This window comes from Pempheris klunzingeri, chromosome 16 (genome assembly GCF_042242105.1).
Source record: "Pempheris klunzingeri isolate RE-2024b chromosome 16, fPemKlu1.hap1, whole genome shotgun sequence".
Classification (NCBI taxonomy): domain Eukaryota; kingdom Metazoa; phylum Chordata; class Actinopteri; order Acropomatiformes; family Pempheridae; genus Pempheris; species Pempheris klunzingeri.
In genome coordinates, this window is record NC_092027.1 from 15,469,154 (window position 1) to 15,613,332 (window position 144,179).

At 42.4% G+C, this 144,179-nt stretch overlaps 4 protein-coding genes across 5 annotated transcripts; 3 read left to right on the forward strand and 1 right to left on the reverse strand.

Moving 5' to 3' along the window:
- The first annotated feature begins 485 nt into the window (after nt 1-485).
- Nucleotides 486-3,409, forward strand: nup42 (nucleoporin 42). Its single transcript, XM_070846504.1, has 6 exons — nt 486-564; nt 653-741; nt 875-951; nt 1,229-1,315; nt 1,427-1,529; nt 1,763-3,409. The coding sequence occupies exons 2-6, from the start codon at nt 666-668 to the stop codon at nt 2,278-2,280; spliced, it is 861 nt and encodes a 286-aa protein (XP_070702605.1). The 5' UTR covers nt 486-564; nt 653-665; the 3' UTR covers nt 2,281-3,409.
- Nucleotides 3,410-20,233: 16,824 nt separating this feature from the next.
- rims3 (regulating synaptic membrane exocytosis 3) lies at nt 20,234-38,887 on the forward strand. Its single transcript, XM_070847024.1, has 6 exons — nt 20,234-20,498; nt 36,903-37,044; nt 37,137-37,249; nt 37,817-37,918; nt 38,032-38,171; nt 38,675-38,887. The coding sequence occupies exons 1-6, from the start codon at nt 20,234-20,236 to the stop codon at nt 38,885-38,887; spliced, it is 975 nt and encodes a 324-aa protein (XP_070703125.1).
- A 6,659-nt stretch (nt 38,888-45,546) lies between these two features.
- On the reverse strand, nt 45,547-63,278 carry smap2 (small ArfGAP2). 2 transcript variants are annotated; one of them, XM_070846806.1, is made up of 9 exons: nt 63,078-63,278; nt 53,346-53,479; nt 51,389-51,553; nt 51,156-51,215; nt 50,838-50,895; nt 50,345-50,502; nt 49,850-50,030; nt 49,195-49,715; nt 45,547-49,069 (listed from the first exon to the last, which is right to left on the reverse strand). In XM_070846806.1, the coding sequence occupies exons 1-9, from the start codon at nt 63,181-63,183 to the stop codon at nt 48,944-48,946; spliced, it is 1,509 nt and encodes a 502-aa protein (XP_070702907.1). In that variant the 5' UTR covers nt 63,184-63,278; the 3' UTR covers nt 45,547-48,943. The 2 variants fall into 2 exon arrangements, with proteins under 2 accessions (XP_070702907.1, XP_070702906.1); XM_070846805.1 differs by having other exon boundaries at nt 49,195-49,718.
- An 894-nt stretch (nt 63,279-64,172) lies between these two features.
- Nucleotides 64,173-70,308, forward strand: trappc3 (trafficking protein particle complex subunit 3). Its single transcript, XM_070846328.1, has 5 exons — nt 64,173-64,318; nt 65,213-65,310; nt 66,406-66,505; nt 69,168-69,350; nt 69,606-70,308. The coding sequence occupies exons 1-5, from the start codon at nt 64,277-64,279 to the stop codon at nt 69,723-69,725; spliced, it is 543 nt and encodes a 180-aa protein (XP_070702429.1). The 5' UTR covers nt 64,173-64,276; the 3' UTR covers nt 69,726-70,308.
- Nucleotides 70,309-144,179: the final 73,871 nt, after the last annotated feature.

Sequence of the window (144,179 nt, forward strand, 5' to 3'; positions counted from 1 at the left end):
GATCGTGGTAGAATTACAGTGTGGACAGGAGTGATCGTGGTAGAATTACAGTGTGGACTAACACGATCCTTCTCAGCGTTGACTGGTGTTTGGGTGTCTGTTGTTTTCAGGATTTGGAAACCGGGTTTGGGTGAATCCCTCCCAGCAAAAAGGCACCTACATACAGCCTTCATCCTTCTCCCATCGAAGTGATGACTGGGGCCGAGGAGGAGGAGGAGGAGGAGGAGGAGGAGGGAATGATTGGGGCCGAGGAGGAGGAGGAGGAGGAGGAGGAGGAGGAGGGAGTGACTGGGGCAGAGGAGGAGGAGGTGGAGGGAATGACTGGGGCCGAGGAGGAGGAGGAGGAGGAGGGAATGACTGGGGCCGAGGAGGAGGAGAAGGAGGAGGGAGTGACTGGGGCAGAGGAGGAGGCGGTGGGAGAAGAGAGAACCTAAAGGCCTCCGAATTCAGCTTCTCTGGTCAAAACAGATTTTCAGAGCTTGGCACTCCCAGCACCTTTGACAGGGGAGGAAGAGGAGGAGGGCCGCAGGTGGCGGCTGGGGATGAAGATGATGACAAAAAACTGTGAGTGTCAGTGACCCTTTATGCTGCGCTAAAATTAATGTTGTCATGAGGAAATAATGAATGTGATGCCCGTCTCATTGGCACCCAGGGAGAACATAAAGATGGACATGGAGATTTGGGAGAGTTCAGGGCAGTGGGGCCTCTCGTGCTATTCAAACTTCAAGACACTTTTTTCTGGTCTGTATCAAATATACGTCTAATTACATGATATCTATTGATATTTTTTGTCATTTAATTTCCATCTTTAGTGCAATTGACGGAGTTATTATATCAATCAGCCCTGAACACGACTGATATTTTGTGTCTACAGGTTTCACTGATCTCTCTCCAGAAGAGCTCAGGCTGGAGTATTACTCCACAAGAGCTTCAGGAGATCTGCAAAGCTATGTAAGTGTAGTATTACTCCTTAATATCATTCTTAAAAGTTGTCTTCAGGCCAGGAAGTAAGTGAAGAGGGTGCTTTCATGTGTGATTTTCTAAAGACTCAGTATGATTCTTTTTGTCCTGCATGGGTATAGTATTTCTTTCTGTGAAAATGAAGGGTGATAACTCACTGTTTGACCTTGAGTGAGTCCAGTGAGGTGTTTTTTAAATTGTTAAAACATCAACTGTCGGCATTTTAAAATGTGCAAGAGTCTAAGAAACACCTGCTTCGTGTGTTTAGATCAATGGCATCAATCAGTTGGTCAGTCAGTGGAGAAACAGAGTCCAGGAACTGAAGGTCATGAATCCAGCCACTCGCACAGCTTTGGTGAGACGCCAACACACACACACAGTTACTCAAACAGTACCCCCAACATTTTTTATGAAGGATGTTTTATAGATACAGTGAACATGTTATATTTTCTCTGTTTCCTTGCAGCTTGCAGAGTTGAATAACCAAGCTACTCAGGCATCTTCGAGTGGCTTCGGTTCAGCGACAGCGACTGGATTTGGATCGTCTACATCTAGCTTTGAAAGCAAAGGTGCAGATTAAGGTTGATGTTTGAACAGTAGAGGGGTAAAGCAATAGTTTAGCGTTTTGCAAAATACTTCGATTTGCATTATTTCAAAGGACCAAAGGAAGTGAGTGGTCCCTGTCAAGAATCGGACCAGAATTTGTCATTGTTATACTATAAGTTTTGTATTGTATTGTACTGTAAGATAGCCACACTTATACTAGTCATTGTGTTAATTCTAAATCTTTCTGACCTCGCAGGCTTTGGGGCTCCAGCACCAGCCCAGACCGGCACTTTCAGCTTTGTTGCTCCCAGTGGTGGATTCGGTTCCTCGGCTGCACCGTCGTCCTCCACAGGCTTTGGCAGTGCCTTAGCAGCTCCCACACAGCCGCCCTCTGGGTTTGGTTCCTCTTCTGCCCAGTCATTCTCCTTCAGCGCTCCGACCACCAACCCGCCAGCTGCCACTTCAGGATTTGGCTCTGCCTCGGGGTTCAGTTTCTCCTCAACAGCGAGCACCGGAGGGGGATTTGGAAGCGGTTTTGGGGCTGCAGCGCCGGCTCCAGCAGGAGGTAGTAGTTTTGGACAAACGAGTGGAGGCTTTGGGGCAACTGTTGCTCCGCCTGCAGTAGGAGCCGGGTCTGCCGGTGGGGCATTGGACAGTCTGTTTTCTCTTGAGAGCAAACTGACTCCAGAGGAACTGACTCAGTTTAAGGCTAAGAGGTTCACGCTTGGCCAGATCCCTTTGAAACCTCCTCCAGCTGACATGCTGGTAGTATGATGCTGTGGGAAATGCCCACAGGACTTTTGAAATAAAGACAAAATTTATACAGTAGAAATAATGACTTTCTTTTCCATAGTGATTTTTAAATCAAAGTCATTATACACATTTTTAAGACATGGCTAATTTTCAGATACTCCAAGTCAACTTGTACAATACACAGTGCATATTTTTAGATGTCTTCGGGTCACATTAAGTGCTATTTTTGAGATTGTTGAATGTCTATCCGGTTGGATTGTTCTGAATCAGTTTGCAAATTTGGTCTTATTCCCTTTGAGACGCCCACAGTGAACTTATCAGACGATGAGCAACGTTCCTCAAGGTTTAATTGCATGATTATGAGATCAACCATAATCTATATTTACAACAAAACAATAAAAACATGCCTTGAACTTGGTAAAAACATCCTGCGCCCTGAAGATTCGCCTCATGGAGGAACTTCTAAAAGTTGTAATTGCACAGATTAACCAGCAGGGAGTGTCATCAGCCCTTTAACATTTTAGTGAAGCAACAGCAGATCAAGGCAGGCGAGAATAGCTGTGTAATTTAGGGCTAACTCTGCTCTGTCTGTCTTCTGTCTCCATCCCTCTATGTTTTAGCCATCCACGCTAGCTTTTAGACCCAAGTACACTAAAACACAGGAGAGTGTTAGTGCACAATGACAGTGAGTGAGGAAGCTCCTCTATATGGATGCATTAAGTGTTGAATACTCGGTGGGAGCACAAGAAGAGGAATACATCGACAAAGAGACGGCAAAGCCACTCTGCTGCTATAGGGGCTGCAGCTCTGCTGACTGGGGCATATTTTCAGCTGACAGGGAATTTGTGATATCAGCAAGAGGAGAAACCGAGCCGGAGCTGCCTCCTCTGTGTGTACTGGTGTGAGTCTGTGTGTGTGTGTGTGTGTGTGTGAGATCATGCTAAGTCAGTATCTCATGGCCAGGCCAAACACATTGTGCATGTAACTACCACACTCTGCTGCATAACTATCATGGCAACGGACAGATTTAGATTTTCACTCCACTATTATTATTATATATATTATTTTTGTTGCTTTTTAAACAAAGATTTCTTTTGCACACACAAAATAAATGAAGTGCTTATATGATATGATATTTTGTTAAATTTAATTCAGCCAACATGCAAAAACCTTTTATGGTTCCTACTTTTGAAATATGAGGACTTGCTGCTTCCTTGTAAATATTTTAATAAATTAAATTCATTTTTAGTAGCTTTGAAGTTTGGACTATTGGTTGGACAAAACAAGCATTGTGAGGGGAAAATCAATCGATTAGGAAAATAATCATCAGATTAATCCATACTTTCAATCCTATACAAAAGATTACAGCAGTAAAATCCTGCTTTGGCAATAATACATGCTAATAATCAAATGATATCACATATATATTTACATAAGTCAGAGGGGTATTTTTTCTACATTGCTTTATTTTTTTTATACTTTTTTAAGCACAATTTCAAATGCAGGAGTTTTACTTGTAACACTTTTACTTAAGCAGAGGCTCTGGGTACTTCTTCCACCACTGACTGCCAGTAACAGCGTACAAATTAGCAATTTTCACTCTTACTTCTCAGTTTGTCAGCAGTAACCTCCCACCCACCCCAGCTAGCAGATAATGCATAAATAATTCAATAGATTAATGAACGATTGAAAAAAAAAAGAGAAAGAAAATGCTCTTGCACGCTCATTTTAGTGAAACTTGTTCAAATTGCCATCCGGTGATACTTAAACACATCTAACTGAGAAATATGGGCATTTGGGTCCTTGTTTCCCCAACAGCAAATAAGCAGATTTAATCACTAACTGCTGCGGTATCAAATTGCCAGCCTGCCTGTGTTTATGTAACGTATGCATGAGCTGCACAGAGTGGATCAGAGCAATATTAAAGATGAGGGATGAGCCTGTGGATGCCTGCACAGCCAGACACAGGATGTTTTTATTGGGAACATTTAATCGCTCTGGAGTGCATTAAGACCTGTATAAGATTACGGTGCAAGACGCAATTATATTATAGTAAAGATGTGATTAAATTTCACTCATTTGACCTGTAGTGTTTAATAGCAAGTAACGTCATTTATGAATGCAGTAGCTTCCTCCTCCTTCCCTCCTGGGGAGTGCTCGGTATTCCCAAGAGGGAGCCTGGATGACATTTGAGTTGAAATTAAAACACACACACACACCTGTCATGTACTGTACACACTCCTCCCCACTTCCTTTAGTCCCCAACCTGCCCCACCCTCTCGTGAAACTGTAGCTTACACAAACCCGGTCACATGACCACGATGTGTATTGTAATTCAATTGACTGTGACCTGACTCCAGCAACACGGACCAGATGTAGCCCACACTGTATATGGGGCTCTATAACACACTTTTCCATAGGGGCGAGGGGGGTTGTCTGCACTGTTAATTCCCTCTTCAGGCTGTGCCGTGTAGCTGTGTATGAGTGTCGGAGCTCTACATGGATCAGTCCTTTGAATTATGTCTTCTGCCCGCAGCTATTAAAACTCCTCCTCCCAGGCTTCCTTCTCTAGATCAGCATTTTATAATGACACACAGTACCTAAATGCGCATTGTGTTCAGCACCATTGTGGTCGCTGCATCAGCTGATGACAGCAGCACATGCTCTAACCACCACTTGAATCCCCTCTCACTGCAGAATGCCAATGAGCTGATTCGGATTCAGTGCTGGTATTAATGTGTGATGGGGGCTGATTCCAGTCGACCCTCCTTACTGTTGCAGCAGAGAACAAGGATTGATTGTGTTGTGCCACAGCGATTCCACTATGGGAAACAGGGCATTGATCCAAGGCCTGTGATATATGCCTATTTGAGCGCCTAGCTGCACGGGTGACTGAGTGGCACATATTTCACCTGCAAGGTTTGGGACCTGGGTTTGTGTGCTGCAGATGTTTATGGGTTCATATTAGGGATCAGTGCACCATGGTCTTTTAACACACTGTCAGTAATAACACACTAGTGAGTAAATACTGTCACAATATATGTACTGTACTTGAGACCGGAGTGGGCGAGGCCTAGATCATCTGACCTAGAGAGGCACAGCACATGGAAGGAACAGTCTTTATGCATCTGTGTCCTGCATGAAAAGACTGAAGAAGACTGTGCTTTGCATGTTTTTCTGTATCAAACAGACATTATGAATACGTGTCAGTGAACATCATGCCTGCGTTTATTTTTTCTTCAGAGTTACAGTACTTTGGTGTGGTGATACAGTGCAGCCCGAGCAGCAGTAACGTGATGGATGAGCCTACAAGTCGAAGTAACAAGTTGAGTTTTATGAAATACAGAAACGGAAAATAACATGTTCTATCCGTAAAGCTCTGAACCTGAATGCAGCATCCGCAGCATCCCGTACTTGCTCAGCACCAAACTGTGTTAGCACGGACATTTTCACTCTTGGACTGAGCTACAACAACCCCGATTTTCTAAAAAACAAATTGGAGATCCGTACACTAATAAAGCAGAGTATCAGCCAAAATAAGTAAGCCCAGAGGAGTAGCAGTTGAAAGGAGTTTGATATTCTGTGCTTATTTGTTTTCTTGTAGAGATTTATTTGAAAAGAGCGATGCCACTCTCATATCTGTCCAACCTCCCAATACCTGGTAATTAATTTTTGTCCTCTGTTGGGGACATGACACCGAGCCCTTTATTTCAGACACCACTCATGCAGTCTTTTTGAGTCCTAATGTACTGTGGAAAGCACGTCCCTGGCTTTCTAAGCATGTAGTACACATGGGGGGGGGGGGCAACAGAGCACATCTCCTGTCTTTTCAAAATGGCAGGATGTTCCCTGTTGTTTTTCATTTATGGGTCTTATTAAAATTAAGATTTTAGACGTGTATGTTAAATTGAAGCCACATGCCCTGTGGCCAATGCTTCGTTTCATTTTAAACCATTTTTTAGGAAACAGAGCGCTAAGTGGGGAAGCAAAGATTTTGTTGGGAGAGTCATGGAGCTGTCAGGAGATGAGGAGGGAGAGAGCCAGGCAGTACGGCAGGAGGATGACTGCTCAGAGGAGGGCATGTTGGCTCAGGAGGAGCCTGAGGAAGAAATTATTGACACCCAGTGGCCATTTTGGATCAGGAATGACACGTAACCTGTGGCTCTGAAGTTTTAGTTATTCAATAAGGATTCAAGGGAGGGTAAACAGAGGTGTTTTGTCTTGTACACACACACACACACACACACACACACACACACACACACACACACACACACACACACACACACTCACTGTTATAACCAAACTGATTGCATTGTAATGTATTTTTTTTTTTTGGAAAGATTGACCAAATGTCCACTACAAGGGGCATGTTCTTGGGGGAAAAATATTTGTGATTCTTACATCCTGAGTACTTATCTACTTAAATTATGTCATTAAAACATTTTTCTTCTGGGCCTGAGAAGCTGTATAGACAGGACACATTTAGCTTAGCTTAACTTAATTGATTAGAAATTGGGGAAAATGCCAGTCTGGTGAAAAAAACTCACTAATCCACACACACTGTGCGTGACGTGCCCGCCTATTTCTTGGCCGGGCGCAGAGACTTCCTGGAGTGCTGTCGTCACCATGAAGTTGCCAGAGAGACTCATCACTGCATTTTCACTTTTTCCACAGAGTTAAACAAGTTATGGCAATAAAAAAAAACGCTGGCCTAACATCACCTTTTAAAATGATGTGGTGAACTTCTCAGTAAGCAGTTGCTTTTCTACATATCTAGCTGCTTTGGAGTAAAATTAGCATTTATTTGGTGTCTGTCCACCTCAGAAGTCTAACTCCAGTTTTCAGGAGGGCTTGGCATCGTTAAAAAAGAACATGATACCAGTGCAGACACCAGTACCCTTAAAGTCAGACTGACACCAATAGAATACTTCATTCGCCACCTTTTTTCTCCACGCTTGATTTAACATGGTTCTCAAATTCACAGTTTCTCCAGAGATAATCCCACCTCATTCTATTCATTTACTTAAATCAGACACCACAGGCGTGCGGTATAGCCATACACTTTGGTGAAATCCTGCCACCTGTTACATACACCACGATCAACTTCTCCTCCACAGACTGTATGGGTTGTAGCTGCTGCAGCAGTGGGTCAACCACATTCCTACACCTCACATTAAATCAAAGAAAGCTGCGGGTGAGTGACTGGGAGCAAAAACCATAAGAATAATCTTTCTTTTTCAGTGTGTGTATAAAAATGATTGTATGCCAGTATCGTTTGCCTGGAGAAGTTTCGATACGCCATGGAACTGGGGTATTTTGGTTGATACCTTGAATGTATCGAGTAGTTTTACCCCTGTTTTTTTTTTTTAAACTCTTTATTTATGTTTTTTTATTTTCTACAGACAAAAAGAACTGACAAAAGACGAAAAGATAACAAATGTAGTGGGGAGCTACTGTCAGAATAGAAACCTTACAAAGTCAGTAAGTCAGGGGTCTCCAACCTTTTTCAAGCTTCGAGCTACTTTTACACAGCAAGAGCGTCAATGAGCTCGAAAACTCCTGTGTAGCTGTGTGATCAAGGATGCGTTTACCTGCAGATAGATATTTTTCAGCCAATTTGTAGAAAGTTACAAGAGATTTGTTCTTCTATATTACTGAGTTTGCGTTAATGTTTGCAGACTGTATAAAAATGAGACAAATCAAGCGAATGTGCATTCAGAGAAGGCTTTTGGCAACCCACCAAGAAAGAGCTTAGAAACTACTGGTTGGAGATGCCTGAGTTATATAGTGTGACCAGTTTTACCCCTGTTTATGATCTCTACAGTCTCCTGGGGTTGAATATCTGCTTTTTTAGCTGCTGTGTCTGCAGTTTAGTGTTGGTGTTGAGCACGTAGTGTCCAGTGGGTTTTTAGATCCTTTTTTTTATTTGGCTTATCCCCAAATAAATGTCTTTAATCAAGTTACCACAAACAGCCAGGGGGCCAAAAGGGGCCCACAGCTGATTTATAGCCCAGGACCACGAAACAGGTTAATCAGCACCTCAATCATAGTGCTGATGTGAACCAACTCGGGGTAGACTTGGATCTTTCATCCCTCCATCTGTGCCTCTCTCATGCACACAGACAGATCTGCTCTGTTTATTCACGCTTCCCTCGCAAGGCCGCGCAATGTCGCTGTTTGCCGGCCGGCTGAGAGCGACCAGGCCTCTCCTCCCCTCTCTCCTCCCCTCCTCCCCTCTCCTCTCCTCTCCTCTCCCCACAGCAGCGCGCCTCTCACCGAGCCTTGGATGCCGTGTGACCAGCAGCACTGAGTGCAGAAGCCGTCCAGTAAACGCAGCACAGCAAAAATTAAACCCAAACGATGACATTCATACAGATACGACAGAAGCAAACAATCATTTGACAACTTCCAGCCCCGCACCTTGCCTTCGCCGCTCCTCGCTCTCAGTGGTAAGTGATCCTGATTCCTTTTTAATTGCCCGGCTCGCGGTGATCAATGTCCGCACAGGGCAGTGATAGCAGCGCCATCGGATTCTTACTGAGAATAACGCACTTAAAAGCGCAGCGGGTGATCGGTGGTAAGAGGAGGGTGGCACCAACTGGGCGCAGCCGCGTGAATTTGCCTTTATTGTTACAACCTATGGGCCTGTAATGTGCATCAGATTAGATGATAAGCATCAGCTGGGAGGACTTAGTTTCCTCTTTTATACTCGCACCTTTGCAGGATTATAAACCGTGCAATGCCAAGGGGTGCGCACAGTTTACAGTTTCATCCCCTCTCCTCATTCGGTCAATCTTATTAACTGTCTAAAGGGATTTTATATGGTCACATGAGATGTTCTAGTTAAGATGATGCACATTGAGGCTTCAGGAGGGTGATTGTAATGTGATCTGAACACATACACATTTTCTCCATTTTTTCGTTCTTTTATTTTTGCAGTTGGCCAGAATGTCCATTATGCATGCTTGGATGTTTAAATGTGACCTGCTGGGAACAGTGTTGCTGGAGAAATGGGAAACTAATTGCGTCTATTGATTGATTTAGCTGTGCAGGGACGTGTCAGAGGTCATCTTTTCACTTCTGCAGGTGATCCGGGGTCAAAGGCATAAAGGTGCCTCAGCTGTGCGCTGCTACCCTGTTTCTGGATTGTGTTTGTGCATATTTTGAGATGCCTTTCCTCTGCCAGCACTCAGGTCAGGCCAAGTACACGCTGAGGTGTGAGATTATATCAGATGGCCTCAGACACAAACACAACAATGTCCAGATCTCGGCTCAAACTGTGTCCCCCACCTGTGGATGGGGGCAGAGACACGTGACGCTGCTCCAGATCTTCCTGTGTCTTTCTCTAAATCGAGCTTAGAGCAGTCTTAGAGCTGTTGGATGTTTCTGACACGTGCAATTGTTAGAGAATAAACAGGGCATGTGAAGCATAGGGTGAGTACATTAACTGGCACTAAAGAAAGTGGGCGCTCTTTGCACCATTTTAAGGAGAAAGAGAATAATTATCCATGTGCTTAACTCTTGAAATCCTCGCCTGACTCACACTTGATCCTCTGAATAATCCATTGAGACAGAACTGAGAAGCTGCTGCAAAGACTCAACCCTGTACCGAGGACAGCCGCGCGTCTCCATCTCCTTTTACACATAACCCAAACATTTAAATGCTGAACCCATTTTTCCACCAACTGTGCATTCTGTCAAAACATCTGTCATCCCATTTTGTTTCCTCAAACAGCTGTGCCACTCAGCCTGTGGGACTGTTTATGAACTATTTAGGTGTGTGGCGCACAAGTTTAGTTAAAGTTGAAGTATATTCAAGATTCAAGATGTTTATTGTCACTCCTGTTGTACCACCAGTACACTCGTGTGAAAGTGTTTGGCTGGGAGCTCCATTACAGAGAGATGTATATTAAAAAAGATAATGATAAAGATATATAAAGATTCTATATGGAGAGATATAGAAATTGAAAAAATCAGAATATGAGGTAATGGGGTGTGACAGCAGTGAAATGTATGAATGCCATAAAGATGTGTATGTGTATCCTATAAATATAAAACAGCCTAACATCAGAGACAAAACTGAATGAAGCGATGAAAGCTGCTTGTGTAGTGAATAAAAAGGTGCTTATACAGTCAGTAAAAGGTGCTTGTGCAGTAAATGAAAGGTGCTACATTCAGCGGTGGGTGAAATATATGTGATTGTGTGTGTGTGTGTGTGTGTTTGAGTAGTAGGGAGAGGTGCTTCAGATAGCACCAGATAGTCTGGCTACTCCAAAGGCTACCCTGACCGTTATGCACTGTATCATCTTCCATCAAAGAGTCTCTGCACACACAACACACACACACACACACACACACACACATACACACAGTTCTCAAAACTGATAGCTGGAAAGGGCAAAGGCAAAGTCCAGTACAGCACACACACACACACGCTCACACACAAACTCACATATGCACCAACACATCTGACCACACTTCAGATCTGTTGCTGGCAGCTGCTGGTCTTTGAAATGAAAATAAAATGAAAACAACCAAGGGGCTGAGCAGACACTTATCATAGTAATGAGCAGGCTTCAGCGTGTGTGTGTGTCTGCGTGAGTCTGTGTGTGTGTGTGTGTGTGTGTGTGTGTGTGGGTTGTTGCACCGTATGTGGCTGTGTACACTTACAGACAGCCATCTGTAAGGCACAACTCACCGGCCAACTCGTATGTGTCATCAAAGAGCGTCGCTGTGATTGGCTGATAATGAATGGCCGGCATCGGGCCTCACTTCTCACTCCAACCTGGACTTGCTAATGAGACGCTGTAGTGTGGATCACTTTGCACGCTCAGCGCTCAGCGCTCAACAGCTACAGATGTCAATATGGGTTTTGACCTATATTTCGGAACTTTGTATTTTTCATTCCACAGTGGCGTGTAAGCATCCAGTTGAATCCCTCTCTACTCTTTCCCAAGCTGTTGGGACTCTTGCAGCTACAGTCCTCAGAAAATCAATTCCACTCAACACCTGATATGTGCTTGAGGCTGCTGCAGGAAGCAAAGGTGACCTCCATCAGCCATGAAACTTAAACATGATGAATGAGTCCGCCTTCTGTCGGGATCTACTAACATTTTAGCAACAAATATCACTGGATGATGTGTCTTGACGGACACGGCGTATAGCGTAAATTGGACAGTTTAGCAAGACACTGAGACAACATGATAAACTGGTTTCATGCATATTTATTAGTTCCATTTGGAATTTATTTTTACATGTTTATTTTAGACATCATTATTAGGATTCACAATATAAAGAAACAGTAAGAATCCAAAGGTAGACAACTGTTAAATCCTGGAAGTCTGTTATATTAATGGTAACACTGACTAGCTTATATCCAGCTGTAATAAAAGATCACCATCAGTCTGGCAGATCACTCAAACATGCAAGCAACCCCAAAACTGAGGTCACATATAAAGAGAAGATGAGAGAGAAGTGGAGTAAAAGCCTATGATAGAAGTCTTAAAAACATAAGCGGGGAGGAAGATAAATATACTGCTCTTATCTTGTCCTCCCGCAGGATCTGACCACGTTCCGTTGCACACATCCCTTCCAGTGGTTTAGCAGTAAATAAGACAGGGGCGCATGCTTTGTTTGACCCTGCCGTGTCCCCACTGGCCCGATATAGCCTCCACCTCAGCACCACACTCTACCCACGTCTGGAACTTTGTGATCTGGACGTGGTAAGTGGGATGAGATGTGTGCTACTCGGCCCCGGGCTGGCTACCAGCGTCCCAGGTGGGGTAGAGAGATGGGGAGGTGGGGGTTTGGCGGAGGGGTAGTGAGGGAGATGTCACTGACCACATTAGTCACCCGAGAAAGCAGGCCATGAGTCAGGAAAGCTCCCAGTCTCATCCATCACGTCCCTCTTAACCCACTTTCCTTTCAGTCCAGCCACTCCGGCTTTTCATTTTTCTATTTTCTGCGAGCCCTCCATCCCCCTGCTGCTGACGGAGTAACTTCGCCACCCTTCTTTTGATGGCGATGAAAAGGAGAAGAGGGCGCAAAGAGAATAGCTTAGTGCTGGACAGATTGCACCGAAAGCGATGAGGGAAGAGAGCGAGAAGAGATTTAGGGTCAGACTTTTTCAGTGCAACATGGGAAAGGGACTTTCTTTTCCCACACAACTTTTACATTTGAAGAAAATAAATATGACTATTAAAGGCGGTTTGTTTAGTCTGTGCGCTCTAGGGCGACAAAGATGATAACACAGTGACAAAGTGTGTCTCATTTTCACACCAGATCCCCCGTGGTGGTGTGTGGAGAGAAACCCTGTGAGCTGGTGAGGCTGCTGTGGGTTGATAAGTGATGATATGAGAGAGGTCTCGCTTCTCCAAAAGACTGCTGGCTCAAATCCTGGACAAGGTATTTGATTCACTGCTGAGATGAAAACATTGTATCGCTAGCTCAGCTGTGGAGGGATTAGCGTGGAACATGGGGGAAGCGGCGGATGAGTGATTGAACGTTTTAAATGATACTCCACAGGGTAGTGATTTGATGGTTATCAATGTGGCTTAATGCCAAAAGTATTTTCATCTGATTGTCATTGTTATAAACCGGTCACCAGCTACCTGGTGGAACTGCCCTAGCTCAGCTCACCTGTCATTTATCATGCGTGATACGGTGCAGAGTGAGCCTGTAGTGGTGCAGCCTGCCCCCACCCCCCCCCGGCTCTGTCACAGTTTAGCAGATTAAAGAATAATTCCAATTTACTCAGATTTTTCTGTTGGAATACACGCCAAGTTAGTTGCTGCAGCATCACTAAAAAGAGGTCAAATGGGGGAAGAAACGCGAGCAGTCACCAGACGGGTTTTAAACAAAGCCCTGTGTTAACCGGAAAAAACAAAAAGTGAGCGACAAAATAATATAAACGAAAAATAAATATAAATAAAATCTTCATTTCATGATGATATCCTGATTCAGCATGATAACAAATGTTAATTATTACCACCTTTTTTTCCTGATTCCAAAATATTAGCATGTTAATCAGCACACAAGTATGCACAATAGAGTGGAAATTGCCGATGTCTTATATTTTTGTATGCTAACAAGAATAAGATTAATGCGTTTCACATTCAACCTACACACTGTTTTGAAAAAACACTTTAGTGGGCATATTAGCATATGCTAAGGTAAACACAACGAGCAGTAGTAATATTCCCATTTGTAATTCAATAAATACTACAACCAGTTCTGTTTGAATGACAAATGGTCTGTCTTAAACAGAAAAAAAAAGATCTTGCTTTTCTGAAAATATAGAGTTGATGTTTGTCACAGGCTCTTATTTTTCTCAGAGATATCAAGAAATAATGTCTTATTCCTTTGCTGGTTTGCTGCTATTGCTGCTCTCAGATGTGCGAACACTCCAATTAAGCATTTCAGTGCTATGTAACATTTTAGACAACTAATTTGACCCTTAAGTTCCAGGTCAGAGAGAGAAAATGTAAAGCGTTGCTTCCCTGCTGTTGCTGATTCACCATGATCCAGGCAATTTGTGTGAAAACATGGTGTGACGGATTGGATTTATGTCTGCTGTCACAAGGTGATGTAGAGGGAGTGACTCAATGCCTCACCTCATTAAAGATTTTATTGGATAAAAATTTGATTGGGCCAATGGGAGAGGCACAGCGAAAGCTCCTTATGAACTCCTTTTCACTGTTCATTTCATGGCTGTTAGCATTTGATTCAGATATTTAATGGTGCCGTGACTGTACTGTCAATTTTTGATACGCTGTACCCTCTCTGCCAATGTGATGCTGAAAATCTAATATGTGTTTTACTGAAAATATGGATGTTAATTCAAGTCAGCCAAGACACCGGTGTCAATGCCCCGTGTCATTCAGTGTTTCAGCTCTTTCTTCTGCCACTCTCTGGCATGTACATTCAGTACAGCATATGTGTGTTTGCACTATGCTGGGCCTCTCTGTGTGTGATTTTGTGTGTGATCCATTTGGCTCTCAGTCGTCCCACAGCCTGGCACTCTCACTGTGTGTGTGTGTGTGTGTGTGTGTGTGTGGCTGCAAAACCAGCCTTCTGTTTTCTCGCCATAAGAGCCCCCTCATGATCAGAGGGATACATCAGCCGCACACACACACACAAACGCGATGCCAGGCCAAACACAATGGCAGCAGGCGCCGGGCCGACACACACCGTATCATAACCTGGGAAGTTTCCATGGTTGCCTCAACAGGAAGTGCAGCTCCTGCCCCTCCTTGTGCACTGCCGGTGTGATTGTTCATCATGAATTCCCTTTAATTCAAGCAATTTCTCGGTCTTGCACACATTGCAGGTTGCATGTACAGATCATGTGTAGGATGTAAAATCTTAAAAAACTAAATCTATGCTGAGTATATTCTGTTTCAGAAATGCTGAAGCTGTACAGCTTTTGTTGGGCACTGAAGAAACATCACTTTTCAAATGCACAGTATATTACATGTACTGCATCCTTTAGTTCAAGTTTTGATACCAATCACCTGTAAGGAATAAAGGCAGCACACTTGACCTGTTTGAAAAATATCAGCTCCTTAACTTAAAAATACTTTCTCAGCCACATAAAAGTGATACACAGGCTCCTCATGGCACACATGGCATAGTCCAGACAGATCTCTTTCAATAGGATAAGGGTTGATGCTGAGTATTTGGAACTTTATTTTTGTTTCTGTTCATTTAGATTCAGCTCATTTCACCCTCTACTGTCCCACATGGGAAATTCGGCTTGCGGCAGCCAAAAACATTTGGCAAAAACACATCAAAACAGACTCATCCAACAGTGAACACACACAAAAATGATCAATCAGAAAAAGTAACACGCAATAGCAAAAGCAATAAGTGGAGGCAATAAGTAAAAACAAATAAAAAATGTGTAAAACCACTGAATTATGATTAGTTAGAAAAGACAATAAGAGAGATTTTACAGTTTATTGGTGCTACTCAGTGTTTGGGTTTATTAGCATCACTTACTTTGGGTTTATGTTGTTTGTTCTCTGATACTCTGACCTGCTGGATATCTTTACCATCTACTGTCCTGTTAAATTATAGGCTAATTAACCTGCAGTAGTGGCAGTGTGGCCTGCATACCAGAGAGCAGCTTAAAAGAGACCATTAGTGGATCGCTCAGGCATATCTAATTACAAGGTTGTGGCATTTGTGTTTATGGGAGAAACTAAATAGGGGAGATGGCATTTTTACTCTTTGCGTCTCTGCATCAGCTTACACTGACTGCAAACAATTGTGCTTTGCTGAGTGACGCTGAGGTTCACGTGTTCACACTGTCGCTTGCCAACACAGTTCTCTAATAGACAGTTGGTGTAATTGTAGACCAGGCATTTTGTAATTTACTCAAAACCTACAGGTGATATTTGATATATTGATATATTTTTTTCATTTTAATCATACCTACAAAACCTACAAGGAATGATCTGTGAAATGTAAAAGAAACTGTTTTGGGAAATATGATCATTCACTCTCTTATTGAGACTAACCTAAGAGGATCAATACCACTCTCATATCTGTCTGATAGATATGAAGCTACAGCCAGCAGTCCATTAGCTTAGCTTAGCACAAAGACTGGAAACAGGGGGAAACAGCTAGCCTGGCTCTGTAGAAAGGTAAAAAAGTAAGACAATCCACCTACAGGCACCTCTGAAGCTTGGTATTTAACTGTGCAGTTTGAATCTGTGCAGTTTAAATGACCACAATACTGAGTACCATATGTGTGTCCTACATCTGTGCGTTGTGGTAACTATGTCCCCTAAAAACTATGACCCTAAAAAAGTGTGTTTTTCTTTCAACTTAGCATCACAAACGTGCCGCTCACGCTGCGCCTCCTGTGCAGACCTGCGGTAACACTCACACAAACTGAGAGACCGTATCTTACATGGCGCGGGTCCATGTTGGGAGGAGATGGCTGGCTGACGTCGAGGAGAAGCTGATAGCCACCAGGCTGGGTGAGGGGTGGCGGTTTGCTGACGCGAGGAGAAATAAATGAGCTCTGAGATGAGAAGTTAGGAGCACATAGACATATGGCAGTGGAGCTGTCTGGCACTGAGACGAAGATAGATGGGCTCCGGGTGTACCTTTAGGTCCAACAAAACGCCGTGTGCGCACAGGTACATAGTGGCACCTTCAGCTGCAGGTGTGGGTTTGGGTGTTTTTTTTTTATTCAACCATTATTCATATCCAGTATAAATAAGAGAGTTAATACACACAGGCTGAAATGTTTCTTTATTTGCACTTAATAGTGACAAGGCTGCTCCATGCTTAAGATATCTTGTGTTTTTCTGTGGCTTGATTTTATAAGCTGTGGGGTTCACACAGGACAAGATAAGAAACTCTAAAAACTGAGATGTTCGGCTTCAAATAATAAGGCAAAGTTACCACAAACAGCTTCTTAAGACGGGGAAATTACGGCACTCAGCTTTTATTTTCAATGTTTTTCTCAACTGAGTCTGCTGCCCGGGAATAAATAGGCTTCTTCATAAATGGAAAATAAATTCAGAAGTTACCCATCTAACATGCTCTCATACATAAACAGCAAAATAGTTTGTTGACAAAACAATCTCAACTCAGTGGTTACTTATTCAGAGCTGTTTCAGAGCTTTTGACCGTATCACACTGTCGTACTATGAGGTCAAAAGCTTCACAAAAAGCAAGTGCAGAGGCCATTAATTATGTCTGTATGTTTTTCTGTTCTTGTTTGCAGTGTAGATTTTGTCAGCTGCATCAAAATAGTGAATTTGATAGTGCATCCACAAATGATCTTGACAGAAATAACTCATGGAAGTGTTTTCTAATCAGCCACCTCTTTGGTTCTTATATTTTTGGTATATGAGGATGATGAGATGGTTAGCCTAACTTAGCATAACGACTGGAATATGTTTGCCAGGGTCTGCTCAGATATAGAAAAAACACGTTGTTACCTATGGACCGATCCATGCGAGCTGTTTTTCACTGCTTCCAGTCTTTGCGCATGGTAAGCTAACGTAGTGTAAGTAAGCCTTTCAGCAAATTTCACAAAAAGTTGAACTATTCCTTTAACTAGATGACTCTCTGTGTGTCAAACTCGCAGCTAAGTGGTGAAACTTCAGCTCTGCGGGTATGAAACCAACACAGTTACCAGTGTCACTTGTCAGCGTAGATGTCCTCTGGGCAAAACACATATACAGGAAGTTCACCCTGCTTCACTTTGGAGCTTGTCTTCAGTCAGACACACACACACACACACACACACACACACACACACACTCACAGACTCATCTCATCATTAAGAGGAAAGGAGCATGTCTCAATTGTTGTCACAACCAGTGTCACATTCCTCTCTTACTTTTCACGGATCAGACCCCGGCAGTGTTTTTCCTCCGTGTCCATTCATTATCTAGCATCCTCTCGTCCCATGTTTCTCTCTCTGTCCTTTGTCTTCCCTCACTTGTTCCTCCCTGTCCTCGTGCCTCTCTGAAAGCAGAATTATTCTGTTTATCTCCCTTCTCTCAGCAGTCTTTTCCATCCCTCCCCTATCCTCATTTTCTCCCGCTCAGCTCACCGTGTGTTCAAAGTACAGAGCCCCCCCCCCCAGTGAGCATGGTCGGAATAGAAAGAAGAGGGTGAACAGGGACGAGAGGGGAAGAAAACAAGGGCATGTGGGCTCACCTGAATTTCAGATTTCAACTCCCCCCTCTCTCCCTCTTTTTTTTTTTTACCCTCAATACCCTTTTCCACTCATAACAAATGTCACTGCGGTAGCTCTTAACAAAGCATGCAATCTTCCACCTCCCCCTACTTGGCTATTATTATGAGTTTCATTACAAAATGCCAAAATTTGCCCTTTTGCTACATCAGTTCAGCGTCCCTCAATAGCATCCACTTTGTGGTTTTACTAAATGTATCCCTGCAAAAAGTGCCGGTCAGCAACATTTTTGGGGCTGTATGCATCATGGTGTGACAAAGCGGGGCACTGATGATGATTTGCAGAGACATCTGAAGCAGAGGGAGTTTACATTTGAGTTTTCAATTTGAAAGACGTATTAAGGGCAAATTCATTGTGCTGTATATGCATTATTTATGATTTCCAGTCATGGGAGTGAGTGTGATCTGTGGCTGAGTAAAAACTGATGTCTTTTAGACACGTTTGAAGCATGGCTCTAGAGATGTCGGTTGGTTGGTCATTTGGTCTGCCACTTTGGTACAGACTGAAATATCCCATACTGATTTATAAAACTATTTGTAGAACAGACATGCGTGGTCCCCAGATGTTGACTGCTACTGACGATCCTCCTATTACACCACTATGAGGTTTACATTTGTGGTTTATAGCGAAAATTCTCCCAACAGGATAAACTTTTTTGATCCCAGCATTAGGAGAACGTTTTTATTTGTCCTTTGGAAACACCTGCAAAGTAGTCACGCTAATGCTAATTAACAAATTAGCAAATCTTGGCATTCTTGCACAATGAGCAAAAATGGTGAACATGGTAAACATTATCTACCTGATAAACATCTGATAAAAAGTCTCACTGACTTTTATTATTTTTGTTTGTCTGTTGTCTATTTGCCTCGTCATTGTTAGCATTGTTAGCCTAGTATTAGCATTTAGCATCATTGTAAGTGTGTTAGCCTAGTATTAGCATTTAGCATCATTTTAAGTGTGTTAGCCTGGTATTAGCATTTAACTCAGCCTCTCAAAGCTGCTAGCATGGCTGTAGAGTCTTGTTTAACGATCACGCATGTAACGTGTTGTGTGTGAAGCATGCGAACCACCCGAGCTACATGTTGCAAAGCACTTGTTAAGCGGGTTAAAGCATTAGCCTACTGTACTTTTTGTGTGAAAGGAAAAAAAAGAGGAGACAAAAAAGGTACAGCATGGGTCGTAGTGATTAACCAAGTGAGAAAGCAGGTGGAAAGAGTGTGGAAGCAGAGAAGTGAAGAAAGAGAAACATTAAAAAGCAGTATGAAAGCACGATGTTGGCCACAGTGTGTCTACATATTTAATGTGCCCTTGGGCTGGAGGTTTAGCCTCAGTATGATCACTCTGAGGGAAGGAAGGAGAAGGAGAAGGAGAGGAGAGATATGTGGCGTGACAGAGATGCTGAATGATAAAATAAGAAAATGTCTTTCCTCTGAAGACTGTTTGACATGTCACATAAGTGTGAAAATGAATTTATTATGGCCGAATTCCATTTTAAAACAGAGCCACCCTTAATGTTGCACCACTGCAACCAAAGTGAGTGTTTTCGGTGAGATATAACAAAGTTACAGCAAAGAGTGTGAGAACACACACACACACACACACACACACACACACACACACACACTGGTATCCTCTCAGGATTCAGCCAACCAGTGATGACTTGAGCTGTAGAGTTTATCATCTGTCACTGTTTAAGGTCAGACACCGAATGAGATTCCAAAAAAACACACGAGACAAATACCAGCTGACAGGGTCACCCCTCAACAGCAGGCCAGCCCTGACATTTGTGCATGTTTGTGTGTGTGACTTGAGATATTTCTTCACTCACTTGAACAGTCTGCTGCCATCTGCACTGTCCTCATCTGCTGACCTTTGGGCTCTTTGTTTTTGCAGTTTGCAAAACTGTTGGAGATCAAAAAGACTTTTCCGAGCTTTTCACTTTTGTCTTTTATGGGGCAGGAAGTAATTTCTGCTGTCTTTGCAATAAGTGGGGAATTTAATTGAAAACCAAACTGTGGTTGTAATTTAAACTCGGTGTCCTTCAGCCTCGGGGAGCTGCTGCAGCTGTAAGACAAGCTATTATTCTGAATTTCCTCAGACAAGACGTCCTTCTACTTGTGCCGCTCTGTCCCTCCCACCTTCAACCTCTCTCCTCTGCGTCTACCTTCACCTTATCGTCCTTTTCTGTTGCCTTCCTCAGCCCCGCTCCAACTTTCCCCCAGCCCATCGGCCCTCCAGTCCAGCAGGACCATGATGCTCAGCAGCTCCGTGGAGGTGCCCAGCCCGGGCGGGATGAGCGGCCTTAGCGGGCTGAGTGCGGCGGCCCGGAACGTGGTGCGCTCCTCCAGCATCTCGGGGGCCATGTACAACCTGGAGAAGAGTCCCGGCAGCGGGGGCCCGGACTCCACTTCACTGGCTGGCAACAAGAAGCGGCGCTCCAGTCTGGGTGCCAAGATGGTGGCCATCGTGGGGTTGTCGCAGTGGAGCAAGAGCACGCAGCAGCTCAACCAGCAAGGTCAGTTTACAGTTTGATTTTATACACACACTTCTTTCTATCTTTCCTTTACATGACTCTTGAGCCACATTTCTTTCATTCAGTTCTCTCAATCCCAGACATTTTTTCTTCTTTTTCCATTCACATCATTTCAGCTAGACCAGTGCGACTTCCAACTCCTTTTGTCCATCTCACCTTCCTTTCTTCTCTCCTTCCCCTCTTCTGATTCTTCTTCTGATTCTTCCACTGTTTTCCTCCTTCTTTGTCCTTTTTCCCTTCTGCCCACCCTCTATGATTAAAGTGTCAATCTGTATTTTTGATTTGGCTTAAGATGCAAAGCTGCAAACTGTAATATTTTTTAATATTATATATTACATTTTTAATAAGTAAGACTTTTAGTCACCTGTGCCCCCTTGGCCTGGCTTTAACATTTAAAAATATTCCACATGCCTTTAAAATTATTAAATGCTTTCCCGCTGCAGTTGAATTGTCAAACGGATGCTAACACAGGTCTAACAGAACAGTGATTGTTTTAGTGCACGCTCAATAACATTAGCATAATCCACTCCAAAGAGTATTTGGTGGCGCGCTGCCTCTGTTATAATAATATCTTATTCAACAAGCTCTCACTGGCTTTACCTTTTGTGGTGTTTTGGTGTTATCATTGTAATGAGCCCTTTTTAAAAAGCCTGCAACATTACAGTGAGCATTCTGTGGAAGCGGCTTGCAGCAGTAGCAGCCAGCGTGCTCAGTGGCTGTATGGCAATGATAGGGACGCTACAGTCTTATATGTGTCCTGTGGGGTATAATTACAGATATTGTGCAGCTGCGAACACAAACACTCTCACTCCTGGTGGGAAACGGGAAAAACATGTCACATGCCGGTGCTTGGTAAAGGCAGAAAGGGGATGCAACTCATTTCAGCGCAACTCAATGCTTTCTTCACTCCTCTGTCTGTCGATAACAAACGCCTTTTCATCTCCCAACATCCTCTTAGCACGTTCTGTTTCTCCTTCCAGTACATTGAACTGTAACCTTTGCAGAACAGCGTCAGCATGTGTCTGTGGCTGCTCGCTTTGTGCTTGTACAGTATGTGTGTGTGAACGTTCAGTCTTATAACGAGATCTGAGGGTTCTTGATTTCCGCTTTGTGTAGCAGGCCGGGTACCTTTAGAGTTTTCTGTACCAATATCAAAATGATAGTGTACATTATACATTTCCTTCCTTTCAAAAATGAAATTCTGTGATGTTAAACTGAATATCTTTTTGTTTGAGAGTGTTGGTCAGGAAAAAAAAGATATTTGAGGAGGTTTTCACTATTTTCTGATATTTTCTAGATTAAAGACAACAAGAGAAAACAATCATCAGATTAATCGCTGATGGAAATAATGGCTAGCACTAGCACTAAATCACAGCTAGAAAAATGTCAAGGGTGACACAATAAAGCTCAAGACTTATTTTATGATTGTCAATGTAAAGAAAGTAAAGAACGACGCGTCCCGGCGACATTATATTATTGAACAAAACACTATAATTACGGCAGTCTGTAAAAGTGAAGTCAAACATTCAAAAAAGAAATTATAAAATTATGACTCAACATCAATATTAATGGTGTCTTAACAGAATCTGAAGACAGTGTAATATTTCTAACAAAGTTATGACTGAGATTAGAAAAATTCTTATCAAAAGATAAATAAATTAGAATTTGAATCAGGCGAAACATTCAATGCAAATTTTTTACAAATGGACAGTTTTTGCTTGTGTCCTTCCTGGCAGCCAAAACAGTGCTGTCCTCTCCTTAATGATCTCCTCTCAGAGCTTTTGTCCTGTGGTACACTTCTTAAGCGGTCTGTGATTTCATTAAGTAAAAGACCAGTCAGGTTTGTTCTTCTCGCTGACTCTCTTAAATGGGAGCTGTGAACTTGATGGGTGAACGCACGAGAAGTGAGAAGACAAGAGACCATTTTTGAGGAGAGTGCAAATGAAAGCGTGATGCTAAAAAAAAAAAAAAAGTTGGAAAAAAGAAATGTGTGAATTGATTTCATACATGTTCTCACGCCAGCTCTCACATGGTCACCATATGGCTAACGTACAGAGGAACACACACACTGTCATTCACATGCACACACACACACTCACATAAATCCTGTATCATTATGGTGTATCATTACTTGTTTTTGGCACCCATCAGATTGAGACGGCTGTTGCTCCTGTATTCAGTGCACACACACACACACACACACACACACACACACACACACGCGTGCACACACACACGCGTGCACACACACACACACACTGCGCACTCATGCACAGCTGACACTTGTCTGACGCAGAGAGAGAGCTGTCGATATTTTCACCACAGGGGCTTTCATGTCTCTGCGTTCGCGGTGATGAGGAGAGCACAATAGAGGGGAAAGTGTGGATTAGGAGGCTAGGAGGGGCTGAGGATGTAGAGGAGAGGAAGGGGAGACGAGGGGTGTGTCTAAATTTAGATGTTCTCAGCTGCCAGAGGAACACATCGCGCCTGGAACAAAATCACAGTATTGCGCGTTGCTTCTTCCTCTTCCATCCATACCGCGTCTCTCCTTACTGTAACTGCATCATCTTCAGCTCCTGCAGTGGCGGTTTCTTGCTGTGTTGGCCACAACAGGTTTTGAGAGGTATTTCCAAAACATACCTCATACATGAGATAGACCTTAGTATCAGGTATAAGCCAGACGTGACTGGTCCACACTAAATACCAAAATGTCTACTTCTCTGTTCATTTGTTGCATTGAGCTCATTTTGATGCCTTAAGCTACTGCTCTTACTCATGTCCTGGATGTGCTTCACTATAAAGGTATTTTAATGCTTAGGGCAGTGCTCGGCCTTTATTGAGACACTTTGAGGTTAGCTAAGGGGACCAGTGATTGTCTCACTGTAGTGCATTTTTTCCACTTTTTGTCAGAAGGTCATTTTGAATGCAGTAACATGGTTTTATTCAATGAAGTTCAGTGAAGAACAGCTGCTCCCAAATGATGACGGGATGGTATATCTTCAATATCATCAAACTTTTAGCTGTAGGAATAAAAAGCACTACAGAGGAGCCATGGTATGTTCTGGTTACTAGCGTTTTAAACAGATGTTAAATTTGGGAAAAAATGGCATTGATATTGGATCTGTACTTCTCATTGGTAGAGTTTAGGGATTGTTATCAGTATCAGGGGAGAAAAAGTGGGATTGGTGCATCGCTACTTGAAACACTCTCAGGTATGCTCAAATTTTTTTTTATCACAATCCAGGTATTTTACGTGAATAGTTTTAGTAAAATCTATGCTGCAGCCCTGCAAGGAATTGGCCGTTATATAACAATATGACACAACTCTCTAAGCTTCAGGCTGGAAACCTGTTCCTGGAGACAAACAAGGCTGTTTACTCAATGACCCACTCAGGCAGAAATAGGTTATCCTAATCTGTTGTTTTTCCCTACCTCATAATTCACACCAGCTAGAGGCAAAAATAGGTGCATATAATTATTTGGGTGACCCAGCCAGACGGATTGAGCGACAGGCAAACATTCCCTCCTCGCCTGGTCAAGTTCGATTAGGGTCCCTCACTCCGTTCCTTTCTGGCGATCATTAACAGCCCAATCTAGTCAACTGCTCCATGTTCCCAGTGACACATGCATCGATTGTCTGATTGCGGGGGGGGGTCGGCCCAGGTGTCGGCCCCCTGCTTCGCTCAGTTGGTCACCTAACAGCCGATAAGCCACAGGTTGAGTCGGTCCCCAGAGAAGAGGGAACATGTGAGGGAAGTAATTTGTACTCTGGATGCAGAATTAGGAAAAGTAAATGGATCGCATTCTGCAAAACAAAAGACCAACTGTTTATGTGTCTTGGGGTCAATGATTAATTGATTGACACCTGATATCATTGAATAACTTACATGTTGTGTTGATGGCAAAGTGCACCTAAAAGCACACACAGGAAAATCTATTAACTGCCTTTGCTCTGTTTTTTTAGTCATTGTTTTAAAGTAGCAGCACCCTTTTTATGACTTTTAAGGTCAGATCATAAGCATTCCTCTATCTGGTGACCAAACATCTGCCTATATTGCTTATTTTTCCACTTTAAATAAGATTTACAGTGGACTAATAAATGGGAACACAGAAAGTGACTGAACAAACACCGAGGTGATAGAGACACACACAAAAAAAGACAAAGTGAACGTAGACAGTGGGGGTATATGTCAGCATCTCACCATGAAAGAGCTATTAGGAGGTAATGTGGTTACGCTGCTGTTATTGTGTCAGAGTTTCTGCAGGGTCTGCTCTAGCTGCCCTCAATCCTGCAATTGCAGTCAATTTACGACTATCAGCAGAATCCACCCCGGTAAGCTCTTACGCAAGCAAGGAAGTGTTTTCGCAGACTTGTCCGAGCAAGAATTGCATGTTATTTTCAAAATAACATAATTTCCAGCGACATTTTGAAACTGCAGAATAAGGCAAGTGTTGCATCCTCTGGAAAATAGAGAAATTGCGGTTTTCTGTTTCATAATGTCGCTGTTCCCCTCCTCAGATGTTGATAAAGTTCTTAAACTTTCGGCAGTTTCGGGGTGATCCCCATCCAGTGATCTGACCTTTTACAGTAGTCACCATTAGGGGTGTGCCAAACATTCACAATATTTGTAGAAAATTTAGAATGAAAACCAACTATTACTCCTCTTGTAAGGCACAAGGATACAGTGAGCTCCTGCTGTCATTCCTTGGCAACATGTTGAGCCTTCCACCTCGAGTTAAGTTCATCTTGGCTGTCTCGCTCTTCACAATTCTGCGCCAGCTCAGACACCTGAATGCAGAGAGTAAATATGTAAATGTCTGAAGTGATTGACACAGCATTCTGCACGTGTCAACTGGCCACAAATCACAGCTGAATATCTTCACAAGTTTTAGATGGAGCAGGACAAGGACATTTTTGAAGTCTGCAGATTCGTCGACATTTTCAGACGGCAGCTGAGACCTTTGACGGTTCTTGGTGTTAATATGCCCGCCATTTGATTGTGCCCTCTGGTGTTTCCAAACAAAACAGAATCTCAATATGTTCACTTTTTATAGCATTATATTGTGCCACATCTGTAGTCCTGACTTGTCTGCACTTGTGTGCCAAAGATAACTATGTGAGTGAAAATTTTAAAGTTTGATTACAGCATGAAAGACAGGGGATGTAGGTTAGAGACAAAAACCCCATGAACACTAACAGAATTACAGGTAACATAGGAGATGAGGTTAGATAAATTCCTTCCACGATGTACAGTACACTTCATAAAAGTGGTGTTGTTGTATAAGGTGTGCTTCCATTTTTAGATTCTATGTCTTTGACACTATTTCCATGTGTTCCTACAGATGTGGTGTATGTTTTTCTTGAAATATGTATCTCAGTTTTCCTCGTGTTATTCCATTCATAGCCCCGACTCCCACTGTGTTATTGTCTCATTATTCTGGGTTTTGTAACAGGCAAGTGTTGCGGATGGCATTTTGGTTCTGTCTGTGTTCTGTGTATTACCTTCTATTATTAGTATCACACAGAAGTGCGTGCGCACACACGCGCACACACACACACACACACACACACACACACACACACACAAACCCAAACGGTTTCCCAGGTTTAATGGGTGAGTCACTCCTCTGCTGAACACAGTCTTATCTTTTGAGCAGGTTTATCCATGACTGTGAAAACAGAGCCAGCAGAGCGGCTCCCAGTACACTGTCAGTCTGCACAGAGGGACGCGGCTTGCAGAGAAACAAGCGCCACTGATGAGATGCAGTGCACCAGGAGAGTTAGATTAAAGGAAACCAGGCGTGGATGTGTGTCTGTTTTGTGTGTGGTGTTTTTGGTGAGTGTCCCAGTGAAAGGCTTCAGCACCGAGCCACCCTCTAGTTTATATATATGTGCGTGTGTGCGTGTGTGTGTGTGTGTGTGTGTGTTTGGCTGGTGCACATTCACACTCAATCACCTCACTATTTTCTGCTCCATTTAGCTCTCTCAACCCACTCGACACCCCTCCTCTTCTTTTCTCAGCTTCACTTTTCAATTCCTTTAAATATTCTTCATATACAGTAAATCTCCCTGAGTTTATTTCTGTGGTTCTGCAGAAATTGTTGGAAGTACACCAGAGACGCAGAAAAGAAACAGAGACAGAGGAAAGGAAAAATGCCTGAGACTGGAAGAGAATACTTGTTAGTTTGCTTATTAAATTGATTCCAACTTTATTCTGAGACCAATAGCAACCGCATTTCTGGGTGTACTGTTGTCTGACAAATAACTCTGAGCTTGCTGACGGTTTCCAGCTCCAACCAGGGAGTGAAGATATGTGAAAGGGCTTTTACCATTGTCATGTTAAGAAACTCCTTTTCCCATACCTCTGACTCAACTTCTTTTTTATATTTCAATAAGATAACACACATTTCATTTACCTGAGTATGAAAATGATTTAATACCAGGGCACAAGAGAATCTATGAAACTTTTAGATCATTGTTGTGCATGTTTCGCTGACAGCTAATTTAGCCTGTGCTACATTTGCTAAGTTCAAAGCGTGCAGGGTTGTGATATTAGCCGGTTCCTGCTTGTTTGGTTCAGTAGCCAATGTTTTTGGTACTTTCATAGAACATTTTGATTAATGAAACAGTTGTCAGCTACTGTTTACAAGTGTACCATTACGTAAGTGTGCCAAAGACAATCTAATTTTGCGAATAAATCTGTTCGCCAGTTAGCGTTATACTGAAAAACTGCCCCCATAGTTTGTGTTATTCTTCTGTACATGTCAGCATCAGTGCTGATGCTGTGTAAAACAGGGCAATGTTTGGCTAAAGCTCTGCTTTGATGAGTTTGCCTGAACTACAGTGTACATAAAAGGTCTTTGTAGTTTCCTGAGGACTTGCAATGCGAACATTTTGCTCCCCCACATTGAAATAGCTCTGCAGTACAGGCTGATGTGATGCAGATGGGAGATAGCTATGGATAACATTTCAGAAACAGTCTCTGTTTCTGTTCCAAAATAAGTAAAATGCACTGATATCAGTTCTAGACACAAACTGTTCTCTAAGCACTGTTATGCCATGTATGAGCAGATTGTCTCTGTAGTCACTGTCACTTATGTAACACTAGAAATATATACTGTAGCTGAAAATCTCCCTCTCTGATTATAGTAAGCTTTATTTTGTACTCCAGCTTCTTTTCTCCCTTATTATTGTGCCTCATTTTTGTTGGCTCAGGATGTTGCTGTATCTTAACAATCCTTTTCACAGCAGTCTGTGATATGTAAGCACGTGGCAGTGATCAGGAAGTGAAAGAAATCCAACACTAACACAGTGAAAGGTCTCAGACTGGTATGTCCACTGGTTAATAACAGTTGGCCTCTTACGCGTCTTCTAGCCTGTGTCACAGTGGACCAGAGTATAGACCTGGCATTTTAGTACTCAGGGTGTTTTCGGGGTGACTCACTCATGCCCTACTTCTAGCTCTGTTTCTGAGTCACAGCTAGGAAGCACACTTTAGGAATTTTGGCAGACATTTTGGAAAGCTTACGGTGATCACATCCTTCGAGGGAAAATTCACCCCTGAAGAGAAATTCTTACATATCAAGACAAGCTCAGAAAAAGCTTGTGAACAAAGTGAGCAATAGTGGGTAAAAAGTTATGAGCCGTCAGAGTCGTAACAATGGGAGTTGTTGAGTCCCCGGCCCTTTCATAATAATAGCTATTTCACAGGATGACTGCACATGATAACTATTCATATTCACAGTGACTAATTGAAAAATCGTCCTTGTGTCTTTTGAGTTGCTATTTCAGGTGAGACCGCTGCTCTGTTGCCTCCCTCACCCCACCTCCTGCTCCACCACCTCATATTGAGTCCCTGGCTCTCCTGACACGCACAAACTGAAACCTTACTCGTGTCTCTAAAAGCTTTCTCTCCCCCACTGGTGCTTTTAGAGGCTACCAAACACCGGCTAAGCTGACTGGTGATCACTTTCTCTCCCCTCGCTGTTTCTCATCCCTCCACTTGCCCATACTCCCCTGTTGCCCGCTTTGTGTTTCCTCCAGCTTGCTGACATCTTAATTTTCCATCTCCTTTTTCTCTCCTCCCTTCATCTGCATCCTTCTTGCTCTCACTTTCACTCAGAACGTCTATCATGTTTTCTCAATCTCGCCCACCGGCTCCTCCGTGGTCCATGCTCTATTCTTAGCCAGACAGATTGGTGAACCATTCAGCTGTGAATCTGTCTTTTTTTGTACCTGTGTACCTTCTACTGTGTGTGTAAGAATGTGTGTGTGCACCTTGCTCCTGCATGTAAAACATTGCCTTTCAACCAAGTGTGAACTTACCCTAAGAATAGTTCACACTTGGTTGTAAAGTGTACCTGCAATCTTATGCCATTTTATCTGTTAAGTGTCGCAAAATAATTTGAAAATATGTTTATTTGCTGAGAGTTGCATAAGACTATAGGGCTCCAGTGGCAATGAGACCCAATGCAAATTTTACACAGTGGGTTGTGGGAAAATAAGAAGCAGGTTCAGAATTGTAGAAATTATTTTCTTTTATGTGGGCGTCAATGATACATGGTCTTGAAATAAGCACTTGGTTTATTAAGAATAAGCACCACGTGAACAGGTGGGACACTTAGCAAGAACAGCCTCTGCTATGAACGAGACTAAACCTGGGCTCACTGGCGTTGCCATGGATACACATATAAGTTATGGAGGCGAATAATGACCAAACAACCATTTGGCCAAATGATCAACTAACATCAAATCAAAGCGTTTGTGTAAATGCAGAGGAGGAGAACCTAATTTTCTTATGTTATTTACAGGTATGCATATCTTTACTAGTACAAGTAAAGTAAAATGTTCACCACTGGATGGGAAAAGACACAAAATCAATGGAACTCCATTGTGAGAGCAGGAGTGGTCTGAATGTCAGTGGGTGCGGACATGAGTGGAATTTGAAAAAACAGTCCAACTCAGGGCGAACAGGACTAATGTCTGTATGTAGATATGTAGCTACCGCCAGTAGCAGTTAGCTTAGCTTAGCACAAAGACTGGAAACGGGGGAAAACGGCTAGCCTGGGTCTGTCCAGTACCAATGTGATCAACAAGTTCCAGCGCGTTAGGGCACTTGCATGTACAAGCAGCTTTATCATGCTTAGAGTGCATAGTCTGTGTAAAAGGAGTGGACGTGAAAAGTGAAGCCAATGCTGAAGTGCCTTAAACGTGCATTCTTTCTAACGTCCAACAGGGGGCGACTCTGCTGGTTGCAAAAGGAAGTCTGAATGAATGGAAGACTATGAGAAAATGAGCCTGCTTCTCACTTGATTTATTACCTCACTAAATACTTTCCCAACGGGTTTATGGTCTCAATCGCTAGTTTTAAGTATTCTTTAATTCAGCATGATGCTCTTTTAGTAAATTATGGTCCCATTTAGAGGAAAATGGACGATAAAGCAGGGTATGCTCTCGGGCGGGACTCCATTGTGACTGACGAACGTTACTTCTGGTTCCAAAGATGGCAAGGGCCATGAAACCAATATGGCGACGCTTGCAAAGTGAAACTCAAAGCTTCAAAACGGGTGACGTCACAGTGGCTACGTCCACTTCTTATACACACTCTGTGTTAGAGTGTTGAGGCTTCAGCATTGCCCATTTAGTTTATTTATTTCTCATACATTCCGGAGGCTTTTGTTCGATCTGGCATCCCGCACTGATACAGTAAGAGCGCTCAGACTTAGCAACCCTGGATGGAAATGAGCAAGAGCACTTATGGGCACCCCAGCAAGGCTTAAACAGGCAGTAAAATGTCATTGAGCGCAAAAGTGTGTGAGGTGAGTCATTATGTTGTGTGTGTTTGCTGTATAAACGTCTGTGTGTAAAAGACCTGTAATCACAGTGTCATTACCACTCCTCTCGACATTGAGTGCTGTAAACACACTTTCACTCTACGTACACAAGCCTGCTGCCATCTGCCGTCTGGTACTGTGAAAGAAAAGGTGGACTGGAGAGCTGCTTTTGGTGCAGAGGAGCAACACACACACACACACACACACACACACACACACACAGCCAACAGTTCCTTCTCAGCCAATGTGAACATACAGGTTGTTTTCTAAATCTGTGCCATGGCACGGGGAGGCTGCTGCTGCACTGCAGGAAACATCGACTAAGAGATTTTGTTTAGCTGTGAGACTCAAAATGTCATTTTCTCTTAAATCAGACAGCACAAAGCTGCCAAGATGGTGAGATAATTTCCCTTCTGCTCAATGTAAGTCGAGTTGTCTGGGGAGTTTTCATGACCTGCGTGTAATTTTCTTCATGCAAAATGAAATCGGCTTCATTATTCTGCTGCTTTGAGTGAAAATACTGTTACTGTGACATTGTTACTTGAAAAAGAGTTCAATTAGATCAGAAGGAAATGAAAATATCTTGTCTTCCACTGGCAGGATTTTGATTTTAAGACTTAAACAAAACATTTTGCTGAGGTTAACAATTTCTTTGCAGTGTGCAAGCTTTTGTTCTGTTCTCTCTACATCTCACTACGTATGTTAGTGGAGCATTATGTTCAGTGCAACCGATGGTTTTGGGAAACATTTGAAAATTGTCATCTGTTTCATCTCTTCTGCATCTTCCCTATAAACCATTCAGGCCCGTCGGCCACAGAGCTATCAGGAGGAAATTACATCTGAATTAGGTTACTCTTTTCCTGACTGTAATTAATTGTCATTAGACGGGAGCCCGTGTGGCATATTAACTCCCTGACAGACATCCTGCCATACATGAAGGTTGTAGATTTGAAGAAATCATTTCCTATGCAACATGGTGCTGAAGAAGGCTAATCGCCTTTGTAATGTCCATTCCCTGGCTTATGTCCCTGTCTGAGCTGTTAATGTGACACACTGACAGTGCAAACACAAACACAAAGACAACACGGGAGATTAGTTTTGCTTAACGCCCATGCATTATCATTAAAGAGAGAGTAACACTTATTGCTTACCAGGCAACACTTAACTCCCTGCCACATTTATTTGTTTTTGCATGCTCTGTTAGAGTTAAATTACTGTCTTAGAAAAGTGGAGCGGCTGGCAGCATCTCATAAATGGTTGAACTACAAAGACAAAACACACACAGCAGCTGGGGAAAAAAAGCAGCTGCACACAGGCATAAATACAACCAAAGACACACATGATAAGATTCACAAGTTATTGTTATTAGCCTTACAGATTACATTTTCTTGCAGAGTGTGAGATGAGAAGGTTTATTGATCTAATTATTGAGCCTGGCTGGTAGTTGGATTTTATAACCCACGGGAGAGAGAGAGGCTAACTGTGTCCCCTTGTTTCCAGTAAACTAAGCTCAGTGTAGCCTTCTGTCTCCAGCTACACCCTAAAAAACAAAACACAAAAACTACACAACTAAAAAAGTTGACCTGCTCAGGACTGAGTGGGTGTAGTTTGGACAGAGTTGTTTGTCCTCTACCACACAACCGACCCAACTGTCATCACATTTGAATTCAAATATTGCTAAATCCTGATTTGAGCACTTAACTCTGTGACATCAGTTTTTCTAATTAAGCCACGCCCACATCAAACCAGTGACAGAAGCACAGAAAAAGCAGAAATACAGAAATCTGTCATGTAAAACAACAAAAACTTTTAAAACTTTGGTATGAAGTTGTCTGTTAATGGAGGATCCCATCAGCCATAGTAAAATGCTAATTGAGAAAATACATTTTTGGGGCCTTTAAATGTTCTACAAGCTGGACTGGAGGCATAACTTTGTTTTGGTGCTATGAATGAGTCTCCTCGGGCTGATGTAGTGCCTTTGAGCAAAACTCTGAAACAAACAATGCTGCTGCTTTTTCACACCAGTATGATTAGAGGGTTGATGTATGTTTCAACCAGGGATGTCCTGAAGGGTAAAACCAATGAACTCTGCATAGTGTTTAATGTCATTTGTTTAAACTTCCTTGAAAGTACTATGAATCTCAAGCTTTGTAAGATAATCACACTTTAGCATCTAGCTTCATACTGTGTTAACCACTGAATCACTGCCTATAATCTTATGTAACTGTGTTATATATGAAAATAGCTCTGAATCACAGATTATATATATATAATCTCTTACTGAAGAGTCTACCTCGAATCTTCCTTTTGTCCAAATTTAGCAGGGGTCCAGCAGTAAAGATACCACAACAGATCTTCTGTCTCCAACACCCATGCTTGGTTACTGTTGCTATGCATGGCGGATCGTTGCCGTCACTGGTGCATCCAATAGGCATGTCGACGCAGCCAGGGAGTCTAAAAACAGCATTCTATATTACAGCATATAATGAGAAAGGCTTCATCAGTGTTCTCTCCAAATGTCAGAGCAGCTTTAATGATCCTCTGAGCACACACGCACACATGCACGCACACACACACACACACACACACACACACACACACACACACACACACACAGGGGCTATATATCATGTGTGCATGCAGTAACAGTGTATGGCTCTTTTTTGCATTGTTGGCGTTTCCAGTGATCCCACCTTTCTTTATTTCCCTCCCTGCTATTAATTCTCTCCACTGAAGCTGTTAATTCTTTCCATTTCTGTCTTTCCAGTCATCTTAATCATCTTCCCTGTGACTTGATCCTGCATTATCATGATTATCAAACGTGGCTTGCATAAGTAGCTTCAACGTACGCCTTGGTTTTTGCACACACAAACAAAGTTTTGAGTGCGCGACTGCTCCCAGTGCTGCACTTTTCCATGAGTGTGTCTTCGGGGATGAGGTATTACTCATAGCGAAGCCAACAGGAGACAGTTTTAACATCCTTGTAGCACACAAAGACCCAGAACCCCTCTCCTAGAGCACGGTAAAGCACAACAGCTTATGTAATTTTAGCTGCTCAAACAACATATATGTCATGACTACCTAAGGATGTGTGTATATTGGACGTTACCACTGTGTAACAAAGTTAGTTCAACAGAGGGAGACGAGAACATGCTAAACAATTTAGATGGGATGGACCAGGAAAAGAGCTAATAGTTGTGTGATAAAGATGGACAGTGACCAAAAAAAGGGGGGGAACTACCAGAAAAAGAGAAAATCAAATTTGGAAATGCAGATAAAGTATATACAACAAAGGAATCGGCTCATAGGAAAAGTGGAGCAAGGATGAGAAGAGAGGCGCCAAGCAAACAAAGAGCTGGAGATAAAGAGCAGCAATGAAAAGAAAGAAAGAAAGAAGTGCACTGGGGGATGAGATTTAAAGACGGAGGGAGAGAGACAGAAGTGGTGGCTGATTAAAGAGTGAGACTCATGGAGAGGACAACGCGAGCGGAGAAAGACACACAGAGAGAGGGGAAAGGCTTATGAGCGAACACGCCGGCCGGGGCTCTTGGTGCAATGCAGACGGCATTGCCATGGAAACGAATGGAGGGAAAGCGCAGACGAGGAGGAGGGGATTAAATAGGAAGGAAGAGATCACTGCTGTTGGGAGGCGGCTGTTGTGATGAGAGAGGAGGGGCCGGGCGACAAATGAGTAACAAGTGTGGATATGAAGTTAAATGAATAGCTACTTGATCGTTCAGAGCCGGGGCTACAGTGGAGATGTCCCACTTGTGTGTGTGTGAACTCACTCCTTAGTGGGTTTTTTTTGACACATTTGCCAACATTACAGACACATTTGACTATCATTATACTTAGATTGTGCACATTTGTAACCTAAATATGTTTAGATAACAATATCAAACACTGTGTTGCTGAGCAGCAGGCCTGTATGGGTCAGTTTGGAGCAAAGCACAGACAGTTCAGGTGACTGTTGCAGTGATGATGCTGGTCATGTGTTTTAGTCCAAAGTGCAGGAGTTTCAGTGAAATGTTGCCATGATAGATTAATTAAAAAAAAAAAAAAAAGAAGTGATGGGGGATGAGCCTGTCGCCATGGCGCCAGTTGTCTCAGGTGGCATTGTCTGGGTCCAGATCCGAGGGCGGGGGTTGTCATGGCAGCAGGAATACATGGCGTTTGTCTGGGTGTGATGCTGCAAACACACACACACACACACACACACACACACTTTCTCTCTCTCTCTCTCTCTCTGTCTCTCTCTCTCTCACACACACACACTGTCTGTTGGAAATATTCTTGACTGCAGGATTATAAATAGAAGGCAGCAGAAGGCAGCACCCCTCTCCTCATCTCCACCACCCATGGGACCCCATCATTCTCATCTTCCTCTCCACCCATTTCTCCTCAACACATCTCCTTGTCCTCTCTCTTCTGTTTAACTCCTCATCTGCCCTCCTAAGCCTTCTCTCCTCTTCTTATATCTCCTCCTTTTAGCCCCCCAAAGTCTTACCAAGTGGCTTTGTTTGCTATCTGTTTATCTCCATAGTGATGGTGATGATGCGGGGTGTCTGTGGTTGTCATGGCGATGAGATGTGCACAGTGAGGATGCTTAATGAGCTTGAAGTTGCTCAAGCTAATGAAGTGGTGCGGCTTTACCTGGGTGTTCGCTTAACTGGCAACAACAAGCAACTGCTTGTTAAAAGTCTCCTTTGGTGACTTCACTGCACCCTTCAGCTATCTGGCCTCCTATAGAGGAGAGATGTACGAGTTTCTACAGCAACTGCAGCTGCAGTCATAATGAGCTGCATGGATGCTGCACTGAAACAGAGGAAAAACAGACAAAGTCAATTTGTTCCTTGCGTTTCTGATTTGTTAACCAGTGATTTACCTCTACCTTGAAGGGAGAAACTTAGAGAAGTCTGTGAACGCTGTAAGACTTTTTCAAGAATTTAAATCCCTGCTGAAGGATTTTTAAAAATGTGCAACCTAGAAAGCCCCTGTCAAAGGGAAGTCCCAGAAATCAGACTTTGTAGTCATCTTTATAAAACAAGCTTTGCTGACATGACGACTCACAGCAGCTTTGTCATCCTCTTGTTATCCTCCTGACTGAAGCGTCACACTGTAGCCCAGACTGCTTCACGTGCAGACGCCGTGTGTTCGGAGCGTAAATGTTGCACGGAGGTGTGAATGTACAGACGCTAGTGCTGTCTGCTGTCAGCATGATGTTTGTGTGTGAATATGTGCTCGTGTCTCTTTAGATTATTGTGTTAAGTATGAGCTTTTATTTTGCTCTGCTGTTTACAGATGTGGACTTCCCTACTACTGCCATCTTTTAGTTTTTAATGTTTTAATATAAACTAAATACAAATGACAGTTAGCATCTTCCTGTAGTATACATAATCAGTGTGTGCAGACCCATACATAAATGTAATCGATGACTCCTATGTGATAAGTTCTTGAATATTTGGTCTATAAATTGTCAGGAGATAGTATAGGTGTATTAGTGTGTGTTTTTGCAGGTCTGTATAAAGTCCTCTGAACTCCACTGGTGAGACGCTTTGCCTTTTTGGACCCTGAGAATGAGGAAAAGGTCGTAGTAACAGAAGGGTTGTCTGCTAAAACTGCATGAGTGTGCAGCCTGACATGTTATACCCTGCGCCCAAATCAATTCGCCTGCGCCCTGCTACTCTGAGCTCAGCATGTCAAGTCACACAGAGATACAGTGTCATTACAGGGGATGATGCTCTGAAAGCTTCTTCTAGGGTTAGCAGCTCTACAGCTCACTGCTGTTCTCATAGCGTCAGCAGAGCTGCTGTAAAGCCTAAACCCCCCCCCCATACACACAGACAGACACACACACACACACACCCTCAGCTCAGTGTCTTTCTGCCCCGCCGCTCACAACATTCCTTAAGATGACAATTTGTGCATGTTTCTACCTCACAAGTCAGGCTCAGGACCCCGCTAAAAGCTTATTGCCCCCTACTCACAGCAGCCATTATAAAACAGGCCTCGTGTGTTTGAAATGGTCTGTAGTAATACCTGCGAAGTGGAGAGATTTTCCAATAGTGCAGGGACGTCTCAGTGGAAATTAGGTGAGATTGCCTTCTTGCCTGAGTGAACTTGCTTCAAAATAAATAGTGGTGAGACGGGTGTTCTCAAGGCCAACAGGAATTTATCCGTCTTTCTAGGGAGTCGTTTTAAAAAAGCAAACATTGTGGATATTTCTTGTACAGGCCATCTCACAGACATGAAAAAGTTCAACAGAAACATCCATACTCTGCCTGTTTTGTTTGTTTTTTTTAATAAACATGGTAGCTGAGAGACCTCATATAAATCTCTTGAGAGGAAACATTAAGATATGTAGTGGTACAGATCTTCTCATAACACCTATTGGCGCCGAAATGTACAGCCAGCGTGTAGGTGCTGGTGCTGTGTAATCCCTGACTGCTTTGTCAGACAGCTCTACGACTTCCTCTGATTGCTCTACGCGGTGGGTTATCAGGCAGAAATAGGGCGACTCAACGCAAGAGCTGTGACCTCTGTGTTTTTCAGACGGTGGGACAAAGAAGCTTCGCAGCACCATCCGGCGGAGCACGGAGACCGGCATCGCCGTGGAGATGAGGAACCGAGTGACACGGCAGGGCAGCAAGGACTCAACCGACGGCAGCACCAACTCAAACAGCTCGGATGGAACGTGAGTATCCCATCAGCAGTCTGTCCATCCGTCCATCCATCCATCTACATCTACAGTGTTCATCCTGTATTGTTTTGTTTCCTCTCTCTCAGGTTTGTCTTCCCTACCACTCGCCTGGGGCCTGAGAGCCAGTTCAGTGACTTTCTGGATGGACTAGGCCCCGCTCAGATTGTAGGCCGGCAAACATTAGCTACACCCCCCATGGGTAAGACAAGAGTGAAGACCAACAATGCCTTTTTCCCCCCTTATTTGAATCCATCTAATATTGTTTGATTCTTTCTGAGATTTTACGAGATTCTTTGCGCTCATGTTGGAACATCAATACAGCAAAACAGCATATCATCACAGTCCACTTAAATTCATTAGCAACCGGACAATCATAGGAAATTAAAGCTGTGATTTGAGAATATAAGGTGACTGAAGATCAGCCATATACCAGCATACAAACCAAATGTTGGTATATGGCACAGCAGCATCTAAAAATACTGCACAATACTAGTGTATTCACTCAGCACGGATGAAGTTATTCTTGCATGAGGTATGAATCTTTCATGCAAAAGCCACTGCTTGTGAAGAACAACTAAGTATGGTGCCGAGCTCCACCATTCCTGTGTTGTGAAGACAGACTCACGGCTCTGTGTCGCCCTCTGCAGTTAGACTCTGGCCATTGCAATCACAAGGAGCCAAAGCTTTGCAGTGTTTAGAGATTTTGGATCTGATTGTATAGATTTCTACTGGATTGTTTGACATGATGTGTTTCTTTCTTCTGTAGGGGATGTCCACGTAGGCATGGTAGACAGAGGAGGGCAGCTGGAGGTGGAGGTCAATCAGGCCAGAGGGTTGACCCCTAAACCAGGCTCCAAGAACATACCAGGTACCCTGAACCTACTACAGCGTTAAAAACTATTCACTTAGCTCCTTTTTGTCATTCTGTGTGCCCATGTTGGCCCAAGGTGACTGTGTTGTGTTTTGTTGCTTGGCCTGCAGCGACCTACGTGAAGGTGTATGTGCTGGAGAATGGCGTGTGCTTGGCCAAGAAGAAAACCAAAGTAGTGAAGAAGACTCTGGACCCCACCTACCAGCAGGCTCTGTTGTTTGATGAGAGTCCTCAGGGCAAAGTCCTACAGGTTTGAGATTTCTTAACTTTCTTCCTTTTTCAGTCATTTTGATTTTTATTGGGAGTCAAAATATGTTTTCTTGACTGTTAAAAGATCTTCCAGTGCCGCTGAAAGAATTTTAAGTCTACTAAAGATTATGATTGAATATACAACAATCATAGCTAAATAATATCTTAAGGTATTATTAATTATTAAGAGTTTGTGACTAAATCCCGTATGTGTAAGTGAGTGACATCTTTCTTTTCTAAATGAGCTCCATTCACTTCAAATCAGTGAGAAAAGCACAGACAAATGATCAGAAATACAGAAATCTGTCATGTGAAATAAACAAAACTGTGGCAAAAAGTATTGTGTTTGTGTAGGATGCTATTACTCATATGAAGCTGATAAAAGGCCTTTAGAATATGCGGAAATGCATATTGTCATGTAATCTGTTTAAAGCACTGACGACATATACTCATAGCTTAGTGTGATAATGTATAATGTATAACTTAATCCCATGTCACCTCCAGGTAATAGTGTGGGGGGATTACGGGCGTATGGACCACAAGTGCTTCATGGGAATGGCCCAGATCCTCCTGGAGGACTTGGACCTGTCGGCCACGGTCAGTGGCTGGTACAAGCTGTTCCCTACCTCCTCTCTGGCAGATCCCAGCATCGGACCGCTCACCAGACGCCTCTCCCAGTCCTCCCTGGAGAGCGCCACCAGCCCCTCGTGCACCTAGACACCCAGTAGACACCCACATGCACAGGCACAGGCTGAGTCACACAGACATGGACACACGTACTGTATATACACAACGACTGTATTTGAAGTGCAAGACAGGTAGGCACACACACACACACACGTGCATCGGTGCAGGACACATTTGACATATAGGTGCAAATATACCCAATCTCATCCACACAAATACACTGACGCGCTGCCATATCCTTTACAGGACATCAGACACCACGTCCATGTTCTCACCCACCGATCAGTGTTTTTAGTTCAGCAAACGTTAAGCAAATCCAACTTGAACTAGATATAATTTGCCAGAACATGTAGCATTTGCCACCCTCCCATTTCAACTTGTCCTTTACACGACACGACAACCCACAGGGTGCCATATTCTGCATTCCAAAGTACCAGATCTCCGTGGCACGACTCATCCCAGGGGCATCCTGATGCCAGTTTCTAAACTCTCTATGCCAAACTAAGAAGAAAAAAAACTTTATTTTTTAAAACCAAAGCAATTGTTATTGTTGTTATTATTACTATAAGTAGTAGGTGAACTAGTATACAATATAAAGTATGGATATGTAGCAGAGTCAATGACTTAGATGTAATGCAAAAAAAAGAAGATACATTGTACACACATGAGCTGAGAACCGTAGGTCAAACACATAAACATACCTGGGCAACAGGCTTGGATATTCACATAATGGCTATTATGTGAGGTAGCAACACTGCTATTCTATAATTTTCACAGGGCAGAGTTTATATATAGATATACATATATATATATAAATAGATATCAAAATACTTATTTGTGTTTATGTATGTATCGGCTGCATTCTGCATGTTTGCTTGCAACCCTTTGTAGAGACATTTTAAAGTGCTTAAATATTTTTATTTAGCTTGACCAATGTAACAGGAGTATAGTGCCACTTTATTTTGCAATCTGTCCTGAGAAAAGAGCACTGCACAGAGTCAGGGAGAAGGATAAGGGGCTTCGGTGACAGGGAGCGCGCTATCATCGGCATCTGCAGAAGAAGAGAACAAATGTCGGCCACCCATTCGCAGATTAACAAATTTCTGATCCTGCCTTCACCTTCAAAGCATAAATGCACTGTTGTACCTCTCAGCACAAAGGCGTTCTAGGAAACGTGTCCAGCTCCAGTCTGGGGTTCTTGTGTTCCACATCCAGGGGGTGCCACAGTCTCACACTCTCTCTCTCTACTTATACCAGCACCTAGACTTGTTTGAACTTCCTGTTGATTTCCACGTTTTGATGTCGTCTTTTTTTTCACCCTCTTCCGGCTGGATGGAGGTGGCAAGCGAGCCTCTGCCTCTATCTCTCTCTCTCCACGTCTGGTCAGGTCGCAGCCAGACTCGCGAACACAGGCATACACAGCTGGTACCAACTACAACCTTTAACCCTCCTACTTTCTCTTTGGTCACACTGACTGTATCTAAAACCTGATGTAAATGTGTAAACATGTAATTGATTCCAAACGCGTTGTTCTTTTTGATATCCAACTATGTACGCCAGTATTACTTTGCTAGCAGGGTGATTGTTAACCTGCCATATATGGTAGTTTTACTTTCAGGTGCAATATGTCACTCTTCATATTTCCCGTCCTGCTGTGTGTTTGTGTTTAAGATGGCACTTTATTGTGAAATACGTATAATGTTTGAGTTACAAACATGCAGTAGTTGACCATCTGCTTATTTATTTTTATTTTATCCGGTTACAGTGCAATGTGCATCTCTGAATCTTTTGTCGAATGCAGCATGGAAATGTAACTCGAGTAAAGGTCACAGGTCAGCGCAAACAGGTCAAAAAATGTTTTCAAATATTGTACAACACAGACTTATTTGAAAACATAACAAATTGTTGGGTAGGTAGTTAAAAAAGATTTTAAAAAAAGGTATCTCTTTGATGAGATATGTCCCAAAAAGCTAGAATACTCAACATTTGTATTTTTATTATTTAAAGAAATGAGTCATCTGACAAATTTGAGCTTAAATTGAAACAAAAACTGATGGTTGTTGTAGAGAAAAATGGCTTTCTCACGTAATTTCTACCTTGCATAGTTAGTAATTTCTCTTATTATTCAGAGCATTTTATTTACACTGACCTGTCGGATGTTCAGGTAAAATGTGCAGTGGTCATGCTTTTATCAATGGCGTTTGCAGTTTTCTTTTTGGGATGAAAATTTCATCTTTTCTCTTTATTGTTGTGATTCTGTCCACCTTGAGACCAACACCAAACCTTGTGTATGGACAAAGACACTAAAGACTGTCGTATTTCAGTAGCATTAGGAGACACGGTAGTCTCAGGCTACAGGCCATTAAAAGCTTGTGCGTGTTTACGAGCTCACATTTGGTTTTATCGCCACCATATGTTCTGTCGTCTGCTAAGGACTGTGTGGCTCGTTCCTCTCTTCATCTATCTGCAAAAAGGGAAACTCCAAGGCATTTAGTCTTCTATGCGCCTCAGACCAACAGAATTCACATTTCAACGCTCTTTTGAACTTTGGATAAAGGGATCTCTGGCATTCTTGAATTTTTGGGAGTAGGATGATGGTCATTTTTGACCCTCCCGTCATGAATACAACCCTTTTTAGAAGAACCGTCAAGGTCTGGGTTCTAATTTCTTTGTACGTTTTTGAGTTATTCCAAAATTGGATCTGTAACCGTCTGGTCATGTATATGAAGTAATTTTATGTACCTTATTAATTTGTATCTATATCTTTTTGTGGACAGCTGGCATGATGTAAAAATAAGGACTTATACTCTTGGTATTTGCACACATTCTTTTCAGTGGGCGCCTTTTTGTGAGGACAAAAAAAAAAGCTTGGTTGGCGAAATGGAAAGAACAGAAAACTAACAAAACAGGATAGAAAATAAGATGGGAAGAAATCTAAAATGCATTTCTATAGACTTGTATAACATCCCTGCTGAATGTTCAGTCCTTGATAAACTCCTAAAAAATATACTGTTCATATTTTCCATGTGATTTCCAATATTTTGGAGCTTCTATGAGACTGTGTACGTCCCTTTGCTGTATATTGAGTAGCCCTAAACATGAACCGTTCTCTTGATTAAGAGTAGAGAAACAGACTTCCTATAGGAAGTGTTTTTATTGAGAGCAGAGAGCGTTTGCCAAATTTGTCCAAATCCTTTCATTCTTACAACCAAACGGAAAGTTGTTATATTGCCTTTCTTCAAAGTGTATTGTGGGTGTATGTCTTATCGTACTGCGTGATGAACTATAACGAGTGGCAGGGCAGCAAGATGTGAGTGAGAGAGAGAGAGAGAGATTTAAATGTGTGGATATTTATAAGAGAGCCACTCGAGTCGTGGACCACAGAATTTAAGGATCAGGGTTTTCTGATTTGAGTGCAAACACCTTATTTTCCTCTTGACAAGGCATTCCTCATAGATTAGACAGAATTTACTGTACTATCGCATGATTACCATGCATTGTCTCACGGTCATCTTATTTATTTGTAGCAGGGTGAAGTATGGTGGGGAAGAGTTACAGCAGGTCGTCGGAGAGTTTTGTGAAGCTGAGCGATGCTTTTGTGATTGTGATGTTAGGTGCATGCGAGCAGGTTAGCTAAATTGCTGGATTAATCCCAGTGTCTGTCTTAGACACTCAGGAGCAGTTTATTGGAAACAGCACAGAGCATGTAGAGCATGGTAAACAGTGTTTAAGGAAGGCATTAGCTTGAGTTAGACTATCTCAACATAGCTCAGCTGAGGTTTGAATGTAACGGCTTGGAAGATGCTTAGAATGTAAATTCATACGCTCGCTTGCTAAAACCCACATTAAGCATTCTCCAACTCAATTTTATCGCTTGCAAAACTTTTTCTAATGTATCTTCAATCAACCTGAGTCGTCTCTTGAGTGCTATGTTGAAAATGTATTTTATTTTTGTAAGGAGAGGTATTCCTCAAAGAAGGAGGAGAGGGAGTCAGAGAGGCGGTGTGGGCACAACCTGCCTTTAGATTTTCGCGAAAATGAGGGCTTGTTCGGTTTACAATGGCCTTATTTTGTGTAGGAGACATTGCTTCACTATTGTAGCACACAACTGAAAGTTTTGACAAATGTATTTTGCTTGAAATATTGTACTGAAGTTATATATGTGTATATGTATAGTTTTATGAATGTATTTCTTAATCCTTACACCAGAACTGAGTGTAATTTTTTTGTCATCTTGTTTGCTATACCGTCTCTTTGAAGACTTTCCAGGGACCTGCATTGGTTCAGGCAGCCCTTACTTTTACTGTACTGTATACTGTATGTCTTATTCTTTGTGCGTTCATTTAGAGGAACAGCTCTGTGGTTGAAATAAGCATGAACTCTGTCTGGCGAAATGCATTTTTATTTATTTAAATCGCCACCGTGGGTTTGAAACAGAAAGGATTGCTGTTCCCCCCCCCCCCTTGCACCAATTAACTTATCGATCTATCTCTCAAGCTGATGGAATTGTTATGATTTTTGTACTTTGAACTAGAAAATGTTTGCAGCATGGTTACTCCGATGATTTACTTGTATTTAATCTTTATGACGGTATGACAGTAACAATTGTGATGCTGACAAGTAGCAAGAAAGTCAATTAGACCCAGTACAATATCAAAGGGAATTCACAGAGATGCAAACAAATTGTCACAAATGCTGTATCTTAAAGTAGCATGGACTTAGCCTTCCATTTTCTGAAATACTTCTTCTGGCAATAACCATTAGCTGTAGCCTCTACTTTTGCTGGGATCTTTGCTTCTGGCCTTGTGCTCTTCCTCACGCTTGTTGGAGTTGGGTCATTGCAACCTCAGGCTGAATCTGAGTCAGCTGACCGTGATGACAAACAAGATATAAATTCAAATCACATTTTCAAGCACTAGAAGCAATTTAGACTCAACAGAGCATGCAATGCATTGTGAATAAATGCTATTTTATGATAGCCCCCAATGAGCAACACATTTTTATTTTCTTTCATTTTCTCAAGAAGCATGCATTCCACGTGTCTGTTTGCCGATGTAGCAGCCGGCACTGAGAACAAAACAGACATTATTCCTAAGCTGAAGGGCAAATTGGAGCTTCTGCTGCTGACATAGTCAGTTTGTCCTCATCCACATCTATAAATGCCTGTAATTACAGCACAAGTTTCCTGAGTAGTCATTCTGTCCTTTTAGCTGTCTGTTAAACCATAGTAAGGCCACTGTAGCCTCCCCACTGTCAAGACAACCTTCATCTTATCAAGCCCAGCAAAGCACACACCAAACCAAAACAAATACAACCTGAACTCATGTCTTAATATGGAACTTCAAAATAAAGTAAATCTTTGGATCATATGTAACGGACCACAATGCTATTCCCACGCACAAATAGTTGATTGAGAATCAAATGTCAAGATAGATGGGAGCATCAAAACATTCAGCCAAGTTAAATTGGATTGCTGGTTTTCGGTAGATGAGTGGTTGTCTTTCCTAAACTGGCCTTAACCTTTCCACCATGGAGTGTTCACAGAGTACGTTTTAAAGGACAAAGCATAGCAGACCGTATGATGAAAGGATGCGGTTTATGGCGAAGAAGACAAAGGGAGCTGTAATTTTATACCTGTGCTTTGTAAATGTTTTCTATGTGCGGTATTTGATAATGTAAAACTGGTATTTTTGTGGTTTGTACGCTGCAGAATTGATTACTTAAGGTGCACGTAGTTTTGTAAGAAAATAGAACCAAACTGAGGAAAAAAAGAACCATTTCGGATTCAGAAGCCTGTATTTGCATGCCCTTTGACATCTGGACGCAAAGTCAATAAAGTTTATTTCAATCACAAACTTGTCAGGGTGTGTACTTTAACCTTTTTAGTCCCCAGGAGTCATTAGGGCTCGAGCACCAAGTGGTGAAAAATTACACATTTTATGGGTCTTGCAAATGGGCGTGGCAAAATGGCTCCATAGCGCCCCCTAATTTCAAGCCCCGGAACTGTGTTTTATGTACATGTACGAAATTTGGTGGGTTCATGTATTTCTTCAAGATGTACAAAAAAGTCTCTTGGAGCGATGACCTAAACCCAACAGGAAGTCGGCCATATTGGATTTTCCATACATTTTTGGCGATTCACAGGGGTCATAAATGAACGAACTAGTCCGAGGGGGTTGAAGCGATCCACTTCAAACTTGGTCAGCTGGTAAAAAAGACATTAAGGATGAAAAGTTATTAAAAGTCTCTACAAAAACAGTGTGGATGTGGCAAGCTGTCAAACTTCAGTGTCTCGTCAAGAAACAGGAAGTTGTTAATAAATAGACTGTACATGATCCAATCAGCACCAAACTTGACATGTTTGATAAGAGTCCCGCCCTGAAGACGTCTACATGTCAACATTCATCTACAGTCATAGCGCCACCTGGTGGCGACAGGAAGTGCTATGTTTCACGCTATGATGTCTCAAGACAAGCCATCATTATTATCAATTATCAACAAAGGCAAGAATTTACACAATTTAGAGTTTACAACAAAGCTGGACATGTCCACGTTCCATAGATTTCCATAACAAAATGTAAGATTAACATCAAGAATGATGGGTAATGTTTCTTGTAAGGAACTGGACTATTGATACTTTGGATGCACATTAATGATTACAACTGTTCGAATCAATACGAGATATGGAATTTAATCAAAACAATATTTATTTTGTATATTTTCACAGAGACAAGTATTGTATGTTACATACATATTCTCAAATTTAAGTGATTAACTTATGTCAACGTGAAATCAAAAGGGGCAAAGCATGTGAAAAAATGAAAAACTAATATACAATATGTGTTCGTCAATCTCAAAGAAACATAATATACAGAGATATTCTGATAAAGAATAAAGTACACAATATCTTGATTGACAAGTAAAAGATACATTCCTTCATTTGCTTTTATTTCACAGAAAATATACCAGACCAAAAAAGGAACCGATTACAAGCAACCTAAAGTTAAAGATAATCACAGATAAAAAGCATAGGTGAAGCTCTGTCGCCCACAGAGATGGATTTCTGCTGCTTTTCCAGAAACTTCTCATCGTCAGCTCACAAATCTGCTGTTACAGTGCAGGCACGCCGCATTGTCTTGTGGCGATATTGCTCTCAGCAGAGAAGGTGACTGCGGCTGTCACACTGTTGCCTCAGCTGCCGCCAAATGAGCTAAAATTGAAAGAAATACCTGGAAGGCATAGACGAGTGTCTGAGCTGTGAAGGCTGCACTGCTTGTTTATAAGCAGCGGTTAATAATAATCTTATTAAACCGCAGTATTATTTCTCGTTTAGCCGCCCCTTTTACAATCTTACCCCTCATATTCATAATGGCAACTTAACACCAAAGTGCTTCTACGTAAAAAATGGAAAGACTGAGATTATTTACAATAATGGCTTCATGCATTTATAAGAGTGGGCATATTTAGAAACACTCTCAGAGAAATCAGGACACATAGATGGCTTGTTTGGGCCTGTGTGGGAGAGGTGTAGAAAGGCTGACTAAAACATCGAGAGGTGACAGATTGCAGTCGTACAATCGCTTTTTGCTTCACAATGTGGTTTGGCCGAATTGTAAACGCCCACGGGTGACCTGAAAATGTGTCAGCCTGGTCACAATCTGCTCTTAACTTGAGGGTAACATTAAAACTTGGTTGAATTGAACAGCTCAGCAAAAAACGGACGGGACGCTGTCGGCCACAGAACATTCAAAAGACGATGCGTACGTTGCTCGACAGAGTCATAGAATATCAAAAACGAACACACCTCAGCACTACTAAGGTGTTTGTGTTCAGTCCAGTACAGTCGTGAACAGGTTCAGGACACACATTCATTAAGATTTTTTTCTTGGTCAGAGACTGATCGACATGTAGAGAGAAACATTCAAAGATACACATTCCAGAGACACATTCAGATATCTTAATAAGCACACAGTACATACAATCAGAGCTAGAAAAACATTCCCCTCATGCAATTCAGTGGAAGAATCTGAAATATGATCTGTATCTTAATACTTCCTCTGTCCCCACCTCTCTGTCTCTATTTCTCTCTTATTTACGGACATTCAACATTATTTGAGGCCTCTATTGTACAAGGTAGATTAACTTGAGGTGTGTGAGCGTTAACTCGACGTTTACATGACGACACTGCATGCAAGTGACGTTTTAAAGTGTAACACCCTTGCTGAGGATATAGCACAGTGAATTGATCTGCCCGAACATTCATCGTGTAAGAGCAGGTATGACCAAACATTGTGTTAAAGGACTGCTGAATTTCATTTATCACTAGTTAAGTGGCTTTACAGATAGTAACAAAGCATTGGAATACTGTACAACCTTGATAAAGCTAGCGTTGATCTTTGGTCTCCCAAAATCCAGTTTTGGACTTTTGACACTTAAAGTCGAGATTAGATATTGATTCTCTGTATATGAGTAGAAGACATCACAATTAAGAGCTGTTTGGGTGAGTTTTGTTGCTGCTCTAACTAGGAACTTATTAGCGTAAAGGGATTTCTTAAATTCTAATATTCTTACACGGGTAGAATAACTTCAAGCGTTTAGAAAGGGATACTTTGGTTTTTGTAAGATTTTACTCATTTTTCCTACCAACATAGAGCCAGACAAATTCATTGATGCCCTTTTCCCTATACTTGCAGCTAGCCTAGCCTAGCCCAGCCTAGCTTCATTGTCCTCTCAAAAAAAGGATAATATTTTTTTTTATCTTAAATTATATATCACCTTAAATATTTCAGGTGTCAAACTCTTAATAGACGTGCGCTTAAAGGCTGGTTGTTGCTCTTTCACAAGTATGGTTGCAGCTGAAATGAAGCTGATTCTGTTGTTTGGTTTGTTAAGAGTTAATGCTGGGTTAACAGAATACTTCGACATGTTGGTTTGACATAAGCTGAATGCTTATTTACCTTCTTGCCAAGAGTTAGATGGGAAGATTGAATGCACTTCTGTCTGCACAGTAGCTACATATGAAGCTGCAGACAGCAGCCAGTAAGCTTAGCTTAGCACAAAGACTAGAAACAGGAGGGGAGAGCTAGCCTTGCCATGTCCAAATGTAACAAAATCTGCCAAACTGCACCTCTAAAACTCACCTATTAACACATTATGTTTGTTTTTATTTGCTTCAAACGTCATACAAAGTCTTTGCCGTTTGCCAACCTCATGGTGGCAACAAGGCTCCAGGATATGATTCGTCTGGCCCAAACAAATGGCCCCACTTGTTTTTTTCACTGTCGGCTTTTGCATTCTATGGGTTGAACAAATGAGATATAACATGTTAATTGGTGAGATTTAGTCAGTGCAAGTAGACAAACTTTGTCACTTCTTGTTACTGGGTAGCTTCATATTTGACACACAGACATAAGAGTGGTATCAATCTTCTCATCTAACTCTTTTTCTACTCATCTTTTTCAACAAAAAAGTCAAGTATTTCGCAAAACTATTGAACAAATGAAACTCTGAACCTTGCAACAACATATGTTTCCCTCCTTTTTGGGGAAATTAATAAATCAAATAAATGTGACCAGCATCAATAAATTCAGTAAGGCTTGGCTAACCTCGGTATTTTATCATTTTTGATTCTTATTAAAAGTAAGAAAAGCTGTAAAATTCTTCAAAAACCAATCTATTTAAACTCTTTTAAGTCGAGCAGTTAGTCGACACCTACATACAGCAGATGTGCATGCACACTCTCTCACAGGCTCGGTACAAAGACAGATGTGTAGTCGTGACCGGTGAACCTCTGACCCTGTTGTGTTGGTCGTCATACGAAAATGTTCTGAAGGCAAGCATGGAAATATGCAAACATGGCCATGGAAGAGACGAGAAGAGGAAGCATGGGCAGAGGGGAGAGAGAAAGAGAGGTAGTAGTGGTTTCTCAAACCTTTTTCTTCGTTACACCTGTCTCCTCCTCCTCCTCCTCCTCCTCCTCCCTTGCAATAGAAAATGTCTCATCGAGAGTCTGATCCACAGATTCCTACAACTCAGTGCTCCTCTCTTTCGTCAGATATTGGCATTACATTCTTGGATAGATTGCAATCATTTCCAAACGTGTGCTGACATATGTGCAGAGCTTGGAGTTGTTGAGCCTCCCATGTGTTGGCTGCTGTATCCCATCATGCCATTGGTGTTGTAGAGATTCATGCCTGCCATGTGCTGAGTCATCTGAAAGCCACAAAACACTGTTATAGCAGTTCTTTTTGTACTTTAAAAATTCACATGGTCCAAAACAAATCTCTCTCTCTCTCTCTCTCTCTCTCACACACACACACACACACACACACACCTACCTGGGTAATGTTCCACTGCAGCTGCTGGGCCTGTTGCGCTCCATACATCTGCTGCTGAGGTAATGTGGCCAAACCTCCCACCTGCTGCTGTCCCATCATCCCGCTCTGATGCTGCACCATCATCCCACTCTGCTGTTGTCCCATCATCCCACTCTGCTGTTGTCCCATCATCCCACTCTGCTGTTGTCCCATCATCCCACTCTGCTGTTGTCCCATCATCCCACTCTGCTGTTGTCCCATCATCCCACTCTGCTGCTGTCCCATCATGCCCTGGGTCATCCCTGTCATGTACGGTGACATCATAACGCCACTAGGCTGAGCCATGGCACCCTGGGCACCCATTAAGCCATTCTGCTGTCCCATCATGTTGTTCTGCTGAACTCCAATCATGCCACTCTGTTGCTGTCCCATCATGGCCATCTGTGATGTCATCATGGTGCCCGCCATTCCCCCTGCTTGGGCTAAAGAATGGTATGAACCATACGGGTGTGTCGGGTATCCCATTTGGTTCATGTACAACCCTGCTGGAAATAATCACACATCAGTAAGCAGTTGATAATGCAGCTCCTCTAGTCTTTTTGATGACAGTAACTCATCAGTTAAATCATGACTCATGAATAAAGCAACATCTGGGAGAAGGTTCACCAGTTCTCACCGTGAGTAGCCATGCTGCTGGCGTGTACTGAGGGGGTGGAGGCGTACAGGGAGAGAATAGAGTCCTTGGACAGCTTCTTGACAGTGCCCTCCTCTGCTTTGGGTGCTGGATCCAGGAACAGACTGAGGTTTTCAGGCACCGATGCAGTCACTCTGCTCTGAGGCATGGAGCTGGAAACAGGCTGGGGAGGGAGGGTAACAGGGTGGCACAGATAGAGAGAAACGAGAGAGAGTGCTGGTGTTGAGCAGGTATGTTTACCTCGTTCACCATATTAGTTCAGCTTGTTATAATGCAACCGTTTGCTAATTAGCACCAAGCAAGGTACAGTTGAGATTAATGGAAATGTCTGAACAAACTTTCATGTCAATCCCTCCAAGAGTTGCTGACATATTTCCAGTCTGACCCTAAGTGGTGGACCGCCACCTCTAGACATGGATAAAACATGTGTGTCCTGTAGAGAGCTGACAGTGCACAGTAGAGTGTGTCTTCTCCTACCGTGGTTTTACTGGAGGAAGTAGAGGACGGTGCTGGCAGGGAGCTGAAAAGATCCAGTGCAGAGTGTGCCAGAGCTGGATTAGACACTGCTGGGCTCTCATTACTGTCTGGAACACGTCCCCCACCATTAGACACTGCAGGACTTGGAGCAGGGGCATCTAATAGAAGACCAAGACATGGCTATGATTATTTCAAGTGTAACCAGTTTATTACTAGGACTTTTTCTTCAAGATAAAACCTCAAATTGTCAACCTTAAACTTCAGCTGCAATTGATATTATCAATCTTAATATATTAATTGATAGAAAAATTGGATCCTTGTTGAAAAATGTTGCTTTCTGGCCTCTCTGAAATTCAGAAAAAACATTATAATATGATACATAATGTGGCTGTTCTAGCCAATAGGCAACTAAATGTACTAGTAATGATCTATTGTACAGTTCTTTGCATTATACTGTAAATATGCCACAGTATGTGTGTGTGTGGTACAATACCTAATCCAAGCAGGTCTGTAACAGACTGGGAATCTGCCTTCGGGCTGATGTCCTTTTTCTGTCAAAACAGAGAAAGTTTAATAATTAAGATAAAATGTCCACATTGACAAATGAGCTCGGGTCCAGAATCCTTTTTGTCAGCAAAGTTACTCCCAATTTTCCCCTGCTGCCTGAGAAACTCATCTGTCCAAGACGTATCTTGTGTCACCTTCTCCCCTCTTTCTTTAGCTCCCAGGAGCATCAGCTAAATGTTAAAAATCCAACAATTCAAGGTCAAGGCTCAGTTCTGCTTCTCTATTACTGCTGTGATGTACTCACCAATTTCATCTTCTCAAACACAACTGGTTCCTTGGGTATATTGTCACAGCTCTTTTCTTTCTATACAAAGAAAACAAATGGTTTCGTTGAACAAGCGGATTGACCTTGCTCGAGATTACAGCGATGAGACAAGAAAGCGTGTCATTCACTGTGTCCTGCCCTGTTTTCTTTCTGCCGATCTTGCTCAAGATACGAGCACCAAACCTTTCGTCTTTATGAATGTTAAGACTCACCCTGAGCATCTGGATGTCGATGACCTTATCGATGTACTTCTTCTTATCATACTTGTCCCTGATGAAGATCTCTGCCGACTGGTCTGTCTCCGGGCGCTGGAAGCACTCCGGTAGGAAAGCCTCGTAGAGACGTTTGGCTTTGGCATTTCCCATCTCTTGGACACACTGGTGACACAACAAACACAACAAAACCATGCAGCAGTGTGTTCAGCAGTCTCGTAAAGGAAAGTTGCAATATTCACGGTGCTGTTCCCACTGCGTGTGGTGGAGTCCTGCTAATAAACAGTGTGGATTCTTATTGTGGAGAAAAGAGAAAAATAAAGCATAATGCTGACTTTGCTGCCTATCAGACCTTGACAAGCTGAACTGCATACTGATGAGAAAGTGTCTTCTTCCTTTACTGTATGTGAACATGCAAGCATTAGTATTATGGCCTGTTTGTTCTGTCCTAATTCAATCATTCTCAAACCCAGACAGATAGAGTTTCATGTTTTGTGTTATGGTACTGTTGGTACACTATAAAAAACACAATACAGCCTGTGTTTAATGGTGTAGCTGAAGTGAATCAGATGATAAATTCTTACTGGCTTCTACTGGTACCTAAATGTGGCTAAATTGAAGAAAACGAGACCACGGGGAACAAGGAAGGACATTGTAGAGGAAAGGAGAAATAAATTACACTCATTAAGACATTAAAGCTGGTCAGGATTCTCTGCTATTACAACTATATCTGAACAGCAGATTTTCTGTTTGGGTGCATTACCTAATAACTGCTATTAGCAATGGGCAAAAGCATTTCTTTTGACTGCACTTCATCCATTACTGTAAGAAATACTTCCAACAGTGAAGAACATAAGCTGGTTATTGTCTATGCAGTGGGCTAACGCTGGACTTCTACAGCCCCCTACTGTGTAAGTATGTTGTTGTGCTTCTTAGATGATTGACAAGTCCTTCATTATGCCCAGATTTGTATCCCTTTTGTGGAGGTTTAGTTCCCTAAAACTACATTTCTGTACCCTGTGGTATTAGTGAGTACCCCCATTGTCATTTTGGGACTGTAGCCCATATATTTCATATGTTTTTCCAATAACCTTTATGTGTTAGTTTCAGGAGATTTTCCCAAAGCCCCTTTCATCATCTTATCGTATCCCTGCTGTTTCAGTAGCATACAAAAATACTTACATTTAGTATAGTATAGTATAGTATAGTATAGTATAGGAGGCAGTAGGATCCAATAATTAGTTATTTATACCTGATTAATACAACAAGAGTACACTGTAAATTGCAGGCTGTATTATCAAATGTTATCAAAAGTCATATGACTTGCAAAAGACAAGGCTGTAGAAAGAGGCGAACAAAGAGAGTTTGTATGAAAGATAAATCTGCCCTAAATCTTCCAAAGATTTGGTCCTGTAAAGTTTAAGGAATAGTTTGGCACTTGGCTATATACTGAAGTGCGTTCTTGCTGAGAGTCAGATGAGAAGATCAATACCACTTAGTTGTCATTAGGTTAATATGAGGATACACCCAGCAGCTGATTAGCTTGCTTAGTATAAAGACTGGAAACAGGGGGGACACAGCTAGCTTGGCTCAGTGCAACTATAGAGAGATTTGCTAGCACCAATACCTTTAAAACAAATCAAATAACACAGTATATCTCACTATTTCACAAAAAACGATGCTTAAAAATGACAAGTGGTGGTTTTATATCATACAGAGCCATGCAAACTGTTTCTCCCTGTTTCCAGTCTTTATGCTATGCTGGAAAAGACAGTAGTATCTAACTTCCCATCTAACGCTCAGCAAGAAAGCCAATAACATATTTCTCAACATGTCAAGCCATTTTGTCAGTCTGGATCTGTTATAGTTGAACCCAGTCATCACGTACTATATCACATTAATATTTAGTGAAAAATGTCCCCATCTTGGTGTTTGGATATGCAGCGTAACCTCTGACCTGGACCTGCTCCTGTGTCCACTGGTCCAGATTGACAGACTTGACCTTGGAGATGTGGACCCCCAGGTTTCGATGGATACCAGCACAGCGGATACAGATGAAGATACCCAAATTCCAGGATGCCCATCTTGGACCTGGCAGAGACAGGGCGGCAGTATTTAATATTTAGAGTAGCAGAGTGAATCTAGGAGCATAATCGAGAGGTAGAATAAGCAGGCAAGAGGCTAAAGGCTGATGAGAAAAACTCTGATTAATTTCAGTCCAATTATAGAGAGACAAGCCTGAAATTCAATTATGAGTTTGAATTCAGCTGGGAGCACATCTAATCCTGCGTAAGTCATGTGGTGTCCTGACACATAATGGAATCCAATAGGAGAGTTAGCCTACATAACTGAGACTGGGAGGAGAGAGGGGGAGTAGAAAGTCATACAAATACACACACACACGCACACAAGCAATCACACACACTCAGAGCCTGGATACCTGCAGGGATGATTACTCATTTGGTCATGAGCCTGTGTGTGTGGGTGCCTGGTTATCTCAGTGGGCTGTTTTGCCCATCTTACTGCCATATGTAATGGTTGCATTTGAGTGTTGAGTGCCCCCGATTCACCCCCATGCGTTACAGGTTTGAGCTTTGGATCGTACTGCGTGTATCTTCCTTCTGTCTGCAGAGCTGCTAGGATCTTTGCCTGGACAGACAACTCTGATAAGGGGAAAATAAAAACAACACCGTCAGGCAATTTTTCTGCTGAAATTATGCAACCATCCTCTTCAGAGAATACAGTCAGCTTCAAAGAGAATATTGTTGCCTCTCTCCCCATCTCTCCCTACATCTCTCTATCTCCTTGTCCCTCCTCCTCCATCCCTCCCTACTTCCCCCCCCCTCGCTCACTCTAGTCGGCCGAACCGCTCTGTCTCCACCTCTCCACTCACCTCCGTTATGAGTCCTTGCTTGCAACGTTGCTGCAAGTTGATGCACTGTGGCCTTTACACCACTAGGTGGAAGAGCAGCTTTGATTTGGATTCCCCTTTGGACTGTATTGTCAGCCCGAGTCACTGAGCAGTGCTTAAGAAAGGCCATTCTATGCAAATGCAAGAGGAAGTTTCAGAAGACAAAACATGCAAAAACCTTCCTCTTCATGGCAGCTGCGGAAACACTGAGTGTGGGTGCAGAGTCAAGTAATAGCCTCTTGTCTAGGTTGCATCCTGAACTATGAATACTTATGGGGTTATTCTGTGTGCGTCATTAGAAGGCAATCATAAGACTGGCTCTGTGTTTTCATGTATTTGGAATGGGAAAGACACCAATGTGCAAAAATGCAAACAAAAGTACAGAGAGCAAACCAGTAAACATAAACAGAGGATCACCAGACAGACAGAGCACGTCCATCATCCTGACCGTCTGGCTGCAGCATTAGCTGACACGCCGGCTAATAATAGTTGTAGCAAATCCTGCTTAACCGCTGTAAACATTGGCACTGACAGCGAGAAAGAGGGAGATTGTCAATTGTGTTGAACTCCCTGAATGCTGGAATTAACTTGTCCTTCTCATCCTTATTCAAATGCTCCTCTGCCGTCCCTGCCGCCATTTCTTATCTCTCTCATTCACCACAGCTGCTCCCTCCTCTTCACCCCTGCCCGCACATATCTCTCGCTCTCAGTTCTAACTCGCCCTCTCGTTTACACTCTCCACCCTTACTTTTCTGGGGTTTCGCCCAAATTGCTGGCATTGTTGCGTTTTTCAGTCTTTGCAATATAGTGCTGACTTTCTATCTCTTTTCGCCAGGCTAGTGGTGTTTCTCTATAGAGACGTTGGTCCGTTGTTCCACTGCTTTGGTCTAGACTGAAATATCTCAGCAGCTTTTGGACGAATTGCCATGACATTTGGTACAGACACTCATGTGCTCCAGTGGCTGAGCTGTAATAACTTTAGTGATCCCCTTACGTTTCAACAAAATTGAACATGTCCAACATTTTTGTTTAGTCCCATCACCCTCAGAAAAATAATTGAGTGTACCAGCTAAACATTGTCATTGTGAGCACGCTTGTGTTACCTTTTAGCTCACATCACTGCTGTAGCGTCACAGAGCTGCTAGCACTTCTAAAGACTCTTAGTCGTGTTTCCATACACTGCCATATTTCTCTTTCCAAACAGTGTGTGTTCCTGTCAAGCCCCAAGAAAGCTGGCCTTCATAGCCAGGCTTTGAAGTTGATTCGACATTTCACAATTACTACAACCACTACAATTACAACAATGGCGTCCATCACGTGATATAATTGAGCCCAAAACAACTTTTTTCCATCAAACAACCCCTAGAAAATGACTCCTTTTGCTACCAGAGTTCGATCCATCCAATCTGACAACAAGAGCTGCATGATTAACATGATTCAAGTTACTTGGCTTGTCTGGCCCGAGACACTAGTGTGTATTCTCTATGGGCCCCACAATGCACAAATATGGACATCCATGGGCGGAAGATTGTGCTAATTTTATACCTGGTAAGTCGACATTCTTCGCCTTTATGCGCCACTGAGCAACTTTCATAGGAAATAATGGGGCCTCTGCAGTTTCCGGTTCTCTTTTATAAATCCACGGTTCGCGTGTCCATTGGTGTAAGCACCAGTGTATGTCTAATCAGAGCCGTGTGCAGGGTTAGTTACTTAAGGTGAATCACACCTGCACACTGCATCACAGTAGCCTCTTTGGTTCCAATCGATGCAGTGCTGAGTAAGAACACATATACAGTATGTCTGTCCCGCAACAATGCACACCTCCATATACTTTGAACAGATATAGTAGGAAAAGAGTAGGAGGAGTAGACGTGCAAAGGGGGAAGAAAGACTGAACAAACAATCTCTACAAAACGGACTCTCTGTGTTACAGTGTTTGTGAGAGCAGTGAGTAAGCTTCCTCTTCTCTTTTTATAATCGAATAACAAATACCAACACCTTCTACTGAGGCATAATCAAATATTTCTTAGGTTTGACTAATAAATCTTTCCTCAGTTTTTGTAGAGTAAAGTAGAGGCTTTGCATAGGAGATTGATGAATCACTCTGGCAAAAACTGACTGTAGTTGTGGCTGTCAAACACGCAGCTTGAAGCACATCAGGGGAGGAGAAGGCAGAGCCAGGGTGAGAGCCAAAAACAGATACAAACAAGAGAGGATTTTTACAGTCACAAAATGGTGGACTTTAGCTGATTGATGACCTGCTGGGATGTACAGGGGGTATGACGAGCAGCAAACGCGATCGTGATAGAGATCTATAATGAGCCTTTCTGTCACTCTGTCATTCACCCACACACATACACACACATTTATTTGTACTGCAACACATGAAAGGACCTTACATTCATTTAGTAACCACTCAGTTTCTCCCATTACCTAGTTTAATTCTCTCCTTAAATAAACTGTTAATTTCAAAGGGCCACATCAGTGCATTATATCGTCATAACTATTATGTGTAACTTGAACGCGGGTTTTATAGTTTCAGTCAGATTTTGTATGTATTTCATTCGCCTTCTAGATGGCAATTGTCTTCCAATTTATTTCCATACAGTATGAAAACCAATAAGCAAACTCTTAAAATTTGTTGAGTTGTTAAAGTTAAATGTTAAAGTAACTGTCAAGTCTGCATACGGTGTTTAGTCAGTGAATTACAATCCCTCATAATGACAACGTAATGCAATGTTCACGATGATGAATTATACGACTGCTAATAGATTTTCAAACCATACGGAAATAAATGGATGTCAATGACTGCCTGGAAACTATTCCCAATTTCTCTTGTTTATCAAACACATGAGGATATTAATCATCTTAAATATGGGAACAGAACAATACACCCCACTGTGATGCATTAACAATCACAGTCAATCACAGTTTGCCAGATTTGTTCTGCCAAGCCCTCTGTCAGTTATCTAGGATGCTTGTTAGATGTTAATCTCGGTGAAGAGAGCAGAGCATTAAAGAGTCTGGGGAAAGTGAACAGGTTTTTGGCTAGGAAGTCAAAGACTCTTGGCCAATTCTCCTGCTTTGGATTGCTTTTACTAGTGAATCTGCACATGGCTTTAAAAGTCTGGGAAAACAGGCAATTACAACAGGTCCCACGGCTAAACTCAGTGTGGTACATAAGTAAGTGATAAATGCTTTATCCCGTTCATTACACAGCTTCCTACTGAAAAAAATCAATAACCTATACAGTAGACTAAAACTCTGTAGTCTCATATACAGAAATAACAGACTGTTCAATGCCAAAATTGATCAGAATTGAGTATTCAGCAAAGTCATGTGGTAGCACACACATAACAGAACACACATATCTGCCTTGCCAGTGTTGCTTTTCTGACTCACACTTACGGCGACATCCATAAGTGCACGTCCTACACCAACACATTTGGTCATGAACACACCCACTGACTTGCACACACACATACATGCACGAGCAGGTGCATATGGCTCATTAGCCTATATCCCACAAGGATAAACGGTGCTCCCTGTATGCATCCAGTTAATCCCGCAGAGCCTCAGTCATCGGTGGCTCCTACGCCCTCCCACACCACCACACAAACACACACTCATGTATACACACAGACTCATCGCATCCTCCAGGCCCTCAGCATCTAAGCCAGTCCAGAAACCCTGAGGCCACCCAGTGACCCAGTCCCAGTCTGAGCTAAACAGATGGACCCCTATTGATAATTTACTGAAAAAAACCCCACCATCTGTGTTGCAATGCGAGTGTCATGACTGTGATCCTTCAGGTGAGTCCTTGAGGTTGAAAGGGTTATTCATGAAAAGATGAGTATGACAATCCATCATTGTAAACTTTAGATTCTTCTCAAATCTCAGTTTAGGACTTGCTTTTATGCTTGATTTTATCCTATTGCTGATATTAATGTTTGTACTCTCTGTATGTGTAACGTTACTGTGTGAATACATTTGTGCATTTGCATGGAAAACAATATAATAGGTCTGTAGTAATTGTTTGAACTGTTCGGTCATTTTTAAGGCTGTATCATGTCCTGTAGCTGTTCCTGGTATTTTGTCTATTTCCTTTACAGCGGTGAGGCAATGTCCAGGCACAGCAGACTGACGTTTGGCCTTATCACACTTTTTGTGTGCTTTTCTCTTATACACGGTTGTTCAAGGCTGGATTACCAACAAGTCTGGACTTCCCGGACTGCCACAGCCCCCACCCCCTCAAAACCACAAAGTCACTGTGTGGTAATTGATTCATAACTTTGCTTGGGAATGTGGGAATATACACCAATAAAATATCAAATGACATGAGGACCTTAAGGGGGGCACTACTTCATTACCTCATCTTCAGCCCCGGTCTTATGGAGGGCCTCTGAGTTCAAATCTAGTTTCAAGACCTTCAGCTGATGCTGTGCTCACAAGGTAACTATTTTTAATGCGTAACGATCAAAATACATCACAGCAAACGTGGAGCACTTAAAAGTTCAGGAATAATGTTCATACTGCACACAGCACATTTTTCCCAGAGGCCCCTAGCAGCTTAATCCGGACACGGCAGTGTATACATACACTACTACATTGAAGACTCTACCACTGTGCCGCCCTCTCCTTGGTACTGTGGAACTCTGTGAACTCTAAGCCAGGCAGGAGACTCAAACAGCCGCTCACCTCTTGTTCCAGTAAAAATCCCTGCTGATTTACGATTGGATGAGATTAAGGGGTGTGGGAGCAGGGGGGGTTAGGAGGTGCTGGAGGGATATCGCTAGGTGATATCTCCACGGCAACCGGGGCTCGGTGTGTACGTAAACACAAGTACAATGGAGACAATAAAGGAGGAAGGCTTTTATGCAAACACACATGCACACGGCCCCTTGAGACTGAAGCCAGAGGTAGAAGTGTTGACTACATTACGCACCTGTCTCGTTTTCTCTCCCCCATCTCTTTATTTCTTGCGCTATTTAGCATCTACAGTGGCAGTGTCGCATTGTGAGGAAGTAAGGAAAGCAAACAAATAATTCAGGATGTTGAGTGGCACAGAGGAAAAGAAAAACAGGAAGTTGGGCGGCACAGACTGCAAGCCGCAGTCAAAAACAGACCCATTGTTTCATTGTACAGTACAGTACAGTAATCATAAATGGGGATAACTTACTAGCACCATTCACATCTTTTTGTGTTTTTTCATGTGCTGGTGTAAGCACACACATGGAGGCATACATCTCACCACTTCCTCTTTACTCACCCAAGGGGATGAGGGTGATAAACGCACAGTAATCTCTGTCAAAGCAAACAAGATTAGATCAAACCTCATCAGAACCCATATGGCCAAATGCCTGATTCGAGAGAAGGAAGGGGAGGGGATAAATGCTTTAAAGGTGTGCACGTGTGTGTGCACGTGGCGTGGTCGTGTGTGTGTCCTCTAATACAAAGAGTAGCACTTACAGATTCAAGAAAATGTGGTAATCAGGTATGAGGATAATTACCTCTCTTCAAGCATCAACCTAGATTACTGTGTCAGTTTATTCATTAGCACAGTTACATGAAAAAAAGGTGGGAAATGAGAGCAATGTGTCACCTTTCATTCAGTGTGGAGCCACATATTATTACACAGTTCAATAATGAATGCAGAACGTGTTTATTTCACATAACTGACTGAAGATGCACTTTAGATGATAGCGAAAAACCATCGAAGGATTCAAAATAAATGTCACTTTTATTAAGATGAAAGCTAGAGCTTTCACATCACTGGTGTGTGTATGTGCGTGTGGTTGCTATTTTCGCCCCTAATCTTATCTGCAGTCTAATAAGACCAGTCTGTTGCACAGTGAAGTCATGTCACGTCAACGAAGCACTGCACGGGCACGCTTGATGGCCGCATATTTGAGTATGTGAGAAAAAGGTTTGTTTGTTTGAGTTTGGAGCGAAAAGAACAACCAAAGCTGAATGATTTAAACTAAATGTCTCTGTCCACATGCCCCAAATTTGTTCCAGATAAGTCCACCGCTTCCCAAATGCAAAAATAACATCTTATAATGTGTTTTTTGTCGACTGTGGTCCAGTCTCATGTCTTCAGACAACATCAAGAGCCTGATCACAAAGTGCTTTTTTAAAAATCGACTTCTGAACAGTCACAAGTGTGTTTGCCTGAAGTCTAACAACATCTGCATTTCTATTAATATCTCCATCCACAGGCGCTATGTGCTGGAACAAAGCCTTGCTTTATAAAACTAAGCATTCACGTTGTCCTGGCGTCGTCTCCAGTTTTAACCCAACCAAGACCCTGACGTCATGACGACAATGGACCGTACATTAGTTGCCATCAACTATTGACTGTGCATGTTCCGTAAGTCCTATGTACGTGTAAGATCTCTAATGGGGAAGAAGCAGTTTAGTGTTTTAAAGGGGAAATTAAGCAAGAAAAACAGAAAAACAAGTACAGAGCAAATGAGAAATCTATCATAGCAGCTGCCTTGATTGCTCAGATTACCAACAGTATACTGTGTACGCACTGTGGCAAACGGATTTCACAGTTTGCTTTAATTAAATATGTTAACTGTCAGCTATGGCAGTGAATTAGCATCATGATGTCATTGTATGGGTCACGTAAGGTTGCATGTCTGGAGAAAAACAATTCTCTATGCATCCGTACTGACAGCTGTTTTCCTTTCCAGCTGCCACCCGACCCGCTTAGCGTCTCTTATGAAATATTTGCAGCGTCAGCATCAGCAGCGCAGATCACTTTTACCCAAATTTGGCAGCTACCTGAAAGAGATACTGAGATGCAGACTCTGTGTTATAAATGCACAGAGAGACAGCGGCCGACAGAGACTGAGAAATATAAAGAGAGACGAAGAAAAAAACAAATGGATGGTGACGGCCTAAATGAACAACAAATGAGGATAAATTGAGTGGGAGGGGGAATTAAGACTACGGTTAGTTCACTTACTGCAGGCCATAAAACTAGCCTGGACCTCTCTCTTTACGCATTTCCAACAAACATTACAGATGTTTCCCCCCATGTACAGAAATCCAGAGAAAAGCTACCGTAACTTATTGATTTGAACTCTTACCTCCCCTCCTGTCATGAAGCAGAAGGCTATGCAGGCGCAGACACAAACTAAAGGCGGTTTTTAACCCTAAGACACAGCTGAGATGTGTATCTCCCTGATCCTCTTTGCCTGCCCATTTGTCTGTTTGTGTTTGGGAAGCAAACACAGATTTGTGCCACAGAATACAATTCACTCCCTGTTAAACATGGGAAGTCCCCTGTGAGACAAAGTGCAGTGATTTACACACATTCAGGGCCTTCACTTAAGAATTTATGACAGCGGTGGGAGCGGTGCCAGCCGTGTGGATGTGACATGCAGCTGCCCCGTTGAGTCATTTCCTGGACATGGGGAGGGAAATCTCATCAATCTGAACACCTGCAGCGCCACCGACTTACACTGGAGTTACAAATCTAGCATTGATCAAATGGGCTAATACGAATACAGGTTATTACCACCATGTATTTACGTTTCCTAAACCAATCTGACCTTACTTACGAGAAAACAGGTCATTTGGTTGAAAAAGCATGTGACAGCATATATATTATATTTGATATTAAACAATGTGGCTGTTTTTATGTTATATTGCACTTACACCTTTAACCGGCTGATATGGGTCTACCTTACTGCCTTACATATACATCTATCTCTATATATCTTATATTTTCTTTTTATATTTTTTCTTATCTTATATATATCTTTTCTGTAATGGAGCCCCCAGCCAAAGAATTTCACACAAGTGCACTTGTTCAACCGGTGTGACAATAAACATCTTGAATTCCTGCCGGTCGACACAGGAGAGTTTTTCACTGACACCTGCAGTTTGTCTTTGTGAACCAACACTGGTTGTCAAGTGGTTTTGTGCGTGTGACACTTTACACCGGCCAACACGTGGACCTATAGTGGCTTACACATGTTTTGAGGATTTCAGTCACAGATCTTATCAACTTAATGACAGCTTATCCTGAAGCTAAATGAAGACTATGTCATAAGAGCAGTTTGGTGATTCGGTCCCCAACTCAGTGTATTTGTGACTAAAACAGCAGTGTAAACAGGTTCAGCAAATAGCTGGTGACATAGTTCAAGGCCGCACGGATGGACAGTGTGATGTCACAACCAATTCCTTAATTCACTGCAACTATTACATGAGCGATCACTGAGGATGACGGACTTACAAAATGTTCTCACGCTGCCACTATAAAGCCAAAACATTGTAGTGCTCTTGTGTTAAGATTTTTGTCTTCCCTGTGTCCCCATCTGCACCCAGCCTGCAGGAACAGTCTGTTCAGGGTGACTCAAAGTCAGTGTGAGTGTCTATATCTCTGTGTCTGCTACCCCAGTGGTGAGGGAGCCTCAGGTGCCTTGCAAAGGTCCCAACAGTTGGAGTAATTCTCACTAATGATCACATCTACTCATGCCATGCTGTGATGTAGTTGTTCACTTCCCACTATTTACAAAAACCTTCCTGGATGAGTGGTTGTCCTCGTGTAATCTGTGTCTATTGTGGCTACCTGGCGTGATGTAGCTGCCTGCCATGCTCCTGCCTTGTAAGGATGTGGCCCCGTGTCTTGCACCATAGTACAACGTAATTGGTCGAGGGGTGATGAATGCATTGCCGCATTTTCTAGCGTAGTTAATGAGCAAGAGGGTCGATCCACGCACTGACCATTTGCGGGTACGGATCGAGACGCTGGCGCACACCTACCTTTTGAATCGCAGTCGGCGCAGAATTTATTCTCCTCCAGCGCCAGTAAAGAGTTGAGGACAGCCTGGTATCTGTCCACGTCTTTCACAGATTTGCCCGTCATCATTGCACCGGTCCACCTCCTCCACAGCCCCTACAGTCCGTGCCGGCTCCGGTCAGACAGCCTCCTGGTTCACAGTATCACAGCGGTGTGTGTGTGTGTGTGTGTGTGTGTGTGTGTGTGTGTGTGTGTGTGTGTGTGTGTGTCCGCTCCTCTTCCTCCTCGATGGAAAGCAGGGCGAGTTTGGTTCACAGCGGTGGGATGACTGCCTTCCAGCCAACCAGCATGCGGGTTATTCGAGGTGCAAATAACCTAATCAAGACGTAACGTGGAGGAAAACACCATGTGATCGATAGGATTCAAACTGTGATGTCGACTTTAAAGCGCATCTGTAACCTTCCTCCTTCCTCCCTCTCTCTCTCTCTCTCTCTCTCACACACACACACACACACACACACACACACACACACACACACACACACACACACACACACACTATACTGTGATACATTGTCATTAAACACACAGTAAACACTAAATACACTAAAAGGTGAATAATCACTATAGTAATACATTTTAATGCCATACTTTCCTGTTTTAAGAAGAAAATGTCAGATGTTATATCTTACTGCCAATATATATCGCCATCCTGTGGTCAATCACAAGGTGTTTTAGAGACGTCTCACTGTGATCCTCTGTTCCTCTCCAGGACGCAGGAGGGCGATAAAACAACCCGCCAGGAGGAAAACAGCAGAGGAAAGGATGGCAGATTTAAGAGCTACATCAAGTTACTGGAACAATACCGGAAATAAATGACTTTGTCTTCAAAATAAAATATGTAATATGTTCTATTTGTTAAAAAAAGAATCCAGTTTCCAAGGAGGTGACAACACCAATAGTTTTCCTATATATTGATTTTTTCCCTCAATTGTACGAGTTTCCTTCTTCTCTCTGTGCTTTGCATTACTTGGGAACTTCTCTTAACAACTCTTTTAGTCTGAAGTACGACCGGAAGTATATAATTTACTTTATTTAGCACGACGGCAGTGGTAGTGTTTGACTAAACTGGTGATTACGGAAATAACTGCGTAGCCAGAATCAAATAAATAAAGGATTAATATCGAGTCGCCACCTGTGTAATCCTGTAACACTGTCCACAATGTCCAGGCAATCCAACCGAACAACAGACAGCAAGAAGATGGTAGGCGGCTTCCGCAGGATTAACATTAGCCAAATCTAGCTAGCAAAATGCTAGCTGTAGCCTAACTGTAGCCGAATAGCTAGCCTAACTCCTGGCTACATTGTACCTCTGTGAGCTAAGCGTGCCAGTCAGGTATCTTTGTCTGACAGCTGCACGAAACTCATTTGAACCACTTGAAGAAGTAGTTAATGTATTGGTTGGTGTTACTGGCGTTGACAGGAAGTTGTAGCACACAGGCTAAACAGCTAGCCTCCGTAGCTGTGACAGCTACATGGTCCCTCCCAGCCATTTCACTTATTTAGATAGCTTTCCAGATGAATGAGTGTATCGTCACTTGGGATACTGGTGGAAAGGAAATTGGAAAGAAGGAAAGGGAAAAAAAAAAAGTTTCCTAATAACCTTAATATTATTTCTAAGTAAGAAGTAACTGAATGAAGGAGTCAGTGAACATGTTCAGCCATATGTGCTTGTGTGCTTGTGTGTGTGTGTGTGTGTGTGTTTTACAGCTACAGTTAAGACAACCCTGTGTAAAGTTGATGTAAAATGTTTTTGTTGTCTGAAACTTTTATTACTGTAACTAAACTTAACTTCAGCACCAGGTGCTGTCCATAGCATCAGACTTCCAGGTGCAGAAAGTAGTCCTCTAACTGTTTGCACACCTTCCTCCACAGGTGTGAACTGATTATTAGATGTTAGTTAAGGTCTTGCTAGAATTCAGGGTGTTGTATTACATTGTCTTTACTCATTGTCTATTTGTATGTACAATCTTGCTACCCTCGGGTCATTTCACTACAGATGGTTATAAATTATATTGTAATGCCTGCTTTTTTTTTTTAATGCAAATTCATTCATTTAATTTTGAGCAGCACCAATAATATGAGTACTCTGTTGTAGAACTCCGAGCTGTTCACTCTGACGTACGGGGCCCTGGTCACCCAGCTTTGTAAAGACTACGAGAATGACGAGGAAGTCAATAAACAGCTGGATAAGATGTAAGTATCCCCATCTACTGTAGTTAACCAAAAGCGTAGATGATATGCGACTTGCTGTTGTGAAAGAAAAGATTTACTGTGAAACTAGCTGTAGGCTAGTCTTAGTCCAGTTACATGTGCATGGCAGCACCATTGACTGTGATAAAGTGCTAGGCTGGAGGACCTTTGCTCTTGTTACAGTATGCAACAGCACAGTTTTAACATCACAATATACATCAAATAATACCATACCAACACCAAAGTTCCATCTGAACATACTGTTGAAGAGCGTTTAACTATTCCAACCCTGGTTTTCGCATTAGATAGATGTATACCCACTGCATACACGTATTGAGTACATAAAGCGATTTGATTTGCTTCTGCATGTTGAAGTTGATCTTTTGCTTATTTAACTGGCTCCCTTTAAATCACACCTTCCACTGCTCTGACACATTATACACTCCTCTGACAATGTAAGTGGACACAAACTAGGGCAGAGAGATGACATAGCCAGGTTTTATGTCCCACACGTCTGTGTCTGAGGTTCCCCTCTGCTATTGTAATTTCATAGACCTTATGGGGCCTTTGAAGAAGTAGGGACCCCTGGTATGGTATTTTATAAGAGAAAAAAAAAATTCTGGCAGCTCTGGTAACAGTTCTCCCACAAAATAAGATTAAGAAAAAATGATGGGTTTAGAACTCAAAAATTCAAAACATCCTGTCACGCCGGCAGGACTTTGGACAAGATGTACTTTGCTTTTCTGGTTGTGCAGCAACCCTAAGCTCCCTCCATGCTCAATTATGATGAGGCCTGTCTTACCTGGCCTTAGATGGCAGTGAGTCTACGCTGCCCACCCTGCCAGTTGCCAGCCAGCTGGCCACGGACCATGTTAGGATGGGGATGCATCAGTTGGCTTCAGGTTCTGTAGTAAGAATAGGGCGACTTGACCTTCTAATCATAATTATCAGCCTTTGCCAAGTGTATGACCCAAAAATGTGTTGGAGCATTTGAAACTGTCCTCTATCTCTTTACGGTTCACTGTAGTTTATCATTAGTACTTTCCTTCAGCTCTGAAGAGGAAGGATGACTTTGTCTCTCTTGCTTCTCTCTCATAGGGGTTATAACATCGGAGTGCGCCTGATCGAGGACTTCCTGGCACGCTCCAGCATCGGCAGGTGTCAGGATTTCCGAGAAACAGCCGATGTCATTGCTAAGGTAATTGGAAGGTTTCAGGCCAATCAGAGCGTGACCATGGACTTCACCCAAGATGGAGGGAGGGAGAGGGGGAGGTGGGTTGACAGAAGAAGAAAGATTAGAGAGAGTGGTTTAGGTGAAACATCCTGACAATTGATGAGGGGAAAGTCGAGCCGGATGTTGGGAGGGAAAACTGATGATTGTGACTGGGTAGAGAATTTAATGTCCCTTTGTGCGCCCTTCTAAACGCTGCTTTATGTGACATTTACCTTAATATTCAGAAGGCGAGGACTCACTTACACGTTGAACGAAATGTAATCTCAGCCCTCAGAAAGGTGATCCACGTTCAGTGATATGCCTTCTCTGCTTCACTATCCTCTCATGTACTCTTAGTTAAGATCTAAAACAACTCCAGTACATTTCAATATGCCGCTCTGTAGACAGAAGTCGTACTCTTGTTCCTGAAACAAGAGACTGATCATATTACTGTTGTTGTGATATGTTTCACGTCAATCTTCCCCTCTGTGGTTATCCCTGGCCTGAGGGTTTTTACCATATCCTTGTCTTGTTTTACGAAAGTCCAACACCCCGTACAAAAAGACAATGAAGGCTGCTCACAGGCCTGACTGCGCGTTCAGCACTCCAGCTGTTTTCAAGGTGTTACTACTGCTCGCTAGAGGAGTCACTCCAAGGATGTAACCCCACACCAGCTCAGGGAACTGGCTCACGGTCATGAGGAGCAGGGTCATGTCTGTAAACGGAGGACCACTGTGGGACGGCACTTTGGAAGGTGCAGTGATAGCTGCGCCTGAGGATACCACGTGACCTCTAGCTAAACTCTGAAACCACCTCAATCACTCGTCAGTTAGATACATGTGGATGTGATCTGTTGTTTGTTCAGAAACAGATTTTCTAGATCATGAATGGGTTCTTTGGAGGGAAAGACTTAATCACTCCACTTTAAATCGTGGAGCCCATCCATGTTTGCATAGAAAAAATAAAACTCTGGCCAGGGCCAGAGAATATTTTCACTGGTGTGACTGAAATTTCACTAGCTTGAACAAACTTTGATTTGTGCATGTGGGAGAAAGCATGCCGACGCTGCTCTGACAGATCACAAGGACAAAGTGCTGCAGAAGAAAGGAGGCAACAGAGAGCAGTTATCACAGATCAGGTGTGTGCAGAGACTACTGTCATACTGCCAGTAGCGCAAATTTAACACTTCCTCCTGGGGCTTCACAGTTTAAGTGAAGCAGTTTGCTAATGAATGTTACTGTGAAGCAGCTGATGTGGATGTCACTGAGCTGTTTAGTTGATCAGTTTTACACAAGCCAACTAGTGTGGTGAGCAGCTGAAGTCAAGAAAATTCTTAGTGCCATATTTTAAAAGTTTCTGTCAAAATATGGAAACGACGAAGCCCATAGCATGCACTAAGCAAATTTAACAAATTTTACACGAGACCTGATCTCCCTGATAAGACTGTGTCCCCTGATAGCACTCCGTGCAGAAGAAGATACTGATACCATTTACTTACTTAAATGAGAGTAAACCGTAACATTAAATATAAACTAAGTTTAACACCGCTTTGTGTGGCACTGCAGTGACTTTTATGAGTTGTTGAACCCGTTGTAACTAGTGACAGAGAACAGGGCTCCAGACTGGTAACACTGGTGCTACTGACTTTCACAATCGGTCACACCATGTTTTTAGGTTATAGGTTTAATGGCTTTTTTGTGACATCAATTTTAGCAGTACATTTAGTCACATACTGTACTAAAGTATACATTTAAGATACTTGTACTTTTGTTGTATTTCTATTTCCTGCTTCCTTTTACTTGTGCTCCACAATATCTCAGAGGTAAATATTGTACTTTTTATTCCACTGCATTTGTCTGACAGCTTTACTTACTTTGCAGAATCAGATAAACAGTGCAAAATATAAATAAATTATATCAGTAAGGTTTTATTGGTCCCCAGGGGAAATAACAAGCAGTATGTGATGTAATATATAGAATATGTATAGATAAATTAAAATGAGCTCCACATTTACCACTTGCAGCATTCATATGATGAACACATTAATGATTAATAATTATAATCCAATAGTATCATATATTTTATCCTGAAATGAAATACTGCAGCATAACGAGCTCTTTTAGGTAGGGAACACTGATATCATATTTTATTTGATATGATATGAGTATTTCCATAGTCTGGTGCTTCTACTTTTACTAAGTTAAAGATCTCAGTTGGTCTCTCCCTGCTGCACTAGCATCATCAGGACGCCTGAGCCTGATCCTCTCGTCTCTTCCTCCCCACCAGCCTCCTCCTCCTCTCTCTCCTCATTTTGCTTCTCAGAATAGCCATCTATTGACCACTTTATTTTTGGAACATGATAACTGGTCAGGGGATTGTTTTGTCACGTTTTGATTCGTACATGTGCATCACAAGGTGCGTGCACGTCACAAAATGTTGGCGGATCGTCATGCACTCGCATGAATGGGACCACGTCAAATGTTAACTAGTACACTCTCAAAAAATGTTCTGGAGCCCTGGAGTAAATGAAAACCCTACTGCCACAAGAGGCACCAGTGTAAAAATGTAAATTACTGTTATCAGTTGAGTAATCGAGCACTGTTTTGTTTTTTTTATCCACCCCTCACCGTGTTGCCGTTGTTGTAAGGTTGCATTTAAGATGTACCTGGGAATCACCCCCAGTGTGACCAACTGGAGCCCAGCAGGAGATGAATTCTCCCTCATCCTTGAGAACAACCCGCTGGTAGACTTTGTAGAGCTGCCGGATAACCACAGCACACTGATCTACTCCAACCTGCTGTGTGGGGTCCTCAGAGGAGCCCTGGAGATGGTAAGTTCATGGCCCTACATCCATTTTAAGGATAAAATCAAAGATTCTTTCAAGCGTAAGGGTCAGTTTTAAATATGTAGAAGATGCATATTGTTAAAGAAGACTTAATAATATAGAAATAGTCACTATGCATTGTTTCAAACAGCACTTTAGGTAAAGTGATGGTCATCATAGAACAAAATTATTGATATATTTGCTGTGCAGATTTGTACATTTTCACCAAGAGAGGAAACCGTAATTATGTATCTGATTTAGGTCCAGATGGCTGTGGATGTGAGATTTGTTCAGGACACTCTGAGAGGGGACAATGTGACAGAAATCCGTATGAAGTTTATCAAGAGGATTGAAGAAAACCTCCCAGCAGGAGACGAGTGATAGAAACGCTAAAAGTTCCTTCCCTCTGAGGACTGAGCCGTACAAGGAACACCTTCGCATACAGACTAAGAGGATGAATGAACTCAGAACATCGAGATGAGCGGTATATCCCGAAAGATGGTTACTTTCCCTGCAACTTTACTTGTCTGAAATGCTAAAAAAAAAGCTCCTCAATTTCTAGCTTCTTCATCTCCTGTTTTTTTTCTATCTATGTTGTTTGGAGAAGACTGCTGGGAATTCGAGGAGACTAGAGAGAAGATACACTGTACACTATTGAAACACAACATCATTACATGGCCCTGCTACCTTTATTAACTAACTGGTTTTGCAGTGATCTGTGGTCCAGTTTTAGGGAAAAGTCATTGTAGTTCAGTGCCTAAGAGAAGAGAACACATCTGATCATTTATCTGTCACCATCGCTGATGGAAAGTCACTTTTTCTTAATTTCATGTTAAAATATTTGCCCTGATTCTTGAAACAATAATGTCTTTTCAATTGGCCATGTGAAGACTGTTTTCCTTTTTTGGTGCAAGCCTGGAAAACCTTACTTTGTCATGTTTTTATGTTTGTCCGTGTTTTTTTTTTGTAAGAAATCACTCTATATTACTGCCAATTATATGGCATATTAATTTATCTAGATGGATATGTCAAATAAAGGTGACATATTTAATGATGATGCTTTTTTCGTGTGTTTGTGAGAGGAGAGAGACTTGATACAACATGCCTGTTGGGCAACCTGGAAGAGTTTTAACAAGTTGCAAGACCCTGCACACACACCGGTGCTTGGTTTTGGTCGTCACACCTGTGAATGGCTTTACATCACCCAGAAATAACGAACAGAACTCCTCGTTTAGACACACTGCACACCTCATCAATAACTGAAAACACAGGCGGCCATTCACACACACACACGCACACACTCACAAATAATCCCTTTAGAAACAAAAATCTGGTCTGGAGACCACTACAACATTAGCCATGTTTTTCTTATTCCTTGCCTTTTTCTTTTTATTGTGTAACAGAACAATAACAGTACTAAACTCATGAGTCTGCTGAAAGCACTTAGCGGATGAGATTGTAAGATAGGGATTTCCTTTTGGAGAAATCTGTCAGCTGTTAGCTGCTGGAAAGCTTCAGGCTCTACACATCCTATTTTATAGCTGCTATTACACCAACCCATTTCAGCTTTTGCAGTTTTAGTACTCAGGCGCATGAAGTAAAGTTCTCCAAAAAGCCACCAGAGGTTGCTGTGCACATTACCTTTCTCAGCTGTAGGCAGCGTCCTTCCCCAGTTTAAGGCTTCAGTTATGTACGTTTAGCATACGTTGGCCAAAGATGGGTATTGTGGGAGAAGTACATTCCCTTATTTGTGGGAGTTGAGACTAGAGCTGCCAGAAAACATAAATAAAAGGTTCATTTTCAGATGATGAATATGGGAAGAGCAGACAATTCGCAGTAGTTGAGCAGAGTGGCTGATGCCAATATGTGGACTGTGATTTGGCTGGAGATTAGACAAACGATGACAACATGCAGTCTTTGTACTTTATAATCCCGCGGGAAGATGTATTAGGATGGGATTTCTTAGTATTATTTACTGTCTTAAGCCTCTGCCCACTCCTGTCTGGGGTAGTGCTCATTTAAAAGGATAAAGAGGAAAAGTGGAAGCATCCCGACAGTCGTCAGCGTGCAATAAGCCCGACGGGCCATTAGGCGAGCTCTCAACACATTACGTGCACATATCTATGCACCCTGTAGGCCTGTGATGTGGATGTTGGATGGAAAGCAAGCAGGAAATAGTTTTTTTGCAGGAGCTCAATGTAAATGACTTGGCAGAATTAGAGCCGTGTACCTGGGGGATGGACGGACAGCTGGGTTTGTGTATTTGTGAAAACCTGTATTACTCTTCCATATGCTCGCAGGAATTCGACTTGACAAACACACACGCATATATACATGCACACATACTGCACATGGAGGCCAAAGTGAGGATGAATTTATGACAACCACTATACTCACAAATAGGTGTTAATACACACTAGAAGGACCTTGTCCAAACACGCCAACTGGCCATTTTCTGTCTCTCACCATGTAAAGTTCTACCAATATGTCTATTGAGAGTTTTGTGTTGATTGGTTTCACAGTTTTACCCATTAAACAAGAAAGTATGAGGACTTCGAACTAACTAACGCTGCGTTATGACTTGACTCCTCATAACCTGTGCATCTGTGATTTATATTCCCTTTGCAAGACCGCAGATGTTGTCGCAGATTTAAAACACAAGGAAAAAAAAGAGAAGTTGTTGTTGAAGCACTTAGGACTCTCTCTGAGCCATGAAGAATTGCTTCTAAGATGCTATTTTTATCAGTTGTCTCTCTGTCATAGTTTAAAACACACATTCCCTCTGGGAGACGGACATTTCCCATCACTCGTATCTCAGACACAGTTTGTTTAGTGTCTCCCACTGGCGCACGCGTTGTTTTCGCTTTATATTTTACTTTAGTGCATGTTATCATCATTAATACTATGTATTGCGGCTGCCTATATTTTTCAGAAAACTTTATTAGGACAGGCCTGGAAAACAAGTAGCAAATGTTACGGGCCTGAGACAACGTGCGCCGATCTGCTTTAAGCCAGCTAAACGTTTCCATGTGGCCTTTATGGGAACCAAATGGTGAAAGGCACGCTGTGACAGTAAAGCCCAGCGCACAGCCTGGTATTGACCTGCGCTTATTGAATACCGCATCCCTTTCTTCTACCCCCACTCCATCCATTTCCATCCACTGTTTCTCCCACTTTATTTTGTTTTCCCACTTGATTTTCTCAGTCTTTTTTTTTTTTTTATTGTTTCAACCATGACTTCATGATTCATCATTTTCGTAGCCTTGTTAATGTTTTGCTGATGTGCTCGGGCGAAAGCCAGCGGTCTCTAAATCAAAGAAAGGATGTGTGATAGTCGACCATTTGGGAATGTCCTGAGTCTGATGGGAAACGTGCTGCGTCTCAGGTGAGGTTAGGGCTGACTGAAGACGCAGTACCCCGGATTTCCAGAGGTTTCCGGAGTGTGTGTTTTGTGTCTGGTCAGTGGAAAGAGCGGAGATGACAGCAGGATGGACAGCAGTCTGCGAGAAGAGAATGCAGTGAGTCAGCAAACAAGTGTGCTCGTGGTAAAAATCCCAGACAGACTGAGTAATGTTCCCGGGCAGTGAAGCGGTTGGAAGAGGCTGTTGATTTAATGAGTGTGTCCCTGGTGCGCACCTGAAAAGATGCTCAAATGAACACAAAAGTTGTTGTTACATAATTCACAGGCTCTGCACTTGTAACACACACCCTGCAGTTCCTGGTGAAAGTGTGATTTCAGTGGTTTTAGGGGGACGTTCCTCTGGGGTTTATGCGCATAAACACTGCAGTAAATAAACGTGGATGTGGTTTTGAGAGGTAATTATGAGTTGATTTGGTATTCACTTACAGTGTATGTACCCATTGAAATCTGCAACAGCATCTGCAAGCCATTTGGAATATGAATCATCACCCACTTACGGACAAACTGTTGGGCACTTCCTATAAGTCTAATAACTCGTGCTTTACTCATCCGTTTAGCATGGGCCGTATGTCCGATAGAAAGTGAGAAGTTTTTAGGCCTCCCAGAGTTATGTTTGGGTCATCAGGAGTGTTGGCGGGAAGCGTGAAATGTGAACCAAAACTAGTAAAAACACCTCTCCAAGCTCAAAAATGAAAGCAGGGATCATATCCAGCTAACTCGTACAATAAAATCCTGGATCACCAGTGTCACAAGGGATTTGTGTTAACAAAGAAAACATCTTTTCAGCAGGAAGACATGTCAGGCAGAAATTGGTCCAAAGCTGGGTCTCTTTTCTGTATCAGCAGTGACCTGGCTGGTTCCACAAGGGTTTCAGCCGGAGCCCTGGACGCCGCCGAGCCATTTAATGCCTTGTTTTTAGTTTTTCCTCCTTCCCTTTCTTCCAGGCTTTTTGGATAGGAGCTGCTAAGCTGCCTTCACTCTGCTTCCAATTTCCTCCTGCTCTTTTGTTCTTCCTCTTTTCTCCAAGATCTGATGAAGAGGAGTTTTTAGACGTTCCTGATGATACAGGTTTTACCCGTTCCAGATCCTCTTTATCTTTGCGCCTCACTTTCCCACAATACGCTCAACTTTTGTCTTGTTTTTCTCCCTCCTTTCTTCCCTTTTTCCTGACCCCGCAGCCGCTTGAGCTGGAGTTTATGTAACAGCGGCAGAACTTTCCAGCTTGGAACGGCCTCACTTGAAGATGGAGCGAGAAGAATGAGTGGGAGAGAGAGAAAAAAGTGTCATGTAATATTACACTGGCTAGCCCTGGGGGCAAACAGCACCTCATCTTAGACCTCATTATTCCACGGCCTTTACCTCCGAATGCACATATGTAAGCATATATTTATATCAGTCTCCCAGGCAGTGACAAATACGTTAATTCCAATTGAAAAGCAGGAATGTGAAAGTCCTAGTTTGCCCTGGACTAAAATCAAACCAGGCTTCCCTCCCAGAGCACAGGGCTGCCTAGAGGCTGCACACCAGCTGCACTGGACGGGATATCACCGCTCACCACTGCCAAGCATGAACTGACCGTATGAGTGTGTGAGTGTGTGTGACACATCAAAATCTTGGAGTGACAAAGCACACACCATACATTGATTAGAGCGAGTAGTTCTGATGACGCATGTCTCCCAAGCAGGCCATCTATCTAACTTTGCAAGCATGATTTCTGGGCTAATATCACAGCATAAATCTAGACACCAGCTCGAAAAGGCTTTATGTCTTAAGCAACTTATTTATCATCCGCCCACTTCATGTATCTTTCACACCAGTCTATGTGATTGTAAGGGGCCTGGATGTCCTATTATGCAGGCTAGACGTTTCAGGTATGTGAGTATGACTTTCCATATAAAGCACCTCAAGCTGTCATGCTGGAGAATGAGACTGACTGGAATCTGACGGGTGGACTGAGGTTCATGAAGAATTACCAGTATGGGAGAGGAGCATTATCAGCCATATATATCAGTCCATTTGACTGTTGTTTATGCACATTTTGCATTTATATTACTATTACTTAAGTATTATTATTATAATACTTTAACCTATGCCAGTATCAATTTAACACATTCAATTGGAAAAAGAGGAAAAAGACTTTGAAGAAATGGTATCAGAGATGTTGCTGTTGTTGTACATTACCGATGACAAAAATGTTGATAAGATTTAATTTTTTTAAGATGATAAACACACTGCGGAATATGTAGCCCATTGTTGAGCTCTTGGTTCCCACATTAGCATTTGGGCTGTTGCTTTTCCAAACGTTGAAGTTTGAAAGAATAAGAACAAACACGTAATTTGTTGACACTTTCTTTTGAGCAGTGCGCTTATCTGGCACGAGCAACCAGTTTACGTCTTTGTCCACACGGCAGTCAAGCCAAAAAAAATTTTCACGGTATAGACGATGGATGGCTGGATGGATATTTCAAATAAAAAGGATTCCTAAAATGACCAGAACAACAGATCTGACATTTGAAGGATGTTGTGGTGGTCATATACTTTACAATCAACACTCACAGGAAATTTTTTGCTGTTAAGTAAAGGAATTAAAACATTTAGCCAGACCTCATATAATAAACCTGTCACCAAATCCGTTTTCATTGCTAGTCATCATGTTATTTGACAAAGATTTGTCCACTCCAAGCCAATGGAAACAAGATTAGTTGGCTAGAGCCATGCTGGTGGCTCTGTGAGGCACAGCGGTGCTTTGAGCACAATGCTAACATCAGTTTAGTAGGAGTCCATGGTTTAGTAGGTAATATTTACCATGGTCACAATGTGAATTTAGTGTGCTAATTAGCATTAAATACATTGTGAATTTGTCCGTGTAAATCTGCTAATGAAGGCATAGTTCTATAAATTCTGCTCTTTAACCTTTTGTCATTAATGACAAGGCCAAATAGTTGCTCACAATGTCACTTTATGTATTATTTTCATCAGGGGTGGGGTTTCTCCACCGTAATATTGCCGTAGTCAGTGGTGGTGGGTCTGCTCGACTGTAAAGCCTTCAAAGTCTTTCACTTGTTGCCAAGTTCAAGACCTCTTGTTCACCTGCTGGGCAGAGATACAAAGGCCTCTGGATGATGAGAGATTTATGTAATGGGCCGTATTCATCAGACAGGCCAATATGCACAGAGCATGCGTCCTCACTGCTCCATGAAGGAAATCAGAGGTCAAATGAGATTAGACACAGCAGATTTAAAATTGTGAAAGATTGCACATCCAGTATAGCACGAGTGAATTTCTCTGTCATTTTATGGCATGCAAGCCCTTTGCTTCCAGATGTGTGACATTGCAAACTGCACAGTTTCAGGAAACATGCAGCTATAACAAGAAGTAACTACACTATGATTTATGCTAACAATGTGGGTTTTTGAACAGTCCATTAGCACAACAGTGGATGTATTCAATACAGGAGAGGAGTTTTACTTCACTTTGTATGTGTCTGAGAGGGTACAAGACGACATCAATGCCTGCGTATATTTATTGTCCTTCAGATACAGCACATGCATACATATATTTATGGTGCATAATAGGAGTGTATTCTCAAATGGCAATGTTCGTGCCAAACACATGTAGCTGAAAGTTCAACTTTCCCATTTCCTCGCTCATGTCATTCAGTAATGTGAGCGCTTAGCCAAAAGTTCCTCTTAATTTTATGGCCTTGAAAACGTTATGTTTGCATCTGCGTGTGTGTATAATGTGGAGGACTTCTCCCTACACACATGTGCATGTGTGCATCTGCTTCACCTATGTCCCTCCCTGTGTGATTTCACTCAACATTGAGGTGCTGAAAGCGCTCTCTGTGGGCCTCATAACGCATGAACCTTTTTCCAATTAGCCGGCCAGGTTGGGATCAGTGGTGCTTAGATCTACTGTAAATCTGACCCAGACAAAACACCCACTGGGTCCTGCTCCAAAGGGACAGATAGAGAAGGGAAGAGGGAAGAAGCTGTCAAAAGCTTTGTAGCATTTTGTCGGATGGGTTCCGGGCCTCTCCTGCCGCAGGTCGGTGTTTGGCCCTCTGACTGTCAGCATCCACATCAGTTATGCAGTTAAAGGACAGTCATATGGTTTCATGCAGGGAAAAATTAAAAAGCCAGACATATTCTGATCTCCGTGGCCATGTTACAACCACACACATGTACGCATGCCGCCACAAACAGCCCCACACGCAAATATCAAACATTTTCTCTCTGGGCTGACTAGATCAGAAGCATGCCTCATGTCAGCAGAAGGATCCATTGTTTTCAGTAAACAGCGGGTAGCTGATTGTCACCAAGTGAGATTCTCTTTGTGTTTGTTAGTCTTTCCAGCCTCTGTCATGTGAGCACACTCTGGTTTATGTTTCACAGTAACTATGAACCGATTTTGTTGTTAATACATTGTGAGACCATGTAATTATTTCGTATTTCCCCTTCTTTAATTCTATGAAAGCGTCTCTTTGATTCGGAAATTTAACCATAATCAGTTAAACCAAAATTGTATGTGTAAGAAACAAAGGAAAGTGAAACATAATCACTGAAAACAATCTGTTTTCAGAATACCACATTTGGTTTCTTTTGTGCTCGGTTTGCAGCACGCACCATGGAGACGTTTTCAGTGGACACAAAAGCCTGTGGAGCTGAGTAAATGAGACCTGGATGTCCTCGGAGATGTGCTTTGGAAGACAAAAGCATGACTCGCACTGCATGGGAGCATCCAACAATCAAATTTTTTTGTCTTCGCTTTTATCTCTCCTTTGTCCTTTGTTTTATCTCCTTCTTGGCAGGTGTGAATGCGTGCAAATAGATGATGCTGTGAGAAAAAAATCAAGACATGACTTAGCCAAGATGGAAGTGATGACACTTTCTTTTGAGCAGTGCGCTTATCTGGCACGAGCAACCAGTTTACGTCTTTGTCCACACGGCAGTCAAGCCAAAAAAGATTTTCACTGCCTGATATTCTTACCACAAATCAGAGTATTAAACATATGATTACCTCTTTTAAAATTACATCTGTAAAGCCGTTTTTATTCATTCCTCTTAAAATCTGAGAATCTGCTTGCGGCACCAAAGAGAGCAACTTTTTCAATATTTGATCCACTATTACAGCATTTCCCAAGGAGAGCCTTGTAAAAAACACTACTGATTAACTTTTGCCACAACACTTTGATTGGTATGAATTTTGTAATTTGAAGAATTTAACCTGTGCAACACAAACAGAAGCAACAGCAAGTTCAAAACCCTAAATGACCAGGTGGAATCATAAATGATCTCACTGATATTACTAAGGTTTGTAGTAATGGGATGTGCTGCAACCACAATATGGTTGAAACACTAAGTTTACTCTAACACCTGAGGCCGGAGGCACCAACCATCCTGATGGCGACACCTCTGCTGTGAATGCTTGATCCGCTAGGGTGGACCTGGTCATGGAAGCTCAAAGAGTGGACTGTTCAGAGACACAACCCCCCCATTCAAACCCAGCTCCAGTGCTGCACGGTCTGGTTCAACTTTACAACATGAAGGGGGGTCTTAAAAACATGCCCTGTCACTACTCAACCACCAAAAAATGTCACTCACACACACACACACACCTGTCCATGGCTCACCAATCTTTGACACGTACCGGGAGGAAGGTGGGGCAGTTTTAGCAGCGTATTTATGATATCATGACATCATCAGGCCAGGTGATGGAGTGCTGTGTCATGCTTTGTTTGGTTTTCCAGCACTAACCGTATTAGCAATAACACCAGCTCAGGGAAAACATGTCAGTGGAGGATATAACTGAGATTGGCGCACAACAGCGAGGAGAGGAAAAGAACATAAAATAATAACCCAGAGGGTGAATGTGTTTGGAAGAAATCCAGGTTTGAGCAGAAGTGTGTAATTATAACAAGGTGCCGTCAATCACAGTTTCACCTCCCCCAACCAGTGCACCCTCTCCTCCTTCACACCTCAGTGACCCCTGACCCCCCCCCCACACACCACAACACTAACACTGTGCTCCTTGTGACACATGAGGTACCTCTCAACACCTTCATACTCAACATGCTGTATGATGGTGACATACAGCACATATACTGTAGAGCCAAACACACACCTGAAGGTTCATTTGCTTTAAAGGACTTTGCCAGTTATTTCGGATGTTTTTCCAAATTTCTGACTAAAATGCAAAAATAAATCACATATTGCATTTCATATGCTTTTACATTGATTAATCTTAATTATACCATTAAGACAGCCACGGTTTTCATTAATTGGTGTTTTATAACTGTATGCAGTGTAATAGTGCTGTTGCAAGCAGGCCCTCATCAAGGAAATGTTAATAATCCCACCATTTTAACACAAAAACAACAATTTTTACTTATTGCAAACTTCTACGGCTTTTTTTCAGAGGTAGGAATGTTGAGTGGATTGTGGCTAATCGACTAAAACATGCAAAATCACCTGTATGGTTGTTTAATTCATGATAATCATAATCAATCAATCAATCAATATACTTTATTAATCCCCGAGGGGAAATTCCGTAAAGGTTTAGTCTCAGCAAGATTTTATAGCACAGCAATGAATGAATTTGGGCCAAAACACCTGAAAGCACCAATTTAAGTCCATAAACAGGAACCACAGAAAAAGTGGAACAGACAGGAGTGAAAAGCTGTTGGATTTAGTGATAAATATGGCTTGTTGAAATGTAACCCAGAGATCTTTTTAAACTATTATAAAATTGCTTCTCTGCTCAATAAAACGTTAGAAACTGAGTATTCATGGCTACCATATAACCAAATATCAGAATGACTGTGGTCAGTTGTGCAAGGTGTGGACACTTGAATCAGCAAGGAAAGAGTGACGGCCGTAGTGAAGGGTTCCATGAAATGTGACTCATTCATTAGCACCTCTTTATAGAGTTGTGCACCTCATTTTAAAAAAGGTACACTGTACCTAAAAATAGGAGCAAGTAACATGCTTGGAAAACTGCATCTTTATTTCCATTTTAACATTTTGGGCTCTTCTGCAAAGTGAGTGATGGGGTTAGCACCAAAGCACATCACACCACATGTAGACACACCCTCGCCACTGGTGTTCTAATGGCCAAATAGGCCCTTTAACACCAAGGAAATACATAGTTATTTCCATTTCCTGAAAGTCCTCAAGTTCATGTGTGTATGGGTATGTGTTTGTACAGTGTGTCAGTAATATGGAATCATTTAAGATCAAATACCTCACCATCTGCATCCTTTGATGTATATTGTAGCAAGCATCGGTGAACTCTCTATACGCTGACAGAGCCATCTACAATGTTTCCTGTGTAATATTTCCGTTTCAGGGCACCCGGACATTGAGGTGGGAGGAGTGTCTGTGCCTGCCACAGCTGACAGATGAGGTAACTTTAGGAAAAGGAAGCGGGATGCACTTGTTTGACCTTTCAACTGGGCGTAGGAAATGTGAATCGTCATCCGGGACCAAGTCAGGCCAGGTCAGTCTGTCTGTGTCTCTTGCACCTTACAATAGCCCCTGAATGCCGTCACTCTGTGATTTTATTTAGTCCATTGACAAACTGAGATGAGACATTGGGCTTTATGCCCAGAGGTTTGCATAACAGTTAGATTTCATCAAAACTAAGAAATGTAAAATAAGAAATTGTAGAACTTGTCATCGATGAGAAGGACGGCTCTGTCACAGCTAAAATTAGGACTGCCGTATGCTCAAAACTAGTGGGCAAAAGTGTTCATATCTATTTCGAATGGCCACACGTAAAGGTGGCATACATTTTTCAAACGTCAATAACGCTATGAACTCTTTGCCTTTGGTGCATTCATAGTGTTACACTGGTTAGTATTTACAAAAAGTCACAGATTCAGTTGAAGTATACTGACGCCTTTACTGCTTCCTTTGCCTTGGTGTCATTCAGCCAAAAATCTGCAATGAAGGTACACACTTTATTGTGCCGATAGCAGATCTGCTGTATTCAGTAAAGGTGAAAAGTGATTTTAATGCAGTGTTTGTTGCCAGGTTTACTCATCTAATCTGATTTAGCGTCCTGACTGGGTTCTCTTGACAAGCTTTGGTGGGAGCGGATCGGTCACACGGACCTTTCAAAGTAATTATGAAGTCAGTGGCGCGAGATAATTGGCTTCTATTATCCTTGTCTGGATGAGTGAGAGCAAACAAAGCTGTCCTGCAGAGGCGCGCAACAATGATCATCCTACTGCCCATATTACCACTTTTGAGGGGAAAGTGGAGAGGACATCCCATGCTGTGGGAGATTTTTGGCTAGCTAAAGGGTTCAGATATGGGATTACAGGAGAAATGATTTGGCAAAATTGTTTAATAGAGGTGTCACACACTCCAGAGAGAGTGTGGATTAAAGAGTTAAATTGGATGAGGTCTGGCATCTGTACATGTGGAGAAACCAGAGCAAACCATACATCCATTAAGTCATTCCTGAGCAGTTTTTGGCCACTATATGGCCACCATAAACCACTAATTAATTTTCCTCTTCTCAGTATCCTGTTCCATCCTCTTACTCACCAAGCTCTTCCTCTGCATTATTTTCTCGTCATGGTATTATGGTTTCAAAGTGATAATTCCAATTTACCTTCATACTTTTGACACCCAGCATAAATCTCTTTCACTGGTCTTCGACATGGACTTAACACCGCATAGCAGGCCCAGCCCAAACGAACGCACTTTCCTTCATAAACCTTTCGATCCTATTTCCCAGACTATTATGCTTGCATATTTCAATCGGCATGGAGCGCAAGTGAGGGGTGGAGGAGGAAGGGTGAGAGGGAGGGGGAAGAGGGGAGGAATGAAAAACACAAGGAGGTCAGCGAGAGAGACATTTCTTTCTTTCACACCATGTGTTACTGTAAGATATTCATTTCCTCTGCGAGTCCTCTCCCTCCCTCCAGCCCTTTGTTTTTCTTCTCCATCACTGTCAGTGTGCACTGGCTGAGGTAGTCCAGGTCGCATCAAGTCCACTGGATCCCGTCTCTATCTTGGATCCATCCCTCCAAATCGGTTTCCCAAATTGTGAACCGTGCAGAGCGCAGCTGTGGTAACCCGAGAGCTTTCTGTTGTAGTTCTGAGCCGCCAAAGCCCATTAAAAATGAGCATGTTTGACATCTGAGCCTGGCTTCGTGATTGAACTAAAGGGACAATCTTATTTATCAAATCAAATCTAGATATAGATCTGTTGACTTCATGAGAGATTTCTAGTGAGGCTCGAATTGACTGTAAGATAACATGGCAGCAACACAATCCCCTAACAGGGCTTTTTATTTGCAAGCCAGCGATGTTAGTAATCTATGTCATACAGTAATTAATAGATTCTTCAACAATCAAGGCAAGTGGAAAAAAACTGAGATTCCCCTCCCTCATTTCTGTCTCATTCCTATCCTTTTTCTTTTTATCCGCCTCTAACCCTGTACTCCCTCTCCAGCTAGCCTGAAGTTATTATTTAACAGTGCAGTATGGCTCTGACTTAAGACATTCTCATCATAAAATCATACAAGCACGACTGTGGTTGTACTTCAAAATGCAAAGCATTCTGGCAGTCGGAGGCTGATTATAAGTCATTCCATGTGGAGGCGAGGGTTGCTGAGGCTGAAAGTGTCACATGCTTGTGTTGCAGCTCTTTGGTTCCCATGCACAGTAGCCAAGGATCCTCATTAAATGGTGTGTTTTCATTTAAATCTTAATGTGCTGTTTCTAAATCGTTACATCATCAAAACCCATCAAAATCAGGAGCAAGATATTTTTGACATCCACCCGCATCCAAATGTGATCCATCTTTGTTCCAGATGCACCATGATAAGCTGATCAGAGATTGTATAGACGCAGGTGTTCACTTTCGTTGTGGTTTGGTTGTGCTGACAGGAAGCTGAACTGTCACTTAGGGTAACAAAAACATACCATACCCTCTTGTCCCAATTGTGAACTTTCTTTGGGGTCATTTGTGACAGCAGTCTTTTTGTGTGGTTAATGAGCATGTCAGCACCAGGCTCCACAAATGAAACCACCAGAGCTCTGAAGAAGTCCAAATAACGTCAATTGTTCAGGCTCCATCAGTTAAACTACTCATCTTCTCAGTCTCATTTTAGAGACAGTCAAAACTTTGTTTTAAGGCTCAGTTTTCAGCCCTGGGTGTGTTATTCTTTTGTCCAAAATGCAAAAATGCACTTACTCTACAAACTCCCCATTGACTATTTCCTAGACCTGTCCCCCAAATAACGATACTTAACAATACAAGGACAAACTAGCATTACAATGCAGCACCTTTAGCATGATATCACATATGTAGCCATCAACTGTATTGTTAAATGGGGCCCCGTTTTAAATAAAGTCAGCTGGAGATTGAGCCGTCAACCAAGTCATGGGGATCATGTTAGCTTAATTTGCTAGATTGAGTTGTTTGCTTCTGTTGGGAATCAAAGACCCATTGTTTGAAAAATTACCAAGAACTTCATGTAGTAAATCTGTCACTGTAAGCCGCTGCTATGTGGCCACGATGTGCTGCTCATAGAAGCACAGAGAGCATCGTCAATCACAATAGAGAATTTGTCATCAGACAATACAGGACGTCACCAAAGCATTGCCGGGATAATATTTAGCCAGGTGCTGAATGTGGATTGGGAGACGTTTAGAGAGCTGAGTGCTTTATGGAATCCATATCCCTCCTCAGCGGGGCCCTCTTTGGGATCAGAGCAGTAACGCGGATGCCTGCCTGCACAATGTCCCCCAGAGAGAGACAGAAAAAGACGAAGGGGAAGATGGAGTGAAGAGGAAGGAGCAGGACACAATGATGGAGAGAGCGGAAAGAAAGTGAATACCAAATATAGACAGAGACAAATACCCCTGTGTCTGACAGTGAGTCTATTCCAATACCCTGCAATGCTGCAAATCAGGCCCTGTACTTGGCTGTTTTCAAACAATTTGTAAGGGAGATAATCACATTTTGGATCGAAAGCCCTCCACGCCACTGTGAAGTACAACTCAAGAACTCTGCTAAATTCCTGCCTTTGGAATTTGGATTACTGTGTTTGGAGACATATGCTTTATATACGAGCCTGGACCAGGCCCACGCACTGCTCTATTTTCTTAACCAGACACCCACTGACATGTAACGTAACTGTGGTCGAAAACAGGGGGAGGCTTTAGCAGTGTCCAGACCCCACCCCACCCGCCGACGTCCATGCACGGCGCCTCGCCCCACGTGTTCGGCTCGCTCGTATGTGTCCATGAAAGCGAGACAGGCTGAGAGATTCAGGAAGGAGAATAGTAGGATTTGGGCCCTACCAGAGGGCCACCTCGGTGGCTAGGGTTACCTCCGCTCATTCTTCCCTCCCCTCTTCCCTCCTTTTTTCCACATGAACAGGAAAACCCTGGCTCTCCCTCCCTCTGAGTAGCAGTGTGTAACTCTATGTGTCTATGAGAGAGAGAGGTGCGTCGAGCTGAATCTGCTTGGCCTTGGGAAAACCTCATACTCCAGTGTACCCAGCCTGCAACATGCTTCCCGCAGAGAAACGGACATCAGGGACGTTCACAGCCCCTTCATACAATCAGCACCCCGCTTTCGTCTTCACTATATCTTTCTTTGTGTCTTATGTCTTTCTCTCTTTTTTTCTTTCTTGTTTTTCTTAGGTCTCACCAAGTGAAGCATTCTTTTTTTCTTTTCTTTTTCAAATGTGCAAACATGTCAGTGGTAATTCATGTTGATAGCGGCCTTTTGTCCAAATATTTCCACTGTAACTTTAACCAAGAAATCAATGGTAAATCCTTTTAATCGAGCTGTTTGCTGAGGTGGCCACAAAGTCCTGCTTTCCTTGGCTAGTTGGCAACGACCTGTTTAAACATACGCCCGCTTCTGTGTTTAGAGTGGAGTTTTGGATTTAACCCCTCAGTCCGCCAGTCATCACACCTGATGGGAACAGATAGGCTGAATCTGCTTAAGCTGTCAGTCAGAGTTGGTCTTGGCTGCAAGTGCAGCATGTGTGGGTGGTGTGTATGTTCAATAGATCTACGGTGTGTCAGTGTGTGTTTGTATTGTGCATATGGTTTTTGGGAATAGAATGTACGCAGGGACTGTATGGGTCACGCTGTGATTATGTGGAGTGTGATGTGCAGTGTGTGTGTGTTAGGAATGCTGAGTGAGTGCATGCAGTGTGCAGGTTTGTCGGCTTCTTAATAAGTCTATAGCACCATATAAAATGTGCTTCTATAGCCTGTGTTTGACTTGTGTGTGAATTGTGTGTAATTGTACACATACTGACGTCACCTTGAGTTGACGCTCACCAACGCATCTGCCTGTCCCCTCGACTGTACGTCGACTCTTTATGTCTGTTTGGGGCAACTGGTGCATACAATGGGATTCGCATCAAATACAGTGCAGTGTTTTCCCACAAGTCCTCATACCTAAGGAGAAAAAATGGTCCTCAGTGCTGTCCAAAAACCTCTATGACTGTTCAAAAAAAGACTGAAACTGATGTCATGTCATCTGCAGCCTCACAGTTAATGTTAATTTTAGACTATTCTGAAACCATTTTTGTTAAGGTTAAAAAAGGTTTGTGGTCATGGTGACTGTTTGAGAAAGATTGCCTCCAAGGTTAAAATGAAACCACCGTCTGGGTCGGAGACGCAAGCTTTGTACACCAAACCATCCACCCCAACCTCCCTCCGAAGAGGTTGTGCTCGTGTGTGACATCTGCTCTTTTTTACTTAAGCGAGGACAGTAGTTATTCGCTTGACTACAAGAAGTTGCTTGTAATGTAAACAGTGGCAGCTTTTCGTGTTTGAGCAAACAACCAATGCTGCTGTTACTATGGTCAGAGAGTCTTGTGTTTTCAAGCTGTTGTATGTATATTATCACTGGTATAGATGGCACCTTTGTACCATGTTACAGCTAGTGTAAGCACGGCAGCATTTACACAGGAAAATCTATGTTTAAGGTTACAATACAGGGTTGAAATGTATTTTTTAACATTCATAAATCATTGCAGTGCCAGAGCCAAAATCACTTATCTATGTCAATGAATCTGTTGTTGCTGTTATGTGCTGAAAATGTGAATTGACAGTAAAGGCATCACAGACACACACACGCCCCAGCTTGGTCTATTCACACATATGATCTTAATTAGAGAATTTTGTACCCTGTGAACAGCTTCACTTTCCCCAGTGACAGATGACTGTGGGATTATAGGGAGTCACAACTGTCCCACTTGATGGCACACACAAACAAACACTGACACACGCAGAGACACACACACTATTACACAGTGATATTAGTAATTAGGTCTCCACAGAAGAACCTGTACGTGTCACATACATGAACTTCTTTGACACAAATCATAACCTACCCACCTATTCATTCAACCACACAAAACCACAATCCCTCTTTCACACACATGCACAGGCACACAACAGAGTCCCACTGCCTCACACACACACACACACACACACACACACACACACACACACACACACACACACACACAGTGCAGTCTGTTCTCATCTGCAAGCCCTCCCAGCCCACAGATGTTCCCTCTCAGGGTGATCTCCAGGATTTGGGGAGTGTTTTGAAGCGTCGGGTCAATGACGCGCTCCAAAGCCCTGGAGATTTCAGTGGCGGTGCTTAAAAGAGTATTTGCCCTACCTGCTGAACTCCACAGAGATGCTGAGCTGCTACTGACCATGGTATCTGAAGGGACAAAAATCTGTATGTTTATGTATGTGAGTGGAAAGAATTGATTTTCAACTTTTTTTTTCTTTCTTTGGAAATGCGTGTAGCACAGCAGTCCTGTGAGCTTTCATTCTTGCAGTGTGTAGACCCTTTTTATGTACAGATTATATGTTGGCAACCTGCCTCTGATACACATGTTTTCTATTCCCTAATTGGAGAGACTCTACATTGACCCTATTTACATCTTTCCCCCCCTAATAGCTGATATAATTTCTTTCTTTCTGTGGGGGCCATTGGGGAATCCTGAAAAACCATTGGTATAGAAATCTGCACCTCAAATGTTTCTCTTGGTCTACTGCACATTTTGAAAAAAAATTTTCATATTTAAATGTTTTTATGATAGTTTCCTGACCGGTGAGCGTGACACACAGTGGCTTGTCCTTTATTATACGCTGGCGTAGCAACAGGCAGTTTCCGTGTTGTCATGCTTGCCCTGAGGGTAGTGGATGAAAACATTTAACAAGGCAAAATTTACACCATATTACATTTTGTTTCTTCTGACATCATGTCTGAACATCCAAATGGTTTTGCTTTGATAGATACCACGTATACGAAGAACAGAATGAAAAGAAAAACAAGTACAAAGGTATCAAATGAGTACAGACTGAACTGAACTGTCATAAACCTTTCACTTGAGTTAGGTTCTGAAGGAAAATCTGTGAATACATTTACAATTTATTGCATCAATTGAACCAATTTGTGCCATACTATTAAGTATGCTCTTTTTACTGTCTTTTAAAGGTGGGAATGCTGTTTTTTTCACCTCGACATCTTATGTTTATCTTGCTTGCCATTCTAGTTGTTAACACACTAACATTCACCCATCACCAGTTAATGCAAAATACACAACAGTACGACAAAAGTCATCAGGCTTCATCCACTGGGAAGCCACATTACTTGCACGGCTAAAAATAAACAACTAATAGGGACAACAATAGTGACCAGAATTAGTTTAGCCCTCAGTCAGTACCATCAAGTGTGTTTCAGTTATTCACATCCCCTGATTTTCCATTGATGCCCTGCTGAAAGCAATATAGACTCCCATGATGGATGGTAGTAAAAAAATGAGACATGTTTAGTGTCATTATGATCTTGCTGTATGGTAAAATCATTTCTGCTCTGACTGTATGGTTTCATTTTAATTAGAGGCAAGCAGAGTATGCAGTCCCATTTTGGGGTTGCACAGTCTGTGGTCAATTTGGCTTCCTTCCCTTTTGAATTGAATTGTGAATACAGAGGACATTAATTATTTGATCATTTCCACCATTACCATGGGAAGGCAGTGGTGAAGTAGTGGTTGTCCAACTGTGGCTGTGGTTCCACAGAGCCAAACTGGCGGTCCAGAGCCTATTCCAGACCTTGATTATATACTTCAAACTCCCTAAAAGGAGCAGAATATTAAGTCAGATAATGGTACGTGAAGGTTTCTGAAATGGAGGGCTTCAGAAATATGTACAAGTTTCCTCACAGCTGAAAGGAATAGAATATCTTTGCGTTTTCATTTGGACTCGAAGCAAGGCCATCACACAACTCAGACGACCCCGGGCATTATGTTGCCCTGAGCCTCTTGGTTTCGCAACTTTTGTTATGTAACTCTTTCTGATTCAGCAGCGCTCGCTGCCGATGAAGAATGTACACAAGTAAAAGAGAGCTGGATCTGTACCATGGTTTCAATATGTTTCCATTTTGATCTTCAGAACCCACACTGGAAACACAAGGCTCCGGCCAAGACCATTTTTGAAACAAGCGCATATGAGTGAATGTTACAACTTACAAACACGTTTTCCTTTTTGTAACATACAGAATGGAAAAGGAAAGAGCAGAGCACTTTTGGACTTACTATTAATGACTGTCTTTAAATAGATCAACTCATAGGAGGGTCAGGCTTTGCTGTCATGAAAACAACACTTTTGGCCGTCAGACTACTGCACCATTTTCTCAATTTTTGATATGTTTTGATGTGCAAAAATCCCTTCTGGGATTCATCTATATTAACATAAAAACATGAATGAGGCCATTTTGCTTTGCATCTCTGCGATGAAATTTTGTTGGTGGGCTATTTCTGTCAGTCAGCTGTCTTACTAGTTTTATACAAGACAGTCAGTCCAAGAGATGCCTGTTTTGCTCCAAGTGTGAAGCTGATTGAGCTGACTTCCACTTTGCACCTCATGATCACGATATTGACATGTTGGCCTATGATATAGTGAACAAAACTAATTTATAAAAAGTGAACTGAGCCTCTTGCAGCCCTGTTATAGTTGGTCCTCGACATAAATAATGATTCTTCAAGGACCAATCGCTTGATATGTATGTTTATATATGTATATATATATGAGTTCTATTCCCCCGATTTTACCAAATGCCTTTGTTTCTGTGGTTCTGAAATTTTCCACTGAGTCGACATAGAGTGTAACCATCTCTCCGGGCCATGGTGTGTGTTTGCCTGCGCGCTTTTAAAGGATGAGGATGGGATTCATTGAGGTTTGAAATGGGAAACAGACTAGCAGAGACTCTTCCAGGGGTGATTATATCTGTGGGATAGTGGGGTCCATCCAAATGCGTGTGGCGTCTTTGTCTCTGCCTGACCCCCTAGTGCCCCTCAGGGGTGCATAGCAGCTTGACTCTGAAGGGTCCTGCTTCATACCTGTGTCTTTTGATATTCAGCCATTACCGTCGTCTGTTACGACAGTATTTTTCTTGGTATGGAAAGATTTGGTATTCTGATATGTCCATGATCAGACCTAATATTTACAAGGACAGATTATTTGTATTTTACTATGCCAAGGAAAACAAATAAAATACCAAGAGGCACTCCAACAGAAACCATGAAATTATGACTTTGGGATAGAGGTTATCTTGGTGAAATATGAGCACAGAGATGATAAGTATGTTGACTCAAAATATGATACTGAAGATTGTGTATCCATTGTCACAATTGTGTTACTAAGGGTTTGTGTTTCTGGGCATGTCTTTTATTCTGACACACACTAATAGTAACTTCCCTTTTGTTTGTCCACATAAGGCTGGTGGTCCTTTTCTGGATGCCGGTGCCTCCTTTTTGCTTGGAGTTCTGGAATTCTTTGTTTTGTTTTCTTGCAGATCAGAAACAGGCCCCGTAATAGTCCGCATACACCCTGGCCCCTATTAGGAGCAAATTCAGAGACTACTTCACTTTGATTACTTCAAGATGAGAGTTTGTGCCTAATCTCTGTTACCTGTTTATCAGCGGTGCATTAAGACCGCAGAAACAAAAACATGGTGCATTTGTTCAGGAAGAGGTGCGCCTAAGCCTTTATTCTTTTTCAAGTTACAAAAACCATGAAAGCAACCTTTCCGTTGCCTAATTGACATGACTTGATTACACATGATTAGACGTTGAAACGATGAATAATTTCATGTTGTTTTGTGTATACTGTTTGCAGATGACAGCTGGCTTTTCCAAACAGTTTATTTAAAGTCAGATGCACACTGACCTTGTGCAACACAATGGGGGAAGGAAAGCTCAACAGGGGAGTAAACAGGTTTTGTTTGAGCGTGTAAATGTTGTTGGTGCGAGATGCGTCCCCACAGGAAACAAACGTCCCTTCTCTCTACAGCTCTGGAAAGAGGTGGCGCTATGACGTTTAATAGATGAACCGGTGTTCTGATTGCGCACTGTTGTACCACGCTGCCAGTGGTGCAGGATGCTTATGCCCCTTTAGATATCTCCAGTTACACATTGCCAGTGTTCTTGGATCAACACACAGCTTCTCCCATTAGGATGTTCATGGCATCGAGTAATAATCTGAACCGCATGTCGAAGTCTCGGTTCAATTCGCTACCATCCTCATTCCTTTTCTCTTTCATTCCAACTTCCTCTTACTCTCTCTTCCTGACCCTGCAGCTGTCTTTGTGGAATATTTCCTTTGTTTCTTTCACTGTCCTTTTGATCAGACTGTCTTAATATATTACCTGGTTGAAGAAGGTACGAGGGTATGTGATGCTTATCTCTCACCCTCTGGACCTTCACCTTGTCTCAAACCTCCTGCCCACTGGCCAGCAAAGGTGCGTATGTGAATATATGCACTTGTGTATGTTGTGCACCAGGTCCATCCACTCTATTCAGCACATCTGCGCCGCAGCTGAACACTCCTTCGGGCAACGTCTGCACTGCTTGGTTTTCAACATCTTGTGTTTGTGTGTGTGCGTGTGTGTAGGGATTTGTGTGTTTATGTACGCTCTATAAGATAAGACGACCCTGAACAGGATAAGCGGTTTGGAAAAAAGGATGGATGGATGTCTTTTATGTCTCTGCATGTGTGCTTTTTTCAACTTTACACAATCATCATCATAATAGTAGTGTCTGTGCATGTGTGTATGTACATCTTGCATGCATATATGCAGATTACAGGTGGCAGTACAGATGTGTCACTCCCTTGTGAACCTAGTCACCTCTACTTCTATATAGCTTCCATACCATTCCAGGGCCCTGCAGAGCTAATCTTTTATTAGGTAACCAAACACAGCCAATATGAGGGAACTGTACTTTTTATTTTTAGCTCCAGGATCAGACCAAGGTCCACAGACAGCGGCGATGGCTTTTAGAGAGCAAATCATACACACAGCAGCCTTAAGACTCTCATGCAAGCTCTGAGTCTTTGGCAGGCGTCAAGGCCTGTGTGTGCCAAGCCAGGTGATTGTCTTTTTGCGTGTGTATTTTCTCTGTATTCAGGTATAAATATTTATCATATGGAGAAACAGAACAGAAGAGGCCGTTTGTGTTCACTGCTTCAGCCCCCAGATGATTCGCTTTATTCATGTGTTATGGATTTTGCTCGATAATTCGGATTTGTTAACATAACTTTAAAATCATAGTAGCAGTACAGAACACAAGGCTTTGCTTTGTGTTTTTCCCATATGAGATTCTGAAGATTTGGGAGTCAGTTTCTAAAATTTGGCCAGCTCATATAAACACAGAAGTGCCTTATTCGATATGGTCGTTGTGGCTGAACTAGTGAAATGTTTTGCGTGTCGTCCACCAGTACGTGATTTTCACTGATTTGTCTCATTTTTCACACTTTTGTGTAGCCTTGTGAGCAAATACCTCACTTTCCTGGCTTAATTTCACTGCTTACATACAAGTGTGCAAACAAAACCAAGCTGTAGCAAATATACATATTTGTATGTGTCACTGCTTTCAACTGCGGGTGAATTTTGGAGTTTGCCACTTTTTCAGCGTAATCCCATTTGATTGTTTTTGTGTTTGACTTTGTTCATGCAGCAATAATCGATTTTGATTATTAATTATTGCTAAGAATCAGCAGGCATACATACAGTATATATACACTACTCACAAAAAGTTAGGGATATTTGACTTTCAGGTGAAATTTATGGAAAATGGAAAAAGTTAATGCGACAGTGATATTATATCATGAAAGTAAGGCATTTAAGTAGAAGCATGCAATGGTGGGTATACCACAACAAAAAAATTTCAGTGTCTCAATAAATTGGGACGTGGCCAAAGGACATCCACTCCTCTCCTTTCTGTGACTCTTCCAGTCTCTGTATCACTGTTACAACCTCCTGATGACACTCTGTGACCCTCTAAGCTCAGTGAACACCTCCGTCTGAGGACTTCCTGTTTGAAGCCTCCAGTGTTGAGGTGCTGCTGATCAATTGTTAGGTGTCGTCTTGGTCTCATGATGTCAGAATGTGAACAGCAGGATGAGGAGGACTGTTTAAATACCAATTCTAACTGAAGCAGGAAATGTATTGGTGGATTCATGGATCAAACCTGTTGTGAATGTTGCTGTTAAGCTTCTTGTTAGAGAACAGCAACTTGTGCAAAAAGTACTGAGACACTGAACAGTTGGACATGTGCATTCAAAGGTTTAGAGAAGGTCACATTAAGTTCACCTGGAAAGGTTAGAATGCATTTTAGGTTCATCCTGAAATTTCACCTGAAAGCCGAATATCCCTAACTTTTTGTGAGTAGTGTATATGTCCTTGGTATTTGCTTTGACTTTGGTCTTGACTAATAGTCTACAAACAGCACAATATTTAAATTTCATTCATTTTTGAGAATTCCAAGTTATTAAGGTCAATACTCTGTGTTGTGATTCGTACTGAGGTTAAAGGACTACTTGTGAGTTTTCACAGTATTTATGATCTCAATTGCAAGTTTCAAGTCTTGCTCAATATAGCATGATGTTCTATTAGTAAATTATGCAAAGCAGGGTATGCTTTACAGTGGGACTACCTTGTGATTAACCAATCAGGCAGTCCTTGTGGAATGAACATCATTCTGGCTCCAAGAAACCAAGATGGCAACACCCATAAAGCCAAACTCAAGGCTTCAAAATGGCGGTCAACAAACTAGTGTCACCATGAGTACATCCACTTCTTATAAACTGGCTGCCAGTCTCAGAGTGGAGGCTAGTTAGCCTAGCTTGCTAGCTTCCTCTTTCAGAATGGAATTCAAACTCAATAGCACGGTGGGTCAACCTAAATGTTGTAGAGGACAAATGTTTTAAATTGGTATCTGTACATAATCAACAGTGGGTGGAGTCCATTCATACTAGGAAAAAGACAAAAATGTGCACAATAGCTTACAGTATCATTCCAGTAGTTTATATTTATTTTCAAAGAAAGTGAGGAGAATTCAAATTTCAGTTCAACTTTAAAAAAACAAATTAATTTTCACCGTTCAGTGGTAACTGCTAAAGACCCCCAGCAACTACAGGACAAAGACTGTCCTATTGAGCCAAATGTCAAACTGAGTTAGAGAGAAGTTTAAAACTCAGTTATGGAGGAAAGGGCTTTGTACATGGCAGGGCATTAATTACCCAGCACACAGTGGGCACATGTTTTCGATCAGCTGTGCTGTGTGACCTGTCCTGTTTCTTACCATGTCATGTAGGCTGTTATTCCACACTCTAGCATTTCTTGCTCCTGTGGCAAAACAAACTGTGGAGCGAAGGATGTGAGTGAAACGTCGATAGAGGAACAAGAGACAGAGCTGAGGGGGAAAAAAATGCAGTGAATTTCCTGAAATGATCCCTGACGCTTTCTGCACATGATTCCAGTGATTAATGGGCAGGGAGCGCAGTGATTTGGTGTAATGGAGGTGGCAGGGAACGGTGCTGTATACATCCAAATTGAGATTAATGGAGAGGACTTTATGTACATTGCTGAAAAGGTGCCCTGCACTACCTCATAGGGTGGGTGAACGGCTTGCCAAGACTCTGTATGAAATTAAGTCACGTAATTATGTGTAAATGTTGTATTTCAAGATATATTGTGGGCTCCTCCTCAAAATTCATCAGTGCATGAATTATTTGAACTCTACTTTCTTATTTCCACATTTGTTAAAGTATATTGTGTTTAAATTGTATGAAATATTTCTTAATGACCACTTTTCACATTTGCTTGCGTAAATTGAATTGATTTATGTAAATGTATTCTGAGCTCTAACCCCAACATGTACAGACTTCTAAATGGTCCATTTCACAGATAGATGTTTGCACATTTTTCTCTTATCGACCATGTATTTGTTCAATCTTTTAAAAACTGTGGGAAGCTGAAGATGAATGAATTAAAATATTGACCTTTGACTGCGAGGGAAGCTGCTGTATGAGGGAGTAAAGCAGCCATACACACACAGGCACTGACATTTTTCCTTGTCACTGTTTGCGTTTGTGCTGATAGCATGCCGCTGAGGTCAAGAAATACATCACTTAGCTCCAGAATAAATCAGACCAAAATTTACGACAGTGGTTTGACTCTGGTCATATCACTCACTCCCAGGTGTCAGGCATTCATCACGATGAATGTCACAGTTTCACACACACACATGCGCACACACAAAACTGTCAACGCTGCGAGTGGTCGTAACAGGGGAATGCTAAAACCAAACGAAAAAGAAGAATTCTGGGAACAAAAGGGAAAACAAGCCAACCAAGCTATAAACTGTAAATCAAGAGTGTGTCGTGACCACTGGATGATGGATGCTGGCTGAAGTGTTTGTGTTTACTGGGATATCGAATGTTGTTTATGGCAGAGATGAGATCAGAACACAGGGGTTACCATGGGAGCAGACAGACCATCCGGGGGTCGTGTGACAGAGGCCTGGGGCACTCTGTCATCACCATGTGGTGCTCTCTGCTTTGATTTCCTTTATTAGCTCCGTTATGTTTTGCCTGTGTGTCTGTGTGTCTGTGTGCATGTGTGCGTCGAGGGGTCGATTCACTTCACGGGTGCTTGCGTCCTCGATGATTAATTTCACAGTGGAATGTTATCCATAAAAGTTGAGTGACATGTTAGAGCGTTGTTAGGTTTTTTGGTCGCAGCCCCCTGGTTTCTTTAATCACACATTTGGTGTGTGACAGAGTACAGAGCGGGCCACTCATGATACACACTGCAGACACACAGTATTCTGAATGCTGCGGTTTGTACAATACATGGGCCAAGGTCTTTAACAAGCTCTGCGTTGCTGTTTTGGAGTCGGTGCTTTTGTGTTGCCTGGTGCTTAAGTCAAAGAAATCACACCAGACTTTGGTAGCTGACATGAATGAACTTCAAAGGAATTGCCACAAAAAATTCAGTGGTAGTTTCAATAGTTGTGCACAATAAGTAGTCACTACAGCATCATCACCTACTGTTCAGTGTTAGGCCAAAGCTGTAACATGTAGGTTTGGTCCTAAAAGAGTTCCAGTGGAATGCACCCCTCAAAAATATTGCAGTGAACATTATTCTGGCAAAATAAAAGTTGCCAGAAAAGTTGCTTTTCATTTTTTATCTAATAAGGCATACTTTGACACTGAAGCTGCTTTAGGAAAGCTTGCAGCTCAAAGCGATGACACTGTCAGACAGCAGAACATTTTGGGTCCAATAATGATTTAAAGTGACTTTGTAGTTATACAGAGAGAAAGCTGTTTTGAAAGTTTTTAACAACAAGTCAACATTCATGGTCTTCACTGTGAAATATGTCAGTTACATCATTCCAAGATGCACATTTTCCCGACGTTGGCTGTGGCCTCGTCCAACTACCAACTGGGAGGATGACAAAAAAGAGATTTCTCATCAGACTAACATGGGGAAGGCGTCCATACCACAGAGTCTTTTCACAATTCAGACATTAAATGAATGTAACTATCTACTGTGCCTGTCAATCACCTGGCAGTGCCAAAAGACTTTGGGAAAATATCAGAGGAAAATGAAAGTGGAACATTGTCTCTTTTTTCTGTTTTTGTCCATTTATGAATATTTTTACTTTCTGCTTTTCCTATAAGATTTGCTAGTTAGCAAGTTTACATTGAAAAGCTATGACACCTCCTGTTGAGTTGTACCTCAGCTAATGAGATCACTTTTGCCTCCAGGGCAGTTTTACCACAGAGATGTTTATATAACTAAGCGTCCAATCTGCTGTTTTGTGCCTGAGTGCAGACAGGATATTATGATAGACCAACTTTCACAAACAGGAAGCATTTTAACCCAAGCGACAGCGCAGTTTATTTTGATTATGATTTGTTTAGACCTCTACAATATTTTCCCCAACAGTATTGTATGCAAATGCCCGATTTATTTTGCTACACTTGCTTGCTGCTCCAAGTGATGAAACATGGACGCTGGATCCATTAAACGTGGTGAAAGCTCTTTTCCCCCCCAGTTTCGTTATCAGACTATGTTTGGGTTTTTCTACTTGATGCTGAATATGAAAAAGTCCATTGTTTTGCCAAATCAGTCAGGCCAAGCAAGACTGGAATTAAACCCTGATGATTTTGTTTTTGTCCTGTAAAACAACATCTATTTGAAATGTGATCTTACGAGGATATTTTCGTATCAAAATGCCACATGTGATAGATCCAGAAATCCACACAGAAAAAAGTGTTTTTTGTACATTTATGCAAACATTATATCACTCCCCTTTTGTTTGTGTCATATCAGTATAGTCAGCATATAGTACAGTATGTTGGACCCCTAACTGCTTCAATCCATGCCATTGCACCCATGCATTTTGTGCATGTGCATGTTTGTGCTTCTGCTCTGCTCTGCACCATTGCAGCAAAATTGATTTCCTCAGATTGTCTCATCAAACAGCGAGAGCAGGAAGCAGAAAGTGCTTGTTGCCATGGCGCAGCGTGAATGTTATGTTCTGACAAACACTGCCCAGTGACACTTGGCAAAGAACACCGTCAGCGTCTGGACCGCCCTGTGAATATGCAGACGCGCGTGCGTGTGTCCGCGTCTGTACAAGTCTTCCTGCCCCGTTAATGCGTGGCTTCCTCCATCTATTTGTCTTCTCACAGACGGGCGGTTGACTTTACACAGGGGACTCATGGGAGATACGCTTCAGGGGCCAAGGAGCGCTCATAAAGTGTTCTCCTCATTGACCAGGTCATCAGCTCAGACGTTTTTAAAACTCACCAAATACCAAATATCATTCCAGCTAGCAACAAAGATAAATAAATAACCAAATATGGAATGAATGACAGGAATAAATACAACTGAACACGATGATGGCTTGCAGAACCATCATAATTGCTGCCAAGTCAGTAGGAAGGACTTGAGCCTCAACTTGAACACTGTCAAGAGAGGTGTGTGCTCTACAGCATTACACATCTGACTGGAGCTGGCTGGAGGAGCCTGCTCTGGGGGATTACAAGTGCCCAAGGGAAGATGGATGAAGTGTGGGCTCCGACCTCCGCCTCCCTCCATCCCAGGAACCCTCTCCTCCTTACCCCTGGAAGTCACCCCTGACAGAGGCCCTATTTGTCCAATTCACTTTTGCTGTTTGTCAAAAAGGAAAGGAATAATGGGATGAAGGACAGGGCAGAGCCTGAGTGCAAGAGTGTTATGTAACAACTGCACTTTGATATCGGCACCCATGAGCCTAACACTAAGTGGTAGGCATGCTCAAGAACACATGCAGCGGACTGTCAAAAAGTGCCTTTGATTGCAGTGAGGCTGGCTAGTGTCATGTACCCCACTGTGGGCGTATGTGTGGTCGACAGTCTAACTACTCACTGGGGAACAAAGACTTTAGAACCGACCTGTAATCACCTGTCACCCCACAGTCCTCTAACTACCTCTGAGGTCACGCAAGCATGTGTGTGGTTTCTAGTCAGAGGCAAGAGGCAGACAGACTTGTGGTAACAAAGAAATACTTAAACTCGTTTATCATCTTAGTTTCGAGACAAATGCATGGAGAGAATTTCTATTAGTGTGTAATTTCTTGCTAGACAGCAGAGTGCAAAGTAAGTAAGTGAGAGTCTCTAAAAGCATTTGGAATTTATAACAAATGTTTCGGGCGCCGTTTTTCAGTGTTTTTACATTCCAGACATACAGTGATGAGGGTCATTTGTCTTATGTGGTCATTTGTGTGAGTGTCTCCATGCATGTGTGTGAGTGTGTGCAAATGAGTGTGGGCGGAGCACACAGGATGGGAAACAAAGCCATTTTGACCAAAGGATTAGGTATAAATGGCTGTGCTGCGAAAGACAGGAAAAACAAAGTGAAGATAGATAAAGTGAGAGGGTGGAGTGAGGCGGAAAAATTAAAGGAAAACAAATGGGAGGGTAGAGAGAGGCAAGTAGAAGTGGAGGAGCGGAATAGGGTGGAAAATGGTGGAAAAAATAAAGAAGGAGGGAGGGCTGAGGGCCTGAGGGAGTGGCAGCGAGGGTCGTTTGAGTTGGAGCGAGAGGAGAAGGGGCTTTGGGAGGGGAAAGGGAGAGAGGGACACTGTGAAATGTTGAAAAACCTCACAATTGATGGTGTTTGATTTCCACAGTAATTACCATTCCTCTGGCTCCGTGCATTCCCAATCTGGGCCTATCTTATATCCACGCCACATTCCGCAAATGATTAGCTGGCCCACTGCTTCTCCCTGCTGCCCACGGACTGAGGCTGCGAGAAAGACAGCAAAAGTTTGAGTTTAGATGTTCCACTTTGAAACAAAACTAGAGAAAAAGTTGCAAAAATGCCTTCGAATGAGGTCTCAAATCTCCAACACACCAACACTTACTACTTTAAAACATGCATAGAGTGTTTTCACACTAGCCCTTTTTACTGTTAAATCGGGTGCCCCATGATTGCCCCATGATGTGATTCATTTGGGCAGGTGTGAACACAGTAATCACACTCTTGTGCAAAACAATTGTACCAAGACATTTTAGGGGAGGGGGTCTCAGTCTGGTCCCAAACTGACTCTGGAGTGGTTCGTTTTTGGTGGGAACGTGATCCAACCCAACTACCAGGTGTAGTCGGCAAGTTTGAGCTAAATGGCTACCATAGCCAGGTGTACTTTGCATTCTGGGATACTGCAGAACATGCTGCATGTTTCTAGTAGTAGCAGCTAGCTGGAAAAGAAACCAAAGTCCATGTTAACTTAGCCTACAGAGCAATGTTTCTCTCACAGAATCCAGGGCACAGGAACTTCTTCCTGTATTTACTGCCTTGCTGTCGCACCAGAAATATCTGTTCAATCAGCGGTGTGAACACTTGTATGTGATTTGTAGTGATGGATTTTAGTTTGCTTATGTGTTAAACCAAAGCAATGGGAAAATGCTCCAAGTTTACAAACTCACCAACTGATTTGGACCAAAGCAAATGCACTATAGGTGTGAAAACACCTTTGTAGAAAAATGCTTATACCCAGTGCATAAGTGCTGAGACTACTAAGAATGAAGGAGAAGACAAAGAAAGACAGAGAACACGAGCACTGCTTTCCCAAGCTTATTGGCACACAGCTCCAACAGCAGCCATGCTTAACAGTGTGAAAAGAACTGGCTCCAGTCATTTAGAAAATGTCCACCTTACTTTTCTTTGTTGATAATTCTTCACCAAAGAAGAGTTGGTGTGCAAGGCCAAAGTTTATGTAAGCCATCGGCAGTAACTGCCACTGGATTACTGGCTCAGGCCTGTGCTGGTGAATGTGTGTGTGTGTTTGTGTGCACAGGCTCTTGCAGCGTATATTTTCTCATGTCTCCTTGTGGTGTTTGTGTGCTTATGTTTATGTGTTTGTGTGCGAGAGATTTAATGCTGCCACATGCAGAGGAGCAGGCTGTAGATCAGCGGGCCTCCTGACTCCTGAGCACCGGGAGGTCTGGGTAGTCCAGCCGCTATCCCATCAGCCCCGTCATCAATCACTGTCCAGTTACACAGCAGGAAGCTTCACCGTATGTCCCCGAAGCCTGCAGAGCAATAAAGTCGCACTCATATTTTCCAATATTGCTCAGGGCAGCTTGTGAACGGCCACATACTGTAAGTATTAAAGCTTATGTGCACTGAGCGGAGTGAAGCCATTTGTACTGCAAAGACACAAACAAAAAACTTACATCTGACATAGATATATCAATTTGGTGCAAACAGGACGACCTTCGCAGATAGCAATGTTCTAAACCCATAGGTCAAAGAATAGTAAGTTGAGGAGTTGAATTAGTGTCTCCTGCAGAGACTTAATTAGCCTCTCTGTTGTCACATGCCCCTCACTTTGCACATCCCTTAACTGTAGAGTTACTGTCCCTTCAGAGACTCCACTGCTTGTAGGAGACAGAGAAGAAGCTAGCTCATCACACAACATTGGCTATTCTTGTCTCAAACTCAGTTTTACTGAAACTGGAAGAAAATAAATACATAAAATGTTGTGGAATAAAGTGCCGGTCTGGTTTGAAAGCAAACCAGCTGATTTAGTACCCTGGTCAAATGACCAGATCTGGTGCAAAGCGACATGTTGTGCTGGAAAAACATGTTTAGAATAACCCTTAATTAGGTTTGACCTCAATTAGTCATTGCAGTGCTTCTAATGTTGTTTTTGAGCTGAAATTGCTGCATTGCTGCAATGCTCTTTATTTCATTAAGGACCTGCCGCACTTTGTTTATTTTTGTTTTAATCTTGTGTAATAAAACTGAATGATTAGTTGTCAGCACTGTCTTCTCACTCTAGGAGGGTTTTGAGTTTGGATCTACTGACAGACTGAAGTGCTAGATAGAAATAATACTAAATAGACATGTGGACCTGAACTTAAATGTACCCTGTGAAGTTTCTGACCACCAGCAGTCTTGCACGCGTCCAATCATTGGCATAGAGCAGTTTACATCCCGCTATTGGTTTCACATTTTTCCTCTGATCGACAGCTGATAGCTGTAAACATAACGTTTGTTTGCAAGAAAGCTCCTAAAGGTACTTTTAATATCTGGGGAAAAAATGTTACCAGAGGCAAGAACAGTGAGGAACCACTGGTCTGTTCATATTATCATTCAAATACATCCATGTTTTCATCAAGTTTGATAGGAATATGTTTCTTTTGCCAGAAATGGGGCATTTTTTTGGAGTAGTTTTGTACTAACAACATACAAGATGTTTGACACTAGTTGCTACAGTCTCCATAGTATTTCAGCTTACAATTTGACAGTGTTATTCAGTATTTTCCTCTGCCAAAACTAAAGAAATCATTGTGGTAGGAAAATATTTTGCTTTGTTTGTCCTTGAAAGAAAAGCCATGTGAATTTCTGTATTAAATAACAATGGATACACATTTCATGAATAAGTAATGACACACCATTTATAGAAAAGTGTTTCCCGATGCAGCTAAGTTCTTTTTATCGTTTCTATTTTCTTTGCCAGTCAAAGCAGACCTAACTGACATTACATTGTTTTGTTACATGTTTATGTAAGATTGCCTGCACAGCTGGATGGAAACATGATTATAGATTACTTGTACCCAGCCTCTTTAAACATTTCTGCACTGGCTTTTGCGCTGTTGATAATTTCTGACTGAATAAATGACCAAATATGTTTATTTTACTTAAAAGAATTGCACAATAGAACTTTCTTCAATGTGTTTAAACAGGCCCAGTTAAACCCATAGCTGCGGATTCCTGTGTAAATGGGAAATGACGGATGAAAGAGATGGGGTTGCTGCTGTTGGAGAACTCTTGGGCAGATTATCAACATTTCTTCTCCCTGAGACATTGAATATTTGGAGAAGTGACAGTTGTGTATTTGGGTAAGGATGAGAAAATTCGTTTAAGCCAAAATAGAGGAGGGAAAATGAAAGTGAGAAAACAAACAGTGAATTCGGTTGCACACTTCAGTTGTGCAATGATTCGCAAATATGAATTACATTTTCCCTCTCTCTGTCGTTCAAGGACAAACTCACGTTTTCCCCTTCTATTTCTCTGTCTTTTATTCCTCTTTTCTAATCTTTTCTTCAACCCCACAAAGCAAGTTTTTTCCACCTCCTCTCTGGGGAGCTAGGATAAATATTTAGTGTTTCCCTGTTCCAAGCTGGTGTCCCACTGTATCACATGCTCTTTTTTCCGCAAGTGGTCACAGGTGTGTAGCCACGCTTTGGAAACATTTTTCCTCTACGAGGTTTGATCGATATATCCGGAAGACGCTCGGAGCGATGCCACGGTCTGGGATTGCACAGGATTTTGGAATTATCCGCTGATGGGTTGCAAAGGGTCTGGTGAAACGCTCCTCAGCAACAGGCTTTGATCAGGCATGCTGGGGGAGGACGGGAGCGGCACTGACCATATATGTTTTGACTGGCCCAAGTGAAAAAAGGCTGGCATGGAGTGTTAGAAAGTGTAAAACTGAATTTGTCTGAGGGGGACATTTCAATTTCATATGGTCAGGGTTTTTTTTTTGTACTTTTGGCATCATTTCTGTCCATATTACTAGGACTGTATTACTAAACTACTTGGTTAGTTCTAGAAATGTGGAGCCAAAGTTAAGAATAATCAGGTGAGGGTTAATCAGGTGAGGGTTTAACCTGGTTAGCCAAACTTATTTGGAAGAGAAAACTAAGTAGAGCTGTAAAATTACAGCACAGCGACCACAGTTAACAGACTGACTTTCAGATTAAAAATTATTGATTTACCATACTTGTTGTAGTTGCATAGTTTTCCTGTGCAATGATAGAAACAAACACTGAGCACAATTTTTGTCTTTGTCTTACATCCCAAAGAAGTGGTTTAGATTGTCTGGCTAAAGTGTTGTGCTTGTTTATGACCTGTCTGATCATTTTGCTGCACTGTCCAACTTCATTGTAGTGATGTCCTCTTGCTTCCAGATCTCAGCAGATATCGTAATGGATGTAAACAATGACCAGAAATACTGAAATAAGACTACGGTTAACCATTTTTGTAGTCACAAATAAACACAGCTTCTCTCTTACCCCTAGAGGTATCCAGCTATTGAGATTCTTTTGGTTTGATGTTCCGAGGCTTTGAGCTGTCCGCCACTAGCTGTGACATTATTTCTGGACATACAAGTTGCTGCAGAATTTTTCAAAGGCTTTAGCAGTACAAGCAAACTTTCCTTCACCTCCACTGTATTGAGATGGCAGCAGAATTCAGAGGAGCAAAGCAGGGGTTTCTGGCACAATTTCACCTACTTCCAAGGTGCATGGAGAGGGGGAGAAGCCCGATGGGGTCAAAACTCCAGCAACTCTTGTTGTAAACAGAACAACGTTATTGTCAGGCCACTGTGGTAAGTATGAAGCAGAAAACATAAAAAGGTTAAAAAAAAAAAAGGAGCAATACAATGCCAATAAAAAAGGCATTATAAAACCACATAAGGGTGATGTTTAAGAACCACTACAGAGTTGTTCTGGAGTGTTGCTGGAGTTTAATCATCAACATAATTGCAAGATTCAGGTATCTAAAAACCTTAGAACATACGACTTAAACTACCTGCATAGCTGAATTCCACCAGAGGTTAATAGGAAAATATGTCTTATTGGAATTTGGGTGACATGACCCTTTAACAAGTGTATAAAGAGGAGTCTTCACTATCAAGTTTGCATACAGTACGTGGGCTGTGTCTTGTGGTAGAGTAGGGTTTTCTTTATAATCAGATTGCTCTTCTTGTAAAGCAGGTGTACTCACTCAGATCTACTGGATATTCTTGCTCACAAACATGGAAACACATTGGCTAAAACTCTCTCTCATGCTCAGCATGCAGTAGTAGCTTCATTAAGGGAACTGAAAGGCCATTATTGTGATATTGATAAACTGTGTATTGTTCTCTCAGGACAGCTTCATCATGGAGCTAAAAAACACTGAAGCAAAAACCTCTCTCTTCTAGTCATAAACTGCTTAACAGCAGCCAAATCAAGGCTGGTGATAAATGTTTATTTTATTGGACAAACACTGAATCCTTCTGTCCCTCCTTACACTCGTCAGTATCATACGCAGTCACGCACACACTCCTCATAATCCTATTTTTTTGTGAAGACTATCCGTCATAGTCTTTCAGGTTTCTTTCCTGCTTTCTGAAGTATGGCAAAAATGTGCCTGTGTGTTCCCTTTTTAGGAACTGGAAGGAATGCTCCCATCATTCTCTCTCCTCTTTTTTTCCACCAACTTTCATTTACAAAAGAATCAGCAGTGACGAGGCGCATGTCTAGACTTCTGTGCAGAGATAGCAGTCAAAATAAATGAGATGCACTGGACTAGATGAAGTGGAAAGGTACAGCGCTGATTGACTATGAATGGCTCTGTTGTGAAAGGAATGGGCTGTGTGACGGTCTTGGCATCGTTGAGAGCATGTCCAGATCTCAGGGGATTGTGGGACAATAAAATAATTCCCTCAGCCACTATTGAGCTGTTTGCTTTTCTTGCTTTGGTTAATAATGTCGTCATCCAAACGGGACCATGACTGGACTGGTTAGGCCATGGTGTGGTGGTGTAATGAATTTCTTTGTGTTTTTCTCATCAGGCCAGTGGAAAATAGTGACCCGAACTGCCTAAAAGAGAGAATAGAATTAAAAAAATGCAGAGAATGAGACAACAGAAGAGTCAGGGAGAGGATGAAAAGGATTCTCACATGAGCTGTCTGTTCATTTATTTAGCTCCAGCAAGGAGGCAGCGAGGGAGAGCAAAAGGGGAAGCTGTCCAGGGAGAAATGTGTGTATTTGTTTTAACTGCCAGGTCAAATACAGGGCAAGGGTCAGATATATTTCAGTAGCCTCAGGCTGTTCTTACTGAAGTTGGAGAAGAGGAGGGAGATTTGGACAGGGTGTGTAACACCCCCAGTGATCTTTAATCACTGGATCCTCCGCCAAAATGTTTGACCTGCCGCCATCAATCAGGGACTCTCGTAGGTAGTCCAGAGGACACGAAGATAGCGAGAGGAGGGGGAGACGGAGAGGGTCAGTCGGAGTGTGCAACTGTTAAACTGCTGTTTCGACCACTGCACAACCATATCATGATCTGCAATTGTATGAATTAAGATGTGATGTTCACCCTTGTGCTGATACATTGAACATACTGCAGCTGTGATACTCCACTCTGCTTCAAGCAAGATGCTATCAATGGCAACAAATTCCAGTCTCACCCCCCGCACTCTCTGATCCAATCTTAGCAATTCCTCCACATTTTCAGCATTCTTCGCCCACTCTGGCATACCTCGTGAAACTTGTCCCTTTGACACGGACAGTAAGGGGAAAAGCCAAAGAGCGTTCACCCAAACTTTGGAATGAGAAGCATGATACTCAACAGGAGCAGGGAGTCTGAACGTTACAGCATAATGGCGTGTTAAAAACGTAGGTTATACGAGCCCCTTGATGCACAAACTCAGACGTATAAGCCACAGACCTCAAATAAAAAGTATCAAAATATGGACATTGTTTCAAAATGATCTAATGCCTAACATGTAATTTTCTGCCTCTGAGCAGGCAGGTATTTGCCATAGAAAGGTTCACAGCCTTTATTAGCTATAAGGGCCCATAAAATGTGGCCTGAGGTGTATTATACCTCCTGAGTGGATACACCTGGCTGTGCATTTGCATGTGTGCATGCCAGTGTGTGGGTGTGCACAGTACAGTTAATGTGCTTTTTGTATTTCTTCATTTTGGTTCTGTGAGCTGCTGGTTGTATGGCTAAGACGAGGCACAGTGTCAGTTTAGTCTCAGTTTTTGACATTTTGACATTAAAACTAATGACCTCTTACTGAGACCAGGCTCCTGGCCACGCTTCATTAAAAGAGCATTAAACCAACAGCTAGTCAAAACTCAACTGAAGTTCACAGGACACCATAGATTCAACTCAGCCTTTCAATGGAGCAATATTAAGACCCCCAAAAGGATAAAATGTCAGATTGTTTCCAAACAGCCACACAATTGCAGATCAGAGATGCAGATCATGTGACATGATTCTTCCAGTTCCAATTCTTCCATTTCCACACAGTCATTATGAGAGAAATGTCTTTAAAACAATAACTAAAATGTTTTAAGCATCACAAGCACAAATTACAACAAAAACATTCAGGGTCCACTCACAAAGTTTTCTTGTGGAGCTTTTACCCACATCTCATGTCCTCTATTTGAGTTTGCGCACTTGTCAAAGAGATGGTTTAGTTGTCATCACATGACCTAACTTTAGAGTCACATGATAACAAGTTTTTGAATCAGCCAAAAAACAGAACTTCTTTTGGCAAATGTGCCAATGAGCGACTTTTCTTGACATAAACAGGACAACTTCTGGGAACAGTGTTCCTTAAGGGTCGCGGGGAGCCAATCCCAGCTGACATTGGGTGAAAGGCGGGGTAGGCTACACCCTGGACTGGTCACTAGTCAATCGCAGGGCCAACACATAGAGACAGACAACCATTCACACTCACACTTGAGAGCAATTTAGAGTCACCAGTTAACCCAACCTGCATGTCTTTGGATGGTGGGAGGAAGCCGGAGAACCCGGAGAGAACTCCTCACAGAAAGGTTCAAGGCTCAAACCACAAACCTGCTGGCCAGCTGATTTAAACCTGGAACCTTCTTGCCGCGAGACAACAGGCTAACCACTGCCTCACCGTGCTGCCCACATTGTGTCCAAAATGTCAAAATAATCCACTCACTAATATGATGATTGTTGACTCTCAAACTTGTGCTGAACCAATTATAAGTCTACATTTTTAAGACATAGCTGATAAAGTTTGATAAAACATAAAATTCGATTTACTAGGGTTGTAAACAGCCCTCTAAATGACCTACCAACTTTTGACTCCCAGTGCTATCAGGTCCATTCAAACTCTTTCCTGTATCCTGCAGAGGTTAACTTTTCTGAGATTGAGGTGGTGATATGTGTGTCAGTAAAATCTGACATGCTTGGAAATGTTTTCTCTCGCTTTCCCAAGAGCTGCAGTTTGATGAGCTTCCAGCTCCTTCTCATGTCCTGAAGCAACGATACACTGCAATGGTGAATGTTTTCATTCAGAACTGGCCTTTTGCAGCGACCTGACGAGCATGAAACTGAGGATAGGATTGTGAGTTTTACTTTGGACTCTGACTTTTAAATGTAATTTAAAGATATTTTGTTGTGCCACTTTTGTAATGAAAGACATGTATGGAAAGAGTAAGGAGGATGTATGATGAGAATCCCATTTTCCTTTATTGGGACTTGGCCTCCAAAGGATCAACAAAGCTGCTCTCAGACTTTTTTTGCGTTATGTTGAGTTCAGGTCGGTTGCTGGCTGACTAGGATAAGCTCAGCTGTCACACATATGACTTTTATTTTCTTCTGAGAAAGGGAACTCACTCAACACGCAGAATAACACCTAAACCAATGCGTCTTTGGCACTCACGCTGGTTCCTGTTACATTTTAAATCAATGATGAGGCTTTTTCTCACCTAGCAGAGCCTGACAGCAGGAGGTGCTTAGCAGTTTGTCATGTGTAAATGGTGGGGTTTTTTTTAACCCTGAAAAGATATGAGGAGATGTAAGCAGAGGGCCCACACCACAAAAAAGAGCCAAGCTAAAACTGTGGGCTTCTAACTCAAATTATGATGTCAAGTGTCCTCTTTATGGCTTTTGATCAGGGGCATTAGGTTATACTTTCAGCTCCTCTTTTCACAAATTCCAGTTGTGTGACTCTGCCCACAGTGTCTCCTTTAATATTTCCACGCATACAAAAACACACACACACACACACACACACACTCAAATGAACACACTTAGCCAATTAAAGAAACATCAGCAGATATTTAGAAGAGTTTGGCTTTTTATTTCCATCAGTTTAGTGTTTCTTTTGATCATTGTGCTGCTAATCAGAACTGATGCATATGTCGCACAAAGAGTAAAATCTCTTTGCCACTTTGGTGTGAAATGGTGCTCCTCCCCTGTAGTCTATGCAGCTCTGGTGGCCACATCCAAACAAACTCAAACCTACAAGCCACGTTTTTGGCACATTGTCATCATGAGCACTTGACATCTTTTGTGGGAATTAACCTCACGAGAACCCATGAAACACCTGGAACATTCCTCAGAGACTATGCAGACACAGAAGACATGTAGAAGATATGAAGGTAACTGTTGAGGCTGGAGCTGCAGGCTGTTTCTCCTGCTGAGATGCTGCGCAGTTCCTCGTGTTCCACCCACGCTGTCTTTCCTTGTGTAACCATACACCAGTCCCACTAATGAGCTGGCAGAAGACAGCATGATGGGATGGAAGCTGCTCGAGAAAAAATCAGGTCTGATGCAGCATAAACTTGAGTGGGGCATTCCCTACTTCGACTCACATGATATACAGTGTAATGTATGTGCACTTCTGGCTGTCTTTGTGGGAGTCATTCATCTTTTTTGGCTCTGCAGTTGTGTTCTTTGTGCTATGTACTCTATGTGTTCTTTTGCATGTGGCTTAGCACTAATGTATCCACGTCTCAGCGTTCGTGTGTGGTCTACCCAAAGCACAACATGTGGCCGTGGTTCACAGTGGATTATTTCAATTGTTCAAAAATCAGAAAATGTCTTCACACCCCCCCACCCTCCCTCTTCTTGTCACCTCTGCAAAAAACAAATGGAGTCTAATGGCATTCTTTAAATTCTTGGTGCACGGAGCCGATGTTTCCGTATTTCACGGATCTGAATGGTGTGGCCCATGCAGTCTGGAATTCCTGGCTACGAGATCAGAGGCATTGATTTATCAGGATGTACTCTGTGAGGTGTGTGCGTGGTGAGGGAAACTCAGATAACAGTGCATACACACAAGTAGCTGAGCCTCTTTTACACAAGTGTGAAAGAGCAAAGCCTGTGTCACTAGTTCAGGAAGTGTCAGAAACAGGGTTTTCTGGCACCAGTGGGGCCACTGTCTGGAAAGAATTTGACAAGATTTGTGATTTAGTTTGTACATCTCAAGTGCTGTGCACACCGGGTGGAATTATCTGTTGTTATACATCACTGGTTTTGTGATGGGTTAGTAATATTCATACTTAATCACAGCAGCTCTTATCATCTTGTTTTCCCTTACTGTCACTAATGTCACTCCTCAACCATGCAGATGTTGCCCCAACATCCCATATTTGTTGGATGAGGTTACATAAAAGGACTGGTGGAAATGTTGCCACCCCCATGGCAAAGGCACACAAACCTTTATAGTTGATAATTCCTTCTAGGATTATAAACTAGTGTCTAGTGTGTTAGTGTCTAATAAGCCTTCAAACTCATCGACCTACGTGGGAGATTACGGGGTGACATGAACCTGTCAATAATGTGTTGTTGGAATGTGTCTGGATTAGGTATAAATTGCTATCTGCCTTGATCATCTACCATAACTGTCTTAGTCTCCTACAGTATAAATTCATGGTCTAATGCATCTTTTTTTACCATTGTTGATTTACAGTAGGATTTTGTTCAGGCCTAAGTAATGGTCCACTCAAAAAACAGTACATGAACCAGTCTGTGTGGTCAGCACACATAATTTGCAATATGACGAATAAAAATACTGATAAAAATAATCACAACTTAATCATTAACATACTGTATATGCAGAGTAGTGTTATGTGATTTTAGCTGATTATTTGTTCAGATTAGTTCTGTCAGATGCAGTTAATTTGAGTTAAGTGTGCCCACAAGAATGCTTTCTTTGAGATGCAGGGAATAATACCACGTCTTGTGCCGAGATCGCATTTATTTGACAGGGGGTAGTTAGGAGTCTCAAAACACTCAGCAGCAGACTGAGGAACAGCTCCTTTCATCAGGCCATAAGACGTCTTAGCAAACAACACACACTCACACATGTACAAACTACACCCAACTGCAATCCACATAATCTGCACAACACACATTCACCTAGGGTGACCTCCAGTCTGTGTCTTAGACCAAGGGAACATGACGGGAGGCTCCTATACAACAATATCTGTACCAAAAATGTTTATTATTCTGTGCACTATTAAGACTCATCCATGCAACATCTGACCACTGACTATGTAAACACCTTTTCACTGATTACAGCACCTTCTCATTGACTGAAGAAAAACCTTTTATCGTTTTCTCACTTTGATGATGCTGTTTTATATTCTAGTATTTATTGGATAATATACATATCTGTCCTTCTGTGAAGTAGCTCTAAGCCAAAGAATTTCCCATGAATGCACCGGTGCAACCAGAGTGGCAACGAACATCTTGAGTCTCGAAGTTTCAAACTAACTAGTGTGATTAGTTTACACACTATCACACATATTGCATTGTTTTGTGTCAAAGCATTTAGCATTCAGTATTTTTTGAAAACACTTAAGGGTGTTCAGGAAATTAAGCTCTGACAGACAGAGATGTCATGAACATCAACAGGCATAAAATTAAGCGGTTGTGAATTGGGCATTTTAGCAGTGGCTCAGTGCAACAAAAGGACCCCAATTTAGTCCATGGCCTGCCACTCCCATGTCAAAACCATTTAATTGAAGAAATGCTCTCGGCATTGTCTTGGCAATTTGCTGACGAGGGCACGTCAGTTTTCATGAAGCTCTGTCTGCAGTGAGAATGTCAAGCCATTCATTTAGACCTGGCCAACTTGGATATGTGTCCCTGCAGGGTGAATACAATCAACACAGTTATGATGCTGGGGGCCAAATTAATCACCACGTTTTCCATACAGGAAGCCTTTTCATTCATACAAGTCATGAGGTAAATGTTAAAAAGGCTCTGGCTTGATATTTTGGGAAAGAGCGAGCTCTTAACCTTTGAGGATTGACGTAGAAGAAAAAGATGAGGGTAGCAACTGCGCACTTTACCGAGCTGTTATTTTGAAAAACAGTAACATTAGGGAGAGGTGGCACGTCATCAGTGGTGTTCTGCAAAATATGCCTGTGTTCGCTCTTAATGTTAATGACAGTTTTGACTGTTGAAAGCATGCCCTATTTGGCAGTTTCATCATGGGAAGTGTTGTTTTTCTGCCTCCGGAGTGAGAGCCGCGTAGGAGTAGGAATGCTGAGTCATGGCTTCGGGGTGGCTGAAACTCTGTAAAAATCACTTATTCACCTGTGGTACCCAAGTCCCAAACCCAGCACTTTCACTCAATCACAACCAGCTGTCCACATGTCTGAAAACACACACTAAGCCGCAAAGGTTTGTTAAAATAAAGAGTCAACCTGCTTTAAAAGCCCCAGATGTATAACCCCCTGCTGTTTTCCTGAGAGCTGGAGCCGCTCCTGAAACACCTGCAGCTTTCAGGAGAGAGTGCTCCTCTGAGGCCTTTCAGTATGGAATTAGATGGTGGTTTTTGCACATTAGGGGCATCATTTAAGTGTTAAATGTGTAAAAATATGTAAAAACAGCTACAAATTCTTGCCTTTTTTGAATCATGCAGATTATAATAGAAAGATGTAGAACATCAGGGAACAGCGTACGTTTCCATTAAGTTCTCTCAAAGTTGTCTTCACACAGAACGGTTTTGGTCCATTTCAGCCTGAGGCTTAACACTCACCTGTCTCACTAAGCACAAACTTACCTTGTCTCATGCCATATTTTTCATGTCTTGATCAAAGCAAGCCTTGATTTTTTATTAGCTTACCATAGTTACATTATCCTCTTTAGTGGAGCTTATGTGGGAATTCCTGTACATCACACAGTCAATGAACCACCATTAAGGATAAACTTCCAAAGTTATTGTGCCATAAGCAGCAGCCCACTGTGACCCTAAACAGAGTAAGCAGGAATAGTGGATGGATTGATGGATGGTACACTTAAGTAAAGTAGTGTGGAATAGGGAGACAGCCATATTGAATACAAATGCAGACACTTGCCATGTTGTAGATTTACACCTAATATGTAATTATAATACCTTTAACAAACCAGTGTGATTAGTACAGGTCTCCTGTAAGCAGCATACACATACTGAAATAGCAGTAACATCAGAGCTTCTGTACATGTTGGTTACTACATGTCTTCACTAGTTGGAAATCTGTTAACTGGAAAGTGTTTCTCTTGACCTTTTACCAGATTTTTGTCAGTTCCATTTGAGCCACATGTACAATATGTATGTGCAGTGAAACAGCTCTTTAGTTGAGGTCGTAGTCATACACTAGTCATAAAAATGAATCCTGCCCACATTTTTGAATGTAGCCACTGACCATAAGCACACATGCTTAAGCACAAGAGAAACCCAGACAGTAGGTCTCACAGAAATCATGCTGTCAGGCCATCAGTCGTTCAGGCAGACACACACACACACACACACACACACACACACACACATACCGATGCACACTGCACACTCACACATGGCATTCCACAAGTCAAACTCACTGGCTAACTCAATAACGACCTTTAAAAGTATTCTCATTACCCCGAAAAGCAAACGAGCATCGCTGCAAAAAAGGTTCAATGAGATTCTGTAAAGTCAAATATACATATATTTTACGGGCTGCTATTGGATCCACATGCCAGGGGTAATTTAGGAGAGAGCACACTTCTACATGTGTATCTCTATGACTTTTTGATTGTTTTAATTACATGTGCATGGCTCTTGTTAAGGCTTCTGACCGTTTATGGTTTCCGGCTGAGTACACAGGTTCAAATATTTTTTCTCCTCATTTCAAGGGGAACATTAAAGGCCGCCTCTGAGGCCTTGCCACAGATGGTCCGATGATTTGTACGCCGAGGACCCCACACAATATTTGTACCCTTCGCCTTTTTTCTCTCCTTCCCTCTCTTGCTTGTTCTCTGTATTTTGTCATTTCTCCTGCCAACCAGCAAAGCTTTGCTCCCCGAAAGCCATAAAATGAGTGTTTTAACAAAAAACACTGGCATGCCTTTGCACTCCTTCAAAGGGGGCTTTTCTGGCGTTGGAGACAGTATGGAGACTCTGCTCATGTCTCATTGGATACTCTCAGACACATTCTCAATCGACATACACAGAGGGGTGGGATATTTGCATGGTAATTCCAAGCATCACCGCAAACTTAAGACACATGGCTCATGGAGACAACAGATGAGAGTGACAAGCCATTACAGGAAAAAACAACCTCCATAACTTTATACCTGAGATGGCCTTCAGAGTGAGCGTTCCCAGGGCTCTGATGAGTACTGCGCTCTGGCTCTGCGGTTCCCAGGAGGTTGCGCGCTCCAATATCTCTAATGAGAGAACCTTCCAGGCTAGACATTGTGGGCTCTGGCTTCAGCCTCCAGCCCATGCTGTTCTCACCACAAAGAAACAAGCCAAGTTATTCACTGATTCCTCTCTGACATCCCTGGCCAAAATGTCTCCAATCCCATCCTCCTACTGCCACCACTCTTGACTTTCTCCCTACCACTTACCCTCATTTTTCTCTTTCCGTTGCTTTTTTTTTTTTTTTATTCTCATATTTTCTCCTTTTAATTGTGGTTGAAGTTGCCGTTATGACTCAGAGGACGTATAGTCTTCTATTAACAAGGGTATGAGACACACAAAGAGAAAACGCAAGGGCACAAATCTTACATGGGCAACACTTAGGCAAACTGGCTCACACATTCAAACTCAAACAGGAGCACTGCTGTGCTTGGCATGTTCAGCGAGCATCAGTGTTTACACAGCATGTGATAGCTCAGGCTAACGGGAGGGAGGAAATAGCATCGACAAAAAAGGTGGCCAGTTCTGAAGGAGGTGGTCCATCTGTGCAAACAGCACCTAGTTAAGGGAGTTATTAATTACCCCAAGTCATCAGCCAAACTTTTGGCCTGGCACAGGAGGAAAGGTGACGTTAAATAGCAAGGAGATAGAAGAAAGAAGCAGGGACAGCAAGAGAGAAATAACAGCTGTAGAAATGTGACTTTTAAGACCTTATTGAGTTATTTGGAACTCCATGTCCCACCATGTTCCCTATCCTTCTTTCTTCACTTTCTACTCATCTTAAATTTGGGAGAGAAGGGTCAATGGCTGTTTTTTTACCCTTCTTTTTTGCTTTCAAGAATGTCTGCAATTCTTCCCAGGAATCCTGCCTTGTTGACTTTGGTTTGGGATAAAAGGTGCAGCCTCCTCTGTTCTCCATGCTGATCCGAAAGGTGATTAGGCTGGCCTCAACATGAGCCCATGCATAGCCCAGCACATTGGCCCAGACAGATTACCCTACGTTCCTGTGTGCTCCTGTTATTCAGGGGACCCAGGTGAAGAGATAAATGAGAGGGGAGAAATTAAGGGAAGAATGTTGGTAGCTTGGTGGTGGAGGACACATTAGATATGAAAGAGGGTGAAAATTTAGATGCTTATTCTATTGACATGGTTTGACTGTTGACACTGATTGACTTTATGGCTCTTCTCATTGTAATGCAGTTGATTCTGCTGAATTCAGAAATTCCTGTGGTAGCACCAAGGACGGTTCCTGGTAAAATAGATTATAAATCACTTTGCTGATTCATTGTTTCACTTCAATTCAACAACGTACAACTAGGGCTAAGTGTATTGACTCTGGCAACTGACTGTTGTTCGCAAATATTTACAGCATGTAACTCTCTGTAATACTGCAAAGTTTCAGTTTTATTTCTATTTGTTCTATCTGTTTCCACTATTCATGCAAAATTAAGCTAATCATCTCCTGGCTCTATACCTCCATACACTCAGACATGAGATTGAAATCGATTTTCTCATCTAACTCTTGGCACAAATAACTGTATTTCATAAAATGCCAAACTATTCCTTTAACCACAAACTGTGACATTAAAGTCCCTGTTGAGGCTGAACCTTGAAATGCGGACATTGATGCCAGGGTGAAACAACATAAATTCTTGGCTTTTTATTTCCCTCTGGAGTGCAACAGTTGATTTTGGAGATGCCTTTTTTTTTTTTTTTGTCCCTTTGCTGCTTCAATATTTCTTTCCTCCCTTCGCTGTGATTACCCTCTCCCTCCTCCTTACCCCTCCCCAAAAACTATCATCAGGAACCTGTAAGTAAAACTGGTGTTTTGAAATAAGGACTATTTCCACTGCACCATACTCTGATGCATGGGTGAGAGAAAATCGTGATTGGCTTGCATGGGCCAACAATAATATTGTTTTTAATCTAGATATCATTACATGCAAAATGAGCAGGAGAAATTCAAGGGCACCATTGTTTCCCTCTGCCAGGTTTTCAGGGGTCCAGTGATGGAGTGTTTCCTTTAGAAACCCAAACCAGGAGAGATGTGGAGGTGCCACTTAGAGTGTTTCAGCTAAATGAAGAGTGAGACCTAAAATCAGAAAGACAGAAACGATGGGGTGAGACAGAAAAGGTTAGCGCTTTTAAATTTAAACAATTATCAATTGGTTTTGACTCAGCTCTTTCATACAAGCGCACACATCACGTATGTGTGTGTTCTGTGTGGATGTGTCTAGTCAAGCACTTGGAATTAACTCTACATGACAAGTTAATCATTGCTATCTTTGCCCCCTACTGTGCAAAACCAATGTCAGAACCACTCAGAGCCTACATTACAGCCTGACATAAAGGGAACACTCCAGCGTTTGGGGAAAGCCTATTGTTTGCTGTCTTTCTGGGAATTAGATAAGAAGGTCAATGGGCTAATTAATCAATGGAGAATAATGGCATCTCAAATGTGTTTGCACAGCCACAAAAAATCTCATGTAAGCTCACATAATTTATGTTAATTACCTACAGCTGATTTGAAATCTGTTTTCATTTCAGTAAGGAAATTCAAAAGCTGTCAGTTAAAAACGAGCCTGGGCCTGATTTTTCTCTTTTTGAGTATTTCAGCTACCAAAGGTCAGCAAAGGGAACGTGAAGTGGAAAACCCACTGCTTCCACTTGGCACTGGTTCGTCCTCATGGATGAGGCACTGGGACAGAGGCAATCCTCTGCCGCCCCGTTTCTCATCGCCTCTATCCAAGAGGACAAAATCAGGGCCAAGTGCAGCAGTGGAGAAACAGGAGGAGGAAACAGAGGCAGGGACATCTGTAGGTTCTCCAAACTGAGCCTGAAAGACTGACAGAGACTTGCTGGAGCTTATTAGGGAGGACACAGTTCCAGAAGAAGACAGAGGAAAAGCGTGTAGAGGAGAACACGGCAAGGACGAATCCCTCATTCACCCTTTTGGAAAGAAACACTGAACAATTTTATATGTTACACAAAATGTGGAAAATAGATTCTCCTTTTATTTACCATTTAAAGCCTCACCTGTTATTTCTGCATATGTGCCTGTAATCAGAAAATGTCTGACTTTGGCGACTCCCAATGGTAGAAACCAAGACACATTGACAGACAGCGACATTGGCAGACAATGCTAACAACATCTACCTACACATTGATTGCTCATACTTTTGATTGGGATTGTCTCCTTTTTATACAGTTGTACAAGTTGTTAAGCCAGTGATTTAAAAGGTGGCTAGAAGAATGCTGTAATGAATTTGACAGTGGTTTAACAGTAACCACACTTGGAGCCTATAACCTGATAACATTGTAGTTGGCTTTGCAGAAGAACTATCGAAGAATGTGAAGGATGCAACCTAAATGCTTTGATAAGAGACAACAAATAATCTTCGTTCAACATCAAGATAACTCAGAAAATAACTTTGAGTCAAACCTCCATAAGACAACAGCGGCCAATGGCTGATTTTAAGTAAAGAGTGAAAACTGTAGATTGTAGCTTGCTGGTACTAGCTCTGGCTCATCTGACTAAACCCTGGTTTGGTATGTCATAGCAGTACATCAAGATCTCCAATCTTGTCTTAGGGCTCCGTGCCTCCAGCTACATATCTTCCCCTTAAATCAGTATTTATCGATAAAGTGAAACTTAAGTTACGTGAGTCAAGTTATTTTAACCCAATCATCTTTTCTGAAACCCAGCTAAGTTGTTTTAGAACCTAAACCTGATCAAAGTGTGACCGTTTATTCTTACTATGAAAAATATTAGATGGCCAGAGGCGTCAGTATTTGACAAACTGGGAATGAGAACCTTTTGGAATTAAGGGATGGCCGAACCTGTTGCTCTGTGCATCTTCTATAGATGCAGAACGGTGCCTTGTGCATTGCTATTAGAAGCCAGAGGGGGTGGCAAAGCGTTGGTATTTGACGCCCTTGGAATGAGAACGGGATGGCTAATTACCTCACAGTGTTCGCTAGCTAGTTGCTAACTGTGTCTGTCGCCACTTTGGTGCTGGAAAACACCTGTAAGGTTACAAGTTGTAAAACCAAAACAATGAGCTGAAAGAAGCTAAAACCTTCTGTAGAGCTGAGGGGATCTACACTGTCAGGTGATCATTTCCTGTGGGCTCATCACTACAAACAACCTCTCTCATTTTACACTTGATCCATTGCCAATATAAAATATTGACAAGTGGAGCGTTGAAGTTTACTAATCTGTGTAGATTTACCTTTATTTTGTACATGGAGATTATGATTCTGTGTGCTTGGTTTAGCAATGAACTGTGAGATACAGAAGCTTCCAAATGTCATTTATCATATTCTTTAAATTCATAAAACTATTGAGAGTTTTCTCTGAGGCTGATTTTTAAATACCTATGCCTACTCGACACTGTGATAATGACGGGAGAACATATGCACTTGTTTGAAGGGACAATGTCTTTTTATTTCATGAAGTTGGTGAGGATTTTTCTTCTCAGTGCATCCCCAGGGCAGAAACAGATTTCTCTCCCACATGTAATGCATTGCAGACTGTCGGCCAACCTTGATTAATCAAACTTTAACCATAGCCTGTTGAACATGGCATTACAATTTGGGGTGTGTGTTATGGCAACTGCAAAATAACACAACATAAGGACCTCTCTATGCACCTCATCCATAACATTTTATCTATGTATTTATTTATGGAACTATAAAACGTTTCGTCTCAGGGGTTGGAGGCAGAGGATCAGATAAGCAAGAATATTTGCCAACCACCAGAATCTGATCCACTTGATTTCCACAAGTGATTTACACCCTTATATTACACAGGAAAGGAAAAGATGGGATCAGCTAATGCTCTAGGTCCCCCCATCCCCATCTTAATAACTCCTCAGAGAGGACCAGAGGAAGAGGAAGGAGGAAGAGGGAGCTCAGAGTGGGTGAGAGTGCCACGGGATGTGATTAGGCTGGACCTCCCGTTTATGATTTCTGTATTACAGGCGCTTGGTGCCAGACATTCCCTCCATGGAAGGAATGTCTTTCTAACCAGTTCCATGTGAATGGTTTAGGAGGGAACCACAGCCCACTGGTTGGGTTGAGCGCTCAGTCTTTAAAACACACACCAAGGGGAGAAATATGTAGAGGATGGAGGGCAAGAGGCTGGAGAGGAGGGCGAACAAGAGAATAAAGGGACAAAGATGACAAACAAAAGGTCATAAAAGAGTGGAAGGATCAAACTTGCTGTATACCACATGTGCACATGTACTTCTTTATATGTACAAGGTTCAGTCTACTTTGTCCAGAGGTTTTTTTTTCTTCCAAACTGCTATTCACTAGAGTTGCTATGGACATAAATTAACGTGGAATGTAGAGTTACACGATATTAAGTGGTAGTGGGGAGTCGAATAAAGTTAGTGATGTGGCTTTAGGTTTCATTCAAAACACAGGCTAATATCTTTTCCAGGATAGCATGACTTCAGCTTTATAAGGCAAAAAGTGGAGGAGAAAGAGAGATTAGCCCCAAGCAAAGACAAGAAAGTATATTTATATGAAAATATTTTACAGCTGAAATCATTGGAAATTCTGCAGCATCTATATGAATCAGATCCAAAGGTCATGCAGTCCACACACAGACATTTTGTTTGATTTTTCATAAGGCTTTTTATCGCATCAGCATCTAGAGACTAAAACATACTCAGACATTAAACGACATCATAAAAGCCCAGCACGCTGTCTGTGTTTAGACGTTAGACTTCATAAATTCCACCAACTTCATTTGTGACAATTTTGCGCAGCTGAGCTGTAATTGCAACACTAACAAAGCATTAATATGTTTTTCAAAATGTTCTCACTCTACAATTCACATTCTGCTTCTCTTCCCACGAGAAATTGGCCAGGAGAGAACACAAGCCCAGCGCCGTCCTTCCACAAGTTATTTGCATTTTACAGCCCAAGAGTAGCACAATGTTGGATGCAAAGTGTGAACGTTTGTTTGTCCTGGAATTTTTACTGGACTGGATTACTCTCCTGGTGATTTTGGCCACGTGTAGCAGAATGATAACAGTAGATTTCTTGGGACCGGCTGCGGTCTCTGAGCATGCTGTGCAAGGAAAGGCAGCAGTTAGCAGCAGGAAAAAGCCTTGCTGGGTAAAATTGTTGTGAAGAATATTTATTTGGAAACTTAAAATGGACAATAATTTGCTATAAAAAAACAAACTTCAGCTGAAACTTCAAAGACATTTTCAGTAATGTATGTAATGTTTAATTTTCTAATATCTCTCTTGTTTTCACCCACACTTATTTTCTATTTTTTGTGCATTTATACAGCCCACCCTCTTTGCGTCTTTCCTGAACACATGCACAACTGACAGAAGTCACGACCTTGTCCTATACAAGCTACTGGCCTTAGCTCCAACAATAATGTTTATTCGTCTGTCTCAGGAAAGAAAAGACACGCCTGCCGCTAGCAGCTAGTCAAAGCAGGAAACCTATGAGAGAAAATGTAGATGTCCTGCACACGTCTGCCTACATCTCTTTTCCACATAGATACCCGTAGGTGTGCAGACAGACATGCAGAGAGACAGGCTGTTGCCTCAGGCCTGCAGCAGGCTGCAGCTGTAATTGAGGAAGGTGCTAATTGGTGGGTGTTGGCGTGTGTGTTAATGAGTTGCTGCACCCTGTGCAGGATTTGGAGGCATGTTCCAGACAAAAAATTGCAGGGGATGGAGACCTTTTCCAGAGGCTAAAGACCTTTTGCAGATCTCAGCTTCATTATGCAACCCTATCACCAGACAAAAATGTTGATTTTGGACAATTCTGCAAAACCCGGGGTAACGTTTTTCAGCGCTCAGTGCCAAGGTTTTAATAATCCTTTCTTTCCGCCACATACTCGCATGGCAGCTGTGGTATGGCTATGGTTGGGCAAAGATCATGGATGTGGCAAATAACCTGTGATTAACTTGTTTTGGTTCAGGTTAGTCAGCTACAACCCTTGGTCAGGGTTAGAGAAGGATTGTGGTTACAGTTAACAAAAGCAAACAATAATTTCAGTCGAGGATGGGAACTCTGGTCTCCCACAAGAAGATTGGGCCATCCAACACCTAAACCTTCACATCCTTACTTCACGCCTCACTACATAACAGGCACACTTCACCCCGCATGGCACTGAACATCGGTACTGGATGCAAAATTGTGAGGATACTGTTTACGGCACATCTGTCTCTGTCTGTTCATCCATCCATGCATGTCGTGCTCTTTATCTAGTAGCGGCCTGATCCAAGAAGCTGGTTTGGGTTTTGGTTGCTGTCTTGCCACCTCCATGGGTGGTCTTTGCTGCAGTTTTTCTGCTGTGGTGTTTGTACAGTTCAGAGGTCTTTGTTTTTCTGGCATGTCTCTCCATGCTAACCAAAGCCGGAGGCCTGCTGCCTGTTTTCTTTTGCATAGCTGCACATCTGCAGGCTTTCGAGGAGAAACTGGGCAAAAAACAGAAAAACAGAAGGAGGGTGGAGAAGCAGGAAGGCAGAGAAACACAAATGTGCAGCTTTCAAAACCAAGTTGCCACTTTCTCCCCGTAGGTGTATGTGAGAGTTAGTGTTAGCCTCGCTCCCCTGACATAAACTGTGATTTGTTGGCAAAGGCCTGGCACACATGTTGACAGCCTCATTATTTATACTCCATTTTGACAGCTTGTTTTTTGTAATACATACACACGTATTTCCGTCCTCGCGCCGCCCTGTCTTCTGAGTTTCACAGGAATAAGTCAAGTTAATGAATTTTGTATGAAAAAACAATGTTTCCCCAAAGGGTGTGTTATGGATCATACAGTCACTCAGTCACCAGCGCTTTATGGCTAATTCCCCCCACTCTGAACAAGGTCATATTGTTCCCTATTTATACTCCCAGAATGATCAAAGGCGAAAAATGATCCCTTCCTACAGTTAATATTTCTAAATGTCTCGCTGAGAGCCAATTTTCTGTTATTCAAACTATTTTCCCAGAAGTATTTATTGAGACTTATTACCCATTCAGAATTTGAAATTCATGATGTGATATCCACAGATTGTGTGTGAAACGAGCTCTGAGACAGTGACTACGGTACAATTTCTCTGTTTCCTTGTGTTTGGAGGATGGTGGGACACGTGGGAAACAGCTGTTTAGGGAGGAGGTTCCTGTGAGCATCAAGGTCAGGACACATTCACAAAGCTAGACAGGAAGCCAGGTGGGACAGGGCACCAATATACTGTATATGAATGTGAGTGTGTGTGCATTTAACAGGATGCGTGTGTGTCCGTGCACGTGCCTTTTTACAGACAGCACTACTGACAGCTGAAAGCTTCACAGTGGAGATATTTGGCTGTAACACAAACCAAACAATACTAGAAAGTTCTCCAGGGTCAGCAAGTGGTCAAGTGAGTCAATTAGTTGGTTATAACAGGACTTAACAACAGCAGGTTTGAGGCATTTGCAGTGGGAACACAGGAGCTACTTAGTGTGAACACAGAGGGTAAAGGTCAGGGAAAGGATTGCTGCCACTCAAGAGGTCACAACCCAGGTTGTTGTAGTGCAGAGGAGTGCAAGACCTACAAACATAACATTGTTGGGAAGCTTGCTGCCTCTGTGGGGTGCAACCTGGGGGTTTACAGTAACACTTGATCAGCATTTTACCCAATCTAGCTTTAAACGCTTCTAAATGAAGCTGTAAATTGGACTGAGATCTGTACTTTTTGTTTAGCTTGGTAGACAACACGAATTAATGTTCACAAACTGTAGCTACAGCTTGGAAACAAGATGATCAACATAAGATATTCAATGTTGAAAAGATATGTCTGGAACACATTGAAATAACAGGTATTGTCTACATTATTTTGCACACCTTGTTTTTCATGAGCCACTTGCTACAAATATTGGCAGTCACAATTAAAAACCATGAAGTTGATACATGTAAACTATTGATATGATATGCATAAAACTACAGTTGAAACTATTCATTAATTCACAGAAAATTAATCAGCTGATATTTTGCAGTTTATTGTTTGATACAGTTGTTTGTCTAGAATTCTCTGCTATGCTTTGTAATATCAGTATCTTCAGGTTTTCCATTTGTTGGCCACTTGACACCAAACATTTGAACGACGTCCCCTTCAGCTCTTTAAACTTGGAATTTAAAGCAGCTATGCGGAACTTTAATTCTTTGTTGATTATGGCGGCCCCTGTGGACAAAAATGGTAGTGTTTCCTGAAATGCAGACTGCATTTGAGCACCTCAGAAACTAGAGAAAAATTGAATTTCTCATTGGGAAATGTAACATGGGATTTGGATTAAAAGCGGCAGACCTTGAGACAGTCATCACCCACAACATCTCCGGACCGTCCAGTCTAGCCGGACCAAGTGCATCAAGTGCTACAGGAGGCAGTACGACGGCCCCAGAAGGACAGGGAGGTGAGCCACGATAAATTGGGGTAAATTATTTAGTTGGAATCAGACTCAGTGGCAGGCATTTGGAATTTAAATAGAAACTGCCAATATAGCCAAACTTCTTGCTGATGGTCTTGTTTGTTGATGTGGATCATAAGGAGGCATCAATATTAAACTGAGAACGTTTCAATACAAGTTAAAAACTAGTAGGTTTAAGCAATTTTTCATAGACCTAAATATTCTCCAGCGAATCAAAAGATAATCAACAGATCAACATTAAACTTGGAACATGTCACGTGATCAGATAGCTAGTTTCACCAATCTGTTGTTGAACTGTAAAGCTGCTGAGAGTTGCCAGCAAGTCACAGTGTTCAAAATGGAAGACCTCATCTCCACTAGCATTAAGTCAAAGAGTGTACTGGAACATCTTCTCACTGTACTTACCCAGCTTTTGTTTTCATTGTTGCTTTGCATGTTGGTCTAGTTATCATTAAAAAAATCATTTTCTCAAGATAACAAATACGTATATTCTGTAGCCAGCTGTCGCATGAAAACTATTCATATTGTGGCATAAACAATGGCTGAATAAGTAGAAGTGATATTGTGTCTTTCTGTTTTTCTGCAACACATCAAGTTTTTATCAAGTTTCTGTTAAGACGAAAGTAGTCAAATGCAATTATTACATTTTGCAAAATTAGAAAATACTGAAGTCACAATAAATTATGCAAATCATCATTTTGTCAACATGTTTAACATCTCATTAACAATATGATTAGAATATTGTCTCTTTGGTAATCATCATGACATTGCTATCCTTTATATCAAGGTAATAAGATAATTAAGTTATGATAATGAGACAGTTTGCTATGTCAAGACTGAATGAGATCATTAAGATGTGATCTTGAGATAAAGGTCCTCAAAACATTGTGAATAAACCTTGTTGCTCACATTTGACCCTTAATAATAAACTTCCTGCTTTAGTCAGATCTTTGCAATAATTTAGGGTGAAGACACCCATGACTGAACCTTTCCCATCCTTGGACCACAGTGTCAGCCCCTCATATCTAACTGGGGTGGAGTTTTTGGATGTGCTCTCCAGCAGTTGACTTTATTTATTCTAACCTGATTGTTTGGGTTTAGGGATTCTGTTGCTCCTGCCGTGAAGGAAATTGCTCTCTTGCCTGCTGGTTCTGAAACGGAAAATGGTTTTAAAAACTATAACAAAACAAACCTAAATGTTTCCCTGTCTGTCTCTGTGTTTGCGAAGGATCGTCGTTCTCATTGCCCCGTCAGGGCCGGCGAGCCAAGGCGAGCCTGTCAGCGAGAAGGAGAAGGAAAATAGGATTTGAATAGTTGAATAGCTGGTAGAGTGATCAGCTTATCAGTTGGGTACAGATCTCCGGGTGTGTTGCTTTCAAGTCTTAACAGCAGACGGGCAGGATATTTGATGAGTTAGTGACGAGCACAGGCACTTAAGCACACTTGCATGATGCAACGTTTACGAGGAATAATGAAGTTGGTTTGTGATGCAAAACAAAAACTTACATTAGCCTCATAATCTGGTAGTTTGGCTTTAACTCAAAGCATTGACGTTCCTTTTGGATTCCCATCGCTGCGTGTTCTGCTCCTGCACGTATCCCATAGCCTTGACTTTTGGTACAGTGCATAGATGCATATTCGCGTACACACACACACACACACACACACACACACACTGCAATGTAAGTTCCTCTGTTTGAGATATAGCAGCACTGTTGCACTCTGGAAACAATTACCAGGCAATAATCTTCACATTCTTTCATCCCACCACCAGCTCAGCTGATTAGGATATCCACTGGTACGCAAGGCTAACCTCAAACATGCTCACACACACTTTCACATTTACTGTTTCTTCCATACAGCAGAGTACAGTAGGTGCTCGCGCTCCCTATTTGGTTACTGACCAACTCACTTTTCTTTCTCACACACACCTGACATCTGATTCCCGACTGATGATTAATGACCCTCGAAGTCTTTCAGCGGGGACCACCCAGGGTCAAAATAACCTGCCACAAATACAGAAGCAGTAAAATACCATTCAGTGGCCACTCCTCTATTTGCATGCACTGCAGCGTTGCGCATGTGTATGTGTTTGCACTCACGTAGGTGTGTGTATGTGCCAAAGCAAGAAAGGTGGACTAGTTACTGTGGTAACACCTAAAAAATGTGCACCCCCTTCCTCCTGTCTTCAATCATTTGTGCATGTGGTGTGTGTGTGTGTGTGTGTGTGTGTGAAAAAAGTGGAGTGAATTACTCTGCTAACACCTTTCAAAATGCACAACCGTCCTGTTATTCTTTCCTTCTGCATTTTCTCCCTTTCTTCCTCTCTCTTTTCCCCAGTCTTCTCTTGCCGGGTCCAACAGACGGAAGAATTACCCCGGCTGTCCTCTAATCTCTCCGGAGAGCTTTTTCCCAGGGTGGAAACACTGCCATCCTTTTTTCTCTCCACTGTCCCCCCTTCCCCCTTTTATCAGTGTCAAATGATTACCTGGGGGGAAACTGAGCTCGACAACAATATGCTCCAGGTTAGCCAGGGGGAGTCTGGCCAAAACCATCTCCTCCTCTACCTGCTCCATCCATCCATCTATCCATCGAACTCCCCGCCCCTCTCATGCCCTCCCATCACCCCACCCACGCTCTCCACCCTTGTGCCAGCTGAGGGCGGTGGCAGAGCCCCAAGCCCATCTCAGAGGAATTTCCCTGTTGAAATTTATATCAATTTCAGAGGCCTCAGGTTTTATCCACAGTGTGTGAAAAGACTGAAACTCCCCTCTCCCTCTAGCATTCACTTTCCATTCTTTCCTCTTCTATGCCTGCTTTTCTTTAATTTTTTCTTTATTTCCCTTTTTCTGACTCTCCCCTCCACATCCTTTCCCTTTTTTTTTTTTTTTTTTAATGTTTTCTTCACCCCTGCCCCGCTCCCCAGCTATATATCTCACTGAACTCACTTTCCTTTTGCCTTTTCCCTTCGCCTTTCCCTTCTTCCCTTTTTTCACTCTTCTTAACAGCCCTGTGTAGGCACAGCCTGGTGAATGCCAGGCATTCCTTTGTAAGGTTAGAACAGACAAAGGTGGACCACATCACCTGAGAGAAAACGGCCCTTTTGAATCGACGCCCGAGGGAAAGAGAGGCTGATAGCGAAGAAAAGAGGGAGTATAAAAGCAGAGGAAAAAAGCGAGAGATGGAAGAGAGGAACACCTGTCCTCTGCTGTCCTCGCGTGAACCTTCAACTCTGACCTTTGTTACTTGATATCGATGCCTTGTTTGAATAAAAGGGGCTTAACTGAAGGAAAGTGCATTAGTTGTAGGTCCAAACCTTCAATCCAGTATTGAAAAATGGGAGCTTTTTAAAGGGTTTTTGTGCACCAGGCTAATGAGATTAAACACTGTCAAAACCATATTGGCTTATCAAGTATCAAGTACGTTAACACCGTACAATACTTTACTCAGAGAGTGACCACTGACTCGAATAAACAAGGTTATATTACAACCCTAAAGTTAATTCCAATCAAACACACAAATACAAACAACACCACCCTTCTACACACTCCAACCATTCACACAACCCATTTAAGGACCATACACGCTTAATGCACCGCCAAACAAACCCGACCCACCCAAAACACACCACCTTTGAGTAGAACAGACCCCCATACGTTAACACATAGTGGGTCTATGTTTTGTGATGCTGGGTGTGGTGTAGGGTGGAGTGTATCGGTGACGCCAGCCCGCCCTTCACGGTTATTTTGGGGCTTTTGACGAACATCAAGGGCAAAGCAGGTCTATGTGATGCAATGCAACGGTTTTCCAGTCACTTAACGGCTGTTGTTTGTTTTTACTCTTACTAATGGAATGGAGCGAAGGGGAAAAGTGGAGTGAAAAAAGAGAAACTTATGACGACCAGGTGTTTTTTCCCTCTTCTCGGGAATGTTTCACCTTGTAAAAGCAAGCGAGTGGGAGGGGACTTGTGTACTGTGCTGAAGTGAATGGTTTGGGGATTTTTCAAGGGGTGTGTGCTGACCAAAGGGTATGAGCGAGAATGAATGTGTGTTGTGTGCAAGTAATAGAGGGTGAGCAGAGATTTTTGAGAAGCCAGAGGCAGAATTCTTCAGTGGAACTGTAGCATAGCCATGGCTGGAAGAGGCGGGGGCTTTCTTGTTTTTGTGTGTGAGCCTCCCCGACCAATTTTGTGCCTCGTTGAGCTACAGAAAGCTTTTGCTTTTGTGGTAGGGTGTGATCAACAACACACACACCTGGGGGGGTGAATGAATGGCAGGCCTGACTACCACACAGGGCTCCTATTGATGACATCATTGCTGGGCATCTGGTCACTCCACCCTTTCTATGTTTCAGAGAGTCATTCACTCAGCTTCAACTGCACCATGGCTCTTTCAGCGACATGACGCCTGTTGCTTATTTTTTAGCGATTATTCAATTTAGCCGGCCCCAGTCATGAACAAAATACTTTTCTTTTGACTCCAATGGCACTCAACAGTTAGCCAGTTTATAACTGTCCAGCAGTGCAGTACAGACATTTCTGAAATCAATTCCTCCAATGAACATTTAATCCTTTTTCTATCTTGATATCGATGGAATTTACCAAAAGAGAGCAAAAGAAACACATAAAGCCCCATCTGCATCATAAATTTTGCAGTAATGATACTTGTCAAACAGCAGCTCGCATTTCATATAGTAAACATTATCCAAATATGCCCTTGTTGAGATGCTGTCTATAGTTCTCATGCAAGAACAGGCTGACTTTGATTCCAGTGGGTGGCAGATTACACAATCTAGGGATGTTTATCACTTTTCATGAGCAAAACATGAATGAGTGCAGTAGAACTGCCAGCTTTTGATAACTAGCTGGAATTTAAACAGTGATTGAAGTAATGAATCAGGGGATGCTGCTGAAATGACAGGCCTTTTAATAAATCAGTCCCAACTGGCACAATGTGATGATGAGTAAAACCACAAAGAACTTATGTTGACATATGTAGACATATGTTGGACACAGCTTTTTCGTTGCTCTGTCTACCGCTCCAATCTCTCGCTGTAGTGTTTCAAGATCTACTTGGAATCCCAGTCTCTATCTGATCTCTAACTCAGCCCATGGCTTAGTCCCAGTAGGTCTTTCAGGAAAAGGCTAGGCCAGCTTTCCTCTGGATCGTCCAATCACAGGCACGGAGCGGCTCTCTCTTCAAGGTCCACTACCATAGCACAGGGCCAGCTAACACAGTGCCAATTAAACACTGAATGCTAAGCCTGTGCTGGTCTTACTAAACCCCTGCTTTGTTGGAAGTTACTTGGTGAACGATAAGGGATGACTGTAGTCCATCCAGATTGTTAGCTAACATCCAAAGCATGATTTCCAATTACCCACGTTGATGAGAATTCATGCTTTCTCCCACCAAATGCTTGGCACGTTTTAAATGTAAGGTCTATTTGATACTTGTAATACATCTTGTAGCAATGAATAGCCGGGCTGTAGTAGCAAAATGTGAACTAATGATATTTACTGCTGTGCTTTGGTGATTAACCCCAAGAGAGTGCTATCATGTAACGATTATACACAAACTGCAGCACGTTTTAGGTGACAACACAATGCCCCTTTATGTATTACACTTATCCAGTGTTATGTCATGCGTAGAGATTATTAACTGGCCATTGGAGCCACAAGCCAAGTAAAGAGAGAAGTTTTTGTGGGAGTCTTTGGGATTAAAACCTCTGGGTGGTTTCATGCCAATATCTACAAGTTGAGCTTGATTTGATGATTTGATTTGTGTGTTCGTGGGCATGTTTGAGAAGAAGGATAAAGGGCAGAACAATTTCTTTGAAGGTATGTCTGGGAATGAGAGGAGGGTGAAAGGAGGCAGAACACGAGCAAGAATTCCTCTCCTCACGTCTCTTTTTCGTTCCCTTCCCTCCTCTTCATCCTACCCCACCCCTATCTGTGCGGCTGCTACCCCACCCCATCCTGCTCACTCCCCTCCTTCCTCAATGTAGCCAGCCACAGACACTTGCTTTTTGTATGAAGGGGTTTAACCCAATGAACAATCCTGTCTGTCTTTCCCAAAATAAGCCAGTGGGAGAGGGATCGCCGAGTGAGCCAGGGAGATTGGAGGAGCGAGGTGCACAGCCCCTGGTTATAAGTCCTGGGAGTGGGAGCTCAGCCTGCTTGGACCCACAGCCTTTAGCTTAATATACGCTGCCTTGCTGCCTGCCTGACTGCCTGACTGACTTGACTGACTGACTGAGTCTGACTCCACTGTTACTCACTCTCTCTCCCTCTCTGTCCTGCTCCCTTGCTCCTTCCCTCCTACTTTCCACCCTGGAGAGCAAGAGCGCACAGATTGGGAAGGTGCTCCTCAGACCTGCGTCTGGACAGCTTAAAGACGGCACAGAGAGGATTTTTCACTCTTCTCTTCACTTTCTCTTTCATCCTCTCTCTCTATTTTGCCATCTCTGACTCAAAGCATATGGATGGACTTTTTTGTTTTTTGCCGGAGGCAGAAAAATAAAAGTTAAACAGACAATTTGCTCCACCTGCAGTTGAAAATATCCAATCTTTTTAACTTTGGTTCTTCTTGGTTGTGTTTTTTCCTGCACTTGTGAGCAGCACTGCACCAGTTCAGGGTGCCGGCTCTTTGCCCAGGAGGACACCACTCTTCTTTTTTGGCTGCATGTTCGTTGAATATCTGATGCCATCGCATCCCATGGGAGAAATGCGTGGCTGAAGCAAGGAGGGAGGCAGAAGAGAGACCCACCTGAAGCTCACACCTTCCGCTACCCTTACCCAGTGCACCCCCCTGCCCCTCAACAGAGAAAGGTAAGCCCTACCTGCCCTCACATATCTAACTCTGTTAAAATCCTCGCGTCTTGTCATCTCGTCTTTTCACATGTAGCCTCAGTGGTCGAGGCCAAAAGAAACAGGAGGAGAGTACAGGAAAGGAGGAAAAAATAAAAATAAAAAACAGACGGTGTAATATCTTAGTCATGGGACGTGCATAATTCTCCTCAGTCCTAAGCTAGTGCACAGAGTAATAGCTTGCAGATTAAAAAGAACCAGTGCAGTTTGTTCACCAAGCTCCTGCCCAGACATCCATACTGAATGGATACTGATCCACTGCTCACGCTATTAAAATTTAAGCTGTGTGCCTACTATTGATCTACTTTGAGGGGCTGACTTTTCTCTGTCGTCACAGTAGGAATTTTCTTTGTGTTTTTCCCTCACGAGTGATGGTATTGATTAATGGTGCAGCCATGTGTACTCTATGTGAATTGTTGATACATCCATACCAGCATATATCTTTTTGCTGATGATGTTGAAGTGGGCGTGGTGTGTATTCGGAGTGTGGATAGGAGTGGGGCAGTGTGGTAGTGGGATATGTACAATGGGCTTGGCTCAATAACATATTGTGATAATCGTCTTAAGAGGAGTGTCCTCCAAGTTTGGATACATCCCGTGTGTGTACATGTACGCGGTTGTGAGTCATATCCCATGTTTTGTTGTCATAGACTGCAGCTTGTTTGGTAGTTTTTAATAGATTTGTTGATCATAAAGTTTATTAAAGTTCATACTGAGTGAATGGAATGTACCAAGGTAGTCATACTGCAAAGGGACACATGGTCCTATCATTTTTCCTCTTTCTCTTCTCTTCTCTTCTCCCCTCTTCTCTTCTCGTCTTGTCTTCTCTATTCTTCTTTTCTCCTCGTCCCCCTGTTGCTTCACTCTGTCCATCCACTGTGACGCCTTTGGCAAGCGACGCTGCATTCCATTGTAACGACATCCCTCCATCGCAAAAAAGAAAGAAAAGAAATTGCTGCGACTTTGAGCCCTCAGGTATCCTGCATGACAACACAGACCAGCAGTAAGGCAGAGAGGTGGAACGAGATGAGCAAAACTGAAAAGAACAGAGAGGAACAGAGAGAAGTGTGCGAAAATAAAGAGAGGATTTTGAAAGGCATGCTTTGCTGAGGAGATACATTTTTTGATCACATGTGTTTCATTGCACCAACAGCAGGCTTTCTTAGCAAAGAAAGGAGGGAGACAGAGAAAGGGAGAGAGAGAGATGTAGAGTGAGAGAAAAAGAGAGAGGGGGAAGAGAGTCTGGAAAAGACAGTAGGCTGGAGTACTGAAATCCAAAAACATTTGGCAGCATCCCTCTATTTCACTGGCTTATGGCAAGAAAAGAAAAGCCAATTGGATATGTACCTGTGTGTGTGTGTGTGTGTGTGTGTGTGTGTGTGTGTGTGTGTGTGTGTGTGTGTGTGTTGGTGCACATGCAGCCACATACACATGCTCCGAGGTGACTGAATCTGTGTGAGTATCAAAGTGTGTTACACATTCTCAGGGTGGAGTGGGTGAATGGATACACACTAAAGCGTGAACTCTCCCCCTGGCACTGAGGGAAAACAGGAGTTCTCCGGTCTGCAAAACTGCCGGTGCAAAGCAGCGTCTTACTGTTCAAAGTAGTATTTGCTCATAAAGTCCAGGGCCCATCATATAGATTTACTGGTTTCTAGTCAGCTTCCCACCCTCTCTTCGTTTCTATTAAAGTACCTATAGGTCAGGAGATTTATGCGCCTCTGTGCCTTTGCCGGCATCACTCGCCTTTTTCTTGGCGAGTACTTCCATCCCTGGCACATGCATGATGACAACATTGTGCTGTAACCATGTCAACCCCGTGCCACCGACTGGGACTCTCTGTTCTCCAGTGGGTGGCAACTGGTTCTTACGTTGTTACTTGTGGTTACAAGGAGTTCAAGTGTGTTTGTGTGTGCGGTACATTATTCAACCACAACTATCAGCCTCCAACCAGCCGCACATTCAGGCTTTTGATACGAAGTGCCGAAGCGTGACCAACCATACACAAACAGCAGTCATGCTGAATGCACAGCGGCACACACAGCATACTTCATGCCCTGTGCAATACAAACACCTACATGGATTTCACACATACACACACACACACATTTCAAACAGATGAACACACTCACACTGTCCGTTGCCAAACCGCCTGCTCATATACTGCTAAGACTCCACTGCAGTTACTTTACAGGCCAGCGTGTTGAAGTTTGGACATTTTAGACTCCTGTGAGAGCCATATTTTTGAAAATCTTTGAGAATAATTCCCGTCATGGTGAAAGAACAAGGTCTTCTCTATAGATGTGTAAACTTTTAGGTGAGATTTTATCCGTAATAAAGCAGCAACGCAGAAAGACAGAGTGAATAGGAAAGAGTGCTTGCGGCTCAGGTGTGAGGCATTATAAATGTCTCCTTTTTCAGTCGGGCTCCTGACTGAGAAACTGATTCTCAAATCAGTCTCTCATTCTTGCTTGATTAAAGAGACAGTATGCAGAGTGTATGTATGCATACTCTCACCGGGGGATTTGAGAGATTTTTTTTTTCTGAGAGCGTAGAGCAAAAGAGAAACACTTGATGAATAAAACAAAATGAATAAATAAGATTTTATAGGAGCTGTCTTTTAAAGGAGCCTCTTTGGCTTGTAAAGAAGCCTACACTTTGTTGCCACAAGGGGGCAGAATACCAGGCAGTTCACTGTCGCACACACACAGACACAAACACATGGTATCTTGTGGTGAAGAGAAAACCTGTTGGTGAATTTATGATGATTTTGGGTCTTATTACATCTCAAAACCCAATTCTACACTAAATCAGACCGTAGCTTTGACAATATTCGAGGGAGCTAAATCACTTTCAAAATTTTAATCTGTCGCTTGCATGTGTGTGATACTGTATTTCCCTGAATTGTACTCCCTAATTGTCCTTCAGTGAATGTTTGCATATACTTTTGCCCGTGTGTGTGTGTGTGTGTGTGTTAGGGTGCACATGTGCTTCTGTTACTCCCAGTCTTATGTCGTTCAAGCAGGAAATTAAGGAGAATGCCACTCATTCTCAAGGAAAAGTAAACGCCCACTTATTCCTTTACTTCCCTGGAACCCAAACACCTTCAGAACACACACACACAAATTCCCCTGCCTTTTGTTTCATAGGTACTTTAGTGTAAAGAGGAAAGAGTGTGAAAACAGGCCACTCCGTTAATGGCTTCACCAACAAAGACTGTGTTTTCTTAAAGTGCTCTTTTCAGCCGGAAGACCATGTCTGTAATTACAGCCAAACACACACACACACACACACGCACACACACACACACACACACACACACACACACTGTACATGCACACACTCTTCAGCACGTATTATAAGGCATGCTAACTGTTGCCGCTGATATACTGAATGAAGAATTGCAGTGAAGGGAAGTGGAAACAGAGTACAGGCCCTTGTCTCAATCTCAGCCCGGTCCATAGCATTGAAGATTGATAGGCTTGATTTGTTTTTCAGCTAAAAGCGAGAGAAGAAAAAGACAGAGACGGTAAAACCCAGAAACATGTTTTTGGTGCAGATGCATGAAGATTTGCATCTTGTCTCCCGTTACTTCCTTTTGCCTTGTGTGTTTAAACACTCTAAGCTTATTTGCACATCACCAGTAGCCGTCTTGGCCTAGACACACAGCTGATATATGTGGAAGTCAGTGAGCCATATAGCAGATAGTGAATCTGCACAAACGTACGGCTCTCTAGAGTGGACAGAGCAGCCCAATTTGAATCAGACCCTTGTATTGAAGGACATTGTTTTGGCTCTCATCTCTGTATGAGCCCTGAAAAAGTGGAGCACAAGGAAAACAAAAAAAAAACCACAGACAGTTCTCTATCTTCCTAATTCTGTTTCATGTGTTTCAAAATTAATTAACCTTATTTATTTTGTATGTCTCCCTAGTGGAAAGTACATATGCTGTACTTAAGTTTTCAGGTAGTTGTACTTTACTTGAGTATTTCTATGTCTTGCAACTTTGTACTTCCACTTCAACTTTAGTTACTGGTTTGCAGATTTTGTGCTGCAAGAAACAGAGACTTTGACTGCATACCTGTTGCTATGGTTACTCATTTTAAATACAGGCTGATATGATCGAGCCAGCACTTTTCAATTTCGAATGTTGAGCACACAGTTTCTCTGGAACTACTTAGCGGACACTCTGCAGCCAATCAGAATCGATAATCACCAAGACCATGTTATAAAAAATAGTTAAAATTAGCCCCATCTCTTCTGGCTTCAACATGAAAGTGATGCTCACGTTAATGCGTAAATATTTTGAAAGCACGATATATATTATACATCATTCTGAAATGGGCTATTCAGCATAATAAGTACTTTTACTTTAAATACTATAGGTATATTTTTCATGCCAAAACATTTGTGCTCATTTCTTAAATAAAATATTTGATGCATGACTCTCTTTGCCACTGGTACTCTATCTTAAGTACAAGATCTGAGAACTTCTTGAGAACCCTCTTCCCTTTATTTGTGTTTATCCGTCTCCCACTTGCCCTTTCGTTCTCTCATAACAGTGTCTGGAGCAGAGGGAGTTTTTCCACTGGGCTGGCAGCAACAGGGAGACAGGGAAAGAGAGACAGGGAGAGCAAGTACTGAGGAGGCTTGGCAGACGCCCCTTGTTGTTTTTCCTCCGCCTCCCATTGACTCTGTCAGCAATGGCTCAGTCTTAGCAGAGCCTTCGAGCTCAGAGGGGTTTGACAAACATGCCCTCTTCAGCCATCAGAGTGAACTTATCACAGGCACGCTTAAGAGACAGAAGCAGGAGGAAACGGGGGGCTTTCATCATTGTATTGTCACTTTTTTCCTCTTTTAACATTTCCCTTTCTTTTGACTTGGTTCCAATTGTCCCAGCTTCTTTCCATACTCTCCATTATTTTTATTTTACTGTTACAGGCTACAAATGCTTTTGAATCAAACCCCAAACTCTTGACTTGGCTCAAAATAAAACCCCTGCGGTAAAGTAACCTTGTTTTCCAACATCAGACATTGTTTTTAGCCAGTGAGGCCTGAACAAGGCGCAGTAACCAAGCCACGGACAAAACATGTATTGAGCAATGCTTCCTGGAGTCAAATCTATATTTTTCCAATAGTGTGCCGGAGTTTTTTGGGATGGCAGCTAGTGCTTTTAAAGAGAATCCAACAGGAACAAACATGAATGAGAGCCTCAGTGCTCATCCAGCAACAGTGCTGTTCCCAGTTAATGGGATGTGACATCTCGTGTTCTGCCGCTGAGGCTTTCCCTGGTTCAACACTGGATAGTAGGAGTTTCCCCATGTCTCCGGAGGAGGTGTGTGACCTCCCCACACACCGGTCTCAGTTTTGGAAAAGAAATCCATAACACAAGAATCCATAACACTGAGCAACCCTGAATGAAGATTGTTCAGAGCTTCATTCAGATAGCTGTGCAAATGAGCATGTGTGTGCAGTACATTTGTGTAGGTTTATTTGCCTTTGGTTTTTGACTCTGCTGCCTCTCATTCATTGCCCCTCAGTTCACCGTCTGGCAAGAATTTTGTTTGGGGCTTCCAAAAGCAGGACGTTGGGCCAACTTTTAACAGGGGTCAACTCCTCAGTATAAAACTCACATTATCCCTCTTTTCATCTTGTTACAGACGTACTTCCCCAGCCAACTGTTTATTTTCATTATTTCACTTCAGATGCAGGATGGATATATGTCTCTCTGATGGGTCAATATTGAGTAGGAGACTGGAAACAGCTCTTCTGAGACCATTTGAAAAGCTCCAGACTTTGTTATTGTTCTGTCTGAGCTTGATTTAGACGTGTGCGTAGGTGTTCGTAAAAAGAGAAAAGAGACTGGGGTTATTGTGGTGTTATCGTTCCCTCGGAGCAGGATAATAAAAGGCATTTTATTTCACAGAGCCAGATATTCTGGAGTAGGAAATGGATGCTTACTAAGTGACACATGTATTGTACCGTAGCCTCATACACAGTTGAGTTTTTTCCCAATCTTCAGTAGCAGACAGCAACCTAATATCTGCCATCTATCAACGACTTTTGTTCCACCAATTACCTCACAGTTAAACTCACAGCTGTTAAAGAAATAGTCTGACATTTTGAGAAATACGCTTATCGGTTTTCTTGCCAAGAGTAAGATGAGAAGTTCTGTACCCGTCTGCCAGCACCTCTAAATCACTAATGAATAAGAAATAGTTCGGCACATGGCCCCCCACAAAACCACAATGTTTCATGCTAAGCTAAGCTAACCAGCTGCTATTGTCGCTTTATACTGAGCAGACAGATATGATGATTGTATCAAGTTTCTCATCTATTTCTTAGTGGGATAGCCAATAAGCGTATTTCCCAAGATGTTGAATGTACTAAAGTCCTTCTAAATATCTGTTTACCTATTCAGATATCTGAATATCTTCTAAATATCTGTTTTGATGTTTGATTGTGTTGTTGCAAAAATGAGAGTTGGTCAATATAACAAAAACTACAACAGAATTATAATTTGTGATGTTTTCAAACATTTATGGCAAATTAAAAGCTGCATTAACTGATTTTTGGGCCACTGGGGGGGCAGCAGGACAATCTGTAAACACAACATTGACATCACAGATTCATCACAGATTGATGTAGTGAATATGGTCATAAGCAGCTGCATATTTACACATCCATTAAAACACAGAACAACAATGGCATTCAGTCTTTTCGGTTTTTGGCCACATGGTTAATGCAAGTCTAATATTCTTCACTGACTTCTGAGGGAAATATCAGATTCTTAAATAGCTAAATGCTCTGCTGTGTGGGCAGGTAGCATAATACACTGCCTTTATCAGGGCTTGATTCACTGTCTGATGAGACTGGAAAGATTACCCATGAGAGAAGCGTGAGTGATCCTAAACAGTAAAATTGCTTTCGTTAAAACCAAAACAATGTGCTTAAAGATGCTAAAATGCTCCGTAGAACTGTGGCAAACTGCAGAATTGAGTGTGGCCTCATCAATACGAGTAATCTCTTTCACATGCAAGTGGTGCGATCCGTTAATGTTAGTTCTGGACTGTGCTGTGGTGCAGTCACTAGAACTTAATCCAATATAATCTTTAAAAGTTAACAGTGAGACGTTATGAAACAAAACAACAAACTTTTCTGATGTCCTTTCATACATGAATCACTCTGCGGTCTTTCAATAGCAGGTGACTACAGGTGCCCACCACATGGACGCAAACATCTGTGAGCCAATTTTCTTCCAGCCTTAAATAAACTGGCACAGTTGCCAATTTCTGCCCAGATAAACACCTAAAATTTAGCTTGGCTCAAAGTGCTCCTCAAAGAGACGGATTTAAGATGACTGATCCCCCAGCGGACCACCCCAGGCTTTTCAGTTGTTTCTTTTGATTTTTTTTTCTAATGTCACACTGTCTTATGATTAAGAGCCTTAATTATGCCTCCAGTGGTTCATACAATCTTTTTGTGCACTGATATATATTTATCATGGCTCCAATCCACTTTGAAGACAACAAATCGAAAAAGCCAATCAGACAAAACACACAAATTTAGCTTAAGCCAACACAGTATCCCATGATTGTTCGATGCAGGGTGCTGGTTATCTTGGACTTTATGTTTAAATGGCCTTGGCTTTGGTACTTAATCCTTTCTGTACAGACTTTGAGCCCATTGAGCAACATGTGTTTCATAATGCAATGCTCAGAGGCATTATGCAGCGTACAACACAACCAGTCCTTCAAGGCTTTTGTCCTAATCATTTCCTGTAATCAGCAGCAAAGTAGTGAAACGATGAAATGAAAAAGCAACTTTGTGCTCATTCCAGCTCTTTTGAGGTGAACGCTTTGTGAGCTTTGCTTTGCTGAGTACATGCTACACTCTCAGTGTGTACGTGGTCTTAACTACAGTTCTCTTATTTCTGTTTATCCCTGCAATATATGTAATGCTTCCTGGAGCTAGACAGGACAGGCAATGCAGTTTGGCAGCATTCCTAAGTGCTTAAAAAAGCTGTTGAAGAAGAATTATTTTGTTTCATGCTCATAAGACAGGAAGGGTTATTGCTTTGCCTAAAAATTTAGGAGGGATACAAGTGGAGTAGAGTTTCGTGGAGAACATTTGAGAGGCTGCACAGTGAAGACAAACAAACACAAGACTAATTGGATGACAGCCTCGCTGCTTGCCTCTCCATCACGCATGTGCTCGGTTTTGTCTGTCAGTGTGAATTTAAGTAGGTAACGTAAGTAAGCATGCAAGTGAGGAGGGAATGATTTTCGTCATAAAAACTGGAATTTCAGTAAGTGTGCCCCATCACAACACTGTAAAACAACCGTTCACATGTACAGTGATGGCATACTTCTCCAGATCTAATACAGTATTCAGCTCACACTAACTCACACATATGGGTGCAGTGTTGTCACCCTTTTCCAAGTATGACAACAAGATCAGTGAGATTAGGAGGCTGTTGTTGGCTGTAGGAACACGGCTGTAGTTGCATAAAGCAACACAGAAGTGAAATGTCTTATTGAAAATTGAGGAAGGTCAAAGATTTACATGGCCTGCATTAAAATCTGGATGTTGAATAGATGACAGATTGCAGAATAAGCTGATGCAAAACATCTTCTACCTGACATTAACCATGCAAGTCTGCGATTGTTTGGACTGTGAATGCTACAGAAGTACATCCACTTCTGGAAGGATGTTCTTTGGCCAACCAACAAAATACTTAATTGGGGAGGGCTTTGAATCAATTACTACTCACTTTCATGTGGTTTGCAGATGGCTACGCACTCTCTCTCCCCACTTTTCCTGCTCTTTCCTCTGCAAGCCGCCAGCAAAAAGCCCTGTTACGTTGCCTCATTGCTAATTTGAACCAGAGAAGTGGTCATTTCCTAACAGTGGGCCCCGGTCTGCTCCGCAAGTCGAACCAACAACCAACCCAATGGAGCCTGAGCTGGACTGTTACCAAAGCTGGGCAGAAACCGCACAAGCCCAAGTTTTCATGACATGTGGTGAAAGTGTGATAGGGATATGGGAAACATCAGGAAGGGTTAGGAAAGAGGGATGGCGACGGATCCATTTGGATGAGCAAGAAAGATTGAAGTAGGACATGATGAAAATGAGGATAGAAGAAAGTGGAGGGGCGGTATTTGCGGGAAAGAGGCAAGGAGAGGTGAAAGTACAGGGAAAGATTTGAAGGTAGAAGAAGCAGAAAAGAGAAAATAAGCTTGGTCTGAGGCACACTCAGTTTGTAGCAACCATGTGGCGTCTTTGATCTGGCCGAGGATTTGAACCAGTGTCAACAGAAACATGCAGGGGCCGTCTGTTTGCTCCCAGACACAGATCATTCCTCCATGAATTACTCTGCTTCAGTTCGCCGCAACCTCTTTACTACTCCAATGTTTGTTTACCCTGTCGGAAACACCCGGCCCATTCCTCAAGTTGTGCAACAAGCTCAGTAATACCCCCAGAACTCCTGCAATCAGCTAAACTTTCTATGCCGTTAATCTCTAGTGGGAAGCAGCAATCTGGGTAGTTTTGAAGATTTAAAAGATACATTGAAGTCAAACAGAGCTGCCTTTATATTCTGTAGTTTATTCAGTAACTGAGTCCGTTCTCATTTAGCCCCATAATACAAAATCCATTTCTTTTATTCCAGTTCCATCATAGGGACGAAGCGTGCTCGGTGTCCCTTGCAGTCTTGAAGGAAGAGAAGAGGGAGGGATAACACGGAGGCAGGGGAACAAGATGAGGATGCAGATCATTATAGTGAGAGGATGTGTCCTGAATGCTGTGTCCCTGCCTTATGACATCCTTTTGATTCAATTCTCATGTTGGGAGCACAGATACAGTGAAAAGACAGAGGAGTTAGAGGCTTGTTCAACAAAAAATGCCAATCTACAAAAGGGCTTTAGTCGCATCAACAAATCTCGTTTTTCTTAAAGCTGAACTTTGAAAGTATTTCAAAAATAGATGAAATGATAGTGTAGTGTGAAAGGCAGAGAATTATCACCTGGCCCTCCAGTTCACCTTCGCTCTACGTAGCTGTTTAGCATCTTTCAGCTCATTCTTTTGTTTTCACAGCCTACAACTGTTTTGGATTTACTCGTGACACTTTTCACTGGTGTTGTTCCCACAGCCTGCATCTGGTTTTAGCTCAAATAAACCAACCACCTGTCCAGTGGAGGGAAGTTAGATGTGGACGGATGTCAGCAGGGTCATCTTTATATGTACCTTTACCACACAGGAAGAGTCTCATAAAGAGATGCTCTTGAGCTGAATTATGGGAAAGTAGGTTTTTGGGCTTGATCCATGCGACCTAAGGGCCAAGATGCCTTGGCCACGGCTGCATTGGTTTTGACGGTCTCTTACAAGTCCTTACACTCAATGGATGTGCAATACTATACCATGGGAAAACCTCTTTAATGATATTGAATATTTTACAATATGAGAATGTTATACTATACATAAACATAGAAAGTTGGACTCATACGGTTGGATTTGCCTCAGAAAGTATTTTCTTTAAAAATATGTCCAGATTGCACAAGTTTTTATATGTCAAGAAATACATTTTCCGAATGAGCTCTTATAATGAGCATTATTCTGTGAAACCAGCCAGCTAGCTTCAGAATTTGAGCCTCGTCTTCGGCTCGAGGGTGTTTGGGTGTTTCTCTTTTGTTATGTGGAAATGGTTAAAATACATTAAACATAACCACAGCCGTATATCTGTGCCTAATCCCTCTCTGAGAGTGAATCAGCCTGGACATCCCATCTTGAGAGATGCTGGAGAAGGCCAGCTGAGACAAACCAGGCATAATGAAGCAGGGAAACACACAAAAAGCCATCCTCTCTCACTTGGAGACAATGACAAATCCAGACCCCATCAACACTTGATGGGAATGTGCAGAGACCCCCTCCAAGTCAGTGCAGTACACACTAACAGTGCCCTAATGAATTCAGGGCCTTTCCCTGGTGGGCTGTATACGTGTGTGATCTGAAAACCAGGTTCGCTGACATTTCTGTCTGTCTTGTGTCTGTCTCGGTTCCCATGCATAATTCTGTTGATCACACATGTATTGCTGTGTCCTCTGGAGTTTTTCTTGTCGAAAGGCATCTCCCAGTAAGCAAGGAAGTGATGATAGTCAGATAGTCTTAAAGCAGACCTCCATCCAAAGATGGATAATGCTCCTGCTGTACAGCACACTGCTGTGGTCCAACTGCTCCTGATAGTGAGGGAGGGAAATGACAATGAGTTTGAGACATTTGATTTTCACCATTCAAATGTTAGTAGTTATGCTGGCATCTTCAGAAACCATCAATGGAAATCTACAGTTCATCTGAGATTTTGCAAACTGTAATGGGAGGTGGTCCTTTGTGAATAGGAAAGAGTGTAAAATGAGAGAAGTGCACTGGTTTTCTTTGCCACACATTAGAAAGGCCAATTAACACATTTTGATTTCCAACTGACTGTTGTTGTATTGTGTTGTCTCACTGGCCACCTTGAAGCAATTGGAACTCTCAAGCTGCAACTATTGGATTTATATTTCAAAGTAGACACTGTTTTGAGAGTTTGTACTTGTAATAAGATCATATTGACTTTGTTGAGAAAGATTTATGTGCTTTGCCAAGGCAGGGCGTTATGTGCCCTGTATGTATTGAGGTGAACAGTAAGGGTGTGAAAGTCAGGGATGGGCAGGTAGCATGTCCAGCTTGCATGCAGGAGACTGGAATTTAACCTGCCTATGTGAAGTCCCTAACCTTCAACATGTTGTAGGTACAAGCAGATATTGTAGAAAGCAACATTTTGTAAAAATGTTCACATTGTTCACATACAATTCTTTTGTCTGTGTTTTACTGAATTGTCTAATATCGCTGTTCTTCTGTGGTGATCAGACTGACATTATTTTGGGGATGATTAGAAGATGCATATACATATAGATGTACATACAGTGCTTGACAAAGAACTACTGTGAGGGGGAAATATATGGCCTAAACCTCAGACAGAACATTAGCTGAGCTGTGCCTTGTTACTCCTGCTTTCCCTCTTGATCAGTGATACATATCAAACAAATGGGAGAACAACATTAAGGAATGCATCACATGGACTCTACATCGATTCATCTGCAAATCTCCTCCACGTGACACTCCTCCTGCCTTCGTCCCTACCAATTACACTGCTGTCAATATGATTATTCAGAGAGGAGGGGGTAAAGAAAAGCATTAGTTGTAATGCTGCCAGGGTCCAAAATTGTCCAAATACCAAATAGTTCTCAGCCCTGCCAGACACAACAGCATATTCACAGTCTCAGCCTGTCTGTGGATTCAGTTCAGTCTGACACATTTTGATTCTTCTTTTGTGTCCTTTAGCAATTTTGGCATTTTGCTAAGATACTGCCTACATGTCTTTGTCTGTCTGTTGTCAAGAGGTGTAAAAGGCTGCACTGTTGTCCTTGTCCATCATCTGTGAAACACATAATCTGCGTTCTCTGAAGCTAAAACTTTGTATCTCCTCTCTCCTCTACATATCCTAAGCTGCAGGGGGGAGAGAGTGCTGTCATGCCTCATCTGTAACCTCAGATGCACTTCATCCTATGACCTCACTGCATCCTCTCTCGCTATGTTTCTCCACTGGTCCATCATTCACTCAATAGAGGGCGTCTGGAATGTGTCTGTAATCACTTTCAGTGCATTTTTCAGCAACAAGAGGGGATCTCAGACAGTAACACAAAGTGTCTACGGTGGGTGGGAGCATATGCAGAGACGCAGACAGACAGACAAAGTAATGGATGGTGACATTTGTTAGCGGAGAAAATCATATGATCTACAGATAAAGAAATTAGGACTGGCCAGGGCTGGACTCTTTTCTCAAAAGTGTCTTAGGACAAAAACATCTTTGTTCTGTTGACTTGTTTGAATGATACTTTTGGAAACCAGTTTTTAAACCCAGATGGAAGGGTTTTGTCTGCACTATCAGTCTAGACTCCATTTGTTTTCACATCTGTGCTTGTGCGATAAGCAAATTGTAGCTATTACCTTATGAGTGTGAGAGGGCAATTGTGTTTTTCCCCACGGTGTTGATGAAGAAGGAGAAGTGTGTGTGTGTGTGTGTGTGTGTGTGTGGGGGGGGGGGCAAAAATGAGTGTGACCACTGTGGGAGATGTGGTGAACATCAAGAAGGGGAGGGATGGAGGAGGTGGAAGGCTAGGGGGGAGGGTTGGTTTGGTGGGTGAAAGAAATTTGGCATCGCTGATGGAAACAGGGTCTGGAGCCGACACACACTCGCACATAAACACGTGCATACACACACACACACGCAAAGGACAGACACCGGCACCCATCATTCAAACGGCATTTTAAGGGCCATTTAAGTCAATCCAATAAAAACTGCAGCCGTTATAATATGTTGTCCAGGGGAGACAGAGAGAGAGAGACAAAGTTATAGCGTAGGCCGGCGAAGGGTAAAGGGTAGTGGAGAGCAAATGCAGGAAAAGTAAGTCAGACAATGTTTGTTTTTAAGTCTGCACTTTGATTTTTTTTCATGTCATTCTCCCTCCCTACTTTTCTCTGTGAGAAGGAGGCCTGATCTCCAGTCTGGAGATATGATTTAGAGATAGCAGGGAGGTGCGAAGGGCTTGTATTCCTGCTAGTCTTATCAGTGTACTCCTTCCCTTAGCTAAACTTGTGATATTTCCCACTGGCGTTATTCTGTAGGGTTGAAGGCGTTGATGCAACTTTGTCTGCAGTTCCCAAATACTAATGCCATGTTGCCAGGAAACATTTCATGATCCACTTTGCAACCTTTTATTAGGGCTAATAGTGATCTGTTTACCCTCATACGTCACCCATCACCTATATGCTACTGTTGTTTGACTCAGTTACTCCACAACCTTCCCACTGAGACCCCTCATTACACTCAGACAACAACCGCCTCTGAAAACGTGACAGACCAGACCAACATGTAGCAGGAAAGTGGGGGGGGGGGTTTATCTGTCTGCCTCACGACCTTAAATCTTCATCCAAGGCCAACAACCGCATATGCAGGATTGCATTCCGTCTACTGTTATTTTTGCATTATGTCTATTTGCACTGTTCTCAACGGAGGCTGTGAAAAGCCGTCTAAACACAGCTCTCTCATACCACGCAATCCTGGCCAGTGTTAGCATAGCGGAATGAGTGCAAATATGGAGCAGGGTGATGGAGATGTCGGATAACCAGTACTCTTTTCTTTTTTTGGGGGGGTCTTTTGATCCTTTTTATTCCACCTCTTTCTACCCACCTACAGACAGCCTTTTGGAGTATTCAAAACCTCATACCGCTTCCCTCAAATTGCAAAAAAACACTTTCTTACTCAGCTCTAGTGGTATCTAGCCATGTAGATAGTTAGTTTATAGTCTATAGTCTAGTACAATGCTGGTTTACAGCAATCATCCTCCACATAGTATAAGTTTTCTGTAATTTGGGTGAACTTACCCATCAGACAGCCATGCACTGTTGGTGTTTTACTGTATTACAATGGACTATTTAATGCTCTTTGCATCCTCTACAAACAGTTTTGCCCACCACCAGATCTGCTTACTGCATATATATGTACCAATAAGCATGCACACACATGCACACTTACACTTACATGCATGTATGCACAACCACCCACACAAAGCAGAGGTCTGAACCTCAGAACATTTTTACAAACCATTCAAAAGTCATTACCTCCGATTTACAGAACACATATTAGCTTGTTCTACTTTATAAGCACGTACCACAAACCTCACTCTCCACACGCACCACCTCCTGCGCTCACATTACCTTCTTAAACTCACGGGCTGAGCATGAGTCAATGTCTTCTGTCCCCATCTCGTCATGTTTTGCACAGCAAAAAACACATAGAAGTACAGACGAAGAGTGTTGGGGTTTTCACTCCTATGTCTCCAAACCTAAGTAAACACGCTGGCTTCCAAACCATACAGAGTCACGCTAAAGAGACGCGTCAGACGGGGCCTGGGCTTATGCTTTCTCAGCAGCGGATGAGTGATTTGAAAGGAAAGA

Coding starts and splice junctions, on each gene's coding strand:
- trappc3 (XM_070846328.1), top strand. CDS start 64,277: ATGTCCAGGCAATCCAACCGAACAACAGACAGCAAGAAGATG. Junction 64,319..65,212: donor CAACAGACAGCAAGAAGATG/GTAGGCGGCTTC, acceptor ACTCTGTTGTAG/AACTCCGAGCTGTTCACTCT. Junction 65,311..66,405: donor AATAAACAGCTGGATAAGAT/GTAAGTATCCCC, acceptor TCTCTCTCATAG/GGGTTATAACATCGGAGTGC.
- nup42 (XM_070846504.1), top strand. CDS start 666: ATGGACATGGAGATTTGGGAGAGTTCAGGGCAGTGGGGCCTCTCGTGC. Junction 742..874: donor CTTCAAGACACTTTTTTCTG/GTCTGTATCAAA, acceptor TTGTGTCTACAG/GTTTCACTGATCTCTCTCCA. Junction 952..1,228: donor CAGGAGATCTGCAAAGCTAT/GTAAGTGTAGTA, acceptor TCGTGTGTTTAG/ATCAATGGCATCAATCAGTT.
- smap2 (XM_070846805.1), bottom strand. CDS start 63,183: ATGATGACGGGCAAATCTGTGAAAGACGTGGACAGATACCAGGCTGTC. Junction 51,554..53,345: donor GGACACAGGAGCAGGTCCAG/GTCAGAGGTTAC, acceptor TTGTGTCACCAG/TGTGTCCAAGAGATGGGAAA. Junction 49,719..49,849: donor CAGCAGCATGGCTACTCACG/GTGAGAACTGGT, acceptor GATTATTTCCAG/CAGGGTTGTACATGAACCAA.
- rims3 (XM_070847024.1), top strand. CDS start 20,234: ATGATGCTCAGCAGCTCCGTGGAGGTGCCCAGCCCGGGCGGGATGAGC. Junction 37,045..37,136: donor TCAAACAGCTCGGATGGAAC/GTGAGTATCCCA, acceptor CCTCTCTCTCAG/GTTTGTCTTCCCTACCACTC. Junction 38,172..38,674: donor CTCAGGGCAAAGTCCTACAG/GTTTGAGATTTC, acceptor TGTCACCTCCAG/GTAATAGTGTGGGGGGATTA.